A 121,896-nucleotide genomic window follows, 5' to 3' on the forward strand; every position below is an offset into this window, starting at 1 on the left:
TCCCCAGTGGACACACCAACTTTCAGTGGTCAGAAAGCATCATTCTTTTAAATACATACTAGGTTCATCAGCCAAGGCAGGACAACAGATGTCACTGTCACTACCACCAACTGTTACTCACTGGCACTCTATGTTTTAATCCAATACATTCCCCTCTAAATCACTCTTTAAATTTCCTGAGGATGGATGTATCTGTGCTTGTAGTTGCAAGGGATACAATGAGTAAAAATGGGAAGGGCTGAATTGGGCAGATACATTGTAACATCACAATTTGGACTTGACTTCCTATGAAACACATAGACAAAAAGCAGAGCAGAGATTATCATAGTGACCTTTGAGCAGCGTTTACATAGGTTACCATGAGGCCTGATTGGAGCCACTCTTCTGCATTTGCAGCAGATCCACTTCTCTCATCCATTGCTTCTTATCCTAAAACTTGCAAGCCTTCATCATATGAAGTTACATAATGAATATTTGTGGGCCTTGCTCCTGTGTATGTTCTGTCTCTATTGTTCATGGGCTATTTTCTCCTGCACCTGTACGAACATGTGAATTAGGAGCAGAAGTAGGTCATTCGTCCCCTCTAGCCTGCTCCGCCATTCAATAAGATCATGGCTGATCTGTTGTGTCTCGAATTCCACACTCCCATCTGCCCCAGAGTAGAAGTTAGAGGTTGCAACAGTTATGCTAATATATGTCAATATTGCAACTCACAGCTGGTATGATGACATGTTCCTGGTTACAGCTATATTAAATGAGCTGAACACATATAATGATGTGAGTTAAGGAACAATTATAGTGAAGGCCAGCATCCTGCTGCATAAAAAATAACCATTGTAAGCGCCAAAGGTGACAAGGAAGTAATTATTAGTGCCATACATGTTTAGTTCATTGCAGTAATGGACGTGACAGTGAATTCTCTTAATTTGGCTGATTTGGTAGGATCATTCAAGTTTTGCCTGAATTGACTGATGGTTCTCAAAGCTTTTGCGTTGTACAGCTCACCCTGTGGTCTTATGATGGTGCATCCTGAACAAAGCCCTCTCCTGTGTCTCCTGAAGGCTGTCCTTTAAACTACTGCAAGAACATTTGATCCTCCCGCACCCCCTCCCACCCCACCTCTCCACACAGACAATTGGTAAGCTCACAATTACAGTATGTGCAATGCATGTAAGTTGAGGCACTTCAGGACCAGCACTTGTCTGATCTTTAGTTAGTTGACTGTGCTTGTATTCCAGAGTCAGCCACATTAATCTAATGGCTATTAATTAGGCTGGCCCTGGAATATAAGCAAATTTAGCAGACTAAAGTTCAGACAATTGCACTGCACCAGCTTCCACGCAATCAGAAAGTCTAAGCTCATATGATTAAAGGGAAGTGCATTCTGATGAATTATCCTACAATATCTGAAAAATATAAAGGGAGATATTTACACAAATATTGGTGTCTTTCACTGACTCCTTGGTAACATGCTTTATGTATTTCAACTGAATGTCTCAGTGATTCACCTGAATCAAATACCTGATTGAGGGATAAAGGACCAAAAATTGCAGTGCCGCTAGTATCAGTGCTATCGAAGTCCCCAAAAATGGCAGCTGATTGGCTTCTGGCCACTTTTGATGCAGCTCATGTGGTGCATTATACTTATCAGGTCACACATGGGCTGCAGTATGACAAGGAGATGGAGCATATGTACTAGAGGGGCATGGGTGGGGAGGGGGTGATTTTGCACAGCGGGAGATGGAGAAGGAGGGCTCTTAATAGAAGGCCATTCCCACCTGGAATTTTCAGACAGCACTTCCCCTAACTCCAACTCATCCAGGAGCAGTAGCTGAGGTGACTACGATTCATCAAGGGGCTGGTCATTGAACTGTGCCACTTCCAACCAGATCTACAGTCATACAGCAAGGAGAGGACGGTGCTGCCAGTGACTATGAAGATCACCATCACCCTCAATTTCTTCACAAGCCGATCCTTCCAGACTGGAGCCGCCACATTTCTGTATCAGGGGGTAACAGAGGCCTTGTATGTCAGGATAGGGAATTTCATGGTCTTTTCTCTAACCAGTGTAAGAGGTTCCGTTCCCGTACCCCCTTACTCCAGTTCTTGGACTTTGGGAATTACAAGAACAAAATTGCACACGACACAGGGTTAGGCTGAACCACAAATATGTTTATCTAAAAAAACACAAAAACCCTCCTAACACCCTGTTACAAAGACCTCTAAACTAATTTAAAGGACACCACATGACACCTTGATTTGTTAGTCGGATTTAAATCCCTTCACGATTTAACCTCGGTGCTCACCCAAACACACAAGTCCCCATGACTTATAAAATAAACCTTTTTGAAAAAAACAGTCAAAATCCCACATTTCTGCCCCAAATTCGCTCAATTCAAAACCCAAACCCTCCCAGGATTTGGTTGCTACACTTAAAATTCTTTTATAACTCTCGGCCCCAAATACCCGTTGGATTTGGCTGATAACTTACAATCCTCCACGCAGTTGGTCATTCTGGTGAGAATTGTAGGTCCACGAGCCAGGTTGACCGTTCCTGACCTTCCCTCTCAACTGCAGTCCCCACAGTACAAACCCCTTCAAGATTTGACTGAAAAACTTACAATCACCCACAAGGCTGGTCATTACCAATGTTGATTTGGCCTGGGCCTGAGATAACCAGTCCCCGTCTTTCTTCACATAACTGCAGTGCCAAACCCTTCGATCTTGTCCTTTTTATGATGATCCTTATCAAAATATCATGAACACATCTCCTGAAGCCATCCTGCTGGATGGTCAGCACTTAGCACCTTTTAAGCTCTTTCCTCTGTTACCTGCCTGGTCCAGACAGATCCAGTTCATGCTGATGTGATTTCCCTATCCGAGAGCAATGAACTCCACCAAGGTGAGGCAATCCAGGCTCCAAAGCTAATATCCATGAAAGAGGTTTCTCTCCCGTCTTGACAGGGGTGAATGCAGTGCTCTCGGGCCAGTTGGTTGTAACAATGGCCTCCCCAATCACTTAACATGATGGCAGCTATGCTGTGTCACTGTTATGATGATGTCCCAAATTCCAGTCCTTTAACAGTATCAGTTCTGTTGTGATGTTGGGATGTTTGAAAATTGACTCATCGGAATGCAGCCTGCCTCTGTGTGCTTTGTGTTGAGGTTTGGCTCTTATTCACAGTACTAGTGTCCATGGGGATTGGGGTTCCTTCCCCATACTGCACAAAGTCCAGTTTTAAAGTCTAGTTGCGGGGGAAGGAATTCCAATCCCACACCAGACAGCAGCAGGAGGAGTGGGTTTGCCAGGGTGGCAGGATTACCAATGGTGCAGGGAGCTTTCAACTCCACACATGTGTCTGCGGATGCCACTTATTAACACAAAGATGCACCACTCCCTTAACATGCAACTGGTGTGTGACCATGCACAGAGCCTCCTCTTAGTGAATTCCTGCTATTCTGTCAGCAGCCACGACTCTTTCATCATGCGACATCTGTCAAACAAATGCTAGTGTCCTTCTTGAAGCCAGATCCACAAGCATTCAGGCAAAACTCCTGCAAAATCCACTTTGATGGACACTGTGTCGGGATGGCCGAAAACCGTTGCTCCTGCCAGCTCCTGTTTTCTCAACTCTCAAATGGCCAGCGTTCCAATAGATGACAAAGAAAACACTTCAAATACACTCTGAAGCTCTCTTTGAAGCATGGTAGCATTGACATTGATGACTGAGAGGAGCTTGCTACCAATCGTTCAAAATAGCAACAACTTGTCCATCAAGCTGCGTCATACTTTTAAGACCAAATGCCCTAATGATGAGGCAGAGCGGTGACAGAGAAGGAAAGAAAAGAAAGTCGGTCTCACCACATTCACTCACCACACGATGGGCCAAAGGGCCTGCTTCTTTGCTGTATAACTCAATGACTCTATGACTCAAGTCAACAGGCTTGGCGACAAGTGCTACTGATTCTACGCCTGGCCTATGACTCCCCTCTGTCACCCAACCATGTGTGGCCAGCACATGTAAGAAAGCTATGATGCCACCATGAACATGATGGAGCACATCGTCAGTGTGCTAAAATAACAGTTCCGCTGCCAGCACTGCTCAGGGGAGCCCTCCAGTACTCATCACAGCAGAGACAAGGACAGCAGTGCAGAGACAGGGAGAACAGAGGAGCGTCCACATTGGAGAGTGCAAGACGCTGCAAGCTCTGCTCAGCTGGATGAAGATGCTGAACCTTGGGGGTCATCAACAAAAAAGATACTTCAGTGCAGCAGCAGAGAATGTGTGATGCATTGGCAGGCTGTCCAAATGCACTTTGCACACTTCCAGAGAGACTGGAGGAATCTGTCTCAAGCATGAGTGGCATGATGTCACAGGCTTTTGTAATTATGGCCGGAATTTTACGCCGCCCCAGCGGGTCAGATGGTGGCGTGGGGGCGGTGTAAAATTGAGCGGCAGGCTCAATTCCGCTTCTGACCAAGTTAACGGAGGTCCGGCGGGGGGGCGAGGGCAGAGAAGCGGCCCGCCCGCCCAAGGCCAATCGAGACCCTTAAGTGGCCACTTAACGGCCACTTAAGGGCCCTCACCTGCCTCCACGGGTATTTTACCCACGGCAAGCGCGTGTGCCGGGGACGTGAAAGGCCGCCCAGCTATAGCTGCTGGCCTTTCCGCACCCCCGGGGGGGCCTGGCAATCTGGCACAGGGTGCCCGATTGAGGGCCGCCCACGCCTCCCAACCCAACCCCGAAACGACCACGCTAGCCTCACCATTGCACGACTGATTCCCCTGGTGAGGCAACCCAAACTTACCATCATTCCCGGCCCCTTGGTATCCTCCACAGTCGGCTGGGCTGCAGTCCCAGCAGTGGCCACCGCTCCCAGTGGTGCTGCTGAGACTAAGAGCTGCCGGCGCACTGATTGGTCGGCAGCTCACTGAGGCGGGACCTCCTCCCTCAAGTGGGTGGAAGTCCCGCCTCGGGCCAATTAAAGCCTGGGGATCCGTAAAATACGGGACAGATCCCCAGGCTGGGCTGAAGCAGGTTCGGCACTGACGTTTACGTTGGAGTCCGGCTCTTGTCCGCCTACTGTAAAATTCCGGCCTATGTCTTCATGGAGTGGCCATCTAATGCAGAAGTCAAACAAGTCCATGCAGGCCCTCACCAATGCTTGCATATTATGGGTTGGATCTTGTTCTCCTCCCGATGGCGGGTTCTGTGGCAGGGTGAGGGGGGGGGGGGTGGGCTTGCTGGAGAATTGGAGTGGCAGTGGCCATTATGGACCCAGACTCTAGGATTGCATTTCAGATCTTCCCCGGGACAGCAAAGCCCTGTGGTGGCACTTCAGCCGCGCTGCGATGGGACCCTATATTATATATGCTAGTACCTCTTTGCATCCATTTGAATGTAATTCGCCGCGATACTAACAGCAGTTTCCAATTTTGATCACAACGTGCAGCACTGACGTGCCTTCAATTTCCCGTCCATGAGAAACTGGTGTCACCAAGGTGAGGAAGGGGTCAACTCTACATTACCTTATGGATGGGGGCAAGGGGTCAATTCTGCATTACGTTATGGATGGGGGGAACGGGGACAATTCTGCATTACTTTATGGATGGGGGAAGGGGTCAACTCTGCATTATTTTATGGATGGGGGTAAGGGGTCAACTCTGCATTACTTTATGGATGGGGGAAAGGGGTCAATTCTATTATTTTATGGATAAGGGAGTGAAGGGGGCATCTCCATTATTTAATAGATAAAGGGGTCAGCTCTGCATTATTTTATGGGTAAAGGGTGGAAGGGGGCACCTTCATTATTTTATGGATGGGGGAAGGGGGCATCTCCATTATTTTATGGATAAAGGGGGCACGGAGTTAACTCTGCATTATTTTATGGTTAAAGGGGGAAGGGGTCAGCTCTGCATTATTTTATGGATAAAGGGGGCACGGAGTTAACTCTGCATTATTTTATGGGTAAAGGGGGGAAGGGGGCACCTTCATTATTTTATGGATGGGGGAAGGGGGCATCTCCATTATTTTATGGATGGGGGGAAGGGGGAAGCTCCATTATTTTATGGTTAAAGGGGGAAGGGGTCAGCTCTGCATTATTTTATGGATAAAGGGGGCACGGAGTTAACTCTGCATTATTTTATGGGTAAAGGGGGGAAGGGGGCACCTCCATTATTTATGGACAAGGGGGGAAGGGGTCAACTCTATTATTTTATGGATAAGGGGTTGAAGGGGCAACTCTGCATTATTTTATGGATGGGGGGAAGGGGGCAACTACATTATTTTATGGATAAGGGGGAAAGGGGGCAACTCTGCATTATTTTATGGAGAGGGAAAGGGGTGAACTCTGCATTATTTTATGGATAAGGGGGTGAAGGGGACAACTCCATTATTTTACGGATAAGGGGTAAAGGGGCAACTCTGCAATATTTTATGGATAAGGGGGGGGAAGCAGACATCTCCATTACTTTATGGTTAAGGGGGGACGGGATAACACTGCATTATTTTATGGAAGTGGGAGAAGGAGGCATCTCCATTAGTTTATGGATAAAGGGGGCATCCCCATTATTTTATGGTTAAAGGGAGGAAGGGATCAACTCTTAGTTTGTGGATAAGGGGGAGGTGAAGGGGTCAACACTGCATTATTTAATGGATAAGGGGGGGAGAGGGCAAGACCATTATTTTATAGATCAGGGGATGAAGGGAGCAACTCCATTATTTTATGGATAAGTGGTGAAGGAAGCAACAACATTATTTTACGGATAAGGGGGTGAAGGGGGCAACACCATTATTTTATGGATAAGTGGTGAAGGAGGCAACATTATTTTATGGATAAGGGGGTGAAGGGGGCAACACCATTATTTTACGGATAAGGGGGTGAAGGGGGAAACTCCATTATTTTATGGATAAGGGGGTGAAGGGGGGCAACTCCATTATTTTATGGTTAAAGGGGGAAGGGGGCAACTCCATTATTTAATGGATAAGGGGGTGAAGGGGGCAACACCATTATTTTATGGATAAGGGGGTGAAGGGGGGCAACTCTGTTATTTAATGGATAAGGGGGTGAAGGGGGCAACTCCATTATTTAATGGATAAGGGGTGAAGGGGGCAACTCAATTATTTTATGGATAAGGGAGTGAAGGGGAGCAATTCCATTATTTTATGGATAAGTGGTGAAGGGGGCAACACCATTATTTTATGGATAAGGAGGTGAAGGGGGGCAACTCGATTATTTTATGGATAAGGGGGTGAAGTGGGCAACTCCCATTATTTTATGGATAAGGGGGTGAAGGTGGCAACTCCATTATTTTATGGATCAGGGGGTGAAGGGGGCAACTCCATTATTTAATGGATAAGGGGGTGAAGGGGGCAACTCCATTATTTAATGGATAAGGGGGTGAAGGGGGCAACATCATTATTTTATGGATAAGGGACTGAAGGGGGCAACTCCATTATTTTATGGATAAGGGGGCAACACCATTATTTTATGGATAAGGGGGTGAAGGGGGCAACATCATTGTTTTATGGATAAGGGAGTGAAGGGGGCAACTCCATTATTTTATGGATAAGGGGGCAACACCATTATTTTATGGATAAGGGAGTGAAGGGGGCAACTCCATAATTTTATGGATAAGGGGGTGAAGGGGCAACTCCATTATTTAATGGATAAGGGGTGAAGGGGGCAACTCCATTATTTTATGGATAAGGGAGTGAAGGGGGCAACTCCCTTATTTTTTGGATAAGGGGGTGAAGGTGGCAACATCATTATTTTATGGATAAGGGAGTGAAGGGGGCAACTCCATTATTTTATGGATAAGGGGGCAACACCATTATTTTATGGATAAGGGGGTGAAGGGGCAACTCCATTATTTTATGGATAAGGGAGTGAAGGGGGCAACTCCATTATTTTATGGATAAGGGGGCAACACCATTATTTTATTGATAAAAGGGTGAAGTTGGCAACTCCATTATTTTATGGATAAGGGGGCAACACCATTATTTTATGGATAAGGGGGTGAAGGGGGAAACTCCATTATTTAATGGTTAAGGGGATGAAGGGGGCAACTCCATTATTTTATGGATAAGGAGGTAATGGGGCAACTCTGCAATATTTTATGGATAAAGTGGGGAAGCGGACATCTCCATTATTTTATGGATAAGGGGGTGAAGGGGGCATGCATTATTTTATGAATGTGGGGGGGTGGGACAACTCTATTATGTTGATAAGCGGGGGAAGCGGGCATCTCCATTATTTTATGGATAAGGGGGCAAGCGAACATCTCCATTATTTTATGCATGGGGGGGGAGTGGACATCTCCATTATTTAATGGAAAAGGGGATGAAGGGGTCAACTCCATAATTTAATGGATAAGGGGATGAAGACTGCAACTCCATAATTTAATGGATTAGTGGGGAAGGGGGCAACATCATTATTTTATGGATAAGGGAGTGAAGGGGGAAACTCCATTATTTAATGGATAAGGGGGGGAAGGGGGCAACACCATTATTTTACGGATAAGTGGGTGTAGGGGGCAACACCATTATTTTACGGATAAGGGGGTGAAGGGGGCAACTCCATTATTTTATGGATCAGGGGGTGAAGGGGGAAACTCCATTATTTAATGGATAAGGGGATGAAGGGGCAACTCCATTATTTAATGGATAAGGGGTGAAGGGGGCAACTCAATTATTTTATGGATAAGGGAGTGAAGGGGAGCAATTCCATTATTTTATGGATAAGTGGTGAAGGGGGCAACACCATTATTTTATGGATAAGGAGGTGAAGGGGGGCAACTCGATTATTTTATGGATAAGGGGGTGAAGTGGGCAACTCCCATTATTTTATGGATAAGGGGGTGAAGGTGGCAACTCCATTATTTTATGGATCAGGGGGTGAAGGGGGAAACTCCATTATTTAATGGATAAGGGGATGAAGACTGCAACTCCATAATTTAATGGATTAGTGGGGAAGGGGGCAACACCGTTATTTTACGGATAAGGGGGTGAAGGGGAGCAATTCCATTATTTAATGGATAAGGGAGTGAAGTGGGCAACTCCAATATTTTATGGATAAGGGGGTGAAGGGGGCAACATCATTATTTTATGGATAAGGGAGTGAAGGGGACAACTCCATTATTTTACGGATAAGGGGGTGAAGGGGGGCAACTCGATTATTTTATGGATAAGGGGGTGAAGTGGGCAACTCCCATTATTTTATGGATAAGGGGGTGAAGGGGGCAACGTCATTATTTTATCAATTAGGGGGTGAAGGGGGCAACTCCATTATTTTATGGATCAGGGGGTGAAGGGGGAAACTCCATTATTTAATGGATAAGTGGATGAAGGGGCAACTCCGTTATTTTACGGATAAGTGAGTGAAGGGGGCAACACCATTATTTTACGGATAAGGGGGTGAAGGGGGGCAACTCCATTATTTAATGGATAAGTGGATGAAGGGGCAACTCCATTATTTAATGGATAAGGGGTGAAGGGGGCAACTCCATTATTTTATGGATAAGGGGATGAAGGGGCAACTCCATTATTTAATGGATAAGGGGTGAAGGGGGCAACTCCATTATTTTACGGAAAAGGGATTGATGGGAGCAACATCATTATTTTATGGATAAGGGAGTGAAGGGGCAACATCATTATTTTATGGATAAGGGGTGAAGGGGGCAACTCCATTATTTTATGGATAAGGGGTGAAGGGGGCAACTCCATTATTTTACGGAAAAGGGATTGATGGGGGCAACATCATTATTTTATGGATAAGGGAGTGAAGGGGGCAACATCATTATTTTATGGATAAGGGAGTGAAGGGGGAAACTCCATTATTTAATGGATAAGGTGGGAAGGGGGCAACACCATTATTTTACGGATAAGTGGGTGTAGGGGGCAACACCATTATTTTACGGATAAGGGGGTGAAGGGGGGCAACTCCATAATTTTATGGATAAGGAGGTGAAGGGGGGCAACTCGATTATTTTATGGATAAGGGGATGAAGGGGAAACTCCATTATTTAATGGATAAGGGGTGAAGGGGGCAACTCCATTATTTTACGGAAAAGGGATTGATGGGGGCAACATCATTATTTTATGGATAAGGGAGTGAAGGGGGCAACACCATTATTTTACGGATAAGTGGGTGTAGGGGGCAACACCATTATTTTACGGATAAGGGGGTGAAGGGGGGCAACTCCATCATTTTATGGATCAGGGGGTGAAGGGGGCAACTCCATTATTTATGGATAAGGGGGTGAAGGGGGCTATATCCTTATTTTATGGATAAGGGAGTGAAGGGGGCAACTCCATTATTTTATGGATAAGGGGGCAACACCGTTATTCTATGGATAAGGGGGTGAAGGTGGCAACATCATTATTTTATGGATAAGGGAGTGAAGGAGGCAACTCCATTATTTTATGGATAAGGGGGCAACACCATTATTATATGAATATGTGGGTGAAGGGGGGCAACTCCATTATTATATGGATAAAAGGGTGAAGTGGGCAACTCCATTATTTATTGGCTAAGGGGGGAAGGGGCAACTCCCTTATTTTATGGATAAGGGATGACGGGGGCAACTCCATTATTTAATGGATAACAGGGGAAGGGGGCAACTCCATTATTTAATGGATAAGGGGTGAATGGAGGCAACACCATTATTTTATAGATAAGGGGGCAACTCCATTATTTAATGGATAAGGGGGTGAAGGGGGCAACTCCATTATTTTATGGATAAGGGGGGAAGGGGCAATTCCCTTATTTTATGGATAAGGGATGACAGGGGCAACTCCATTATTTAATGGATAACAGGGGAAGGGGGCAACTCCATTATTTAATGGATAAGGGGATGAAGGGGGCAACTCCATTATTTTATGGATAAAGGGATGAAGGGGGCAATTCCCTTATTTTATGGATAAGGGATGACAGGGGCAACTCCATTATTTTATGGATAAGGGGATGAAGGGGGTAACTCCATTATTTAATGGATAAGGGGTGAAGGGAGGCAACACCATTATTTTATAGATAAGGGGGCAACTCCATTATTTAATGGATAAGGGGATGAAGGGGGCAACTCCATTATTTTATGGATAATGGGGTAAGGGGCAACTCTGCAATATTTTATGGATAAGTTGGGGAAGCTGACATCACCATTATTTTATGGATAAGGGGGGGAAGGGGGTAACTCTGCATTATTTTACAGATGTGGGGGGAAGGGGTCATTAGTTTATGGTTAAAGGGGGAAAGCGGTCAACTCTATTGTTTTATAGATAAGGTGGGGGGGAAGGTAACTCTGCATTATTTAATGGATAAGGGAGGGTAGGGGGCATCTCCATTATTTTATGGATAAGGGGGAAAGGGGCAACTCTGCATTATTTTATGGATAATGAGGGGGAAAGGGGTCAACTCCATTATTTCATGGATAAGGGGGAGAAGGGGGAAAGCCTGAATTATTTTATGGATAAGGGGGGGATGCGGACATCTCCATTATTTTATGGATAAGGGGGGGAAGTGGACATCTCCATTATTTTATGCATAAGGGGGGGAAGCGGACATCTCCAGTATTTTATGGATAAGGGGGAGGAAGCGGACGTCTCCGTTATTCTATGCATAAGGGGGAGGAAGCTGACGTCTCCATTATTTTATGCATGGGAGGGGGAAGAGGTAACTGCATTATTTTATGGATAATGGGGGGAAGGGGGCATCTCCATTATTTCATGAATAAGGGGGGGGAAAGGTGCATCTCCATTATTTTATGGATAAGCGGTGGAAGGGGGCATCTCCTTTATTTTATAGTTTTAGGGGGAAGGGGTCAACTCTGCATTATTTTATGGATAAGGAGGGAAGGGCGCAACACCATTATTTTATGGATAAGCGGTGGAAGGGGGCATCTCCTTTATTTTATAGTTTTAAGGGGAAGGGGTCAACTCTGCATTATTTTATGGATAAGGGAGGGAAGCGGACATTTCCATTAATTTTATGGATGGGGTTAAGGGGGTAACTCTGCATTATTTTATGGATAAGGGGGAAAGAGGGCATCTCCATAATGTTATGGTTAAAGGCGGAAGGGGTCAAATCTACATTATTTTATGAATGGGGAGGGGGCAACTCTGCATTATTTTATAGATGAGGGAGGGGGAAACTCTGCATGATTTTATGGACAAGGGAGGGAAGCGGACATTCCCATTATTTAATGGATGGGGAGGCAGGGTGGTAAGTCTGCATTATTTTATGGATAAGGGGGAAAGGGGGCATCTCAATAATGTTATGGTTAAAGGGGGCAAGGGGTCAAATCTACATTATTTTATGGATGGTTGAGGGGGGCAACTCTGCATTTGGATACATTATTTGGAGGGCTGGCAGCCTTTTAAAGATGGCACCAGCACCTGCTCCTACATCAGATGACACTGTTCACAGCATCGGCAATGCCACAATTGCCATGTGATCGGGGGTGGGGGTGGTGGGGCAGCCACCGTCATTATGGCAAGTGGCCACCCGCTGTGTAATTGTGGCATGTGACCGCGTTGCTCACGGGCAGAACAGCTGTCTTGTTCCACGCCCGCCGCCAGGTGCAGTGGCAGGACTACAAAATCCAGCCCTATGAATGCCACCTTAAGTAGGATTAATGAAACCCTAGCTTTGGCCATTCAGCACCCCACTGATCTGCAGTAAAGTGCTCTCCAGCTCACTGCTCACAGGAAAGTACGGATGGGTCATGAGAGGAATGATCTTGAAAGGAGACAAAGAAGTAGGGACTTAGCTCAAAGTCTTAACTTCTCAATATTGCCCTTTCCTCCACCCCACTCAGTACCCCACTATGTGGCCTCGAGTCCTGATGGCTGAGTGCCCTTGCACAGGTCCAATTGCAGCAGTCTTTAGCGGGACTCTCACAGGTTCGAAAAACCAGAGAACAATGGCCAAGAGCATCTCAGCAGTCAGTGCACAGATGTGAGCAGTCTGCCGCTACCTCTGCTGAAGCCACTGGGATTGCAACTTGTAGAAGTGCTAGAAAGAGGAAGAGTAAAGATTTATAGTTGCAAAAATGTATGCACAGTGTTAAACTTAACAAACTATGAGCCACATAAATACTATTTGTTTGCACTATTATCCTGTCTTGCCCATTTTTGCCTGGCAAGAGGCCTTCTCACTTGTGATGAATGGTAAGACAAGATTCAAAACAGGGCAATGGTTGGTTGTGAAAGGGATGCTTGGTTGATTACAGGACTGTTTTATGTTGAGGGAAGATGGGAGAGTCGGGGGTGGGGGTGGGGGGGGGGGTGATAGAGGGGTGGGGAAAGTGTGTGTAGCAACAAAATGAGGTGTCAACCTGGTGAAGCTACAAAGCAGGACTACTTGCGTGCCAAACAGCATAAGCAGCATGCGATAGAGCAAAGTGATCCCACAAGCAAAGGATCAGATCTAAGCTCTGCAGTCCTGCCACATCCAGTCGTGAATGGTGGCAGAGAATTAAACAACTAACAGAAGGAGGAGGCTCCTCAAATATCCCCATTCTCAATGAAGGGGGAGCCCAGCACATCAGTGCAAAAGATAAGGCTGAAGCAAAGAAAAAACAACAGTACAGCACAGGAACAGGCCATTCGGCCCTCCAAGCCTGCGCCGATCTTGATGCCTGCCTGAACTAAAACCTTCTGCACTTCCAGTGTCCATATCCCTCTATTCCCATCCTATTCATGTATTTGTCAAGATGCCTCTTAAACATCACTATCATACCTGCTTCCACCACCTCCCGCGGCAGCAAGTTCCAGGCACTCACCACCCTCTGTGTAAAAAACTTGCCTCGCACATCCCCTCTAAACTTTGCCCCTCGCACCTTAAACCTATGTCCCCTAGTAACTGACTCTTCCACCCTGGGAAAAAGCTTTTGACTATCCACTCTGTCCGTGTCACTCGTAACTTTGTAAACCTCTATCATGTCGCCCCTCCACCTCTGTCGTTCCAGTGAAAACAATCCACGTTTATCCAACCTCCCCTCATAGCTAATACCCTGCAGACTTGGCAACATCCTGGTAAACCTCTTCTGTACCCTCTCCAAAGCCTCCACATCCTTCTGGTAGTGTGGCGACCAGAATTGTACGCAATATTCCAAGTGTGGCCTAACTAGGGTTCTGTACAGCTGCAGCAGGACTTGCCAATTTTTATACTCAATGCCCCGACCGATGAAGGTAAGCATTCTTAACTACCTTATCCACCTGCGTTGCCACTTTCAGTGATCTGTGGAGCTGTACGCCCTGATCTCTCTGCCTGTCAATACTCCATCCTCAATGATGGGGGAGCCCAGCACATCAATGCGAAAGACAAGGCGGAAGCATTTGCAACAATCTACAGCCAGAAGTGCCGAGTTGATGATCCATCTCTGCCTCCTCCTGAAATCCCCAGCATTACAGATGCCAGACTTCAGCCAATTCGATTCACTCCGTGTGATATCAACAAACGACTGAAGGCGCTGGATACTGCAAAGACAATGGGCCTGACAACATTGCGGCAATAGTACTGAAGATGTGTGCTCCAGAACTTGCCACGCCCCTAGACAAGCTGTTCCAGTACAGCTACAAAACTGGCATCTACCCGGCAATGTGGAAAATTGCCCAGGTTTGTCCTGTACACAAAAAGCAGGACAAATCCAACCCAGCAAATTACCCCCCCCACCCCTCCCATCATCAGTCTACTCTTGATCAGTGGTGGAAGGTGTCGTCGACAGTGCTGTCAAGCAGCACTTGCTTAGCAATAACCTGTTCACTGACGCTCAGTTTGGGTTCCACCAGGGCCACTCAGCTCCTGACCTCATTACAGCCTTGGTGCAAACTTGGACAAAAGAGATGAACTCAAGAGGTGAGGTGAGCGTTACTGCCCTTGACATCAAGGCAGCATTTGACCGAGTATGGCATCAAGGAACCCAAGAAAAACTGGAGTCAATGGGAATCGGGGGAAAACACTCCACTGGTTGGAGTCATACCTAGCGCAAAGGAAGATGGTCGTGGTTGTCAGAGGTCAATCATCTCAGCTCCAGGATATCACAGCAGGAGTTCCTCAGGGTATTGTCCTAAGCCCAACCATCTTCAGCTGTTTCATCAATGGCCTTCCCTCCGTCATAAGGTCAGAAGTGGGGATGTTCGTTGATGATTGCACAATGTTCAGTACCATTCGCGACTCCTCAGATACTGAAGCAGTTCTTCTAGAAATGCAGCAAGACGTGGACAATATCTAGGTTTGGGATGATATGTGGCAAGTAACATTCATGCCACACAAGTGCCAGGCAATGACTATCTCCAACAAGAAAGAATCTAACCATCTCCCCTTGACATTCAATGGCATTACCATCGCTGAATCCCCCACTATAAACATTTTGGGGTTACCATTGACCAGAAACAGCAACATAAATACCATGTCTACAAGAGCAGGTCAGAGGCTAGGAATCCTGCGGCAAGTAACTCACCTCCTGACTCCCCAAAGCCTGTCCACCATTTACAAGTCAGGAGTGTGATGGAATACTTTCCACTTGCCTGGATGGGTGCAGCTCCAACAACACTCAAGAAGCTCGACACCATCCAGGACAAAGCTGCCCACTTGATTGGCACCCCATCCACGAATATTCACTCCCTCCACCACCAACGCACAGTGGCAGCAGTGTGTACCATCTATAAGATGCACTGCAGCAAAGCACCAAGGCTCCTTACACAGCACCTTCCTTACCCGCAACCTCTACCAACTAGAAGGACGAGGGCAGCAGTTGCATGGGAACACCACCACCTGCTAATTCCCCTCCAAGCCACACACCATCCTGACTTGGAGCTATATCGCTGTTCCTTCACTGTTATTGGGTCAAAATCCTGGAACTCCCTTCCTAACAGCAATGTGGGTGTTCCAACACCCCAAGGAATGCAGTGAAAGGAAAGCAGCAATGCCAGGAAAGCAGTTCACCACCATCTTCTCAAGGGCAGTTAGGGATGGGCAATAAATGCTGTCCTAGCCAGCGATGCCCGCATCCCATGAATGAATAAAAAAAATTGGCTGCTAAATGAGTGTATTGGTGCAACCAAACTGAACCATGCCATTACAAGGACATCCTGGGCAGCAATATGTGCCACTGCTACTGCACTGGCCGCATCACATTCCTGCTCCTCCACTGAGGCTCTGTGCTTTGTATGTTGTTCCTCCTGAAGATCCAAACCTTGTGTGTAATGTTGTGGAGAATGCAGCACACCATGACCACTCTGGAGACCATGGCTCGTTCATATTGAAGACGGTCTTCAGATCTGTCGAGGCACCCAAAGTGCATCTTCATCGTGCTAATTATTTGTTCAATTACACATCTTTTTGTCACCTGGCTTTCATTGCATTTCTCCTGAGCCTCATTGATGGGTTCCTCATGGGGAAAGCCACATTTTGTGTGAGTACCCCTTGGTTCCAAGCAGCCGGTAAGTCTGCTCCAAGGCGAGAAGAAATGAGGGAGGTTGGGCCAGTGCGGGATGAAAACATCATGGCAGCTGGCTGGGAATCTTGTGCACGCGCGTATAATCATCTTTTCTCTGATTGCACACCAGCTGCACATTGATGGAGTGGAAGCTCTTGTGGTTCACAAACACTCCTGGGTGATCTGGAGGCACAAAAGCAAAGCACTGCGGTTGATGGAAACCTGAAATAAAAATTGAAAATGCTGGAAAAACTAAGCAGGTCAGGCAGCATCTGTGGAGAGCGAAACAGAGTTAACGTTTCAGGTCTTTGACATTTCATCAGAACTGGAGGTGCCCTGATTGTCACATCTTTGCAGTCAATGATACCCTGCACCTGTGGGAGGGCTGCAACCGAAATGCACACTCATTCTGACTGGTATCACCACTGGCAAAGTGTACATAATTGCCTGACCTGGCAAACATGATATCAGTCACCTGTGTGATGCATTGTGGGCTGCTGACTGTGAAGTCCATGCAAATGGCAAAGACAGAGACCTGAAAGGTGCCAGAAGCAAAGAAGTTGAAGGCTGTGGTGACTTTGACAGACACTGGTAAACCATAACCACCAGGCCAACTTGGCAGCAGGTCTTCTTCCAGCAGGCTGCAAATGTCTTCCATGATTAGCAGATTAGTGTACTAAATGCGTGGCTCAAAGGATGGTGTGGGAAGAAGGGGTTTCGATTCTTAGGGCACTGGCATCAGTACTTAGGCAAGAGGGAGCTATTCTGTTGGGATGGGCTTCACTTGAACCGGGCTGGAACCAGTGTCCTGGCCAATCGCATAACTAGGGCTGTGGAGGGTTCGGATAAAGGGAAATTTAGAAAACCAAAGAGAGGGGTCAGGGCACCGGAGCAGGATAGTGATGTGGGTAACTCCCAACAGAATGGGACAGGATGGGACAGAGAATTTAACAAAAAATGTACATTGACAAATAAGGTCATTGCAGGGAATAGAGCTAAATAAATTAAATCAAAGTTTGTTTATCTGAATGCACAAAGCATCTGTAATAAGATAGATAAACTAGAGGCACAAATTGAGGTAAATGATCTAGTTCTAATTGCCATTACTGAGACACGGTTACATGGAGATCAAGGTTGGGAAATAAATATTCCAGGGTACACAATATTACGGACAGACAGGCAGAATGACAAAGGAGGAGGGTTAGCCCTGATAGTAAAGGATGGCATAAGGACATTAGAAGATCATGGCCTCAGAAGATCATGAAGCAGAATCAGTTTGGGTGGAAATTAGATTAGATTAGATTAGATTAGAGATACAGCACTGAAACAGGCCCTTCGGCCCACCGAGTCTGTGCCGAACATCAACCACCCATTTATACTAATCCTACACTAATCCCATATTCCTACCAAACATCCCCACCTATTCCTACCAAACATCCCCACCTATTCCTATATTTCCCTACCACCTACCTATACTAGTGACAATTTATAATGGCCAATTTACCTATCAACCTGCAAGTCTTTTGGCTTGTGGGAGGAAACCGGAGCACCCGGAGAAAACCCACGCAGACACAGGGAGAACTTGCAAACTCCACACAGGCAGTACCCGGAATCGAACCCGGGTCCCTGGAGCTGTGAGGCTGCGGTGCTAACCACTGCGCCACTGTGCCGCCATGGCAGGACTCAGAAAACACTGGTGGGAGTAGTTTACAGGTCCCCTAACAGAAGTTATATTATTGGACAGAACACTAAACGGGAAATTATTGGAGCATGTAAAAAAGGAAATGTATTCATTGTGGGGAACTTTAATCTGAATATAGACTAGGACAATCAAATTGGCAACAGTGGTCTAGAAGATGAATTCATAGAATGCTTTTGTGACAGTTTCTTGGAGCAATACGTTATAGAACCGACTAGGGATAAAGCTATCTTAGATCTCATATTGTGTAATGAAACAGGGTTAATAAGCAATGTCATAGTAAAAGATTCACAGGAAAATAGTGATCATAATACCATTGAATTTCATGTTAAGTTCAAAAATGACACATTTCAATCACAAACAAGAATCTTAAACTTAAAGCCAATTACGAAGGTATGAGGTTAATTGAGTAAATAAACTAGAAGGTATGGTGGTAAATGAAAAGTGTGAAATATTTGAAGAAACAATTCAAAGGGTTCAACAAAAGTACATTCCATTCAAAAACAAAAACTTATCCAGAAAGACCCATCCGTGGCTCACTCAGGAAGTTAAGGAGAGTATTAGACTAAAAGAAGAGGCTTACAATGTTGCAAAAAAAATAGTAACAAGTCTGAGGATTGGGAGTATTTTAGAAACCAGCAAAGGGCCACCAAAAAGTTGCAAAAAAGGGAAAAAATAGAATGAGAGTAAATTAGTCAGCAATATAAAAACAAATTGTAAGAGCTTTTATAAGTACATAAAAAGGGAGTAGTTAAAGTAGATGTTGGTCCCGTAGAGGCAGAGACAGGAGGAATCATCATGGGGAATGAGGAAATGGCAGAGACATTGAACAAATATTTTGTGTCTGACTTCACAGTAGAAGACACAAGTTCCATACCAGAAATAGGCAGTAACCTAGGGGCTAAAAAGAGTGAGGAAATTAGGATATTGATATCAATCGAGAAAAAGTATTGGAGAAATTTGGGGGACTAAAATCTGACAAGTCCCTGGGACCAGATGGCCTACACCCTAGGCTTCTGAAAGAGACAGCTGCAGAGATAATGAATGCTCTGGCTATGATTTTCCAGAATTTCTTATATTCAGGAATAGTCCCGTCAGATTGGAAGTTGACAAATGTTTAACTCCTTTCTTGAAAAGCAGTGTGAGAGAAAACAGTGAACTACAGGCCAGTTAGCCTAACATCAGTCGTTGGGAAGATGCTGGAAACTATTATTAAAGAAGTCTGAGCATTGCACTTGGAAAAGCATAGTATGATTAGAACAAGTCAGCATAGTTTTATTAAAGGGAGATCCTGTTTGACAAATTTATCAGGGTTTTTTTTCAGGATGTAACTAGTAGGTTAGATAAAGGGGAACCAGTAGATGTAGTATAACTGGATTTTCAAAAGGCATTTGATGAGGTGCCACAAAAAAGATTAATAGGCAAGATAAGGGCTCATGGTGTTGGGGTTAATATATTAGTCTGGATAGAGGATTGGTTAACAGACAGGAAGAAGAGAGTGAGCATTGATGGGGCATTTTCAAGTTGGCAGGCAGTGAATGCTGCAAGGATCAGTGCTGGGGCCTCAGCTTTTACACTCTATGTTAATGACTTGGATGAAGAGACAGCGTAATATATCTACGTTTCCGGATTATACAAAGCACGGTGGAAAGATATGCTGCAGAGAGGATGTTGAGAGGCTGCAAAGAGATATTGACAGGTTAAGTGAATGGGCAACAAGATGGCAAATGGAGTATAATGTAGGGAAGTGTGAAGTTCTTCAATTTTTTTTTTAAAGGAGCGAAACTAGTAAGTGTTGACGTTCAGAGAGACTTGGGGGTACTCGTACAAGGAACGCACAAAGGTAACATACAGGTGCAGTAGTCTATTAGGAAGGCAAATGACATGTTGGCCTTTATTGCAAGGGGATTGGAGTACAGGACATACAAGATTCTGAAAGGGCTTGATAGGGTAGAAGCTGAGAGATTGTTCCCACCGGTCAGGGAATCTAGAACACGGGAACACAGTCTCAGGATAAGGATCAATCGTTCAGGACTGAGATGAGGTGAAATTACTTCACTCAAAGGGTTGTGAATCTTTGGAATTCTCTACCTTAGAGGGTTGTGGATGCTCCATCATTGAATACATTTAAGGCTGGGATAGATAGATTTTTGATCTCGCAGGGAATCAAGGGATGTGGGGGGCAGGCAGGAAAGTAGAATTGAATCCCAAGATCAGCCATGATCGTATTGAATGGCGGAGCAGACTCAATGGGCCATATGGTCTACTTCTGCTCCTATTTCTTGTATTCTTGTATGACCTAATGCAAGACTCTGAGCCACCTTCGATTCTAGGAGACATGTCCAAGAAGCTGATCCTGTGCATGTTCATCCTATGTTGTAGATATCACCAACTGGAAACTGCACCTCTCTGCTGATCCCCTATGTTCTGAGGATGGCAGATCTGAGAAAAAGTTTGCTGCAGGTACTTTTGAGGCTGTTGGTCAAATTACTCCTCATCTGAGTTCCAAGCTAAAACACCAATTAAACGTGCTTTGAAGCTGGCAGCCTTCTGACATGGAAGCGCTGCCGCTGAGCCCCCGCGATATTTCATGTGGGGGCTCATTTAAATGGAGGGGGCGGAACGGCCATCCCCGATGAAGTTATCGGCCGCGGCCACGCCAGCCCCGCCAATGGCATCCGGCGCCATTTTTAAAGGGCTTCAAGCCCTGAACAAAAGTTTGAATGTTTAAAGAGAAAGTACTTTGTTAATTTTTTTTGGGACTAAAAATCAAAAGCAGGAGGCCCTTTCCCAACACTCTCAATGGTCGTTTTATATGCCAATCTGACTGACAATGTTATCCCACCTTGATCTCTCCCCCCCAACCTCATCACTTTTGCCCCTCAGCCCCTTCCCATCATCTCCAGAGCCAATAAAACATGTTTCCCCCTTCCTCCCTGATAATTTCAGTCCTCCCCCCTCCCCACCACTGTCTCAGCTCGGAACTCTGTACGGAGCTCCGAAGGCGCACGAGTTGCGACGGGCGGCAGTAATATCAGCATGTGAAGGCTGCTGGGACCAGGTAAGTGGATTTGCATTTGTTTTACATAATTTTAAGATTTAAATGAAGGCCCCGCTGCCAAGTTGCGGGGGGCGGGGGGGGGTGGTCCCGCACCAAGGCCTCACCACCAGTGGTAGCATGTGGATAGGCCTTCTCGGTGTCGAGAGTTGTGGTGGGCTGCCAGGAAGCCCAGGAATATCAAGCACACTCAGTTAAATCCTTAGTGAATTAACATATTTAAATTGCTAAACCCCTCTCCCAAGGGGTTGCTCACATGCAGCCTAACACACTGCAGTTAATTGCAGATGTTGCCAATTGAAACAGTCTTCCCAAAGTGCTGAATATTTCAATGCTTTTAACCCCCACCTGCTCTCAAATCCACTCAACTTGAAAGTTAAAATTTTTCTTCAATGTGTCAATTCCCTCACAGCTACAGAAACTTATTTTCCTACTTCCCTGCCTGAATTACCATGGTGATAGGCATAAGGGTTGACCAGCAACTTCTAGAGCAACCTTCTAGAAAGGCATTGGTGCAAAAGGATTGAATTTAATATATCTAGCATATGGCTTACCAATCATGTTCCAGATGTCACACTTTGTGTGTCAAGTTCTGGGCATCACTGCTGTGTATATGTAACCTTCTGTCATATTTACACCTGATTGGCACAAATTTCATATTTATAAAATGGAAACAAATCATCTTTGAACAGCAGGCAACATACAAAAGTTGCAAGAAGAGACTTTTTTCTCTATAATTAATGAAACTGGAAATCAAAGATTAACAAACATTATCACAAAATTACAAGGAAGTGGTGTTTAGCTTAAATTAACTAATTGAAGAGTAGCCCGATACTGTAGTTTAAGGACTGGATAAGTTTATTGAAGCGTGGTTGATAAATTGCTTAACACTTATTTTTTCACGTGTTTTAATTTTGAGGTCAAGTAGAAATGCATACAGAACAACAGTACAAATGACTAAAATACAAAGATCCTTTCTATAAAACAATGCTTGATAATATTATACTTTATGAGTGTGTTTTAAGGAGTGGAGCAGTGTTAGATGATTCGGTAAACCCAGCCACTGAATACAAATAGTACTTATTAAATGGGGGCGGGGGAGTCTAACCAAATAATGTACAAGTCATTAAGAAAAGTCATGAATCTTTGAAATACATATTGAAAATGCTGGAAATGCACAGTAGTTCAGTTGGTATTTAGAAAGGAGACAAGATAATAGCCTCCTGCCACGAGGCAAAAGGTTGGGTGAGGAGTTACAATCTCGATAATCGAAACCCCACTACCAACTTGTCAAATTCCCAGCTGCCATAATATTAACAGCAATGATTCAGGCCATCGACGGGGCTCCTGCTAACAGCAGGTGGGGATGCACTTAAGCTGCAAAGACTGCAGACCAACATCACTAGCAGCACGGTGGTGCAGTGATTAGCACTGCAACCTCACAGCTCCAGCGACCCGGGTTCGGTTCTGGGTACTGCCTGTGCAGAGTTTGCAAGTTCTTCCTGTGGCTGTGTGGGTTTCCACCTGGTGCTCTGGTTGACTCCCACAGCCAAAGACTTGCAGGTTGATAGGTAAATTGGCCATTGTAAATTGCCCCTAGTATAGGTAGGTGGTAGGAGAATGGTGGGGATGTGGTAGGGAATATGGGGTTAATGTAGGATTAGTATAAATGGGTGGTTGTTGGTCAGCACAGACTTGGGGGCCAAAGGGCCTGTTTCAGTGCCGTCTAACACAACATATTAACATCAAGCCAAGGGAAGCCTCACACTAGAACTATGGCCAGAAGAGGGAAACATACATTTCAAAAATGTATTTCCTTTTGCTTTGAACTCCTTATGGGCCAGGAAACGTGGAAAATAGGAGTAGGCTATTCAAGCCTGCACTGCCATTCAAGGAGGAACAAGAATGCTCTCCCCTGATACCTCAAAGAGTCTTTCAGCCTCCCCACCTTTCTGTGGCCAAATTTCTATTCCTGCCTGCCAGTCAGGTATTAAATCTGACTGGGTATTGTGCAGATTTCCAGGAAGCTTGATTTAACCAACTTCTCCAGGTAAAGTGCCCACTACTCGGTAATTATCACCATCCCATAAAAATTGAGACCAATGTTTCAAATGTAACCCTTTATCTGTTTCAAAAACAGATTTCATCCAGATGTTAACCATCCTGCATACATTTCCAACATCTTCTGTTTTTAGTTTTGGTTTTATTCAGAGGTTATCCAGCATGTTTTTTTCTATTTATAAGACAGGCCCAAAACTTAAATGTTAAGAATGGATTTTAAAAATTATTGCAAAATCAATATGGCCAATTTTAAATCTACTTAATATTACATCACCAGTTTTGAAGCCTGCATCATATAAACAGAACAGCTTGGGTTATATAACGTGGTCCACAGTATAACTACTTTTAGCTTTACTTCCAATTTTAATCTTCAATTATTCCACCCGAAAATTGTAAAATTAGTAGTGCAATACAACTGCATGGTGCTAGAATATGAAGCATGATATGCAAACAATTCTCAAATTTATAATTAAGCAATTAAAACTGTTGTATACTTTGGTGCCGGATACAGGCATTAATCCAAAAATCCAAAAGTTGAATTACCATTCAAAACTACAGTATAAAAATTGTAAAAAGCACTGGAGGATAACAAAAAAACTGCTTCTTTAAACATTACTAAAAAGTTATCAACGACAAATGAATAAATTTACACAGATAGCAACTGGTAAATGATTATACAATGATTTGACCTCACTGAATTTTACTGGATTGTTTCAACGATTTGCAACAAAAAAGTTGCTTTAAATTCACATACAAAATATTTATAATGCAATAAACTATTTTAAATAATTTTAAAACTATGAAAAATTACAGATGAAATATAATACATGTGTTTGTAAATGCATAGATTTGTAAATTTATTTAGAAGTAGTAGTATAGATTTATTTGATGCAGTGTATTACAAATATTTGGCTATGATTTCAGAGCACTTAAGGACTTGGCTCGTTAGGAGGACGAAGTTTACGTGTGTTGAAGTAGTACACCACTTGCTGCGGCAATTCAGCCAGTACACTTTGTGCAAGAGCTTCTTTAGTTGCCTGTAGATACACAAATGTTAATCTAATTTAATTAATAAAGCAAGTCAATTAAACTGAAATCTGCCTTAATAATTCCATTTTGAAATTTGTTTAAATGAAAATGCCATGTGCACCAAAAATATACATCAAATGCATACAACAAAGAACAGTACAGCACAAGAACAGGCCGTTCAGCCCTCCAAGCCTGCGCCAATCTTGATGTCTGTCTAAACTAAAACCTTCTGCACTTCCGGGGACCGTATCCCTCTATTCCCATCCTATTCATGTATTTGTCAAGATGCCTCTTAAACGTCGCTATCATACCTGCTTCCACCACCTCCCCCCGCAGCAAGTTCCAGGCGCTCACCACCCTCTGTGTAAAGAACTTGCCTCGCACATCCCCTCTAAACTTTGCCTCTCGCACCAGAAACCTATGTCCCCGAGTAACTGATTCTTCCACCCTGGGAAAAAGCTTTTGACTATCCACTTTGTCCATGCCACTCATAACTTTGTAAACCTCTATCATGTCGCCCCTCCACCTCCGTCATTCCAGTGAAAACGATCAGAGTTTATCCAACCTCTCCTCATAGCTAATGCCCTCCAGACCAGGCAACATCCTGGTAAACCTCTTCTGTACCCTCTCCAAAGCCTCCACGTCCTTCTGGTAGTGTGGCGACCAGAATTGCACGCAATATTCTAAGTGTGGCCTAACTAAGGTTCTGTACAGCTGCAGCAGGACTTGCCAATTTTTATACTCTATGCCCCGACCAATGAAGGCAAGCATGCCGTATGCCTTCTTGACTACCTTATCCACCTGCGTTGCCACTTTCAGTGACCTGTGGACCTGTGCGCCCAGATCTCTCTGCCTGTCAATATTCCTAAGGGTTCTGCCATATTTTGTATACTTCCCACCTGCATTAGACCTTCCAAAATGCATTACCTCACATTTGCCCGGATTAAACTCCATCTGCCATTTCTCCGCCCAAGTCGCCAACCGATCCATATCCTGCTGTATCCTCTGACAATCCTCATCACTATCCGCAACTCCACCAACCTTTGTGTCGTCTGCAAACTTACTAATCAGACTAGCTACATTTTCCTCCAAATCATTTATATATACTACAAACAGCAAAGGTCCCAACACTGATCCCTGCGGAACACCACTAGTCACAGCCCTCCATTCAGAAAAGCACCCTTCCACTGCTACCCTCTGTCTTCTATGACAGAGCTAGTTCTGTTTCCATCTTGCCAGCTCATCTCTGATCCCATGTAACTTCACCTTTTGTACCAGTCTGCCATGAGCGACCTTGTCAAAGGCTTTACTGAAGTTCATATAGATAACATTCACAGCCTTTCCTTCATCAATCACCTTCGTCACATCCTCAAAAAACTCAATCAAATTAGTGAGACACGACCTCCCCTTCACAAAACCATGCTGCCTCTCGTTAATAAGTTTGTTTGTTTCCAAATGGGAGTAAGTCCTGTCCCGAAAAATCCTCTCTAATAATTTCCCTACCACTGACGGAAGGCTCACCGGTCTATAATTTCCTGGATTATCCTTGCTACCCTTCTTAAACAAAGGAACAACATTGGCTATTCTCCAGTCCTCTGGGACCTCACCTGCAGCCAATGAGGATGCAAAGATTTCTGTCTAGGCCCCAACAATTTCTTCCCTTGCCTCCCTCAGTATTCTGGGGTAGATCCCATCAGGCCCTGGGGACTTATCTACCTTAATGCTTTGCAAGACACCCAACACCTCCTCCTTTTTGATAATGAGATGACTGAGACTATCTGCACTCCCTTCCCTAGGCTCATCATCCACCAAGTCCTTTTCTTTGGTGAATACTGATGCAAAGTACTCATTTAGTACCTCACACATTTCCTCTGGCTCCACACATACATTCCCTTCTCTGTCCTTGAGTGGGCCAACCGTTTCCCTAGTCACCCTCTTGCTCTTTATATACGTATAAAAAGCCTTGGGATTTTCCTTAATCCTGTTTGCCAATGACTTTTCATGACCCCCTTTAGCCCTCCTGACTCCTTGCTTAAGTTCCTTCCTACTGTCTTGATGTTCCTCAAGGGATTCGTCTGTTCCCAGCCTTCCAGCCCTTACGAATGCTTCCTTTTTCTTTTTGACTCGGCTCACAATATCCCACGTTATCCAAGGTTCCCGAAACTTGCCAAACTTATCCTTCTTCCTCACAGGAACATGCTGGTCCTAGATTCTAATCAACTGACGTTTGAAAGACTCCCACATGTCAGATGTTGATTTACCCTCAAACAGCCACCCCCAATCTAAATTCTTCAGTTCCTGCCTAATATTGTTATAATTAGCCTTCCCCCAATTTAGCACCTTCACCCGAGGTCTACTCTTATCCTTCTCCATAAGTACCTTAAAACTTATGGAATTATAGTCACTGTTCCCGAAATGCTCCCCGACTGAAACTTCGACCACCTGGCCGGGCTCATTCCCCAATACCAGGTCCAGTATGGCCCCATCCCAAGTTGCTCTATCTACATATTGTTTCACGAAGCCCTCCTGGATGCTCCTTACAAATTCTGCCCCATCCAAGCCCCTAGCACTAAGTGAGTCCCAGTCAATATAGGGGAAGTTAAAATCACCCACCACTGCAACCCTGTTACCTTGACATCTTTCCAAAATCTGTCGACATATCTGCTCCTCTACCTCCCGCTGGCTGTTGGGAGGCCTGTAGAAAACCCCCAACATCGTGACTGCACCCTTCCTATTCCTGAGCTCCATCCATATTACCTCACTGCATGACCCCTCCGAGGTGTCCTCCCGCTGTACAGCTGTGATATTCTCCTTAACCAGTAATGCAACTCCCCCGCCCCTTTTACATCCCCCTCTATCCCGCCTGAAGCTTCTAAATCCTGGAACATTTAGTTGCCAATCCTGTCCTTCCCTCAACCAAGTCTCTGTAATAGCAACAACATCATAGTTCCAAGTACTAACCCAAGCTCTAAGTTCATCTGCCTTATCTGTTATACTTCTCGCATTGAAACAAATGCACTTCAGACCACCAGCCCCGCTGTGCTCCGCAACATCTCCCTGCCTGCTCTTCCTCTTAGTCTTACTGGCCTTATTTACTAGTTCCCCCTCATTTATTTCACTTGCTGTCCTACTGCTCTGGTTCCCACCCCCCTGCCACACTCGTTTAAATCCTCCTGAGTGACGCTCGCAAACCTCGCAGCCAGGATATTTGTGCCCCTCCAGTTTAGATGCAACCCGTCCTTCTTGTGCAGGTCCCATCTGTCCCTGAAGAGATCCCAATGGTCCAGATATCTGAAACCCTCCCTTCTACACCAGCTGTTCAGCCACGTGTTTCGCTGCACTATCTTCCTATTTCTAGCCTCACTGGCATGTGGCACAGGGAGTAATCCCGAGATTACAACCCGAGAGGTCCTGTCTTTTAACTTTCTACCTAACTCCCTAAACTCCCCCTGCAGGACCTAGTCACTCTTCCTGCCTATGTCGTTGATATCGATGTGTACCACAACCTCTGGCTGTTCACCCTCCCCCTTCAGAATGCTCCCTGTCCGTTCAGGGACATCCTTGACCCTGGCACCAGGGAGGCAACATACCATCCTGGAGTCTCTTTCACGTCCACAGAAGCGCCTATCTGTGCCCCTGACTATAGAGTCCCCTATAACTATTGCTCTTCTGCGCTTTGTCCCTCCCTGCTGAACAACAGTGCCAACCGTGGTGCCACTGCTCTGGCTGCTGCTGTTTTCCCCTGATAGGCCATCCCCCCCAAACAGTATCCAAAATATTATAATAAAAGCAAAATACTGCGGATGCTGGAAATCTGAAATAAAAACAAGAAATGCTGGAACCACTCAGCGGGTCTGGCAGCATCTGTAAAAAGAGAAGCAGAGTTAACGTTTCGGGTCAGTGAATCGGGTCACTGACCCGAAACGTTAACTCCAAAATGGTATACTTGTTAGAGAGGGGGATAGCCACAGGGGATTCCTGCACTGAATGCCTGCCCCTTCTAGCAGTCACCCATCTATCTGCCTGCCCCTTGGGTGTAACCACTTCTCTAAAACTCCTGTCTATGACGCTTTCTGCCACCTGCATGCTCCTAAGTGCATCCAGTTGCCGCTCCAACCGATCCATGAGGTCTGTGAGCAGCTGCAACTGGGTACACTTCCTACAAGGTAGGGATTCAAATAATCTTTATATTTATAATTATTTAGAGTTAAAATTTCCAAGTAATTAGTCATGGAAGTTGCCTATTTTGTTCCTCGAAAAATGCAGTTGCGTATTTCTGTTAATTCCTCAACAGTACTCCCTGCAAATTTGTTGTGATGAAAAATGTGAAACCAGAAAGGAATGCCTTGCTACAAAAGGGTCCAAATGTGACAGGCAAACTGAAGTATATTGTCAGAATAACCTTTGTTGCAGCACTTTAAAAACTGTTTTGTCAGAAGCAGAAGCTTAAACGGACACAATCAACAGGACTGGACCTAGAGTGGAGGAGGCCACCACCTACTGGTCAGGCCATTGCATTGTGATGGTGCAAATGGTGGAGTCTATTCCCATAGCACACAGCTGCAAAGTAAATGTTCCAACTCTGATATGTGCCACTTTACAGCTTGATGGAATGCATCAATATGACAGGATTCCAGTAAGCCATGAAGACAAAGGCATAGAATTAAGAGACTGTTAGTAATTCGTGCTGAGACCCAAGCGTTATTTGGATATTGTGGAGCATTTATTTCAGAAGAGGTGAGCGAGTAATATTTTGGTTCCAAAGGAAATGAAGAAGTGGGCTTACTTAGGTTTTTTGCAAGATAATGTGACTTTTGAAATGGAGGTGGGTGGAAATGGGCAGAACATTCAATAAAGGGGAGCAAGGGCTTTTCCAGATATGGTGTCCAGAGTGCAAACTTTAATCCTAAATTTAAATTACACAATTTTAATTTAACTACCAAGAAATCATGGATGTAAAAGGTGGGCATTTTTTTGAGTATATTAAATTGGTTTTCTCAATGTGGTGAGGCATAAACAATGATGTAGGATAACCAAGCATCCAGAAATTATAGTTTTTTTTGACAAGTCCATATGATGAATGAATAAAAAGACTTCACCAACATGGGGACCACTGTCAATCAATTCACTTCACATTTCACTTTCCTATTTTATTCAACAGTCTCAAATTAGCCAATAATAATGCTTTTCCTCACAAGTTGTTTCCAAACTTGGATACAAAGCTGTTGGTCTTCAACCTAACATCACTGAGTTAGAAGGAATATTTAAACTCAATTGCACTGTGTATCAGGACACATTGACTTTAACCACCTGAAACAGAATCAAGCACAGATTTAGAACAAATGTAATAATAAGTACATAAGAAATAGGAGCAGGAGTCGGCCTTTTGGCTCCTCGAGCCTGCTCCACCATTCAAAAAGATTATGGCTGATCTGATTGTGGCCTTAACTCCACACTCCTGCCTGCCCCTCATAACTCTTTACTCCCTTGATCAAAAATCCAACTCAGCCTTGAATATATTCAATGACCCAGCCTCCACTGCTCTCTGAGGTAGAGAATTCCAAAGATTAACAACCCTCTGAGAGAAGAAATTCCTCCTCATCTCTGTCTTAAATTGGAGACCCCGTATTTTAAAACTTGCCCCCTTGTTCTAGATTCTTCCACGAGGGGCAACATCCTCTCAACATCTACCCTATCAAACCCCGTCATAATCATATATATTTCAATAAGATCTCCTCTCATTCTTCTAAACTCCAATGAGTATAGGGCCGACATCCTCAACCTTTCCTCATAAGGAAACCCCTAGTGAGCCTTCTCTGAACTGCCTCCAATGCAAGTATATCCCTCCATAAATAAGATCAAAACTATACACAATACCCTAGGTGTGGTCTCACCGAAGCCCTGTACAGTTGTAGCAAAACTTTGTTAATGTTATACTACATTCCCCTTGCCAACATTCTATTTGCCTTCCTAATTACTTGCTGTACCTTTAGTTTTTAGTTTTAGTTTTAGAGTTTTAGAAATACAGCACTGAAACAGGCCCTTCGGCCCACCGAGTCTACGCCAACCATCAATCACCCATTTATACTAATCCCACACTAATTCCATATTCCTACCACATCCTCACCTGTTCCTATATTTCCCTACCACCTACCTATACTAGGGGCAATTTTATAATGGCCAATTTACCTATCAACCTGCAAGTCTTTTGGCATGTGGGAGGAAACCGGAGCACCCGGAGAAAACCCACGCAGACACAGGGAGAACTTGCAAACTCCACACAGGCCGTACCCAGAATTGAACCCGGGTCGCTGGAGCTGTGAGGCTGCGGTGCTAACCACTGCGCCACTGTGCCGCCCGTGTGTTAACTTTCTGTGATTCACGTACGAGGACACCAAGACCCCTCTGTACCGCAGCATTCTGCAGTTTCTCGACCTTTAAATTTAAATAATATTCTGCTTTAATCTCAAATAGTCATTGGGACTGGGGATATTGATCACTTATCAAGAAAAGCACAAAAAGGCAGAACAAGCAAGAGTGAGTGAGCACATGGAAATTAAAATAAAGCTACTTACTTCAGGAATAAGAATGAGGTTAATGGTGCTTGTCATCAATTATGTGCAAATGGTATCGAAACTTGCAGTGCGGGGCAGATGCGCGGTTAAACTCAAACATTGTTTTCCAATTTGCGCCACTCCATTGTTAACTTGCAGTCTGCCTCATCATTGAAATGTATTAAATGTCATGAAGATGTTGTATTTGTGTAGTAGATTCAAACTTAATTTGCCACAGCAAGTTAAGTATTGTCCATTCCAATCAAAGTATCCATTTAATGACATGATAAGTGTTAATTATTGCCAATCAATCTCTCTGGCACTAAGAATTAAACACGACAAGCTTGGAGATTCGTTCCTTCAGGTTTTAATTGTTGTTGGAGATTCAAAAAAGGTCGGGGTAAAGTTTCCGCTTTAAGTGCAAACAGCAATCTGGGTGTTAATTTACTCAAAATTTGTTTAGTTTTCCATAGTGATGTTTCAAGTTTCCACTGAAACTTATTTGCATTGTCATATACATCAAAACTTTCATAAACCACACTATCGGGCAGCATTTTGTAACATAATTGCTTTTTCCCCTTGAATTAAAAAAATACTTTATGGTAATCTGCTGCAGTTTAATACATCTGAAAATAGGTTTATCACACAGAAGTAAGCACTTTGAATAGCAGTGTCAAGTCCACCACCGGTGTGTAACCCAATTTTAAATAACTGAAAATGACATTAAAAAGCGTACAGAACCATTTACTAGTTACGTTGGTGTACACTAAAGAATGCCTATTAGCGTCCTTGGGCTCAAAAAGAACACTTAATTTTAAGAATCTTCTTGAAGTTCTGCAAACGGGTGCAATTAGCAGAAACTCCCAGTGCTGATTAATTCAATCTGGGCATTTGTGGGTTGAGCTGGCTTTCAGCATGATATTTTTAAAATCTGTGCGAAAGATCATGGAAACTCGATTTGTATTGGACGTGAGATGTGCTAGAAATTTCTTGGTCTTTTGCACTGGTTTAGACGATTTCAGGTGAACTGCCCTGACAAAATGCTGTCAAATTTGCAACTATTAATTTTTTTCATACTATTCCTTCCTGTCTTTTTTCTCACTTTTGTAATCCAGTCTTTCATACCTTTTTATTTTACTTTCTGTGTCTGATTTGATATTGAATTCATCCACTCTAATTTACATTTAATCTCAGTTGTTCACCAAGTATTGACAGCACAGAAATAGGCCATTTGACCGAACAGGTCCATGCTGGTGTTCATCCTCCACACAAGCCTCCTCCCACCCTTCTTCATCTAACCTCATCAAAATATTCTTCTATTCCATTCTCCCTCAAGTGCTTTTCTAGCTCCCTCTTAAATGCATCAATGCTATTGCCCTTAACTGCTCTTTGTGGCGGCGAGTTCCACATTCTAGCCACCCTCTGGGTAAAGCAGTTTCTCCCAAATTGCCTATTGGATTTATTGGTGATTAAATTAAATTTATGGTCCCTAGTTCTGGTCCAGCCCACAAGTGGAAACATCATCTCGACATCTACCCTATCAAACTCCATCATAATCTGGTCAGGTTACCCCCCCCCCCCACCCCCCAGTCTTCTCTTTTCCCTGCTACTGCAATATTTGGCCAATTGCCTTCAGTCCCTGCTGCAAACCCTATTCACTAGCCACTGGCTGAGGCTGAGCCAGACCATTTACAACCTTGGTGCCCTATCTGACCCTGAACTGAGTTTCTGACTCCACATCCTTCCCATAAACAAAACCGTCTTCTTCCACCCCTTAGAATCACCTTTCCCCACCCCTGCCTCATCTCATCTGCTGCTGAAACCATCATCCAAGTTGGAGACTTGACTAAGCCAATACTCTCCTGATTATCCTCTCATCATTGTTACAACCAGGTGAGAAAGGTATCTAGGGGTCCCTCTCATCCTTTCAGCCTTCACCTGGTCTTACCATAACAGGGTTTAATTTTAAACACACCGGTGTTTTTAGCTCCCCCTTGGTGAATCCTTGTTCACCGCTTTCCAATTATAAGGCAAAGAAACCAGCACAAACAGGCTTTCTTAGGTTTAAAGAAGAAAAGTTGAAATTTATTAAACTTACCTCTAATTCGGTTAACGCCTACGGATACACGATACGCCCCATGCTAGCATGCATATGCAATACATACATGCAAATAGAGACAGAAAAGAGAAGAAAAATAAAGTGGAAAGGTTTGAGGCAATATTTGAAGAGTTGTTACAGTTCTTCGAGCTCACTGTAGAGTCCTCAATTGTAGGTAGATCTTGCTTTTCGTTGGGGCCCAGTATTCTTCTTAACCTATTCTTCTCAAACCAGTTCCGAAGAATGGTCACTGACCCGAAACGTTAACTCTGCTTCTCTTTCCACAGATGCTGCCAGACCTGCTGAGTGGTTCCAGCATTTCTTGTTTTTACTTCTTAAACCTTGCTTGCTGTAGGAGACTTTTCTCTCTTGGGGCTCAGGTGTCTTCAGTGGATTCTGAGGTTTGTGAGAAAGAGATGGGAGCAGACAGGAGAGATCTTCTCAGTCCAGGAGCAAACAGACACTCTCTCTTCAAACTCACTGTGGCCAGTTCAAAAGAAAACCCTGGAATAGCCAGGTAGTCATGTGACCAGCTGGTCTAACCAGTCCTGGCCCTTGTGGATTGTATCCTCCTTAGCAGAACCTGGAATGCGCATCCTCGCTTTCGATGTCCGTTAGTATGTAAAAAAAATTTCCCAGCCACAGCTGATGTGTTTCACAAATCATTTCCTCACTCTAACAGCAGGTAAAAATCAATGTTCATGACAAAATTGATGTGCCTCATTCTTGACAGGTGGGGGCCGGGCATGACACCATACAGCCGCTGTAAACTTGAGCTCATCCAAAACTTTGCTGCCCATATCCTAACTTGCACCACGTCCCGTTAGCCCATCACTCATGCTCGCTGACCTATAATGGCTCCCTTTCTAGCAATGCCTCAACTTGAAACTTTTCATCCTGGTTTTCAACTCCTTACATGGTCTCGCCATTTCCTGCTTCTGTAACCTCCTCCACGTTCTCTGTGCTTTTCCAATTCAGCCCTAGATAGAGTAGACAGAAAGGGCCTGTTTCCCCTAATGGAGAGGTCACAGATTTAAGGTGATTGGTAGAAAGATTAGAGGGGACATGAGGAAAAGCCCTTTCACCCGAGGGTGGTGGGTGTCTGAAATTCACTGCCTGGATCAGTGGTGGAGGCAGAAATCCTCAACTCATTTAAAACTACCTGGATCTGCACCTCAAGTGCTATAATCTGCAAGGCTACAGACCAGGTGCTGGAAGGTGGGATTAGATGGGCGGCTAGTTTTTTCAGTAGGCACAGACACAATGGGCTGAATGACCTCTTTCTGTGCCATAATTTTTCTGTGGTTCACTGGTTCTAGCCCTTTGTACATCCCCAATTTTCACTGCTTCATCATTTGTAGCGGTCCCTTCAGATGCCTAGGCCCTAAGCTGGGGAATACCTTCCCTAAACCTCTTTGTCCTCCTTTATGATGCTCCTTAAAACTTAACGCTTCTGTACTAACATCTCCTTAAGTGGCTCAGTGTCAAATTTTGTTCCATAACCCTCCTTTGAAGCGCTTTGGGATGTTTTACAACATTAAAGGCGCTACAGAAATACAAGTTATTGCTGTTGGTGTGTTGGTGCGCTTGAATAAAACTAGAGGATGTCTCAGAACTGTTTAAGTGCTTCCAGTATAACTCCATTCTAACTAATTCTACAGTTGTTTTAAGATGTTTAACTAAATATGCTCAGTTCTAAGAATCTGGATATGGGGTTTGACCTGCAACTTAGTCAAAAAGAACAGCAAGTTGTGCATTGGATTCAGCTTGAGGAAACAGCCGAGACTAAAGTGCAGAGATTTTTGCAAAAACCAAACAAAAATGTCTTCAATTTTGGTATTATGCAATTGGCCAAAATTCCAGCTCATTCATATCTTGATGTCAGACAAGAATTTAGACAGCTCAGTGGTGGTCATGAAGTGTGTTGAAGGAGAGGTAAAGCCAGGTATTAAGCTGTATGCAAATAGAAACTGACCCCATGCTTACCAAAGATGTCAGTGAGGGCAGCATATAGACAAACAATAATTGCAATAAATATACTGGTTACTTTGGGACAGGGTAGGAATGGATGTATGCCAAAACTTCAAACAATGTATTCTCCTGAAAATACTGTGCATAAAACTGTACATGAAATCAGGTTTTAGAATAATTTTCAAGACACACCATAAAATATAATTGAGAATTGTTGAAAATAGAGACATGTTGTTGAAGCTTTTCGTCTTGCACTCATCAGGACAACACCCAAGAATAACTAATGTAAGAGAAAACAACAACTTATACTGCATGTTGTTGTTTTCCCTTACATTGGTTATTCTTGCATATTGTCCTGATGAGTACAAGACGAAAAGCTTCGACAACATGTCTCTATTTTCAGCAATTGTCAAGTTCTGTACGACCAAACGACTATCAAAAAAAAATCTTGAAACACTGATGCTATCATATAACACTGTAACCATGTAAAACTTACGTTATGAAACTTTCTAAAAGGCACAAACTGCACAATATCTCGGATAGCAATTTCCCCAGTGGGTGATTTAAGAACACATTCATCACCATCCAGAAATTCCATGGCACTGAAATCTGCTGCACCAACACCAACAATGATGATTGACATCGGCAACTTAGCAGCATTAACAATGGCCTGTCTTGTATCATCTAAATCTGTTATCACTCCATCCGTGATGATCAGGAGGATGAAATATTGCTGTTGAAGGAAAAAGAAAGTCACTTTACCACATGCAATTCAATGTGCTGCAGATGCATTTTATATCAGGCACAGTATATACATATGTAATGGAACATATTTTCAGCTGCACATTAAAGTTGTATTTACAGTATAGACATAGTAACACTGCAAGATGGTGTTGCTTCACACTGCTGCTAACTCCCACCAGGAGTAAAAGCTGTGGCTGAAATTTTAAAATTGAGGACAAAGGAATGATGGAAATATTAAATGGGTGCAGCAGGAGAGTGGGGAATTAGCAGAAATTATACCGCATAGTGTCCAGTTTTGGGAAGGACGCCAAGACCATGGGGAAGATATGCAAGATTTACTAAAATTACGTCAAAAATGACAGCCTTTAATTACAGGGAGAGAGTAGGAAAATTGGAATGCAAGAGTGACAAATATTTGATGAAAAAAATTTTAAAAAGCTGTGGGGGACAAAGCTGAAAAATGAAACTAATTAAATAGCTTTTTCAGAGAGCCAACACAAGCATGATGGGCTGAATGGCCTCATTTTGTGCCATAAATTCTATGAATTTATGATGATTAAATTAATAAAATTCTTAATTTCTAATACATATTTTAAACAGTTTCAAAACAATAAAGATCAAAGGATGCGGGATTCTCTTTAACCCAACCAAAATCAGGTGACATCGCTACTGTGACTTCTGGAAAATTCAGGTGAAGAGGCCAACAATTAATTGTGCTGACTGGAATTATCTTCTCCTACTCCCAATGGCACTGCTACTGCTTCCCTGGCTATAGTATGCAAATGAGACAAGCCCTCACCAGATTTCCATCCCAGTAACTGCTGCTTCTTGGGGCTGACATGTGGAAGGTAGCAGTAGGCCATGAGAAGCAACAATAAATATGCTCTTTTAGCAGCCTCCTCCTTTCAGTTGCCCTGTTGTAGGCTTCAGTCTTGGCCATAGCCTTCAAAGGATGCCTTTATTCTGACCTTTATAGAGCTTATGCTTCTTTAAGGTTTTTCACTGCCAGAAGTTCTTTGCGTGCACTAATGAGCTCCCTATTGATGGCTCGGAACCTGTCATGTATATGCAATCACTCCCAAGGGAGGCGGTGGCGTACTGGTATTGTCACTGGACCCAGGTATTGCTCTGGGGACATGGGTTTGAATCCCACCACAGCAGAAGGTGGAATTTGAATTCAATTAATAAATCTGGAATTTAAAGCTAGTCTAATGATGGCCATGAAACCATTGTCAATTGTTGTAAAAACCCATCTGGTTCACTAATGTCCTTTAAGGAAGGAAATCTGCTGTCCTTACCTGGTCTGGCCTACATGTGACTCCAGATCCACAACAATGTGGTTGACTCTTACATGCCCTCGAAATGGCCTAGCAAGCCACTCAGTTCAAGGGCAATTAGGGATGGGCAATAAATGCAGACCTGGCCTGCGATGCCCACATCCCTTGAAAGAATTTTTTTTAAATCCAGGAAAATGGATTGATATTGGGAACACATAATTCTGCCCTGATGGAACTCTGCCTCAAAGAGGAGAATCCACCACCAGATATCTTACTACTTTAACAGTTCTCCGCTAATTTTAAATACTCCTTCCATCAGCCTCCAGCGCCAGCAGTGGTTAGCCTGCAAGGACTCCATGCCATGTCATTATCTCTCTCTCTCTCCCCCTTTAATGCAAGCTGGCACAGCAGCAAGATAGAAATATTGTTCACAACTTTTCAAGACTGCAACACTTTTTACTGCAATCAAAAAGCAGTTTGAACCATTATCTGGGATGCCTTGTCTCAACAAAGGTTTATTTACATAAGTACATAAGAAATAGGAGCAGGAGTAGGCCACACAGCCCATCGAGCATACCCTACCATTCAATATGATCATGGCCGATCCTGCGCATCAATATACTGCCCCGCCTGCTCCCCATATCCCTCGATTCCCTGAGAGATCAAAAATCTATCTATCCCAGCCTTAAATGTATTTAACGATGGAGCATCCACAACCCTCTGGGGTGGAGAATTCCAAAGATTCACAACCCTTTGAGTGAAGTAATTTCTCCTGTTCTCACCTGTAAAAGATCGCCCACACCCCGCCCCCGCCCCGCCTTATCCTGAGACTGTGTTTTAGATTCCCCAGCCAGCAGAAACAACCTCTCAACCTGTCAAGCCCTTTCAGAATCTTGTAAGTTTCAATGTGCAGGTGAAAATCTCCAACCCGGGTAAATAAGAGGCTACTTTGTTTCTTCAAGTGAAAATGACTAAGATTCTGGCTTAATCTTCTGTGCTCTAGTGAATACTAGTTTTTTTTTTAAGTTTCTCATTTATAACAATATGGGGCAGAATTTTCACTGCAGACTTCAGGTTACCGCCATCAGGCTCAAATGGGGGTCAGAATCCTGCACTGTGTGGGGAACAGACACCCAGCTGTGATTTTCCCCGAATTGGCCATTTAATGAGCAGATGGTGGGCTTGATGGTACAATTAAGAACAACAGGCGGGCTCTCAATGCTAGAGGACCAATAGGAGGTCCTCCAGCACTTAAGAAGTAGCTGGCTACCTTTTCAGGTAAGTGACAGAAAGGGCACCTCAAGATGAAGATGCCTTTTCTCCAACTTTTTAAAGTTTAAATAAAAAGAAAAGGTCTTCAGCAGCCGTACCACCATTGGGAAGGGGTTGGCCCTCCACAGGGTGGCCTGCGGCTGCAGCTGAAGCCAATAAGCCTGCCTGGAGTGCTGGCTCCCTGGTCTGTCACCAGGAAGCTGTTTCCAGGCAGCTATACTGTTCCCCAATGCCTTGCAGGGACCTCTGACAACAGGCCTTAATAGTCCTTTAATGAGCTCAATTGGTTATCTGCCATTTGTGGGCAGGTAGCCCTGTCACAACAGCAAACCCCCACCCCATACCCAGCCCCCACCATCCCACCTCCGGAAAAATGGCTTGGGGTGGAATGAAGCCGGAAAATCGGCACACTGGCCACTGGTGCAAATTTACTCGCCTGCCCGCCTCCATCAGGACCTAAAAATTCAGCCCATAATGTCATCCAGGGTATCATGCCATTCAATCTGCAATGCATCTTTTCCGTGGCTAAAATATTCAAAACTGCACACAATAATATTTTGCTTCTTCAAGCATTTACTGATTCCTTCTGAAAATGTATATATGCTGAACCACATAGTGCTAGTTTGTACTATTTTATACAGTATGCACCAACATATTAACACAAATTATATAGAGTTTTAAAAATAAAATATTTCATTGTTGAAGCAGAATAGATTCCTGAGATAAACCAAATCAGGAACACAGGAAAAACATAATGATGCCTTTTAGTTTTTGATTTTTTTCTGCATTAAATCGATAGAGAAGGGCCCCACATGCACATGTAGAAATACTCACTGAAGCTATCGGCTGTTGTGCTGCTGCAGCTGCAAATCGTGCCACATGGTTTATTATGGGGGAGAAGTTTGTGGGCCCATGTAGCTTAACTTGAGGCAGACAGTTTCGGTACGCATCAACTATCCCCTGCACTCCTAACAAACACAATCAAAATGAAACATCAAAGGTCATGCAAGAAAGAGAACTTAACGTCATTCTCACCACAATTTGTGGTCCTGCAAGTTACATGTTTTGCAGAATTCCTGAAGGAAACCAATATACTCAAAGTGCAATCCCATTTTTATGTTTCATAAAACATCTTTTAGGGCGGCACAGTGGCGCAGTGGTTAGCACCGCAGTCGCTCCAGCGACCCGGGTTCATCAATTCTGGGTACTGCCTGTGCGGAGTTTGCAAGTTCTCCCTGTGTCTGCGTGGGTTTCCTCCGGGTGCTCCGGTTTCCTCCCACATGCCAAAGACTTGCAGGTTGATAGGTAAATTGGCACTTAGCAATTGCCCCTAGTATAGGTAGGTGGTAGGGAAATATAGGGACAAGTGGGGATGTGGTAGGAATATGGAATTAATGTAGGATTAGTATAAAATGGGTGGTTGATGGTCAGCACAGACTCGGTGGGCCGAAGTTCCTGTTTCAGTGCTGTATCTCTAAATCAAATAAATCAAAATCAAATCTTGTCCAGATGTATCATTTGGATAACAATGGAAGAAAGCATTTCTATAGCACCTTTCATGAACTCAAGATGTCCCAAAGCACTTTACAGCCAATGACATGTTTATGAAGTGTAGTTTCTGTTGTAATGTAGGAAATGGGGTAGCCAATATGTGCACAGCACGCTACCATGAACAACAATGTAATTGCCAGATTTTTTTTTTAGTGATGTTGGTTGAGATAATTATTGGTCAGAACACTGGGTGGAACTCCCTTGCCCTTCTTCAAAAAGTGCCATGAGATCTTTTAGATCCAGCTCAGAGGGCAGACAGGGCCTCCGTTTAACAGCACTCCTTCAGTACTGCACTGAAGCGTTAGCCTAGATTTTGTCCTCGAGTTTCTGGAATGGCACTTGAATCAACTCACTCACCCACTGGCAGCAACCAGTTTAATTTCTATGATGAGAACTGATTTACAAGTCATTCATTATTTCTGGTAAGTTTGCATCAGAGCTCAAGTGATAACAGATGAGACAGGTATGTTGTGGGGGGTTTTCCTCCTCAAAAACCATGCTCAAAGCAGATGCCCTTTATATTGCCAACAAGAAAACAAAAACTGAGGACGATCTCTGCCCAAACACATTACCTGGAAAGCGTGCGTGTCTCAGATCACCAGGTGCTGGGAGATTAACCTTTGGATTGACTGGACATTAGCCTCATTTACTGCAACTACAAGAGCTGTTTGGAGCATGGAATGCTTTGCCACAGGAAATGAATGAGGCAGAGACCATTGCATCTTTTATGGGAAAATTAGATACATTTTTGAAACAGATAAAGATGCAAGCATATGAACAAAATGGGGCAGCAAAGAGCAATAGTTCAAATGGCATGCTCTGTGTTGTATAGTGAATGGCTCCAGTAACAACAACTTTCATTTCTATAGCACTTTTAATCATTGGTTCACAGAAATGCAATTGGGCAAAAATGGATGCTAAGTCAAAGAATGAGATGCTGAGTGGAGTGGCTAAAAGCTTTGGCAAAGAGGTGGATTTTAAGGAGGGCCTTAAAGGAGGAAGAATTTTTAAGATTGGAATTACCTCATATCTTAAATTTGAATTTTTACAAACTAATTTTAGAAAACTGAAAGCACACTATACAAATTGAACAGTATCCTATTTAAATAAATGGAACCAGAAAAAGGAGAAAATAGGCCTAGTTACTTGAAATTCTATCACAATGGTTAATTGTTGGTGGCTGGTATCGTACAGACCATAATCACACTTGGCTTAAAACTGAAAAGTTGGAAGGTTTCAAGCCTTCAATTACACTGTTCCACTGAGATTATTAATTTCACATTAACAGCACAAAAATATACACCTATAAGCTAGATTCAAAATACTTTTAAACTTACTAATATGAAATACTACTCCCAAAAACAAAGCCAGTATCTGACCTAATTTCAGGTATTCTCTTGGTATCAGTGCTTGCAGGACACAAGCAGCAAATGTTAGCACTAGAGCAGAATCAATATCATTCTACTAATGTTATATTAATTGGCGTACCACTGAGCATTTAAAATTAAAATTTGTCCAAGCATATTTATAACTATATCCTAACTTTTCACAGTGCAGTTGAGTGCAAGTTATTTTATCTCACTCTCTATCTTTTGTACTCACAAAGCATACAAACACACTAATAGTTCAAAGAATTCTTATTCCATTAAAAGTAACTTATGTTATATGGAACTCAAATATATGCAGTTGATTTTCTGAGGGTTTTGCACTGTTTGTGTTTCTTAATTAATTATATTTGACCATCCCCATGCAGAGTAGTTGAGCATGAAACCTCAGTGCTGCAAAGTATCGCCACCTTACACAATAGCGTTAAACATTAATTCACTGCAAAAGTAGTTTAGAATTTCCACTAATTTTAGAACAGGTTAAAAAAAACTAAAAAGGGAATGCCGTACCTGCACAGAATGGATTGGCAGGGTTGAAATTAAGTGGAAACTCATGCGATACCTGCAGGGGGAAAAAGCCATCAAAAATAAAAATTGTACACAAAATGTAAAATCAAATTAGCTACATTTTTCATTAATTGCTCCATATTTACCTGCCAATTCGGGGGTATCTGTGCACCAAATCCAAATGCCGGGAACAGTTTGTCTCTAAAATAAAATAATCACAATCAGAAGCTTGCCAGTAAACTGAAAGCAACAAAAACATATTACCAGCAATGAGCTACAATAAATATTCTGCAAAAGCAAGTCTAACAGTATATCTCCATCAATGTCCCCAAATTCAAAAGGTGCTTTCATTGCAGACCAAATGGTTCCAGCCATACCTCAACTTGTTGAGAATGCCTAGCTCAGATTGAAATTTACTCACCAAGAAATAGCTTTGCACGTGTGCCGACAGGCAAGCACAGTGCTCAGGCGATCCAACGGAAATCAGAAATAATATTCCTGACTTCAAAAGAGTTCTAGGCCGGAATTTTAAGCGTGCCGGATGGGAGCCATCCACCAACCGCCAAGTCGGTGGTGATCCCGCCTCCGCCGGGTCGGGTTCCAGACTGGATTTTACTGTCCCCAAGCCCTTAATTGGTCTTAGGTGGCACTTCTATCGCATTGAGGCAGCAAATCCCACCTAACGAAGCTACCAGCCAACCAGCGGGCTGGCAGCACTTAGTCCCAGCAACGCCACTGAAAGCAGTGGCCATTGCTGGGACTACAGCCAGTTTCAAGATAAAGAGGAAGGATGGTCCCGGAAAAGATGCAAGTTTTTGGAGCCTCGCTGGGGGTGATCGGTCGGGACCTGGCAAAGCACGGGGGGGGGGGGGGGGGGGGGGGGGGGGGGGGGGGGGCAGTGTTCTGTCGGACACAGGATGCCCTACCAGGAGGGCCCCACCACCCCTACCCCCTGCCATTGCCATCCACAGGCCGTCAGAAGTGTGCCTACGTCTCTATCAGGCGGCTTTTCTTAGACCTGAGCCACCCACCTGCCAACAGTAAAATCCCTGTGGCGCCGGGCGGAGGCCCTTAAGTGGCTGTTAATTGGCCACTTAAGGGCATGAATTTGGCTGGGGCGGGCGAGCCGTTTCTCGGCGCCACCCCGCGTAAAATGGCAGCAGAGATGGGAGCAAGTTGGAAAGGCCACCCCCCACCCCCCACGCCTCCCACTCCATTTTATGATCCCCCCCCCCACCCCGCCCCACCCCTGCCACTAGCCCGCTCTTTGAGGCGGGGGGGGGGGGGGGGGGGTGGCGGGTGCTGGCATAAAATTCTGGCCTTCCAAGTTCTCAGACTAATGGGACCTCGGAAGCCAGTCCTCATCTCCTTCCAACAGAAACAGGCTGTAGAGTAGGCTTTGATTACACAACGGAAAAAAATGACCATCAAGTAAAATTAAATTAAATACTATTCAAACAACAGAAATAGAAATAATGGAGGAAGAGAATGAATTAGAGGTGTATGGGTGATAAAGTACAAAAAATGAAGACTATGCTGAAGTTTATCTCGCTCCCATTCTCATTTATCCTTCAAAAGGGCAATTAGGGATGGACAATAAATGCTGGCCTTGCCAACGACACTCTAAAAATGCTCAAGTTTATTGCAGTGAAGTGACAAAAGATGAGCTAAAAGATAAGGTATCTATCATTTCTTTATGTCTAACCCTGTAGACGAATTTGGCAAAAATTCTATTTTCTTTTGAATATTGCTCAAGCCAATAGCTTTTCTTGATCTACATTAATGACTTGGACAATTTCAAGATTGGCAGATGATACAAAACTTGGAAGTATTGTGAACAGTGAAGAGGATGGTAATAGATTTCATGAGGACATAGACAGTTGGTAGAATGGGCAGGCATGCGGAAGATGAAATTTAATGCTGAAAAGTGTGAAGTGAATCATTTTGGTAGGAAAAATGAGGAGAGGCAATATAAATTAAAGGGTACAATTCTGAAGTGGGTGGAGGAGCAGAGAGACCTGGGGGTATATGGGCACAAATTGTTGAAGGTGGCAGGGCAGGTTGAGAAAGAGTTAAAAAGGCATACAGGATTCTGGGCTTTGTAAATAGAGGCCAGGGTACAAAAGCAAGGAAATTATGATGAACCTTCATAAAACACTGGTTTGGCCACAACTGGAGTATTATGTCCAATTCTGGGCGCCACAGTGAAGGCTTTAGAGAGGGTGCAAAGAAGATTTACTAGAAAGGTTCCAAGGATAAGGGACTTCAGTTACATGGATAGATTGGAGAAGCTATGATTGTTCCCCTTAGAGCAGGGAAGGTTGAGAGAAGAAGGGTCACTGACCCGAAACGTTAACTCTGCTTCTCTTTTCACAGATGCTGCCATACCTGCTCAGTGATTCCAGCATTTCTTGTTTTTATTTCAGATTTCCAGCATGCACAGTATTTTGCTTTTATTTTAAGGTTGAGAGGAGATTGAGTGGTGTTCAAAATCATGATGGTCAGAACAGAGTAGACAGAGAGAAACTGTTCCCATTGGTGGAAGGGTCAGGAACCAGAGGTGATTGGGAAAAGAACCAAAGGAGAGATGAGGAAGATCTTTTTTATGCAGTGAGTGATTAGGATCTGGAATGCACTGCCTGAAAGGGTGGTGGAGGCAGACTCAATCCTAGCTTTCAAAAAGGAATTAGATAAGTACTTGAAGGGAAAAACAACTTACAGGGCTACGGGGAAAGGGTAGGGGAGTGGAACTAGCTGGATTGCTCTTGTAGGGAGCTAGCACAGACTTGACAAGCTGAATGGCCTTCTTCTGTGCAGTAACCATTCTAAATAAGAGAGTGGCCAATGCTTCACATAGCCTTACATGGTATGTTCAGCAGTCTGTTCAAATAATATGGTCACAGTTTCAGTGATAGCTGATTTCACTTCATGTGGAAGGTACTAAACTGCCCATATGGAAAAAAGACGTACATTTACATGGCACAGTAAGCTAAAATTCTAAAATCATCTATGCAGCAAAACCTCTGAGACACACATCAATAATCTGAAGGAAGCAATGAACTAATTTTAGGTAATCTCTACTGAAGTGGTCTAGAAATAACTTGATCTAAGGTACTAATTAAAGGTACAACTATTTGAAGAGCTTATAACTGACTGGTTTATTAAGTAAGAAACTACATGACTGCCTTAAAGAGAAGTTATGCAGTATTCTCCCCAGGCTAGGTTGAGTGACAAATGCTGATAGATTTCCATTTTCATTCCTGCCATCCCACCCCCCCCCCCCCCCCCCCAAACCTCCTGAGGAACTTCACTTTTAGTCTCTATATGACTGGAAGTATCTGATCAACAACCAGAGAAGCTGGCAACCAACCAGGCAACAGGGAGACATACAAGCCAATAAAACTACTCTTGGCCTCAGAAATTGTTTCTCTAGATCAAAAGCTCATCAGATATACAACAAGAGGGCAGCCTCTCAAACCCATGGCTGGGGTGACTGCTCTAACTTCATATAACAGGGCACTGAAATTCAATACTTTCTCTGTATCGCAAGATTGAAAATTTCAAATATTGACGGATCTGCCTGGCAGCTGAACTGCAAGTTCTTATTCACTATGGTCAAGCAGCAAAAATAGGCCTGTTGATAGGGATAGTTGAGGAAGGAAAGAAACCAATTCCTCAGATTACGTTTTATGAGCCCACATTATTTACAAATGCACTTTAGTCCTCCAAAACAAGATAATATAACAACTGCATCATGGGGTCTGCATGAATCTATAGCTCAATAGCTCAACAGGAATCAAAATAAAAACTTGTTAAAATTTACATATTTTGTGTTTCATTCACCCCTCACAAAACACACAAAAATTACATCACTTCCACTTGGAATGCAATGAATAATTAATATGGATGTTTTATTTTTATAAAATACAGAAGCTAAAGGCATTTAAAAATGCTCATGCCCATGATCAAGATAGTCTACAAAACATATATTAACTCTGACTGATTTATGATAACTGGTGTGAGAGCTGTCAGAGCTTCATCAAATTTACAGCATGAAAATGACAGATTTTCTCTGAAACCAAATTGGTGACTAAAGAGCAGCTTGCAATTGATTTTTTTTTAAAATGGCTTCTTAAAACTCACGCAAGCTACAGGTGATTAACAAGACTGGTAGAGGGGATATTGCTCTGCTGTTATCTCAGCCACTGGTGAAAGAAAAACATTTCTAAAAACTGATGGAAGAAATAAATAAAAAATAGCAAGTGTTGCAATTGTACAGTAGGTTGATCACTGTTTAAGAAAAAACACAGATTAATATTTCAGACGCAATAGTTCACAAGAACTATAAGCTTTAATGATCAGTTCCTATCAGTTCTCTGACCAAACTAGTTTATTTCCAGCATTTTCTGATTAAATGAGAAGCTGTCTTGTATTTCTGTTAGCTGTCACAAGTACAGATGGTAATATGGTAGGGTCTGAGCAATTGGTGGGATACTAAATTACTGATAACTACAGTTGAAGATAAAATTCGACAGTAATTCCTGCTCAAAAATGAATTATCTGAACCATTCTTACACAAAATAATTGTCATTTTATGGAGCATTTGTAAAAAATCTTTCCTCTTGTAACGTGACAACTGAGGGGCAATCTGAAAGATATTTAAGGTATTGAAAGAGTTTGACAGGGTAGACACAAAGAAGATGCTTCCACTTGTGCAGGAGATCAGAACCTGGGGACATAAATATTAAATATAAGATAGTCATTAATAAATCCAATAGGGAATTCAGGAGAACTTTTTTTACCCAGAGAATGGAACTCATTACCATAAGGAGTAGTTAAGGAAAAAAAGCACAGATGCATTGAAGAGGATGTTAGATAAGTACGAGGGGGGAAAAAAAAGGATATGTTAATGGGGTTAGATGAAGAATGGTGGCAGGAGGCTTGTCTGGAGCATAGACACCATGGATCTATTGGGCCAGATGGCCTGTTCCTGTGCTGTAAATACATTGTAATCTAAATCTGCCTTTCAAAAAAATATATAAATAAAACAAAACCTAGAAATAAAGTCGACAAAGTTTCTCTTGCAGATTTTAAGGCTAAAATTCAAATGTATAACAATAAACAGAATCACTAAAAATGCCAACAAAATTTTCACAATTCAATATCTGAGTCAGTAAATAATCAAGATCAAAGCGATGCCATAGGTTTTACACACTCAAATGCAGCTGCAAATCACTGGCAAGCAGAAATGAGATTCCTACACAGAGGAAGAGAAGGCAAATTGCCTCAGTCTGATCTTGTACTTTCTAGTCATTGTATTTTGTTTTAAAGAGAAAATATTTGGCAAAGTCTTGGAATCAGGTCCACCCTCTGGGCAAGGATATTGGCGTAACCCAAGGAAGACAAGAAAGGGGCACATAATAAAAGGCAAGAAGCCAGACTGATAAAATAAACAGGAATGCATTACGTATCATAGTCCTGAATGATCATTCCAACAGACCAGATTGCCATCAGGTATTCATTAAATCCATTAGGACTTATATAATGTAGAGAGTCGGGTTTACGAGGGTCTCCATTTGAGCCTGTGAAATCAATCCCAACCTGCAATTAAAAAGAAAACATTTGCTAGGAATGATTATAAAACACAACACAGATCCTTAATGTAGCTCCATCAATGCTGAATAAAGGTCATGTTAGTTGTTGTATTAAGAGTGGAACTCCTCAGCTTTGTTCCTTAAGCATTACATTTTATTTGATTGAATACTGAAGCTCATTCTTGTTTAAATTCCTCCTCCAACTGACATGCAGATCCATTAACAGAACAAGTGAAACAGTTATACAATATAAAAGCAAAATACTGCAGATGCTGGAAATCTGAAATGAAAACAAGAAATGCTGGAAATATTCAGCAGGTGTGGCAGCATCTGTGGGGAAAGGAGAGGTTCGTTAACTCTGCTTCTCTCTCTCTCCACAGATGCTGCCAGACCTGCTGAGTATTTCCAGCATTCCTTGTTTTTATAATTGAAACAGTTATTTGCTTTTATATCCAATAATAGTGTAATTATCAAGCACAAATTTTTTTGGCACTACCATGATTTGTAATGAGGTGTTTCCATGATACAGAGCACCTAATAAGTGCATCTCTAGACATTCCCGGTATTAAGCAAGCGATTTTTCCAAAGAAAACACTGGCCTGCATTTTGCGTTCAGACTATGCTCACTGCTGACCTCAAAGAAAGCTGCCTACAAAGGTTGACTGGGATCTAGAGTGTCAATACCCTCATTTCCAATGTGACTATAGTGTCGCCATCTATAAACCAATCTGGTGTATTCAGCAAGAGGGAAGTTATCAGAAAGGTTGAACAGCCTCCAGACTGAAGAATTCTTACTGACAGCAAATTAGGGTCTAAAAAGCATGGATTGTAATTCACTTTTTGAACATTTTATGGAAAGCGAAATAAAGATTGGGCCATACACATGGGTTTAAGATAGAAGCTGAAATATCAAACAAGCTTTGAAAAATAAAATTATTTTAAAATCATAAAATGTTAGCATGGAATAGAGGGAATGGTACTTTACACTTATAAAATTAGTTCTTCATGGCCAGAGAGGTCATTTAGAACACCGTTAAAAGTTTAGTTACAACTCATTCAAGGCTTCACATTTTCAATGTTTCTTTAATAAGTTTCTAGTGCATAAAAAGTTATATTTCATGTCAATTTAATAATTCTTTGATGACTGTATCTGAGAAGCCTGCAACAGTGTACCCTGTGGAGGAGCAGGGTATTACTGACAGCAACTTTTGGATTTCCAAGCTTAACTAAGTTACTGTCAGATTTACACTGTAATGACGGCCAGTGCTGAGAGTTTCACAGACATCACAACTACAACTTCCGGCCATTTTAATCTACGGTAATAATAAAGGTGCAGACGTGCAGTTTCCATTGTACAGTCACTGAAAGGGTTGGATCACCTTTTTGGTTCAGCCTGGAAATCCCACAAGACACAGTGCCGTCCTTTTAAAAATTGAATAAATTACGTATTTATTGATTGTTCCATTTAACAACAAGCACGTAAGAGATGGTGGAAAATTATTTCTCACTAGTAAATTTGTAATCTAATTTAAAATGAAAAGTTTGTGGAAATCTGATCAAATGTGCATTGTTCCATACTTTCATACCTCCATACCTTATTGTGGAAAGTAAAAGCTCATGGTCTAGGGGGTAACATATTGGCATGGATAGATGATTAGTGAGCTAACAGGGAACAGAGAGTAGGCATAAATGGGCCATTTTCTGGCTGGCAAGATGTAATGAGTGGTGTGCCACAGGGATCTGTGCTGGGGCCTCAACATTTTACAATTTATATAAATGCATTGGATGAAGGGACTGAAGGTATGGTTGCTAAATTTGCTGATGACACAAAGATAGGCTGGAAAGTAAGTTGCGAAGTGGACATAAGGAGGCTACAAAGGGATACAGATAGGTTAAGTAAGTTGGCCAAGATCTGGCAAATGGGGTATAATGTGGGAAAATGTGAAATTGTCCATTTTAGCAGGAAGAATAAAAAAGAAGCATATTTTCTAAATGGTGAGAGATTGCAGAGCTCTGAGATGCAGAGTGATCTGGGTGTTTAGTAGGCAGGTACAGCAAGTAATTAGGAAAGGTAATAGAATGTTGTTTATTGTGAGGGGAATTGAATACAAAAGTAGGGAGATTATGCTATAGGGCATTGGCGAGACCACATCTGGAGTACTGTGTACAGTATTGGTCTCCTTATTTGAGGAAGGATGTAAATTCGTTGGAAGCAGTTCAGCAAAGGTTTACTGGAATACCACCTGGAATAGGCTGCTTGACTTATGAAGAAAGGTTGGACAAGCTAGGCTTGTATCCGCTGGAGTTTAGAAAGTAAGAGGTGACTTAACTGAGATCCTGAGGGGTCTTGACAGGGTAGATGTCGAAGAGATGTTTCAGCTTGTGGGAGAACCTAGAACTAGGGGGGCCGGGATTTTACCCTAGGCAGACGGGAGCTATTCCACCGACTGAAAAATTGGCGGCAAATCTGCTTACCCCTGGCCTGGGGATCTGACCCGTATTTTGCGGGTTCCCGGGCTTTAATTGGTCCGAGGTGGGACTTCCACCTGCTTGAGTTAGGAAGTCCTGCCTAATAGAGCTGTCAGCCAATCAGCAGGCTGGCAGCTTTCAGTCCCAGCTGCACCACCGGGAGCGGTGTCAGGGAACCCCGGAACGCAGATCAGTTTTGGTTGCCTCACTGGGGATGGTCGGTCGGGCCCTGGCAAGGCAAGGGTGGTCGATTGGGGGGACGGGCAAAGGGCCCCCCCAGGATGTCAGAGAGCAGCCTGCTTTTAACAGGCAGCTTTTCTCGGGCCTGGCTGCCCAACCAGCCATGGGTAACATCCCCGTGGAGATGGGCAGAAGCCCTTAAGTGGCCACTTAAGGGCCTTGATTGGCCTGGGGCGGGCAGGCTGTTTTTAGCCGCTGCCGCCCTGCGTAAAGTGGCGGTGGAGGTGGGAGCAGTTCTGGACGGGGCCCCCCGAGCCTGCCGCTCCATTTTACGCCCCCCACCGCCACCTTCCCGCTCTTTGGGGGGGGTGGGGGGGGGATGTAAAATTCCAGACGGGGCCACTGTTTAAAAATAAAGGGTCGCTGTCAGGCAAGACCCCCACCTGCCAAGACTGAGGCACACATTATTTCACCACACGAACATTAAAACTTTAAGTTACAAGCCACTGACCGGAAATACATTTGCACAGTAACAGACAGTGTTGGAACAATGGGGACCCAGTCATTGATTCCCCAATACACAGAAGAAGTGGTCAAACCAGTTTTAGTCACATGACTGACTGTTGCAGAGGTTTGAACTGAGAGTTTTAAATTGGAGAAAACAGAAAGCTCCTGGTTTGAGAACATCTCTCTCCTGTCTACTCTCAACTCACTCACATCGGCTTCGGAAACCATTGAAGACACGAGAACCTCAAAGAGAGAAAAGTCTCCTATGTTGAACAAGGTTTAGGAAGAATACTGGGCCCCGATGAAAAGTAAGAGTTGCCTACAATCAAAGACTCTACAGCGAGCTGGAACCAAGAAACAGTAACCGGAAACCCCCTTCAGACACTGCCTCAAACCTTTCACTTTATATTTTCCTCTCCTCTTTTCTGTCCCTATCTACATGTATGTATCACGTGTGCATGCTAGCATGGGCGCGTCGTATATCCGTAGGCTTTAACCGTATTAGAGTTGAAGTTTAAGGTTTAATAAATTTCACTTTCCTTCTTTAAACTGAAGAAAGCCTGTTTATGCTCATTTCTTTGCCTTACAGTTGGAAAGCTGTGAAGAAGGATTCACAAAGAGGAGCTCAAAACACGGTGTGTTTAAAATTGAATCCTGTTACAATAAGACCATTTAAGACAGACAGGGGGAGACATTTTTTCTCTCAGAGGGTCGTGAGTCTTTGGAATTCTCTTCCTCAAAAGGCGGTGGAAGCAGAGTCTTTGAATATTTTTAAGGTATAGATAGATTCTTGATAAGCAAGGGGGTGAAAGGTTATCGGAGGTAGGTAGAAATGTGGAGTAATCAGTTCAGCCATGAACTTACTGAATGGCGGAGCAGGCTCAAAAGGCCGAGTGGCCTAATCCTGCTCTTAATTTGTATGTTCATATGTTCGTATTCCAGGCATCCACTGGGGACAGGTGTGGTGCCTCCCAAGCAGAAGCCCACTGCTGCATCAAGGAGGTGACCAATGCCTTGTTCAAGAGGGCTTGCGCTATGTGCACTACTGGACCGACCTTGACAGTCAGGCAAAGAGGGCCATCGCTGGATTTCCCCAGGTGCACGGTGGGGGGCAGGCCTTGCGTGACGAGGAGGATATGGAGGATGGAGATGAACAAGCTGCCTAAGGGTTTTCTGCAATGGTGCAGGGCTGCCTCAGGCATTGCGGCTGTTGGAGCTGGGCTCACTGACAAAGGGGCTGTGGAGCCAGTGCCCACACTCAGAGCATCCCTGAGGGGAGCCCCCAGCTGTGGAGATCAGCCTCTCCTCCTCCCTTTCGAGGCCTAATTGAACTTCCATACTCATCAGAGAAGGACAAGGAGTCGGAGAAGGCTCCAGGCACCCTGTCCTTCAGTCGCTTTGCCACTGCTTCGTTGAGCTCATGGCCAAGGCTATGGCATGTAGGTCTGCATGCACGTGTGGAATCTGGCTCACCATGAGGGTCGCCAACCTCTCACTGTAGGAAGCCTGCGCTCACATGCCTGAGACATGGCAGCACTCATGGTATGAATGGACTCCTCCATCATCTGCTCATGGCTGTGCATTGCCTCTAGCATCTCCGCCATATGTTACCTTACCTCTCTCAAACATCAGCATGCCCTGTTCTGTCGACACCAGAGACTTGTCATGAGCCTGGGGCTCATCATAAGCCAGGCCACCCACAGTCCTCTGACTAACAGAGGTCTCGGCAGTCTCAGCCACAGCTAGGTGCTCGGTCACGTGTGCGGTACTCACACACAGCCTGTGACCCTGATTCTACAGCTGAGTGGAAACCACCGAGGTGAAAGTATTTTCACTGGTGGAAGATGCAGGAGAGTCATGGGACAGTGCATTCTCTGAGCCTTCCTCCTCCTCAGAAGTGGACGGCTATCCCTCTTCTGCTGGAGTCTCCTACGGTCGCCGTCCAGCATGAGGGAACGCAAGCATGTGTGGATTAGGCTGTGCAGATCTCTTCATGCCAACCATGATGTGGATCTACAGAAGTGAACTGTATGTTGATGGAAGCCAATCCTCACTCTCTTGCCTCGAGAATCCAGTCTCTCCATCTGATATGGAGCAGTCGTGCTGCATCCCCGTCAAGTCTGATGCCTCTTTCTCTGCTGTGGAGAAAGGCCAAAGATCTGGGATGCCTCTGAGATAGTCACACTTCGCAGAGAGATCAATATGTCCGACCACTCTCAGGGGAGTTAATAGGGGTGAGTTGTGAAAGAAGGTGGCCTGTGGCCTAGATGCAGCCATGCATCTGTCAGGATGAGGTGATGCCTAACACCCCCCACTGCCATCACCGTCGTGGTGCCTCCATCCCCAAGTCCCTCTTCCTCCTGCATAGCCACTTGTAATCGCTAAAAAGGTGAGAAGTGTGGAGCAGTCAGCTTGGTAGAATGCAGGAGGTTATTGACCTTTTTGCACCACTGTACCCATGTCCGAGGTGATCCCACAGCTGCTGACCTAAGTGATCTCCATCCAGACTTGCCTGGTCAGGCAGGAGGACCTCTTCTTGACATTGTTGGGGAAGAGGACCTCACGCCTTTCTCTTGCAGCCTGGAGAAGTATCTGGAGAGAGCCATCGGTAAACCATGGGCCACCCTGTGTTTTGCTTCTGCCATCCTGCAGGGTCCGCCTCAGGGCGGGGTGGCTGGGGGACCAAAATCAGTGTAGCAAGGCTCTCAGTTTTGACCAGCTAGTAGTGAATACGTGCAAGGAAGCAATGCATGCAGGGCTGGCAGGCATTTAAATATGGCACCAGCACCTGCTCCAGAGTCATCTGATTCTGTATTCAGCGTCTCGCATCCAGCCCATGCCACATGATTTGATGGGCCCTTTGCCTCCATTATCCAAAGTGGTTGGCCGTTCACGTGACTAGCGTGAATGGCACCCACCTCCAGAACCCATCATCTGAACCTGCGGCAGGCTCACTAAATTCAGCCCCAAGGTTGTAAATAGTCTGGTACACCCCGAGATAGCTCTATGCTGTGACGCAGAGGTTTCATTTCTCCATGCCACTGATCCCCTGGTCTCAGTCATGCTTTTGTGGCGAGATGCTGCATTGAAAAAGAATTGCTTCCAGGCTGCTTTCATGCATATGCTAGTGGCCATTTCACAGTTAGCTCAGTCAGTCATATTTATCATGCAGTTTAACAAAAAAATGTTGGTGTATTTCCTTCAGGAAAAAATTCCATATGGAACAGATTATTTTTCATCACTTAGTTTAATGAGGGTGATATAAAGTGAGCATATAGCCATCGAGACTAAAAGCTACATGTATTACACAAGTATGCATGGTGACAGAATAGGTGAGTGCAACAATACAAACCAGTACAGCAACAGGACACAGATGAATGCTGCAGTTAGCAGATTTTTGGCCAGGTATCAACTAGAGGTTAAGCATTACCACTCCACAAGAAATAATTGAGACCAAAACAACAATCCATTACTCAGTAGAAAATTCAAGACTTCAACAAAAATCAGTTTTCTTGCCTTGGTCCGTGTTACGGGATGAAATAAAGCACAGGACGAAATAACAAATGTAAATAAAGTGGTTTGTATTAATATAGCCAAGTCGTTTGCTGGTTAATATTAATTCCTTCTTTCTAGAGCACACTTTAGCCCCTATTCCAAAATTAGACCACTGCTTCCAAGAAAGTGCAATGGAAAGAAAACAAAATGAGAAGAGAATAACAATGAGAGAACTGAAGAAAATTAAGGATGAAAGTAAACTCCAAGGATTGAACTAATGAGGCCAAATCATTAATAAGAAGAAAATGAATTTATTAATTTCAACTCATTATAAAAATTAGGTTACATGCTAAAAAAAAAATCACCTATGTCTAATTTTCATTCCCCAAAACAGACTGCAAACTTCAGCTAACGTTCTTGATCAATTTACATACTTGAACAATTTACTCACAATGAAGTTCATCTGACAGCCACCCATGATGTAGTCCAAGAAAGAGTACTCTTTCACAATCTGCAATTCAAACATTTAGAATTTTAAAATCCGCATACCAGATTTTTTCTGTTACACATTAATGATCTATTACTCAATACATCAATTAATATTCTTACCTGAATATTAATATCTGTTCACGTAAAAGCATTCAATAGTTTCAACCAGTGAGCAGCATTGTGAATTTTTTTTAAAGTTTTAATTAACAAAGAAAACCATTAATTCCCTCAATTGACAAAGTGTCCACTGTAGCAGCAACATTGAAAAATAAAGAACTTGCATTTATACAGCACCTTTCATGTCCTCAGGACATCTCAAAACATAAATGACTTGCTCCCCATTCTCTGCCACTATAGAACAGGTCACTCACTAGGAGGTGCAACAAACTATATTGGTTAAAGAGAAGCAGAGTTAACGTTTCGGGTCAGTGACCCTTCTTCGCCTCAGGGCGGGGTGGCTGGGGGACCAAAATCAGTGTAGCAAGGCTCTCAGTTTTGACCAGCTAGTAGTGAATACGTGCAAGGAAGCAATGCATGCAGGGCTGGCAGGCATTTAAATATGGCACCAGCACCTGCTCCAGAGTCATCTGATGCTGTATTCAGCATCACCCTTCTTCGGAAGGGTCACTGACCTGAAACGTTAACTCTGCTTCTCTTTCCACAGATGCTGCCAGACCTGCTGAGTGATTCCAGCATTTAGTTTAGTTTAGAGATACAGCACTGAAACAGGCCCTTCGGCCCACCGAGTCTGTGCCGACCATCAACCACCCATTTATACTAATCCTGCACTAATTCCATGTTCCTACCACATCCCCACCCATCCCTATATCTCCCTACCACCTACCTATACTAGGGGCAATTTATAATGGCCAATTTACCTGTCAACCTGCAAGTCTTTGGCGTGTTGGAGGAAACCGGAGCACCCGGAGGAAACCCACGCAGACACAGGGAGAACTTGCAAACTCCACACAGGCGGTACCTGGAATTGAACCCAGGTGGCTGGAGCTGTGAGGCTGCGGTGCTAACCACTGCGCCACTGTGCCGCCCTTTGTTTCAGATTTCCAGCATCCGCAGTATTTTGCTTTTATTATATTGGTTAAAGGCTCTGTTGTCCATGATAGATATGTACCTGCCCATGTACTTCGCACAGCAACACAGCTAAGACAGGGAATTTGTTAATGTGGTGGTCATGGACACAAACCCAAAATTCATAGTGACATGTAATGGCATAGTAATATACCATGCCAGTGTTGTCTCGCTGAAAAAATAGCTGGCACAAGAGAAAAGAATGTGAAATGCACGTAATTTAGGGGTTCCACTGGAGCTGAAGAAAATGTTTTGAGCAAAAGCTACAGTAAAACAGAAGTAATTTTCCTTTTAATATATCCATAGGAAATTAAGTCATAAAGCAGCACACTAGACTTACTTTGATAGAACAAGTTGTGACCAGGCTGGCGTGGATTTGGCTCTATTTTTCTTCCAAACATAAAACTACATTCATGGGATTTTGCAATGGCACTTTCAACAATGTCTTCTTGTTTTGAAAAGCACGTCTCATGTGGGCAAAGCCCAATGCGTTCCTTGCTTTTAAAAAATTGGAACTGTGATTTTTTTTTCAGATGAGGCTGGGGACGTGGGTTTAACTGATGTATTAATCTGTGCTCAGCTAAATACAGGTGAGAAAACCAAAGCCAAAATAATACAATATAATCAGTTACTCGCTGCAGTTTACAACTCACTGTAATTTAGATAAACTGGGGAAAATAAAAAAGTTGGAACTGAAATTATCAAAGTCAATCCTGACCCTTATGTGTTTGATTCATATCTGCAGGAAATACTGTAATAGTGCTGTAAATAATAAAGAAAACATTCACACTCTGCCAAATATATTTAGTGTCAGTGAGGGAAAGTAAGACACAGACCCATGCACAATTGTGTAAATAGAAGGGATGGGGTGGGAAGAGTCACTCAAGACACTGGATAGGTGCAAGAATCATATTAGAGGAGCAACTATATAACTGTTGAACAGATTTACAAAAACAAGTCTATTCTGAGAAATAAAAACTACAATACTTACCTGGCACAATTTAAAACTCACAATTCCTGAGTTTTTGTAACTTCTCTTTTTCTGTTTCTTCTTTGGATTGATACACTCAAACTCTGCCTGCAAGAGAAACATCATGAGAAGTATTATAGCGGGTCATGAGAAATGGATAAGCTGATTCATGGTATTCTGTATGAAAACAGAAACCTTACTATACACAGAATGAAAGGAATGTTATTAGCATTGACTAATCCAAGTGTTTTTTTCAAGCAAATTATTTTCATATCAGGTTTGCCAAGAATGCTGCAAAGCTTCTTTATAACAATAGTCTCAGTTCACAGGCAGGTTGCTGTGGGTGAAATGCAATCAGACACAAATTCCTTCCCAAAGTTTGAAGGTCCAGTCAGACTGGTGGGGAGTTTTGTAACAGGCCACTGGTGTGACTGAGTGGTATCAACAGGGGCTTGTTTCCAGATTGACTACCTGCCCTCTCAACCATGAATTGTACCTATTTCAGAGGAAATGAAAAAAAAATGGAGCATATCAGAGGAGGAGAAAAGTTGATTCAGTATTGGGAAAATTTAGGTTTTGATTAAGTATATTGTACATGAGTTGACCATGCTAATCAAGGTCAGGATTTGATCCTGAAAACCTCTGGTCCAAGTCCAAAACTATAGGGTAGCACATTCCTCCGAATGTAACAATTTCATAGTTTTGTAAACCTCCGGTCATTTACTCTAAAATGACTTGTGGCAAGCCATGCTAACCTGGAAAGATTTCAAGCCAATTTATACATATTTTTAAAAACAGATTTCTATTGGAATACAATTCCGGGGTTGTGGGAGGGGTGGGGGAGGGTGTGGCGGTTGGTGAGAGTGGAGGGGGTTACCACGGGGGAAGCGATTGCCACCTGGGCCTCAGAGCTCCTGATTAGGAGGCCCCTGCCCGCGCAAGGAGGCTGCTGGGGTTCACCAGGCAGTCTCCTCACACAGCGGAGGGCCCACCCACTGCTGGTAAAATGCCAGCGGCAGCAGGAAGAAGCCCTTAATTATTGGCCACTTAAGTGGCTCGACTGGCCTCCGGATGGGAAGACTGTTCTCCACCTTCCCCACCTCTTGTAAAATGCCAAGTCAGCAGCAAAGCAACAAGCACTCCACCCTCTGCCTTTCCACGCCATTTTTACAGGCACCCACCCCCCAACGCCACCTCCCAGCCCGTCCCTAGAGGGCTAGTTTAATTCATACATGTCTGTATTATTGCCTAGTGAACTGGTTCATAAAATCACCTAACTTGATCCCCATCAAGTTCCCCATCAAATGCCAGAAATCTCAGTCATGCAGAAATCAGGTGACTTCAGATTGTGCTGCACCTAAATGTTTCAGCATAGATCTATGGCAGCTCATTATTTGTATAAATTCAGGAAACTCCCATGAGTAGCTATTTTGCCTAGGGCGGGGTGAAGCTATGTGAATGAGCAGCATAGGATTTCAACAACTGTATCTTGGAAGCTGCACCAATGATTGAGGTGATTCACACACACCGATGTTTCAGAATAAATCAGTTAGACAAAAATTCCCTTGGAAAATAAACAGAATACCACCTCCTGTGCCAAAAATTTCCAAGAAACTCCAGGCCTAGATATTTGTAAACTGAAATCCAGTGATAATCACATCGTACCCTAAAAAATATTTTGCAGTAGGCAGTCATGGTCGTCAGCTTCATTGGAGTGATTGAGACACTAAGATTTTTAACACTAATGCAGGACCTTTCCTCTCCTCTATGTACATAATAACCTACTATCTAAAATAAATTAAACATTTTGCACCTTTTGTGAACTTCCTGTATCAAAATTGTATGTCATGCTAATATTTTGCATTCATTTACTTTTCTCTGAGGCCTCCAAACTTGAACTCCAGATGAGGTGACACCTTAGGAACCAATAACTTATTTTTCAGACCTTTCAGTAAAGCTTTTGTTTCCAAAATGTAATAGTATGAAATTCAGACTTTTTAATTTTCCTTTACTGAGGTCCCATTCATGTTCCCACTGCCGGTTCGGCAACAATCACTCTCACTGCTAATGTCATCCACTCCTTTATCTTCTCTCATTCTCTTAACTCTGCCTCTGTTGTTCCTCACGCCCTCAGCCTTCTCCCTGAAACCTTCAGCTTTAGACCTTGACTGCTGTTTCCTAGCCCTGGCATACTGTCTACTGTCTTGGGGTTCAGGTTTGGCCACTGTGCTTCCCACCTCCTCACTTACTCCTTTCTCTTCACTGGTTTCCCAACGCCAAATTGGGATTCCAGCAATTTTTTGGAAAGCATTTAATTGCACTACAAGTCAATCTCCCGTGGCATTGTACATAGCAAATCAAGACCATGTGAAATTTTCAGGTGAAGTGAATAATTGGACCACGGCCTGTAAATATAAATCAATCCCTAATTTTAAAAATGCATACATTCTGTCCTTCTTTTTATATGAAGTTGTGATGGCAATTTACATTGAGAGCGGGGGTCAAGCAGTGTGGGATTGGTGGCAGTCCCCTGTGGGTGAGATTTACCTATTAAAATTCTCAGCAATAATCTAGGAAACATATGTTATTCAAAATACTTAGCTGCATCCTAAATAATAGATTTCCCATATTCACTACTCAGGAAACCCTTTCTCCCTCCCGCTGCCAGGACCAGACTGCTCCCATTCCTCCCACTACTGCTCTACACCCTCAGAAAACTCGTAACTGCCTTCCCGATACTCCCATACCCAGCAACCCCCACCCATTGCTCCCCCATTTTATCATCTCAGCATTTCTACACCCCATTCAGTTTCCAGCATTATCATAATCACCACCCCTCTGCCATTCCTTCGCATCTCATGATTCCCTCCTGTGCTGTCACACGGACATTCCAGCCCATCTCCTCCCAGCCCCTGGATATTCCATTCTCAATGCTCAGAAACAGCTGGGGGCGAAATTCAACTTCGGAGTTTGTGCAGAATGAGCAATTAACAAATCAGTAGCTTGTTTTACACTCTGTCCAATTTCCTTTTTCATTGAAGTCCATGGAAAAGAAAATTGGGCAGCTTTTAAAACAGGCTGCCAATCACGATTGCCAATTTTGCATTACTTTCAAAAAGTCAATTTCACCCCCCTTGACCATCTTTTCTTTTTGAGGGATATGAGAGCACATCACCAAACAAGTACTTCAGCTCTCTACTACTGCTAGACACAATTACTGCAATCTACTACCTACCTACCTGAAACCTGGAATATCTTCCCTACCATCTTCCTTGAGAGCCTGGGCTTTAAAAAAAAGCTGAGGTTAAATTTGAACACAAAAATCTCACTAAAATTGCTACCATATTCTGTAATGAAAATACTGGTTGGCTTATTAAATCACCATAAATGAGTGGCCCTGATAATATATGTTACATTACACAGCATGAAAGTATATATACTTTGTTTTACCACAAACATCAAAAGAGATCTGCTTGTGATTTTTTTTTTTTTAAATCTTGCAAATTACACATATTTCCTTTAAGTTACATATTTACTTCCTGTAATACCATTCCAATACACAAGTTATACAGCATGACAGAAATTAACAGGTATTATTATGACCAGGTGAGAAAGGGGTCTAGGGTTCCTTCTCAGTTTTCACCTGGTCTTACCGTAACAGAGTTTAATTTTAAACACACCGTTTTTTTAGTTTCCCCTTAGTGAATCCTTGTTCATTCACTTCCAATTATAATGCAAAGAATCTAGCCAAACAAGTTTTCTTAGATTTAAAGAAAAAAAGGTTGAACTTTATTCAACTTAAATTCTAATTTGGGTAATGCCTACAGATACGCAACGCTAGCATGCACACACGATACACACATGCAGATAGAGACAGAAAAGAGCAAAGGAAATAAAGTGGAAAAGTTTGAGGCAATATCTGAAGATGGTTTTGGTTACTGTTCTTCGAGCTCACTGTTGAGTCCTTGATTGTAGGTAGGTCTTGCTTTTCATTGGGGCCCAGTATGCTTCTTGAACCTTGGTCGATGTAGGAGACTTTTCTCTCTTGCGGTTCCTATGTCCTCAGTGGGTCCAGACGACATGTAAGAAAGAGATGGGAGTAGACAGGAGAGGTCTTCTCACCCCAGGAGCAAACAGTCTTTTTTCAAAAAATCTGTGGCTAGTTCAAAAAATCCTGGATCAGCCAGTTAGTCATGTGACCAGCTGGTTTAACCAGTCTTGGCTTTTGTAGATTTTATCACCCTAGCAGTCTCTGGAATGGTCTTCCTTACACCTTCAATGTCTGGTGATCAAAATCCATTGTGGGTTGAATGTGTCAGGGAATGGTCCTTTTGTCTCCACAAGCACTGTTAGTATGCAAACGTTTTTTCAGCTAAGTGTCTGGCAGCCCTTGTAACAGGCCTTCTCTTCTTCCCAGCAAGTTAAAAATCAATATTCATATGACAATATTAATATGCCTCATTCTTGGTAGGTGGGGGTCTGCATGACATTATACTTAATTTGCCAAGGAGTCCTCCTATTTCTACCTCCCAGGCAGGTGGTGATAGGGTCCTGTTCTCTACAGTGTAGCCAGATCTACCAATATGAACTTGTCACACATTGATTTCACTCCTCTCCCATTGTCCAAGACAAACTCAGAGCTGGCCTTCCCCTCCCCATGTCCCACTTTGCTTCACATCCGTTGTCATTGCACTGGGCCAGCTATTGCTTTTTCACACCCTGCTCCCTTCCTGCAGCCCATCAAGTCAAACTTGCCCCAAGATTCCTTGCTGCCCTAGCTCTGAACTCACATCTTACTCTAATTTCTTTCCTCATGCCCTCTCCAAGCTCATCTTAAACAGGAAAATCACTTCCTGCCCCCTCGACCCTATTCTCACCAAACTGTTGATCACTCAACTCATGTCATGGCCCACACATTAGCGGATATTGTTACTGGCTCCCTCTCCTCAGGTACAGTCACCTCCACTTCAAATCTGCCATATTACCCCACTTCTCAAAAAAAACACCCCTTGCAAGCAACCACTCCAGCTCCAATCTCTCTTTCCTCCCTCAAGTCCATGAACTTGTTGTCACTTCCCAAATTCATGCCCATCATTCCACCAACACCATGTTTGAGCCCCTCCAATCACCACCTAGTTTCCACCCCTACAAGGGAGATGGTAGTGTAGTGGTAACGTCACTGAAATAGTAACCCAGAGGCCCAGGCTAATGCCCTGGGGACATGGGTTCAAATCCTGCCAAGGCAGCTGGTGGAATTTAAATTCAATTAATTAATAAAAATGTGGAATTGAAAGCTAGTCTCAGTAATTGTGCCATGAAACTATCGATTGGTGTATTGGTAAATGCAGAAAGGATGTTCCCGAAGGTGGGGGAGTTAGAACCAGGGGTCATAGTCTAAGGATACAGGGTAAATCTTTCAGGACTGAGATGAGGAGAAATTTCTTCACTCAGAGAATTGTGAGCCTGTGGAATTCGCTACCACAGAAAGCAGTTGAGGCCAAAACATTGTACGTTTTCAAGAAGGTATTAGATATAGCTCTTGGGTCTAAAGGGATCAAAGGGTATGGGGCGAAAGCGGGAACAGGCTACTGAGTTGGATGATAAGCCTTGATCATAATGAATGGCAGAGCAGGCTTGAAGGGCTGAATGGCCTACTCCTGCTCCTATTTTCTATGTTTCTACATGTAAAAACCCATCTGGTTCACTAAAATCCTTTAGGGAAGGAAATCTACTGTGGTTGACTCTTAACTGCCATTTGAAATGGCCTAGCAAGTCACTCAGTTGTCAAGGGCAATTAGGGATGGGCAACAAATGCTGGCCTTGCCAGCGACACTCACATATCATGGAAGAATTTTAAAAAGCACTGATACAGCCATTTATCAAAGTCACAACTAACATCCTATTTGACTGCAACCATGAGTATCTATCCCTGCTCATCCTTCTTGACCTGTCTGAGACTTCGATATGTTCGGCCACACCTTTCCCCTCAAACATTGCTCCTCCATTGTCCAGTTGACTGGGCCTGCCCTCGTCTGGTTCCTTTTTTTTTCTCTTCTATCTAGTCAAAGCTAGAGAATCATCTACAATGGCTTCTCTTCTCACTCCCAAACGGTGACCGCTGGAGCCCCCAAAGATCTATCCTTGATCCCTCCTATTTCTCATCTACTTGCTGCCCCTTGGCAAAACCATCTGCAAACACAATGTCAGTGTCCACCTGTACGCTGATGACAACCAGCTCTACCTCATCACCTCTCCTAATGACCTCACCACTCCCTCTGATATGTCACTCTTCTTGTCTGACATCAGCACTGGATGAGTAGAAATTTCACCAACTAAATATTGCAAAGTCTGAGGCTATTATCTCTGGTAACCACCACAAATGCTATTCCCTATTCACCAACTCCATGGGCTGAAATTTACGTTGCCGCCGCCGATTATGGTAGTGGCCGTAAAAGATGGCAGCCCGCACATGCGGGAGTCGCCGCAATATTATACATGGCAGCTCATTTACATGGCTGGGGCAGACCACCCCGCCAATGACGTGGAGGGAGTGGGCAAGCCGTCCCCGGCAATGGTGTCCGGCACCATTGCGCAGGCGCCATTTTTAAAGGGCTTCCAGCCCTTACATTTATTTTATTTATTTAGAGATACAGCACTGAAACAGGCCCTTCGGCCCACCGAGTCTGTGCCAACCAATAACCACCCATTTATACTAATCCTACATTAATCCCATATTCCCTACCACATCCCCACCATTCTCCTACCACCTACCGACACTAGGGGCAGTTTACAATGGCCAATTTACCTATCAACCTGCAAGTCTTTGGCTGAGGGAGGAAACCGGAGCACCCGGCGGAAACCCACGCAGTCACAGGGAGAACTTGCAAACTCTGCACAGGCAGTACCCAGAACTGAACCCGGGTCGCTGGAGCTGTGAGGCTGCGGTGCTAACCACTGCACCACCCACTTTAAATGTTTAAAAGGAAAGTTTAATAAAACTGATTTTAAAAAATTACATACATGTTTCCAGCCCTTCTCCCACCCCCCATTAGCAATACACTCATTCCTTGCCCTCTCCCCCACCAAAAAAAATACTTAGCTTGTGTACCAGATCTTCCCTCACTAAGATCGCAAACTTTTAACTTTACCCTTTCCCGCCATTCCCTCCACCAATCAGAATAATTTGACCCCACTCCGCCCCACCACCACACTGAGAAACTTATCTCCTCCCCCCTCTCCCCCTCCCCACAGGCGTTGTACCTCATTTCCCTGGACGGGGATCCGAAGGCATGGCAGTATTGGCCGCCGGGATCTTCATCTTTAGAAGGCAACGGGAACTCAGGTAAGTGAATGAATTTGAATATTTAAATTACGGTCCTGTCGCCAAGCGGCGGGGGGTGGGGTGCCACCACAAGGTCTCGCCACCGCCAGCAATATCGCGACGGGCCCTGCCGGCATCGAGGTCCATGGCGGGCCTCATCCGGGGCAATCTTCATCACCACCACCACCACCCCTCCGGCTGCTTTCAAGGCCTCTATAAAATCCAGCCCCATCTCTCTGCCTTGTCACTCTTTGAGGCTGAACCAGACTATTCAAAACCTTGATTTCCTATTTGACTCCAAGATAAGCTTCTGACTAGATAGCTGCTGCATCACCAAGATCGTTTACTTCCACTTCCGTTGTGTTGCCCGTCTCCACCCTGCCTTAGCTCATCTGCTGCGAAAGCCCTCATTCATGCCTTTGTTACCCACAGACTGGACTATTCCAATGTTCTCTTGGCCAGTCCCCGGAGACTTGAACACATCCAAAATTCTGCTGCGCAGGTCCTAACCTGCACCAAGTCCCGTTCATCCACCACCCCTACACTCACATTGGCTCCTGTTCCAGCAATGCCTCAATTTTAAAACTCAATCTGGTTTTCCAATCCTTCCATGGCCTTGTCCCACCCTATCACTGCAACCTCCTCGAGCCCTACAACCCTCTGAGAATTCTGTGTTCCTCCAATTCTGGCCTCTTGTGCATCCCTAATTTTAGAATTGCTCCACCATTGGCAGCCGTGCCTTCAGCTGCCTTGGGTCTTAGGTTCTGGAATTTCTCCCACTAAACAAGAACAAAGAAAATTACAGCACAGGAACAGGCCCTTTGGCCATCCAAGCCTGCCACGATCCAGATCCTCTATCTAAACCTGTCGCCTATTTTCTAAGGGTCTGTATCTCTTTGCTTCCTACCCATTCATGTATCTGTCTAGATACATTTTAAAAGACGTTATCGTGCCCGCGTCTACCACCTCCACTGGCAACGCGTTCCAGGCACCCACCACCCTCTGCGTAAAGAACTTTCCACGCATATCTCCCCTAAACTTTTCCCCTCTCACTTTGAACTCATGACTCCTAGTAATTGAATCCCCCAATCTGGGAAAAAGCTTCTTGCTATCCACCCTGTCTATACCTCTCATGATTTTGTACACCTCAATCAGGTCCCCCCTCAACCTCCGTCTTTCTAATGAAAATAATCCTAATCTACTCAACCTCTCTTCATAGCTAGCGTCCTCCATACCAGGCAACATCCTGGTGAACCTCCTCTGCACCCTCTCCAAAGCATCTACATCCTTTTGGTAATGTGACGACCAGAACTGCACGCAGTATTCCAAATGTGGCCGAACCAAAGTCTTATACAACCTCTCTGCCTTTCTCTTCCTTCAAGATGCTCCAGTTTGACTCAGTTTTTAGTCACCTGTCCTAATACCTCCTTATGTGACTCTGTCAGATTTTGTGTGATAATGCTCCTGGGAAGCAACTTGGGATGTTTTGCATTAATGGTGCTATATAAATGGCAGTTTCTCTTGCTGTGCTGCAAAATATGTGTTCCTGCGCATGACTGTTGCCTTGACTTATACTTCAGTAAAAGCATGGAGAGCAGCTAAGCAACTTAAAGCCAGTTCCCAGTGATTGACTTTTGCATGGCAGGGTTTGGATTCCCAAAACTATTGTCATGCAGGCCCCCACCTGCCAAGATGCAGGCACATTAAACTTCAAATTGTTGCTGGGAAGAAAAAAGGGCCTATCACAAGGAATTGCCAGGCCCCTAGCCGGAAAGACATTTTTGCATACTAGCAGACAGTGTTGGAACAAAGGAACCAGTCCCTGCTCCCAAGACACAGATGATGTGGTCAGACCAGTTTAGTCACATGACTAACTGGCTGTTGCAGAGTTTTGAACTGAGTTTTAAATTGGCCACAGAAAATTTGAACTCAGAAAGCTCCTGGCTCCTGGATTAAAGAACATCTGCTCTCATCTCGTTCTCCCCAGCTTTGGAATCCACTGAAGACACAGGAACCCCAAGAGAGAAAAGTCTCCTACAGTGAACAAGGTTTAAGAATAATACTGGGCCCCAACGAAAAGCAACAAAAACCCTCTTCAGAGATTGCCCCAAACCTCTCCACTTTATTTTTCTTCTGCTCTTTTCTGTCCCTATCTGCATGTGTGTATCACGTATGCATGCTAGCCTGAGTTCGTCATGTATCCATAGGAATTAACCGAATTAGAGTTTAAGTTTTAATAAATTTCACTTTTCTTCCTTAAACCTATGAAAGCCTGTTTCTGCTCATTTCTTTACCTTATAATTGGAAAGCGGTGAACAAGGATTCACCAAGGGGAAGCTGAAAACACAGTATTTAAAAATAAAACCCTGTTACAGTAAGACCAGGTCGTAACACTATAAATGCTGTTTAAGCTTGAAAGAACAAAGACTGCCTCAGTAAAATTGTGAAGAAGCCCTTTCCTTTTTTAAGCCTTCAGAGGAAGGAAGGGGAATTGAAGGCTTAAAAGTCATCACTGTCCTTATACCTACACCTGCTCCAAGGACCTGTGCTTTCTTCCCATTCCCACTCACACCTACCTGCTCCTACCTCCCCATAGTGTTCATATCTTCTTACCTTGCCACTCCAATACAATTTCTTGAGAAATGGCTTCCTACCACTTCCTCCCCACCAAACTCTAAAACTGATCACTAACCTAGTATGTGAGCCACGTAGGTGCACAATTGAGGGGGGGGTGGCGGGACAGTGGCGTAGTGGTAATGTCACCAGACTAGTAATCCAGAGGCCCAGGCTAATGTCCTACAGACATGGGTTCAAATTCCACCATGACAGTTGTTGGAATTGAAATGTAATTAATTAACAGAATTCAATTTCTTAAAAGAAATCTGGAATTGAAAGCTAGTCTCAGTAATGGTGCCATGAAATTATCATGGATTGTCGTAAAAACCCATCTGGTTCACTAATGGAAATTTGACGTCCAAATCTGGTCTGGGCTACATGTGACTCCAGACCCACAGCAATGTGGTTGACTCTTAACTGCCCTCTGAAATGGCCTAGGAAGCCATTCAGTCAAGGGCGATTACGGATGGGTAATAAATGCTGGCCTTGCTGGTGATTCCCACATCCCATAAAAGAATTTTTAAAAACTGCTTGAGAAACTGCCTCATATCATTCAATTCAAACCAACCTTGTAATGGCATTTTATTAGCATACAGAGGGAGAGTTCCACGATGCACTGCAAAGGTGCCCTTAGGAAATTTCATGATCTTCATTCAACCAGATGTCCCATCCTGCATTCTCGGACTTTAGCTTGCTAATTATTCCCCACATCATCTGTTACTAAGCAAATATGCTCCACCCTCTGGAATTCTTTTCCAAAAGCTCTTGGCCTTACTTCCACTCTCCTGGCACTACTGTTTTTCTAATTCATTATGTAACAAGATGCAAAATACCAACCAGAATATTCCTTATAGAAAGGAGGCAATGAAGTGAAACGTGAAATAAATGCAAATACAAATGGCAAGTCATCCTGGATTACTCTTTCCCACCCTCTCACAGCTAGCTGAAGGATGGCATTAGCTGAGGCCTAGATATAAAGCACCTCACCATCCTGTCAGTTGGTGCACAGTGGGGACTAAATAGGAGAAACAATGAGAAAAATTGTGCTCCAATCTAAAGACAACTTACTATAATTGTATTTTGTGATCTTTTACATGAAACAGAACAAAGTATCTGAATGCTTCTGTAGCAATAAACAGGAGTATTGTAAAAGACAACATGACTTACTGGTGAACTCTGCGATGCCATTTGCAGTACCTCCATATTAGTTTCAAATGTGCCTATTAAATCATGAGATCCATCGTTGTCATAATCATAGCAGGTTACCTGAAAAAAAAACTTTTATTGAGTAGGCTGAAGTGCAGAGAAACCACTTTATTAACGAATTTGCATCTGCATTGTACCTTGCTACTTCCCAAAGCACTTCATAACTGCTAAAATACTTTTGAAGCGCAGCAAATGTTATACAGGCAAATTTTCTATTAAAAATCTAAAATGTATCCAAAAGGCTTATTTGGACTCAACCAATGCATATCCTACAGAGGCAAACTAAAATACGTCAGAAACAGAAAGTTATCAAAAACCAATTACCAAGAAATTACTTATAAAATTACTTGGAACATCAATTTGATCGGACAATGCCAACAGCGTCTTATGAAAAGGAAATCATATTTGACAAATTTATTAGAGTTTTTTGAGGATATATCTAATAGGGTAGATAAGGAGGAACCAGTAGCTGTAATATGCTTGGATTTCCAAAAGGCATTCAATAAGGTGCCACACAAAAGGCTAATACACAAGATAAGGGTAGATGAGGTTGGGGCAATATCTTAGCAGGGACAGAAGATTGGTTAATGGACAGGAAGCAGGGAGTAGGGATAAACAGGGCATTTTTAAGTTGGCAGACTGTAACTAGTGGAGTGCCGCATGGATCAGTGCGGAGCCTCAGCTACAGACAGTCTATATTAATGACATAGATGAAGAGACCTAAAGTAATGTAGTTAAGTTTGTTAACGATACAAAGCTAGGTGGGAATGGAGGGTGTGAGGAGGACACAAAGAGGCTGCAAAGAGATATAGACAGGTTAAGTGAGTGGGCAACAAGCTGGCAGATGGAGTATAATGTGGGGTTATTCACTTTGGGAGGAAGAACAGAAAAGCAAAAATTTTTTTAATACGTGTGAAACTTTTAAATTTGTACTCGTGCAAGGAACACAAAGTTAGCATGCAAGCGATAAGGAAGGCAGAAGGCATGTTGGCCTTTATTGCAAGGGGGATTGGAGAACAAGAATAAGGAAGTTTTGCTACGATTGTACAGGGTTTTGGTGAGACAACACATGGAGTATTGCGCACAGTTTTCGTCTTCATATTTAAGCAAGGTTATACCTGTATTCGAGGCGCTGCAGCGAACATTCACTAGATTTGTTCCTGGGATGACAGGCTTATCTTATGATGACAGGCTGAGTAAATTGGGCCCATACTCTCTGAAGTTTAGAAGAATGAGGAATGATCTCATTGAAACATACAAGATTCTGAAGGGGCTTGACAGGGTAGACACAGAGGTTGTTTCCCTTAGCTGGGGAATCTAGAACATGAGGCACAGCCCCAGGATATAGGGTTGACCATTTAGGACTGAGATGAGGAAAACTCAGAGGGCTGTGAATCTTTGGAATTCTCTATCCCAGAGGGTTGTGGATGCTCCATTGTTGAGTGTATTGACGGCTGAGATAAACAGATTTTTAATCTCTCTGGCAATCAAGGGATTATGGGGAGCGGGCAGAAAAGTGGAGTTGTGGTAGAAGATCAGCCATGATCACAGTGAATGGCACAGCTAGCTTGAGAGGCCGTATGGTCTACTCTTGCTCCTATTTCTTATGTTCTTTTGTCAAACATCTTTTTTCACACACTCTTGGTGCTTAAACAAGTCGGTCATTTAAACACAATTTTTGGGCTTTTTCAGTCAATCTTTCTTTGGGAAGTAAAGGCAGCACCATCACCATTCATCGCCAGGAATGGTGGCGGATGAAAAAAATTGCAACTTGCACATGCTAATGACCCAATCGGACCACCCAACCTCGCCCCCCCCCCCAAATCACGTCGAGGGCGCAGGCTCTCCAACGCTGGCATTGGCGCCATTTTTAAAGTCTTGCCAGTTAATTTAAATTTGCAAAGTTATAGTCCCCAACTGTACTGATTAAAAATCTGTTGCCCCTTTCCCACCCCCCCCCCAATAACAATAAAATTAATTATTTGGCCTCTCCTCCACCAAAACACTTACCTTCCACACTGGACTTTCTCCATCACCCCCCCTGCCCCAAAACTGAACAAAATGCACAGGTCACCGCTTCCCACGATCCCCTACACTAATGATGTAACTTTGGCCCCCTTTCACTCCCCCCAAATATTAAAAGTCCTGTTCCCCACTTCCCCAACACTGCGGCACCTGCTTTCCCCAGGTGGGAAAGTGAAGGCACGAGTGCCAGCCGCCACTCAGAAGATCACGGCCTGACGGTAAGATTGGAGTCAATTTTATTTAAATGTATGCTTTCTAATAATTTGAATATTTTAATCCAGGTCCCGTCGCCCAGCAGCGGAGGGGGGGGGGCCACCATGGAGCCTCACTGCCACCAGGAAGGCTGCGTACAGCCCCCCGATGTCGGGTTCCGTTGCGGGCTGCTGGCAGGACAATCTTCCAGCCCCCCGCCCTTCCCAACAACGGAACCCGACATAAAGGACCTCTGTAAAATCCCGGCCCTAGATTGTAGAAACTTGTTCAGTCTAGTCAATCCTTGATCACATAGAACATAAGAACGTAAGAACTAGGAGCAGGAGTAGGCCGTCCAGCCCCTCGAGCCTGCTCCGCCATTCAATAAGATCATTGCTGATCTTTTCGTGGACTCAGATCCACTTACCCGCGCTCTCACCGTATCCCTTAATTCCTTTATTGTTCAAAAAGATATCTACCTCAGCTTTAAAAACGTTTACTGAAGTAGCGTCAACTACTTCACTGGGCAAGGAATTCCATAGATTTACAACCCTCTGGGTGAAGAAGTTCCTTCTCAATTCAGTCCTAAATCTGCTCCCTCTAATCTTGAGGCTATGCCCTCTTGTCCTAGTTTCACCTGCCAGTGGAAACATCTTCTCTACTTGTATCTTATCTATTCCCTTCATAATTTTATATGTTTCTATAAGATTCCCCCTCATTCTTCTGAATTCCAATGAATATAATCCCAATCTACTCAGTCTCTCCTCATAAGCCAACCCCCTCAACTCCGAAATCAACCTAGTGAATCTCCTCTGCACCCTCTCCAGTGCCAGTATATCCATTCTCAAGTAAAGAGACCAAAACTGCATACAGTACTCCAGGTGCGGCCTCACCAGTACCTTATACAGCTGCAACATAACCTCTCTGCTTTTAAACTCAATCCCTTTAGCAATGAAGGACAAAATTCCATTTGCCTTCCTAATTACTTGCTGTACCTGCAGACCAACCTTCTGCGATTCATGCACAAGGACACCCAGGTCCCTCTGCATAGCAGCATGCTGCAACTTTTTACCATTCAAGTAATAATCCTTTTTACCGTTACTCCTACCGAAATGAATGACTTCACATTTATTAACATTGTATACCATCTGCCAGACCTTTGCCCACTCACTCAATGTATCTATGTTCCTCTGCAAAGTTTCACAGTCATCTGCACACTTTGCTCTGCCACTCATCTTAGTGTCATCTGCAAACTTTGACACCCTACACGTGGTCCCCAACTCCAAATCATCTATATAAATTGTAAATAATTGCGGTCCCAACACCGATCCCTGAGGCACACCATTAGTGACTGATTGCCAGCCAGAATAGCACTCATTTATCCCCACTTTCTGCTTCCTGTTAGTCAACCAATCCTCTATCCATGCTAATACTTTACCCCTAACGCCATGCATCCTTGTCTTATGCAGCAGCCTCTTGTGCGGCACCTTGTCGAAGGCCTTTTGGAAATCTAGGTACACCACATCCACTGGGTCCCCATTGTCCACCTTGCTCGTAATGTCATCATAGAATTCCAAAAGATTTGTCAAGCATGACCTGCCCTTCATGAACCCATGCTGCGTCTGCCCAACGGGACAATTTCTATCAAGATGCCCAGTTATTTCTTCCTTGATAATAGACTCAAGCATCTTCCCCACTACCGGTCTATAATTCCCCATCTTTTGTCTACCTCCCTTTTTAAACAGTGGCGTCACATCTGCTGTTTTCCAATCTGCTGGGACTATCCCAGAGTCCAGCGAATTTTGGGAAATTTCCGCCAGTGCACCTGCTATTTCTCCCGCCATCTCTTTTAGTACCCTGGGATGCATTCTATCAGGGCCAGGAGACTTATCAATCCTTAGCTCCATTAGCTTGCCCAACACTACCTCTTCCGTAATAATGATTGTTTCCAGGTCCTCACCTACGTTCGTCTCTTTGTCAATTACTGGCATGTTATTAATGTCCTCCACTGAGAAGACAGATACAAAATACCTGTTCAATGCCTCGGCCATTTCATCATATCCCATAACTAAATTCCCCTTCTCATCCTCTAAAGGACCAACGTTTACTTTAGCCACTCTTTTTCGTTTTATATATTTATAGAAACTTTTGCTATCTGTCTTTATATTCTGCGCTAGTTTTTTCTCATGTTCTATCTTACTTTTCTTTATAGCTCTTTTTGTGGCTGTTGACCTTTAAAGTTTTCCCAATCTTCTAGTTTCATGCTGTTTTTGGCCACTTTGTATGCCTTCACTTTCAATTTGATAGCCTCCCTTATTTCCTTAGACACCCATGGCAGATTACCCCTTTTCTTCCAGTCCTTCCTTTTCACTGGAATATACTTTTGCTGAGCTCTTTGAAAAATTGCTTTGAAAGTCCTCCATTGCTCGTCAACTGTCCCACCATAAAATCTTTGTTTCCAGTCTACTTTAACCAAGTCCTCCCTCATTCTATTGTAGTTCCCCTTGTTCAAGCACAGGACCCTTTTATTGGATTTTATCTTCACACTCTCCATCTGTATTCTAAATTCAACCATACTGTGATCACTCCTTCCAAGAGGATCCCTAACTATGAGGTCATTAATTATTCCTGTCTCATTACACAGTACTAGATCTAGGATAGCTTGCTCCCTCGTCGGTTCCATTACATACTGTTCAAGAAAACTATCACGGATACACTCAACAAACTCCTCCTCAAGGCTACCTGACTGAGCTGGTTCGACCAATCTACATGTAGATTAAAATCCCCCATGATAATTGCCGTACCATTTTTACAGGCATTAGTTATTTGTTTATTGCCCGCCCCAATGTGATGTTATTATTTGGTGGCCTATAGATTACGCCTATCAATGACTTTTTCTTCTTAGAGTTTCTAATTTCCACCCAAATGGATTCAACCTCATTCTCCATAGAACCTATATCATCTCTCAGCACTGCCCTGATGTCGTTCTTGAATATCAGAGCTACACCACCTCCCTTACCTTCCTGTCTGTCCTTCCGAATAGTCTGGTACCCCTGGATATTTAACTCCCAGTCGTGACCAACCTGTAACCATGTCTCCGTAATGGCTACCAAATCATATTCATTCCGAATGATTTGTGCCATTAACTCATCAACCTTGTTACGAATGCTACGAGCATTCAGGTAAAGTGCCTTTATGCTAGCTTTCTTACCCTCATGATTTCCAACATCTCTAATAATAACTCCTGAGTTATCCTTCCTTTCTGCTTCTTTCATAGTCTGCCTTGAACTTAAACCCTCCTGCACACATGTTAACCTGCTGCTTACCTTTTTATTTATCATACTCCCTGTCGTTTTCCCTTTCCCTTCCCCCCGACTCACTAGTTTAAAGTCCTAGAGACCACCCCTATTTATCCTTTTCGCTAGAACACTGGTTCCAGATCGGTTCAGGTGGAGACTGTCCCATCGGTACAGATGCCCCCGGTTCCAAAACTGATGCCAACGCCCCATGAAATGGAACCCCTCTTTCCCACACCACTCCCTTCGCCACGTGTTTATTTCCCTAATTTTCTTATCCCTAAGCCAATTTGCACGTGGCTCGGGCAGTAATCCGGAGATTATGACCCTCGAGGACCTGTTCCTTAATTTCGTTCCTAGTGCTTTCAGTTTGCAAGTTTTCAGTACGTGGCATTATTTAATAATCTTTTCAGTAAGTAAGCTGCTTAAGCAAATATTCCTTCCCTAATCAGTAACGTGAATGGAAGTTCAGAAAAATGGGTCAAAAAGCATATTTTCTCCGGTAGGTAAAAATGAAAATTACCTTGATTGGCTTCTGCAAGTCACTATTGCACAGGGACTGCAAAGGAATTTTATATGGTTTCCAAGTGGGGTTTAAATTCCTTTTTATGACCTGAAAATGACAAAAGAAAAGTCAATGCAATAGCTGAAGTACCACAAAAAGTATTTAGTATTTTGTATCTTTTGTGATCATGATAACTATTAAAGTTTAGTTCAGTTACTTAATTGAAGGTACATGACATGTAGTATAGGAACCGGAAATGTCACACATTTGTTTAAGGATGTGTTTCAAGCTTACATATATAGCAGCATTTGGTTGGTGGATGGAGGGGAAGGAACGATTCCTATTACATTGGACTTATGGAATCAATGCCCTGGAACTACTTAATTCCATTATTGGGCTTAAGGACACTCAGTAGACAGTAATTTGCTCATGGCTAGTTCAGGTACACAATTTTCCAGTTCCTAAGTCTAATGTTGCAGCTGTCAAGCTGAATACTTTCTGCATAGGCAAGAGAGTGCCATTGCATTCTCCCGACCAACCTCCCAACATCCATACTCCATAAACTACAGCTCATCTGAAATTCTGCTGCCCACTTTCTATCCTACACTGCTACAATCATCACCCTAGTGTTCAGAGAACTACTTTGCTTCCTGGTCCCCCCACTACCTCAAATTTAAAATTCTCATCCACCTTTCTAAACCCCTTCATGACTTTGCCCCATCCTTTCTATGTAACCAATTTTAGCCTTACAACCCTTTGGGAGTTCCGAGTTCCTCTGGCCCTGTCCTTGTTCTTCCTCCTCTCCCTTTATGCTATCATTAGCGGCCGTCTCTTCAGCCGTCTAGGCCCTACATGCTAGAAATCCCTCTCTAAATCACTGCGTCTCCCCACCTCCCTCTCCTTCTTCAAGACCCTTGTTAAAATCCATCTCTGACCAGCTTTTAGTCAATCCTCCTAATACCGTTCTCTTTGGCTCGGCATTCCCTTTTATCCGATGATACTTCTATGAAACACCAGGCAATGCGTCTCCACATTAAAGCAGCTATATAAATTCACATTATTGTTATTGTGGATTCCACTACGGCAGAAGGATTTGAGTTCATTTATGCTGAGGGAATGCTACATTATAGATGTTTAGAATCAAAATTTTTAAAAAATTACTTTCTTGGAAACATGTGCAGTGTAATGTAATTAATTGAGGTCTTTCTCTCACTGGAGAGGCACAAATGGTAAAAGGAAGAAGGCACGGAAATTAGGCCATACAAAATGTTTGAACAACACAGGAACAGTACAGTCACATACAAGAGAAGAAATCTTAAGGCCAATTGTCTCTTGTTTTATGTCTGGAGAATGTTTTTCTCCCAAGAAATGAGCAGCGAAGACTAAAATAAAAGTTTTTTTCCTCTCCCAAATGCAGCACAAGACTCAGGACGTTTGTGGCTGAACGCATTCTGGCTGTTGTTTTGGGCAGCAGGTATTATCACTATTGTAGACCTCTGAGTCAGCAGTTGATTCCTTCCCTGCTTCTGAGCACAGGCCCTTGCCGGGGGAAAACCAGGTACGTGCAGATAATCTGAACCCAGAAATATATGTGGATCAGGTAGGGCAGAGTACTCCGTCCTAGTAAGGGAGGGATGGGGTGGGAAAGTATAAGGAAGGTAAATCTTCTTATATCAGTGTTCTATGAGAAACTGGGTATCACGTATCTACATACCCTTTCAGATTAAGAGACCAGAATTTTTTGAAATCAATTGAAAATACGAGTAATACATTTTAACTGACAAAAATAAAATTAAGCTTTGACACCCACAAAATCCTGTGCCTAGGTTCCAATATAATGTTTAATAGTAATAACTTCATTTCTTTCATCTGATACAATAAACATGTACTTTGATTAAAAGTCTTGGCCTGCAACGCCTCACAACCTTATAATAAACTGATCAGATATGATTGTGGGAAAAAATTGACTGTTACCCTATTATTTATTAATATAGAATCAGAACATTGTATGAAGCAGAGGGAGTATTAAGATTAATATGGAATTTCCACAATCATTACGTCCTTCAGAAAACAACTCTCACCTCTGTCCTATGTACCATTTGCCATTTTCCATCATGCGTCTGTTTGCAGAATTCCAAATAAGGATCTGATTTCCCCCAAAAATCCTAGTTATTATAAGTAATAGAAGTAAAACACTGTAGGTTATTTCTAGAGATAAAACAATGTAACACTGTAACCTAATAACTGCAAAAAAACAAACTTAGTACATCAGTAATTATTTCTTTTTTTTTTTTAAAAAGCCTTACCTTTTTATCTAACTTGCGTGCTTGAACTTCAAAGTTTACCACTCTATTATCATTTACTTCTTCTGCAAAAATCTAGAGTAGATAAAACCATTACAGATTTTTTTTTTTACCAAAAAGGTACATTATTTACCAATCTACCTACTTCTCGTCTCCATTAATCATCTTTTTGGCTCACAGTGCATGGAGTACAACTGCAGAGCAGTGACAGACCTGGTTAAAGGAAGGTCGTTGAAAACTTCTGTTCACTGAATAGACTTAGGTTGACGTAAATGCCTTGGAGAAGTAGGTACTCCTGGCAGAACTCTCATGATCTCTAAAAATCTGTCAGAAGTAAAGTTTTGTTCATAGAGCTCTTTCCTGGCAATAAATAAAAACAACATACGGCCTGGTTGCACAAATTATGTACCCAATATTTTTGTGTCTGTAGCTGAAGCATAAATAAATTCTCAGAGTAGACTTAAAACATATATCAATCTGATATCTAGTTCTGATGAGCTTCATAATCAATGATGCTGAACATTATACTGATCACCTCCCTTTGTGATTTTTCTTCATCATTGCTAACTTGTTTCCTTAAAAGACTGTCACCACAAAACACTGTATGAAGCTACTGTGTCCTTCTCAGTTGCCTTTGAAGACTTTGGTGATTTGCCTGGGTCACCTGTAAGGCTCAATAAATAAATAATGTCTCTTAAATCAACCAAGTTACACATTTCACACAAAGCTACTCCTTCACCAACTGGGATGGGCAACTTCAGCAGCCCTGGAACAGGATGGGAGCCTTCTCAAAATTTGGTAATTAGCTTGACCCTGATATTTCCCAAGTAGTCAGCATTGGGCCTGTCAGTGTGCAGAACTTCCAATTGGTGCAAGAGACCTCAGGAGTTTGGGGGTTCATTTGACCACCATCAAGCTCTAGCATCAAAATGAGATGTCTGAGTCTGTACCGTGATCGTTCCTTTTCCTGCTGCTTTCCCATTGTGCAGCACAAGAGGTCTGGTCAATTTCTTGCTGGAGACAATCTGCCAAAACAATTCAAACTTAGATTATTAGTTGATCATAAAAATAATTAGCATAGAAACAAAAGCTCGGAACAAGTCTGTGCCAAATCAGCTACTGTTAAAGAAGATCTAATTTTTCTCAAAACAGCAAACTTAAAATAAAGGCACTATACATTGTGAACTTCAAAAAAGTTCCGATGTTTGCCTTGAATTAGAAAATAGCAGATTAGCATGGACAGGAGGACACAGGTTATAGTTATCACAGGTGATAGTAGAGCCTCATTCCCAAAACCTCCCATTTTCTGTACTAGACTGAACCTGGCACCTGCCTACCCATCCTACTAGGCTGTCTTATGTTCCCTTGCAAATCTCCTCAGTTTGTAGTGCCTCTAATTTGATAGCATTAGCAAGCTTTTATATCAGCCAAAGAAAAGCCTCATCAGCTTCAGCAATGTATAAAAGATAGATGAATATTAATACTTTTCAAAATTCTTCATAGATAAAGATGTCATGATAATGATGCATTGCTTTCCGTGGGCAGAGAGGGAATCTGCAATGAAATCCAGCACATTGATATCATATCTTGGAAACTTTTTCACCATGAAAGAATTATTCCTGAACATTACTGCTGTACATAATAATGTACAAGTGAAAAAAAAGGACTTTTTCCTGACTATAAAGAAAAAGCTAAACAGCTTTGTAGAATCACCTGGAGTATTCAGTGGCTTAAGAAACAAAAGAATAAAATACTTATATTTACCTGCCCCAGAGTACATTCAAATTCTCCCAGGAAATCATCATCACCAAGGTCAAAAGTTTCATTATCAATATCGTAAACTCCAAATTTCAGTTTCTGCACTTGCTCAAAGTAATAATCTATCAGAAATTTCTTCGAAAATTTTGGGTCGAGGCAGTTTTTAACCATTTCTGTACGGCCAATCTAGGAAAGATAAAGGATAATGAACCTTCAATAATCACATCAGTTTGTATATTCTAAACCAAATCAAAATAGAGTCATAACTGCACAGAAGAAGGGTATTCGGCTCATTGAGTCCATGCTGGAAAAGTCTTGGAGTCAAGTAGGAGTTGAACCTACAATCTTCTGATCTGTAGTCAGAATCACAGAATCGTTACAGTGCAGGAGGCCATTCGGTCCATCGTGTCTGCACTGGCTCTCTGAAAGAGCAATTCCCTCAGTTCCATTCCTCTGCCTTCTCCCTATAACCCTGCACATTCTTCCTTTTCATATAACTGTCTAATTCCCTTTAGAATGCTTCAATTGAACCTGCCTTCACCACTTTCTCAGGCAATGCATTCCAGACCTTAACCACGCTGCGTGAACAAGTTTTTCCTCCTGTCACTTTTGCTTCTCTTCCCAAATACTTTAAATCTGTGCCCTCTCTTTTTTGATCCTTTCATGAGTGGGAACAGTTTCTCTCTATCCACTCTGTCCAGACTCCTCATGATTTTGAATACCTCTATCAAATCACCTCTCAGTCTTCTCTAATCTATCTTCATAACTGAAATTCCTCATCCATGGAACCATTCTCGTGAATCTTTTCCATACTCTCTCCAATTCCCTCACGTCTTTCCTCAAGTGCAGCGCCCAGAATTGGACGCAATACTCTAGCTGAGGCTGAACTAGTGTCTTATACAAAATCAATATAACTTCCTTGCTGTTGTACTCTATGCCCCTTTTAATAAAGCCCAGGATACTGTATGATTTATTAACCACTCTCTCAACCTGTTCTGCCACCTTCAATGACTTATGCACATATACACCTAGGCCCCTCTGCTCCTGCACCCCCTTTAGAATTGTACCCTTTATTCTATATTGTCTCTCCATGTTCTTCCTACCAAAATGAATCACTTCACATTTCTCTTCATTGAACTTCATCTGCCACCGGACTGCCCATTCCACCAATTTGGCTATGTCCTTGTGAAGTTCTACACTATCCTCCACACAGTTCACAATGCTTCCAAGTTTCGTATCATCTGCAAACTTCGAAATTCTGCCCTGTAACCCAAGGTCTAGGTCATTAATTTATATCAGGAAAAGCAAGGGTCCCAACATTAATTCCTGGGGAACTCCACTACAAACCTTCCTCCAGCCCGAAAAACATCCATTAACCACTACTCTTTGCTTCCTGTCACTCAGCCAATTTTGTATCCATCTTGCTACTGTCCCTTTTATTTCATGAGCTACAAGTTTGCTTACAAGTCTGTTGTGTGACACTGTATCAAACGCCTTTTGCAAGTCCATGTACACCACATCAACTGCATTACCCTCATCAACCCTCCCTTACCTCCTCAAAAAACTCCAGCAAGTTAGGCAAACATGATTTTCCCTTAAGAAATTCATGCTAGCTTTCCTTAATTAACTCACATTTATCAATGTGACTATTGATTTCATCCCGAATTATTTTTTCTAGAAGTTTTCCCACCACCGAAGTTAAACTGACTGGCCTGTAGTTGCTGGGCTTATCTTTACAGCCTTTTTTGAACAAGGGTGTAACATTTGCAATTCTCCAGTCCTCTGGCACCACCCCAGAGTCTAAGGAAGACTGAAAAATTATGGCCAGTGCCTCTGCGGTTTCCACCCTCGCTTCCCTCAGTATCCTTGGATGCATCCCATCCAGCTCTGGTGCCTTATCCACTTTGAGCTCAGACAGCCTATCTCATACATCCTCCACATCAATTTTAAACCCCTCTAGTGTCTGACTTACCTCCTCTTTCAACATTACCAAAGAGGATGCAACCCAGGCAAAGACAGATTCAAAGTATTCATTTAATACCTCAGCTACGCCCTCTGCTTCCATGTCTAAATCCCCTTTCTGGTCTCTAATCAGCCCCACTCCTCCTTTTACCAACCTTTTACTATTTATATGCCTATAGAAAACTTTGGGATTTCCTTCAATGCCAGCTGACAGTCTCTTTGGTTCTCTTATTTGCTTTTTCACTTCCCCTCTGGACCTTCTATATTCAGTCTGGTTCTCAATAGTATTTTCTATCTGCCATCTGTCGTAAGCACACTTTTTCTTCTTTATCTTAATCGCTACCTCTTTTGTCATCCAGGGAGCTCTGGATTTGTTTGCCTTACTTTTCCCCTTTGAGGGAACATACCTTGACTGTGCCTGAACTATCTCTTCTTTGAAGGTAGCCCATTGTTCATCTACGAGTTTTCCTGCCAGCTTTTGACTCCAATTTATTCGGCCCAGCTCCATTCTTACCCAGTTGAAGTTAGCCTTCCCCCAGTTAATTATTCTTACCCTGGATTGCTCTTTGTCCTTTTCCATAGTCAGCCTAAACCTTATGATACAATGATCACTATCCCCTAAATGCTCTCCTACTGATACTTGATCCACTTGGCCCACCTCATTCCCAAGAATCAGGTCTAGCAGTGCCTCCATTCTTGTTGGACTAAACAGGTAATCCATTGCACCACTGGCCCAAGCACAAAGGAACCAAAATATAATAGATGGAGATAATACAATGTAATGATAAAGACATTCTAAGCTGTCTGTAATTTGTCAATCATGTTTCTTTCATCTGTAACAAAATATTTAGCAAAGTAGCAGTCGCTAAGTTTAGCCAATCACAGACTAGTTCTTAGCAGGTGTCAGTACACAGCATTAACTACCCATCATTTGGCACTGTCAGTCAAAGCCCAAGAGTATGGCTACTGTAAAAAGTATTAATGCATATTGGTACAAGTAGGAAGTCACTCTTCTAAAGCTTAAGTTGTGTCAGTTTTTTTTTCGGTTGAATGATGGAAAAATGATTATGTATGAAAAAGAAATTTTTAAAAATCAATCTGAACATGTAGATACAAGCACATAATCATGATATCTTTCAACATGTTGCATAGTATTGGTTGCTGAATTGACTACAGCTTAAAAGCAAGAGAAGTATCACTTCTGTCCAGTTAGCAGTCCACCTCCATGTCAAGAAACTGGTACCATGACAAATACTAATGCTTTTCACTTGTACATTTGCTGCCTGCGTAAGATGTTTAAAGGTATTCCTTACCTCAACCCACTGATTTCCACCAGTATTTAGAAGGAGTGCACAGAGTGGATCAGATTTAGAGAAAACATCTTTATCCAGTAGATTTTCACAGGAAATACTTAGTTCCACCTTACTCACACAATCTGCCATCTGCTAACCTGAAAAGCACATTGAAATACATACAATACTATAAAATCAATGTTTAAGCTTTTACATTTATATTAAAAAAAATAAAAAAATAAGCTGAATATAGAACGTGGTAATGCCTTTTAAACCTAACTAGAACTCAGCTTGCCATTAACAAAACTTACTGTACTTCCCTGTTTTTATTAGTCACAAGATTAAAAGATGGAACACATTTTGTAACAGATAATATAAAATTCTGCTGGAAATGATCAAGCTGATCACATGTTCAATTTCTGGTCTGTGTTGGGTTTGTTGCTCTTACCCAAGTGGCAGTAGAGGTACTACAACGGTCTTCACAATCCCTGGGTTTAGACAGGAAAATTAGTCAGAATTAACCATTCATGGTTTTGAATGTCAATTGAGGAAAGGACTGCACTTGGGCCTGCATTGAGCAGTGATATAAATGTCTTCAAGTGAGGAGAAAAAGTGATAGGAAAATTTGGCAACGCAAGTGCAATAAAAAAATCGTGTCTTGTGAATCTAAAAACTGGCAGGATTTTAAAAGCCAAAACTTCTCTTCACCTCCACCTTGCTTTTCCTCTGTCAGCAAATTCTGGCCAATAACCAACAATGATATTATGACTGCATATAGTCTGTTTGCTGTACAATCATGTTTTTGGGGGAGAAAAAGACTATTACAGCACTGTTTGTTTTCAGTAATTTGTAGATCAAACAGCAAGAGTGAAATTTCTGTCAGCAGATGCAGGTCATCAACAAACAAGCCCATGAATTTGTAGAATAAAATCCCCTTTTCAGGTCATTGCAAGTTCTTTATCTATAAATTCTCCACAATTCTTGCTGTACTTCAATTTTTTTTTTAATCTGTCCTTGGATGGGGTAATGCAGGTAGGTCCACATTTATTACCCATTCTCGCTTCCCTGTAAAGTTGCTGGTAGGCTTCTGCTGAATCCTTGCAGTCCTGTGATGATGGTGCTCCCACAATGGTATTACATATGCAATGCCTGGAGTCTTACCCAGTGTCATGCAGGTCCCCAACTTCCAAGAATGAGGCACATTAATTTCGCCATATGGACATTAAATTTCAAATTGTTGCTGGGAAGAAGAGAAGGCCTGATATAATGGATTGCCAAGCCCCCTGGCTGGAAAGACATTTTTGTATATTAACAGACATTATTTGTAGACAAAGGACCATTCCTCTGTCCCCAACACACAGAACAGACGCGGTCAGACCAGTTTAGTCATATGACTAACTGGCTGTTGCAGAGTTTGAACTGAGAGTTCTAAATTGGAGAAACAGTGTTGGAAGGCAGAAAGCTCTGTGCTCCTGGATTGAAAAAACCTCCTCCACTCATGTCTGCTTCAATCTCGTTCTCAAGGAATTCCAAAACCCACTGAAGACACATGAACCCCAAGAGAGAAAAGTCTCCTACATTGAACAGGGTTTAAGAAGAATACTGGGCCTTAACAAAAAGCAAGACTACCTACAATCAAGGACTCTACAGCAAGCTCAAAGCACAGTAACAAACCCCCTTCAGAGATTGCCTCACACCTTTTCACTATTTTTCTTCTGTTCTTTTCTGTCCCTATTTGCATGTGCATCACGTGTGCATCCTAGTGTGGGTGTGTCGTGTATTTGCAGGCGTCAACCAAATTCGAGTTTAAGTTTAAATTTTAATAAAATTTCACCTTTCTTCTTTAAACCTACGAAAGCCTGTTTGTGCTCATTTCCTTGCCTTATAATTGGAAAGCGGTGAACAAGAATTCACCAAGGGGGAGCTCAAAACACGATGTGTTTAAGATCGAACCCTGTTACAGTAAGACCAGGTGAAGGCTGAGAGAGACCCCTAGACACCTTTTTCACCTGGTTGTAACATCAGTAATAGTGAATAGTAACAATGATGTATGTCAGAGTCAGAATATTGTGCGACTTAGCGAGGAAGTTGCAGGTGACGGTGTTTCCACGCCATTTCTGCTGTTGTTTTTCTTGGGTGAAAGGAGGTTGCAAAAGAGAGAAATGCTGTCAAAGTAATCTTGATGAGTTGCTGCAGTACATCCTATTGATCACTCATACTGCAGCCACAATGATCTGGGAGACAATAAATCCAAAGGTACGCATACTAATCAAGCAAATTACTATGTCTTCAATGGTGTTGAACTTCTGGAGTATTGTTATTGCTGAACCCATCCAGGCAAGAGGTAAGCATTCCATCACACTCCTGACCTATGTCTTGTAAAAGTTAGAGAGGCTTTGAACTATCAGAGGTGAGCCACTGGTTAGAGCACACAGGCCCCTTCTTGCTCTTAAAGGCAAGTTGTCAATATAGTTAACTCCAGTTCAGACTTTAGTCAATGGTAACACCCAAGATGTTGATGGTGGGTACTCAGGAATTGTAGTGCAATTGAAGGTCCAGTGGGTTGGATAGACTTTGTGTTCTTCCAGATGGTAATTGCCCTCCACACAAATGCCAGGCATATTATCTGCCACTTATCAGCTGTGCCTGAATGCTATCCAAACCTATTGTGAGCTAACAAGGACTGCTCCGAATTATAAGTAGCAAAGAACACTGTAGAATCAGTTAACAGCCCAACTCCAGACCTTATGACTGAGTGAATACTTGATAAAAAGATAATCTGTGATATTGCCCCAATAAAATTAACAAAAGAAATAGCAACTACAAGCAAATGGTGACAAAAAATTCAGAAGGAAATTTAAACTACATAAAAGCAGATAATTTTCAAATGAGTTGTCCAAAGATAGATCGAAACTAAAATTTTATTTCCCCACACCAATACGTCACTCCCAAGCTATAAGCTCAGTCCAATTTGAGATCAATTATACACATTTACAGAAACATTAGAGAGGAACATTATAAAAGTTTGTAAGAAAATGCAAATACAAGTTATGTAAATGTTTTGTATTTAATCCACATGCAGTATAAATTTACTTCACAACAGGCAAGTGAAATACTTAAATAAAAGCAAAATACTGCGGATGCTGGAAATCTGAAACAAAAATAGAAAGTGCTGGAAAATCTCAGCAGGTCTGGCAGCATCTGTGGAGAGAGCAACAGAGTTAACGTTTCAGGTCTGTGACCCTTCTATTATAAGTGAAATACTTAGAGGAGTTAGATTTTTGAGTTTTTATTTGGTTTCACTGGTTACTGCCTATATATTTTTGCTCTTTTTATAATACATTTATGCACCATGTCCTTGGTGTTGTAAGGCCTTTCTTCTGCAATCACATAATTTTAATACAAAAGCAAAATACTACAGATGCTGGAAATCTGAAATAAAAACAATGACATGATTGGACAAAGTCAACATGGATTTATAAAAGGGAAATCATGCTTGACAAATCTACTGGAATTTTAGAGGATGTAAACAGTATAATAGGTAAGGGAGAAACAGTGGATGTGATGTATTTGGACTTTCAGAAGGCTTTCGATAAGGTCCCACATAAGAGATTAGCGCGCAAAGTTAAAGCACATGGGATTGGGGGTAAGGTACTGACATGGATAGAGAACTGGTTGGCAGACAGGAAACAAAGAGTAGGAATAAACGGGTCTTTTTCCGAGTGGCAGGCAGTGACTAGTGGGGTACCGCAGGGATCACTGCTAGGACCCCAGCTATTCACAATATATAATGATATAGATGAGGAACTAAATGTAACTTATCCAAGTTTGCAGGTGGCACAAATCTGGGTGGGTGTGTGAGCTGTGAGGAGGATGCAGAGAAGCTCCAGTGTAATTTGGACAGGTTGAGTGAGTGGGCAAATACATGGCAGATCAGTATAATGTGGATAAATGTGAGGTTATCCACTTTGGTGGCAAAAACAGAAAGGCAGATTATCTGAATGGCGATAGGTTGGGAAAGGGGGAGGTGCAGCAAGACCTGGATGTCCTTGTGCACCAGTCACTGAAAGTAAGCATGCAGGTGCAGCAGGCAGTTAAGGCGGCAAATGGTATGCTGGCCTTCATAGCAAGAGGATTCGAGTACAGGAGCAAGGATGTCTTCCTGCAATTATACAAGGCCTTGGTAAGACCACATCTGGAGTATTGTGTGCAGCTTTGTTCTCCTTATCTGAGGAAGGATGTTCTTTCTATGGAGGGAGTGTAGCGAAGCTTCACCAGACTGATTCCTGGGATGGCAGGACCGATGTATGAAGAGAGATTGGGTCAATTAGGCTTGTATTCGCGAGAGTTTAGAAGAATGAGAAGGGATTTCATAGAAACCTACAAAATTCTAACAGGACTGGACAGACTAGATGCAGGATGTTCCTGATGGTGTGGCAGTCCAGGACCAGGGGTCACAGTCTAAGGATATGGGGTAAGCCATTTAGGATTGAGATGAGGAGGGATTTCTTCACCCAGAGAGTGGTGAGCCTGTGGAATTCTCTACCACAGAAAGCAGTTGAGGCCAAATCATTAAATATATTCAAGAAAGAGATAGATATAGTTCTTAGGGCTAAAGGAATCAAGGGGTACAGGGAGAAAGCAGGAACAGGGTACTGAGTTTGGAGGATCAGCCATGATCGAGCGGTGCAGGCTCGAAGGGCCGAATGGCTTACTCCTGCTCCTATTTTCTATGTTTCTAATATGCAAGAAATGCTTAACATCTGTGGAGAGAGAAACAGAATTAACATTTCAGGTCGATTACCTTTCTGATGAAAGATCATTGACCTGAAACATTGGGCTGGATTTTTACCAGCCCCTTGGCGTCGTTGATCGTGGCAGGGAGGCCCGTAAAATACATGCGGGAGAGGCCTGCCTCGACCCACGACGCTGAGAAGGCCTCGCTGCATATTACCATGAAAGCACCTGATGTACCCGTCAACAACAATGCCTGCCCTGTTAGGAACCTTCAATTAAGTGAAGGAAACAACTTTATTTATCACATGGAAACGGGCATGTCTTATTCTAGATCGTGTGATCCGCCTCTCCTGAGGATCTGTCCATGCCGGAGGCAAAATCAACAGGCAGGTGCAGTGCACTTAGAGGCTTCCGGTCGTGAGCAGCAGACCCCAAGGGGAGCTCGCCATTACGGTTGTTGTGCATCTACAGGCCGCACATGACAGGCCAGCGGATGTCAGAGCACCAGTGTCAGAGGCGATTGTGCATGTAGAGAGGGTGGTGACATGTCTCTGTGCCCTGCTCAAGGATGACCTACAGCCCCATGGTCTTCAGTGGACATCCCTGGACTTTATTCCTCATACTGGCAGTGGTTCTCATGCTTGATGCCTATGCAGCATTTCAGGGACCCACGTGAGACTTTGTGGGGTCACACAGTCAGCAGTGCACCGCTGCATCAGGGAGGTCATTGATCTCCTGTTCCGGATGGCCAGTGAGTAGGTCTGCTTCAGGACAGACTTGAACAGCCAGGCCCAGAGGGCCATCAGTTTAGGTACCATTGACAGATAACCAAAGGCTTTAGAGTTCATAGACTGCACCCATGTGGCCATCAGGCTTCTTGCAAGGCTACCACCTGCAGACGTTACCATTAAAGGAATCCTCTCAATCTAGGTGCAGCTGGTATGTGATCACCAGAGAGGCTTCATGCAAATCTGGGCCTGCTTCTCAGGCAGCTGCCATGATACCTGGGTGCTGCGCCAGTCTCAGCTGCCACTGCTGTTCACTGAACTGGCTCAGATAGAGGGATGGCTTCTTTGAGACAAAGGCTATCCCTTGCAGACATGGCTCCTGACAACAGTGAGAGACCCCACCACTGCTGCAGAGGAGAGATACAATGCCAGCCACTGAGCAGGCAAATGACATGCTGAAAACATGCTTCCGATGCCTGGATAGATAGTGTCGTGACGTGTACTACAGGCCGAAAAGGCCAGCTCCTTTCTTTGCTGTTCACTGTGCTCTGCACTACTACGCACCCAGTAGGGGGCACGTCTGGCATGATGAGGAGAGAGGTCATAGAGTCATAGAGAAATACAGCACTGAAACAGGCCCTTTGGCCCACCGAGTCTGTGCCAACCAACAACCACCCATTTATACTAATCCTATGTTAATCCCATATTCCCTACTGCATCCCCACCATTCTCCTACCACCTACCCACACTAGGGGCAATTTACAATGGACCATTTACCTATCAACATGCAAGTCTTTGGCTGTGGGAGGAAACCAGAGCACCCGGCAGAAACCCACACGGTCACAGGGAGAACTTGCAAACTCCACACATGCAGTACCCAGAGCTGAACCCGGGTCGCTGGAGCTGTGAGGCTGCGGTGCTAACCACTGCACCACCCAGGATTCCTCCTCGGACTATGAGGACGCTGAGGACCTACAACAGGAAAGGCGCATGGGAGAGCAGATGGCACCCAGGCTTCACATGCAGGGCTAGTGTTCAGCTAGGGATGTATGGCAGTAGCTTCTCAGTCAAAGGCTCTCTGCTCCATAAGAACCGACATGAGCTCTGCAAGTCACATATCACCCTCGCTCACCTGCTGTGCACCAGTCCACATCTGCAGCATCCCTGTGTAAACCATTACAGGCAGCAGCTGACTGAGCCAACGCCCATGTCACTGCATCCGCGGAGAAGCTCATGAGTAATGGTGGCAGGGCAATGATGTTATTGCATACATTGGCTTTCCTGAAGGGCCAACAATGCAATGGGATGTGACATTGGCGCTACATGCTGGCACACATCATTCACACAAAGAAAAGTACACGTATGTTGAAGAAGAACATTTAGTGAAAGAAGTATTTACATTGCTGTGACATCCGTGCAATCCCATTTGTGTCAATGTGTTCTCTTTAAACACTTGAGAGTGCCCCTTATCGGTGCAACCTCTGCACTAGCAGCCTGACTGGAAGAAGGCTGCTGATCTGATTGCCCTTTGGCTGTGGTTGACTTTGGCGGTTGTCTTCTGCGCAGACGAGGCCTGGAAGGCCCCGGCTGGCTACGGGAATGATCGTTCATCCTCTTCCGGCATTAGACCCTTTGACAGCGATGGCCTCACGGCCTCACCACCTCCATATTACCCCAATTTCCATATTAAGAGGCCTATTGCATGGAATTCTTCCAGCTAGAAGAACAAGGATAGCAGACGCACCACCTCCAAGCCACATGCCATCCTGACTTGGAACTATATCGCTGTTCCTTCGCTGGATCAAAATCCTGGAACTCCCTCCCTAACAGCACTGTGGCTGTACCCGCACCAGATAGCAAGAAGGCAGCTCACCATGATCTTCTCAAGGGCAATTAGGGATGGGCAACAAATGCTGGCCTAGCCAGCAACACTCATATCCCATGAAAGAACAACAAAAAAAGATGTGCACTTTGGACACCTGCTGGCAGGCCCCTTTCAAAATGGAGTTAACCACATTGCCCTGCCATTAACAGGCCAGTAGGGCTTCTGACCCCATTTGAGGCCACTACCCCCAGGTGAAGGAAGTGAAAATGGACCCTGATTTGTGTGTAGTCTCTGTGGTGCATTTCCACCTATGGGAGATCAGGAGTTCTCCACTGTCAGAAGTGGTGTCTTCAGCTGAGACATTAAACCAACATCCTGTCAGTCTGTTTAAGTGATGTAAAAGATTGTTGGGTTCTTCCGGTATCCTGGCCAATAGACATCTCTCACCAACAACAGACTAGCTAGTTATTCAAGGAATTTGCTGTTCATGGAATCTTGGTGTGTGCCGTCTGGCTGACACATTTGCCTACATTACAACGATTAGACTTCAAAGCTAATTTGTTGGCTCTGTAGCACTATGGGACATCGTGGGAATGTGAAATACAATATATAAAGTTCTTCCTTCCATATTGAGGACATCTAATTATTTACTGTACAACCTTCGCAGTAAAAGCATACTTCATCAGCCCTTTGACAAGTTGTATTATACTCATTACGCATTTTAAGTTTATAGGTACCTTAATAAAGCTGCCTTTCAAGGTGAACACGGAGTTGTGTTCGTTAGTTTTTTTTTAAAACAGTATATCTTTCCATGGTTCAATGTCAATAGCCTTGTATTCCCTACAAACCAGAGTGTTATTATGTACTATATTTACCTAGACATTGGGTAAGAACAAGGGGTCAAATGAAGAATTCACCACTGTACTCAATTTACTAATCAGGAGGTGGAAGAATATACACTCATTCAAAACACGGAACAAATTTTTGAATATTAAACCAGAAAATAAATAGTATTCCATAGAAACCATATCATTTACAGTAATTGGAAATCTTACAATTCTCTTTGAAATGTCAAAACCAACACTTATACTACTCCTGCAACTCCCTGTTTGAATCTCTGCAATCAGGCTTCTGCCCCTGCTCTGGCACCAAACAGGCCTATTTAAAGTCACAAATGGGATCCACTGTGATTGTAACTGTGGTGCATTATTCCTCCCCAAACTCTCATCAGCCTTGGACAAGGTCAAATACAACATCAAAATAAAAGCAAAATACTGTGGATGCTGGAAATCTGAAATAAAAACAGAAAGTGCTGGAAGTACTCAGCAGGTCTGGCAGCATCAGTGGAAAGAGAAAAATTGAGTTAATATTTCAGGTTTGTGACCTTTCATCAGAACTGGCAAAGGTTAGAAACGTAATAGGCTTTGAGCAAGTGAAAAGGAAGGGGGGGAAGGGGGGAGAAGATAACAAAAGGGAAGGTGTGTGATAGGGCAGAGGACAGGAAAGATAAAATGACAAAGATGTCATGGAACAAAGACAAAGGGAGAGCTAATAGTTGTATGAAAAGACAAAAAAAAGTCCAGAGAGTGTGTTAATGGCAGAATAATGAACAGCTCTATCCAAAAGCAAAAACTGAAAAACAAGTTTAAGATAGGCCCATGGTTTAAAAAAATGGAATGAAATAAAAGTAAAACAAAATAAAACAAAAGGATGACTGCCTTTTTTTATTTTATTTATAAATACCAATAACAAAGGGATATGGGGATAGTGTGGGAAAAAGACATTGAAGTGTTGGAAGTTGGTGGAATGGGCAGACAGGGGGCAGATGAAGTTCAATGCAGAGAAATATGAGGTGATTCATTTTGATAGGAAGAACATGGAGAGACAATATAGAATAAAGGGCACAATTCTAAAGGGGGTGCAGGAGCAGAGGGACCTATGTGTATATGTGCATAAGTCATTAAAGGTGGCAGGACAGGTTGAGAAAGCAGTTAATAAAGCATACAGTATCCTGGGCTTCATTAATAGAGGCACAGAGTACACGAGCAAGGAAGTTATGTTGAACTTTTATAAGACACTAGTTCAGCCTCAGCTAGAGTATTGCGTCCAATTCTGGGCACTGCACTGGAGGAAAGACGTGAGGACATTGGAGAGAGTACAGAAGAGATTCATGAGAATTGTTCCAGGGATAAGGAATTTCAGTTACGAAGATAGACTGGAGAAGTTAGGACTGTTTTCCTTGGAGAAGAGAAGGCTGAGAGGTGATTTGATAGAGATGTTCAAAATCATGAGGGGTCTGGACGGAGTAGATAGAAACTGTTACCACTCGTGAAAGGATCAAGAACAAGAGGGCACAGATTTAAAGTATTTGGTCAGAGAAGCAAAAGTGACAGGAGGAAAAACTTTCCACACAGCAAGTGGTTAAGGTCCAGAATGTGCTGCCTGAGAACGGAGTGGAGGCAGGTTCAATTGAAGTAGTCAAAAGGGAATCAGACAGTTATATGAAAAGGAAGAATATGGGAGAAGGCAGGGGAATGGGACTGAGGGAATTTCTCTTCCAGAGAGCCAGTGAGGACACAATGGGCTGAATGACCTCCTTCTGCGCTGTAATAATTCTGTGATTTGAAGTGGATGATCAGCCATGATCGTATTGACTAGTGCAGCAGGCTCAATGGATTGAATCAATGGCCTATTCCAGCTCCTATGTTCCTATGTAAGCTGTGAGGAGAACACATAGAGGCTGCAAAGAGATATAGACAGATTACGTAAGTGGGCAACAGAAGGAGTATAATGTGGAGAAGTGTGAAGTTATTCACTTTGGTAGTCAGAATAGAAAAGCAGAATATTTTTTTTTAAAGTTATGGAACTTAAATGTTGATGCTCATATACTTGGATGTATTCATAGAAAGTTAGCATGCAGGTACAGCAAGCAATTAGGAAGGCAAAGGCATGTTGGCCTTTATTGCAAAGGGTTTGAAAGAAAAATAAAAAAAGTCTTGCAACAATTGTATAGGGATTTGTTGAGACTGCACCTGCAGTACAGTGCCCAGTTTTGATCTCCATATCTAAGGAAAGATATGCTTTCCTTAAGGCGTTACAGTGAAGGCTCACTAGATTGGTTTCTGGGATGAGAAGTTTATCCTATAAATGAGAGGCTGAGTAAATTGGGTTTATACTCACTGGAGTTTAAGAAAGAGAGGCGATCTGATTGAAACATACAAGATGCTGAAGGGGCTTGACAGGGCAGACACTGAGAGGATATTTGCAAGAAAATGGAGTTGAGGCATAAGATCAACCATGATCATACTAAAGGAGCAGGCTCAACAGGCCATATGGTCTACTCCTGCCCATCACTAGCTCCATACTCTTGCTGCAAATTCCATTCCCCTTCCTTACTACTGTCTCAAACTGAACCAGACCGTTCATAACTTCAGTGTCCTATTCTACCCTAAACTGAGTTTCCAACTTCACTCTCCACCATTCTCTCCTCCCATAGGAACCTCCTTAAAACTTACATTTTTGACTAAACTTTTGGTCACCCCTTCAAATATCTCTTTTCCAGCTTGCTATTTGTTTTTATTCTACACCATCGTCCCTTGATGCAGACCTCGATACACGCACAGGGAAAGCAGCTACCACCTTTGGCCAACTTGCGAAGTGTGCATGGGATAACACCAAGCTGACCCTTAGGGCCAAGCTGATGGTTTATAAGGTCTGTGCTCTCAGCAGCTTGCTGTATGGCTGTGAAACATGGGTGACTTACAGCTTCCAGAAAAAGCAGCTCAATAATTTCCATCTTCGCTGTCTGCGGCACATTATGGGTATATCTGGCAGGACAAAAATTACAAATGCAACAGTCCTCTCAAAGACAGAGCTCCAGTGTGTTGATATTAATCAAACAGAGGCAGGTGGGTCAGACACATCCGTAGGATGGAAGACGGTCACATACCTAAAAGACCTTCTGTGTGGTGAGGTAGCCGAGGCCAGACGACCAGTGGGCGCCCAAAGCTCTGCTTCAAGGATGCCTGCAAGCGTGATATGAAGGAGCTAAATGTTGACCATCGCACTTGGGAGTCACTAGCTGGTGAAAGAGGGAAATGGAGATACATCCTGTGTACTGGTGTGCACTACCACAATGACCAGTTGCTACAGCAGCTTCGCAACAGGCGCCAACGTCAAAAACAACAACTCACAGTGTCACTTAGCAGATTCACATGCAGCATTTGTGGCAGAACCTACGTCTCAAGGATTGGCCTTCACAGCCATCAGCAATATTGCACCAAGAGAAGACACCCCACCTAAATGGATTGTTTGCTGCATGTCCATCATCTTTTGTACATGGAAGGATGCCAAACACACGTCTGTGAAGCAGCTTTGCATGTGTTTTTCCACGTTCAAAACACTACATAAATGCAAGTTGCTTTCATTATTGTTAGCTATGCACAAGATTCAAAAATACATTTTCCCATTAATACAGCTGCAAAGCATACTGGAAACAGCCTATACAATGCTTAGATTTGGATTGCATGGTTTGACCTGGTAATACTGATCCATGGTTATCAAGGTACATCTCCCAGTTGTTCTGAAATGTGTATGACAGACAATTTGAGAATATGTATCCTATGAATCTATAGCCAACAGTAACCAAATTTAATCCTATGTGCTGTATGGCAGCTTAGTGGTTGTAGTAGTGGGCTAGAGCGGTCATGAGTTCAAATTCTACTTTAGCAAATCGTGAAATTGAATTCAACAAATCTGGAAATTTGTGGTCTAGCCATGAAAACTGCTGGACTGTCATAAAAACTCAACTAGTTCACGAATATCCTCCAGGGAGCTGCCATCCCTACCTGGTCTCATGCTACTTGTAACGCCCATCTCACATGATTGATTCTCAATACCTTCAGAACACAAGCATTTGGGCAATAAACACTACATTTTTAATGTTGCCCACATCCGAAGAATGTATTTAAAAATTCAACATATATTGCATCAATAAAACGGTTTCATTTCTGTAATAAGTAGCATTAGGCTCAAATCGTAACTTGTACCTTTCAAAGAGTGAGATGTACATAGATATTTTTCCAGTGACCCTTAGTTACCTTCACCCTCCATACAAGTGCTACACTGAACCAGTTCCAACTAGTTAAAATCACCTATTGTGTATATCAGTGCACTTTTTTTTTAAAACAGTAAACTGGATCCATCAGATTTTAGCATACTTCATATCAGTCACTGGAACTTGTTGAAGGCTGTGAGGGCCAGTATTGTTCACTGTAAGGACAATAGTACCTAATTTGTGTAGTCTAATATGACTGAGTAAGCAGCATTTCTTTCCTTCACCTACCACAAAAAGTTAAAATAAGCTTTCACTCAATTGATAAATTACAAAACATTGCTATTCCATTTTGCTTAACTAACCACTGGTTACATCAGCCGCACGCTAACACTGCAGCTGTATTTTTTGTACTCAATGTTTTTTCTTTCCATATACAAATGGAACTTCTGTTTTGTTTACAACACAATCCATGTTACAATCGGATAACATAAATTTACACAACAGGTGCTCAGATAACATTACTATATCTCAATCATCACATTTCAGTGTGACAAAATGTATCACATGGTGTGATAACATCAACATCTGAACTAGTTTTCCATCTCTGATTACTACAAACTTTCTATAATATGGTACAACAACATGAACAGAATTGAAACAGGAAGGGCACTGTTTCTTTCTATACAGTGATTCAGGAAAACTATTCCAATTTTTCAGTTTCTTTCTGAAGTCAGAGCTAATAGATCACACCAGCTCAATGAATTACTCTTAAATCACTACCAAATGTTTGTATATTTCTTTCCTCACCAAGGATATTTTACCCTGATAGTATTCGGTTTTCTAGGGAAAGAAAACAGGACACAAAATATCATCCTATGTCTTAGTGCTTATAATTAAACGGAATTAAAACTAAAAATAGTTATTTCAGTTGAATAAGCAAAATATTAAAGATGGGGGAAGGGGGAGGGAAGAAATGAACACATAGAGCACACCATTAGGTTTAATCTGAGCAAGCAATCAGGGAGCAGATTAGAATCAGGAATAACAAAGCAATCCTTGGAAACCAAGTAAGATGGCTTGGTCCTGCTCATGATAAACTGGCTGTCTGGCTCATCCACCGCTGGATATCGGACAAGTAATTGACAGTACAGTGAGAGTCGTGCAGTTCGTGGTGGTAGAGAAGTAAATCATAAAGCTTTGAAGCTCATTGTTGCCAATGTAAAGAAAATAAAAACCTGCAGTTATATTGCACCATATTATACTCCAGGGTATTTAAAGCCTTTTACAATCAATGATAACTTTTGACATACAGTCATTGTTATTGGGCTATTAGAAACTGAAAAATCAAAAGTCTTACATTTTTACTGAGCTGAGCTTTCTATCCCATAACATTTCCATCACCAAAACCACCTACTTTCACCTCTGTAATATTGGCAATCTCCACTCTTGCCTCAGCCCAACTGTCACTGAATCCCTCATCTATGTTTTTGGTATTCCAGATTCAATTATTTCAATGCTTTCCTATCCAGTCTCCCAGCTTCCACCATTAGTAAATTTCAGCTCATCCACAACACTAACTGGCATTAAATATAGTTCACCCAACAGCCCCATATTCACCAACTGAGATTGGCTCCCTCTCCAGTAACACCACAAATTTAAAGTTCTCATTCTTGTCTTCAAGTCCCTCAAAGGCTTCTTCCTTCCATATCTCTGTAACCTCCTATAGGCCTCCGCGAACTGTGCATTCCTCCAACTCTGGCCTCCTTTAGCCCTACCATTGGCACTGTGCCTTCAGCTATCTAGGCCCCAAACCCTGGAATTCGGTCTTTAAACCTCTCCACCTCTATTATTCTCTCTTCTTTTAGGATGATCCTTAAGTCTACCTCTGACAAAGCTTTTGCTCGTCTGCCCCAATATATGGCCCAGTATCAACTTTTCTCTGATAACGCTCCTATGAAGCACCTTGGGATGATTAAGTACATTAAAGGTGCTTTATAAATGAAAATTGTTGTTGCAGGTAGACAAACAAGGCAACAAATCCACACACAGAAAATGAATGAATGATTGGATTATCTGTTTATGACCCTATGTGTTGAGGGAAGGACACCAAGAGAACTGCCCTTTTCTGAATATTGCCTTGGGATCTTTCACTTCCACCTGAGCAGGCACTTTTGATCCATACTGAAATATCAACCTAGAATATATGCTCAAATCCATTGTGTGACATGTGTGCATATGGAAATCACTAACACCAAGGGGTAACATATCAACCAGGAATAGAAAAGGGCCAATGATGGAACCTTCAAAGATGCCAGAGGTGACTGGAGAAGCCTCTGCAGATATGACGACCATGTAGGAACAGGTAAAAGTGGAACCATGAGAAGGCAGGACCACACCTAGATGTTCATGATACAGAAGAGATGGTAGAGAAGAACACAGTCGCCATTAACAAAGGAACAGACAGGTTAAGAATAACGAAGGATAACATACTGAGGTTGCAATTACAAATGTGGCTTTGTCTAGAAAAATCCTTGTGCATGGTGCAATTCAAAAAGGGATTGTAAGAAAAGGGAACAGTAGGAAATCCATGTACAGAGCTAGGTGGTAATGACAAGGAAAGGACCAAGAGAAAAGCAAGATGGGAGGGAACTTGGAGAACAGAGGGCTACAGAGTTAGACTATTTAAAGTACGGGACAATGATAATAATTTTGAATGATTGCAAATTCAAAAGAAAGAGTTTACAATAACAGGAAGCACTGAGTCCAGGAGCAGTAATGCAGTGGTCAGGCATTGATAGAAAAGTGATGCGGGGTTGGGGCAGAAGAGATAATGGGAGGCTATGGGTACTCAAATTGGCAGTGTGTGATTAGTGCTGCTCCCCAGGGATCTGTACTGAGGCCTCAACCTTTTATTATATTTATGTCTTTAATGAAGGAATAGAGAGCCATATACTTAAGTTTGCTGATGACACCAAGTTAGGCAGCACTGTTAAATAGTCATAGATGGGGGCAGAAAGTTGTAAAGGGACATTGATAGATAAAGGTGAGTGGGAAAAACTATGGCAGATGAAGTTCAATGTGGGGAAGTGTGAGGGCATCTACTTTAGACCTGAGAAAGATAGGTCAAATTATTTTCTCAATGGCAAGCAGCTAGGAACTGTGGAGTAAAGAGATTAAGGGGTCCAAGTACAGAAATTACTAAAAACCAGTGGCCAGGTACAAAAAAAAATTAAAAGGACTATGGAATGTTATGGTCTTTATTCCAAAGGTGCTGGAATAGAAAGGGTTAGAAGTTACATTAGTTTTATAAAGCTCTGGTTAGACACCATTTAGAATATTACTTTCAGTTCTGGGCACTGCCCCTCAGGAAGGATATATCGACCTTTGAGGAGTGCAACACAGACTCACCAGAATGATACTGCGATTAAAGGTGTTGCATAATCTAGGTTTATATTCCCTTGAGTATAGAAAATAAGGGGGAATTGAGGTGTTTAAGATGATTAAAGGAGTTGATAGTTTCTCTCCATCTACCCTACTTCCTCTGGTGGGAGATTACATCACAGTTGTGGGGGGCATAACCTTAAAATAAGAGTTAGGCCATTAAGGGGTAATGTCAGGAAATATTACTTCACAAAAAGGGTAGTGGAAATTTGAAACTACCTCCTCCCAAAGGTTGTTGAGGATAGATCAATTAAAAATGCCAAAACTGAGACTGATAGATTGTTGTTAGGTATTAAGGGTGACAGAACCTAGTGGGTCAATGGAGTTAAGATACAGTTCAGCCATAATTTAACTGGATGGGGTAACAGGCACAAGGGGATTGAATGGCCTACTCATGTTCCTATGTTGCTTGGCGACTACAAACTGGCTACGGCAAAGCATGGAGGATAACCTCAATTTAGAGCCATTTTTTTTTATTAATTCATTCATGGGATGCGGGCATCATGGGCAAACCAGCATTTTTCACCTCTCCCTTATTGGCCTTGAGAAAGTAGAGGTGAACCACTAGACTGACGGACAATACCTGAAGTCTAGGTCCACGTTGATTGGGGTATTTAATTTTCAATATTATTTAATGTTATTTCATACATATTAATGGTAGGCAGACATATTAATTTTTATTAATTCATGGAATATGAGTGTCGCTGTCAAGGCATTTGTTGCCCATCCCTAATTACCGTTGAGAAGGTGGTGATGAGCCATTTTCTTGAACTGCTGCTGGCCATGTAGTGCAGGTACTGCCTCAGTGCTGTTAGGTGGGGAATTCCAGGATTTTGACTCAGCGACCATGCAGGAATGGCAATATATTTCCAAGTCAGGATGGTGTGTGCCTTGGTCGGGACAGCGGAAGTGATGTTCCCTTGTGCCTGCTGCCTTCATGGGGCAGTACTGATTCAAGCATTATGGGACAGCAGTAGATGGTAATCAGCTGGAGGTTTCCTTGCCAATGTTTGACCTGATGCCATGAGACTGCACGGGGTTTGGAATCAATGTTGAAATCTCTCAAAGCCACTCCCTCCTGATTATATACTTCTCTGCCACCTCTGGTGGGACTGTCCTGCTGGTGGGACAGGTCATACCCAGGAATAGTAATGGATGAGCTTGGGACTTTGGCTGAAAGGTATGATTCTGCGAGTACAACTATGTCAGGCTGTTTAACTATAATCCAATAGTTTCGTGATCACCATTACTGTTACTAGCTGCTTATTCCATATTTATTAACTAAATTAAAAAATTCCCCAGCTGCCATGGTGAGATTTCAACTTGTATCTCGATCATTAGTAAAGGCCTAGTAGCTACTAGTTACTAATACAGTAACATTATGACTGGTGTACCCTGAAAGACATTTCACTTGTGAATAAGAATCAATAATGCTGGGTGTTCCTCTCACATGTTTACTGGAACATAAAGACATTAGGCCCAAAAGACTATCCCTACCGAGCCACCAGATTCACAAAATCTTCTTTTTTCAAAAATGAATCCAACAGTAATTTTTATTTGCTATGATTGTTCAGATATTTATAAAAGGTCTAAAAAAAAAGAGGACAGAAACAATGAATCACACTCTATACCATCAATTTATCAAATACAATTTAGAGGATATAGTTAATACATTCTAAACAGTGGCACAGAAGTATTAGAATCAAGAAAACACCCTAGTCAAAAGTCCCATGTAGATTTTTTTCTTTAAAACAAATTTCCTTAAGCTAGGCTTATCCCTCTTAGAAGTACCGCACCACATAATGGAACTGAACATCTTCCCTGAAGTATTAAGAACCCCAATTAATTAATAGGAAGGTTGAAGATAGAATGCAATTTGTTTCCTACAGGCCAATCTCATTAAATTGCAGAATAATTCAAACTAAAATTCTTGCAAGATTTGGTCCAAAAGGAAAGCCATTGGATTTACTTATAGGAAGCACTAAAAGGCATATATCTTACAGTATTGAAACAAATAGGCATGAAGAAGGATCTCCAACCCAAAATATTGACTGACTTATTTCTGTTTCCAGCTGTTCTGTTCTTCAGATTTTCAGCATCTGTAGTATTTTGTTTACTACTGATATTACCCATGTGTCAGATAGCAAATAGAAACAAGCATTTGTGCACTCATTAGATATAGCCAAGCAAGGGTCCACAAAGGCCAGTGCTCGGACCAGTGCTTTTTTGATATACATTGGAATACAGAGCAAAAGTTGAAAATCTGCCAATGATACCAAAATTGGAGGTGTGGCAAACAGTGACGATGATGCCAATCAACTGCAGCAGGACACAGATAGGCTAGCAGAATGGACAGACAATTGGCAGATGGAATTTAACACAGAAGTGTGAGATGATACATTTTGGCAGCAGGAATAGGGACAGAGGGACCTGGAGGATCCTGTGCATAGACTTTTGAAGGTGGCAGGATACATTGAGAGAGTAGTTAGCAAAGCATATGGGATCTTGGGGCTTCACAAATAGAAGTAGGAGTACAAAGGCAGGGAGGTTATGCGGAACATTTAAAAAGCTCTGGTTAGGCCACAACTAGAGTATTGCGTTGAGTTCTGGTCACTATACTTTAGGAAGGATATGAAGGTCCTTGAGAGGGTGCAGAGGAGATTTACCAGAATGGTTCCAAGGACGAGGGAATTTAGCTACACAGTTAGGTAGCAGAAGCTGTGGTTGTTCTCCTTAGAGCAGAGGAGGTTGAGGAAGATTATGACAGGTTTAGATAGGTAGACAAAGAAAATTTGTTCTCATTAGCAGATGACCAGGGGACAGTTTTGGGCAAGAGATACAGGGGTGATGTGATAAAGAACTTTTTTTACCCAGGAAATGGTAACGACCTGGAGTTCGCTGCCTGCGAAGGTGGTGGAAGCAGAGATGATCAATGATTTCAAAAGGAAATTGGATAGGCACATGAGAAAAATATATTTGCATGGATGTGGGGACTGACTGGATTGCTCTGCAAAGAGCTGGCATGGACTCGATGGGCGGGAAGTATTTCTTAACTTCACTCCTTAATGGCCTGGCCCTACATTGCAAACTACTTTTCAAGTCCTAAACTCCACAACCAGCAGAAATAGTTTTCCTATCTGTTCCCCTTAATACCTTGGAAACTTTGATCAAATCACCCCGTAACCTTTGTAATGACTCTACGACTCATTATATTCCTTACAAGTCTTGCATCAATAATAATTAGGTAATATCATCACATGGCAGATCATAAAGTACTAGCACATTCCTATGTGATTACTCATGATAAGGTTTCATAAGAGAAAATGCTATGTAAGCTGTATTATCCAAAAATAAAAATATCTAGCCAGCTTTGAGAATAGCCCTGGGAGCATCTGAAAGAGGGTTCAAGTTCTAAAAATATTTAGAGAGAGGATCTAAGGGTCTGGGAGCCACATCCCAGGGTTCTAGGAACAAGAATAGGTCATTTAGTCGCTCATACCCGTTCAGCCATTCAACGTGATCATGACTGATTTGCAACTTAACTCCATATACCCATCTTTGTCCCATATCCCTTAATACCTATAGTGAACAAAAATCTATCAAATGGATTTAAAATTAACAATTGTAACATACAGGAGAGAGTTCCAAACATTTATGACCCTTTGCATGCAGAAGTATTCTTAACTTCACTCCTGAATGGCCCGGCTCTACATTTCAAACTACTTTTCAAATCCTAAACTCCCCAACCAGTGGAAATAGTTTTCCTATCTGTTCCCCTTAATACCTTAAAAACTTTAGTCAAACCACCCCTTAACCTTCTAAATTCCAGGGAATTCAACCCTAGTTTGCGTAATCTCTCCTTGTAACCTAATCCTTGGAGTCCAGGCATTATTCCAGTAAATCGACACTGCACTCCTTCAAGGGCCAATAGGCACAGTGGCGCAGTGGTTAGCACCGCAGCCTCACAGCTCCAGGGACCCGGGTTCAATTCCGGGTACTGCCTGTGTGGAGTTTGCAAGTTCTCCCTGTGTCTGCGTGGGTTTTCTCCGGGTGCTCCGGTTTCCTCCCACAAGCCAAAAGACTTGCAGGTTGATAGGTAAATTGGCCATTATAAATTGTCACTAGTATAGGTAGGTGGTAGGGAAATATAGGGACAGGTGGGGATGTTTGGTAGGAATATGGGATTAGTGTACGATTAGTATAAATGGGTGGTTGATGTTCGGCACAGACTCGGTGGGCCGAAGGGCCTGTTTCAGTGCTGTATCTCTAATCTAATCTTAATCATATCCTTGATAAGGTGTGATGCCATGTACACTGTACACCAGGTATGTTGAAACAGGCTTTATATAACTGTAGCATAACTTCTACCCCCTTGTATACTCATCATCTAGATATAAAGACCAGCATCCATTAGCCTTTTTGATTATCTTCTCTAGCTGTCGACAACATTTTAATGATCTACATACATGGACCCCCAAGTATCGTTGGCTCTCCATTTTTCACCATTTTAGAAAGCACTCTGATCTATCCGTTTTAGGTCCAAAGTAGATGGCCTCACACTTGCCTACATTGAAATCTATTTGCTATAGTTTTGCCCACTCACTAATCTATTAAATATATTTGTAACTTTATGCTTCCATCTACACTGCTTATAATGCTATCTTGGTGTCATCAGCAAACTAATGCCTCCTAATCTCATCATCTAAGTTGTTAATTAACATGGTGAATAGTTGAAGCCCCAACACAGATCCTTGCGGGACACCACTAGTCACATCCTTCCAATTATACCCATTAACCCTACTCTGTCTCCTGCCACTCAGCCAATTTCCTAACCAAGTCTATAATTTGCCCTCAATTTCATGGGGTGGCACAATGGCGCAGTGGTTAGCACCACAGCCTCACAGCTCCAGCGACCCGGGTTCGATTCTGGGTACTGCCTGTGTGGAGTTTGCAAGTTCTCCCTGTGACCGCGTGGGTTTCCGCCGGGTGCTCCGGTTTCCTCCCACTGCCAAAGACTTGCAGGTTGATAGGTAAATTGGCCATTGTAAATTGTCCCTAGTGTAGGTAGGTGGTAGGGAATATGGGATTAATGTAGGAGGGGATGTGGTAGGGAATATGGGATTAATGTAGGACTAGTATAAATGGGTGGTTGATGGTCAGCACAGACTCGGTGGACTGAAGGGCCTGTTTCAGTGCTGTATGGCTTCAACTTTAACTAACAGCCTCTTCTGAGAGATTTCATCAAATGCCAGAACTTTGAAGCTGGAGTCTTTAGGAACATGGTATCAGATCCTGGAATCTGAGAATCACTGGGAGGGTAATTCTGGGACCTAGTGGCATTGTAGAGGAAGGTCTCAAGGTCTGGGAGCACTAGCCATTTGTGAACACTGGGAGAAAGTTTCTAAATGTGGAAGTGGGGAACAGGAATGCTCTAAGAAGGGAGTCCTGAGGCCCAACAGGAATGATGGGCAGGGGCTTTTGGAGCATTGGCCAGAGTCTGGTAATATTGCAGGTTACGAGGATGTTGAGGAAAGCAGAATCTAACCACCTAGGAGAATCTGCCATTCTTATCTTCATGCTCCTGACTTAAAGTATTTTAATATAATTTTCTTACTAAAATTAATGGATAGGGATGCATAAATTTCTGATATGTTCTCCCTGCAAGTGGCAATGGTGCAGGGTTGTGAGGAAAGGCAGTGTAATTTATTGCATGATTAGTGAGTTTCCTGAATTGCAGTCTTCAATAAGCATACAACCCCATAAGCAAACAGAAGTTTAAAAAAAACTCTAAATGCTGGAAATACTCAGCAGGACTGGCAGCATCTATGGAGAGCGAAGCAGAGTTAACGTTTCAGGTCAGTGACATAAATGTTAACTCTGCTTCTCTCTCCACAAATGCTGCCAGACCTGAGTATTTCCAGCATTTCTTGTTTTTATTTCCAATTTCTAGCATGTGCAGTATTTTGCTTTTATTTTAGAAGTTACTTCAAATTGCATTTTCAGGGTTTTTAATATATCCATTCCTTAAAATATATAAATGGCTCAGAATAGATTTACTAGCTGAATTTTCTACTGCAATTAGTAATATTCTATAAACAACGTGATTTATTTTCAAACCAGAAAGTATCAAAGAAACCACTATTACAGCTAATACTTTTCATTAGGTACCACTATTCACAGGTATTAAAAAGTGTAAATCATTGGCAGAATTGCCTAAAATAAAGGGGTTGAGAATTCAATCGCCACTTTCTTTCCAAATCTTTTCGAATAAGTAGGCTTTACATTGCTGTAACTGATATTTTGTAAAAGCTTTAAGATATCCAGTGGGTTCATCAATAGTGGCAGATAACTTTGTACAGCAAAATTACATTATAAATATTTCCATTGGGATTAATATTAAATGTTAACATAAAAGTATGACAAAAGTTATGACAACAGGAAGTGAAGTTTGTGAACTGGAAGAACTTGTGCTCTGTGGGTTGAGTTGAAATTGACATTCTGTAAATGTGGCTTGAAATGATGTTATGCAGAAAGCCACAAATAGCAGATGCAGAAACCACCCTAGTTGGCCTTGATTTTTTTTTTATAAATTAAAAAGCCATTAGTGTTGATTTCACTGGAAATACTTCATGAAACACATCATTAAAATCTGGCTGATTGTCAGCTAGTCACTGAGATTAGCGACAAACACTCAGGCTGGGAAACACATTGATATCTTTGAACCTTGAGTAACTGTTGTATTTGTTTATGTAAAAGCTTTCTGTTTTCTTTGTTTCAGCCTGATCTTCAAAGTAAAAAAGGGTGTTGAGAACCTTAGTTTGTGTTCTCTCCTCTCATAAACCTAACCCCTTTTGAAGTCCACTGTTCTATAGCCAGGAAGCAGCAATTCTGAAGGATAAATGGAAAAATCTTGTTTGACTTATGGAGCATAGTTGTTTTTATTCATTCGGGGGATGTGGGCATCACTGGCTAGGCCAGCATTTGTAGCTCATCCCTAATTGCCCTTGTACTCATTAAGAACCCTGCCCACATCTTCTGCATCCAAGTTACCTTGTACATCTTTGATAGGCCCTACCCTTTCCTTAGTTATCCTCTTTCTCTTAATGTACTGATAAAACATCTTTAGATTTTCCTCGATTTTACCTGTCAATATTTTTTCATGCCCTCTCTTTGCTTTCCTAATTTCCTTTTTACTTCACTCCTGAACTTTCTATACTCCTCCAGGCTTTCTAAAGTATTAAGATTTTTGTGACTGTCATAAGCTTTCTTTTTCTGTTTTATCTTACCCTATGCTTCTAGATAACCAGGAGGCACAGATTTGGTGTACCACCCTTTTTCTTTGTGGGGTCATGTCTACAATGTGCCCACAGAATCTCACCTTTGAATGCCTCCCACTGGTTTACCACTGCTTTTTCTTCAAGTAGCTGCATCCGGTCCACTTTCGCCAGATCAGCTTCGTAAAATTTGCCTTCCCCCAATTTAGAACTTTTACTCCTGTTCTATCTTTGTCCTTTTCCATAATACTGCTAAATCGAACTGTATTATGGTCGCTATCTCCAAAATGGTCACCCACTGCTACTTCATCCACTTGCCCAGCTTCATTTTCTAAAACTAAATCTAGAACTGCACCCCCTCGCATTGGGCTTGTTACATGCTGGCTAAAGAAAAAGTTCTCTTGAATGCAGTTCAAGAATTTTGTGTCTTCTGTGCCCTTCACACTGTTTGTATCCCGGTTGATATTGGGGTAGTTGAAATCCCCAACTATTATTGCCGTATTGTTTTTGCACTCAAATTTGCCTACTTGTCTGTTCTTCTATCTCCCTCCCACTACTTGCAGCTGCCCCTTTAGGTTCATTTCTGAGCTCAACCCATATGGCCTCATTTGATGATTCATTTAGCATAGCATCCCTCCTCACAGCTGTTATTGATTCTTTAACCAATAATGCTACACCTCCTCCTTTTTTATCCCCCTCTCTATCCTGCCTGAAAACTCTATAGCCAGGGATGTTGAGCTGCCGTTTCTGCCCCTCTTTAAACCAAGTTTCCATCATAGCAATGATATCACGCTGCCATGTGTCTATCTGTGCCCTCAGCTCATCGGCTTTATTCGCTATACTCCTTGTATTTAAATAAATACCTTTAAACACTGTCAAATTCCTGCTCTGTACACTTTTTAACCTTTGCTTCTTCTGTCTTTCAGAGTCACTCACTAATTTTCTGCCTCCCATTCCTTGCTGTGAATTTGTCCTATCTGAAACTGCCCTCAGGTTTCCATCCCCTGCCAATCTAGTTTAAACCATCCCCAACAGAACTAGCAAACCTTCCTGCAAGGGGGATCTCATTGTTTCCCAGTGAACATTCACTCATTTTCTCTCTCTTCCGGGCTCTATATGTCCCGCTTTGATCTCACTGTTTACCAGTAAACTCTCCTTTGGTAGACCTAAGGAGGCCTGCCTCCTTGTCTTGAACTAAGCTTGAGGAGTAGTGCCCCTCAAGCTATATGAACAGACGAATTAGGAGAAGTAGGCCATTCGGCCCCTCTAGCCTGCATCGCAATTCAATAAGATCATGGCTTATCGGTCTGTGTCTCTAATTCTACACTCCCATCGACCCTTGATAACCTTTGATTCCCTTCCCTAACAAGAATTTATCTACCCCCGCCTTAAATTATTCCTTCTGAGGCAGAGAAAATTTCTCCTCATCTCTGTCCTAAAAGGGCGACCCCTGAGCGGCACAGTGGTTAGCACCGCAGCCTCACAGCTCCAGGGACCCGGGTTCGATTCTGGGTACTGCCTGTGCGGAGTTTGCAAGTTCTCCCTGTGACTGCGTGGGTTTTCGCCGGGTGCTCCAGTTTCCTCCCACAGCCAAAGACTTGCAGGTAAATTGGCCGTTGTAAATTGCCCCTAGTGTAGGTAGGTGGTAGGGAATATGGGATTACTGTAGGGTTAGTATAAATGGGTGGTTGTTGGTTGGCACAGACTCGGTGGGCTGAAGGGCCTGTTTCAGTGCTGTATCTCTAAAATTAAAAAAAATAAAAGTGCCCCCTAGTTCTGGACTCCCCCATAAGGGAAAACATCCTTTCCACATCCACCTTGTCAAGACCTTTCAGGACCTTATATACTTCAATCACGTCTCTCCTCACTCTTCTAAATTCCAGTGAAAACAAGCCCCCTTTCCTCATAAGACAACCTGCTCAGGCCACTGACCTGAAATGTTAACTCTGCTTCTCTCTCCAAGATGCTGCCAGACCTGTTGAGTATTTCCAGCATTTCTTGTTTTTATTTCAGATTTCCAGCATCTGCAGTATATTGTTTATATCAAACTAGTAATCCTCCTCTGAACTGCCTCCAAAACAATTCCTCTCATAACAAAGGATAGCATTCCATTAGCCTTCTTTAACTTTTTGTGACTCAGGCACTAGAACACTTAGTGGGCAATTATGAGGGCATGAAAGCAGAGCTAGCTAAAGTGAACTGGCAAATCAAGTTAAGGGATAGGTTAATAGAGATGCAGTGGCAGACATTTAAGGGAATATTTCAGATTACACAGAATAGATACATTTCAACGAGAAAGAAAAATTCCAAGGGTGGGACCCGCCATCCGTGGTTAACTAAAACAGTTAAAGATAGTATCAAACTTAACAAAAAAGCACATAATTGCGCAAAGATGAGAGGTAAGTCAGAAGATTGGACAGAATGTAAAAAACAGCAAAGAATGATTGATAAGGCAAAATTAGAGTACAAGAGAAAGCTAACTGGAATTATAAGGACAGATAGTAAGAGTTTCTATAGATATTTAAAAAAGAAAAGAGTTAAAGTGAGCATTGGTCCTATAGAAAGTGAGTCTGGGGAATTAATAAGGGAAAATAAGGAGATGGCAGATGAATTGAACAAGTATTTTGCATAGGCCTTCACTATTGAGGATACAAGTAACATCCCAGTATTAGCTGTAAGTCAGGAAGTGGAAGGGAGGGAGGAACTCTAGAAAATTACAATCACCAGGGATGTGGTACTGAGCAAATTGTTGGAGCTGCGGCTGACAAGCCCCCGGGTCCTGATGGACTTCATCCTAGGATGTTAAAAGAAGTGGCTAGTGAGATAGTTGATGCGTTATTTTTAACTTTCCAAAATTCCCTAGATTCGGGAAGGTTCCATTAGATTGAAAATAGCGAATGTAACTCCTTTATTCAAAAAGGGAGGGAGACAGAAAGCAGGAAACTACAAGCCAGTTAGCTTAACATCTATCTTAGGGAAAATGTGAGAAGCTATTATTAAAGATGTTATAGCAGGGCATTTAGAAAAATTCAAGGTAATCAGGCAGAGTCAACATGATTTTGTGAAAGGGAAATCATGTTTAACCAATTTATTGGAGTTCTTTGAGGGAGTTACATGTGCTGTAAGGGGAACTGGTGGATATATTGTACTTAGATTTCCAAAAGGCATTTGATAAGGTGCCACATCAAAGGTTATTTCAGAAAATAAAACCTCATGGTGTAGACGGTAACATATTGGCATGGATAGAAGATTGGCTAGCTAACAGGAAACAGACAGTAGGCATAAATGGGTAATTTTCTGGTTGGCAAGATGTAATGAGTGGTGTGCCACAGGGATGTGTGCTGGGGCCTCAACTTTTTACAATTTATATAAATGACTTAGATGAAGGGACCGAAGGTATGGTTGCTAAATTTGCCGATGACACAAAGATAGGTAGGAAAGTAGCTTGTGAAGAGGACATAAGGGGGCTACAAAGGGATATAGATCGGTTAAGTGAGTGGGCAAAAACCTGGCAAATGGAGTATAATGTGGGAAAATGCGAAATTGTCCACTGTGGCAGCAAGAATTTAAAAAAAACATATTATCTAAATGGTGAGAGATTGCAGAGCTCTGAGATGCAGAGGGATCTGGGTGCCCTAGTGCATGAATCGCAAAAGGTCAGTATGCAGGTACAGCATGTAATTAGAAAAGCTAATAGAATGTTGTCGTTTATCGCAATGGGAATTGAATACAAAAGTAGGGAGGTTATGCTTCAGCAATACAGGGCATTGGTGAGACCACATCTGGAGTAGTGTGTACAGTACTGGGCTCCTTATTTAAGGAAGGATGTAAATGCATTGGAGGCAGTACAGAGAAGGTTTACTAGCCTAATACCTGGAATAGGCGGGCTGTCTTACGGGGAAAGATTGGACAGGCTAGGCTTGTATCCGTTGGAATTTATAAGAGTAAGAGGTGACTTGATTGAAACATATAAGATCCTGAGGGGTCTTGACAAGGTAGATGTGGAAAGTATGTTTCCCCTTGTGGGAGAATCTAGAACTAGGGGTCACTGTTTAAAAAAAGGGGTCGCCCATTTAAGACAGAGATGAGGAGAAATTTTTTCTCTCAGAGGGTCGTGAACCTTTGGAATTCTCTTCCTCAAAAGGCGGTGGAAGCTGAGTCTTTGAATATTTTTAAGGCAGAGGTAGATAGATTCTTGATAAGCAAGGGGGTGGAAGGTTATCGGGGGTAGGTGGAAATGTGGAGTAATCAGTTCAGCCATGAACTTACTAAATGGCAGAAGAGGCTCGAAGGACCCAGTGGCCTACTCTTGCTCCTAATTCATATGTTCATATTCCTCTGCACCTCGGAGTTCTGCAGTCATTCTACGTTTAAGCAATACTCTGCATTTTTATTCTTCCTGCCCAAGAGAACAACTTCACATTTTCCCACATTATATTCCATCTGCCAGATTTTTGCCCAGTCACTCAACCTATCTATATCGGTCTGCAACCTCCTTATGTCCTCTTCACAACATACTTTCCTACCTATCTTTTGTCATCTGCAAATTTAGCTACCATGCAGTCGCTCCCCTCATCTAAGTCATTGATATAAATTGTAAAATGTTGAGGCCCCAGCACAGACCCCTGTGGGACTCCACTGGTCACATGCTGCCAATCAGAAAAGGACCCATTTATGCATACTCTGTTTTCTGCCAGCCAGCTAATCTTTATCCATGGTAATATGTTATCCTCTACACCATGAGTTCCTACTTGGCACAATAACCTTTTATGTGGCGCCTTGTCAAATGCCTTTTGGAAATCCAAGTATGACAAGGGGCTCCCCTTTACCCATGGCACATGTTACTCCTTCAAAAAACACCAAACAAGTGGTTAAACATGATTTCCCTTTCACAAAGTCATGATGACTATTCCCGATTACCTTGTGTTTTTCTAAGTGCCCAGTTATAACCTGCTTAATGATCGATTCTAACACCTTCCCCACAACAGATGTCAAGCTAACTGGCCTACAGTCACCTGTTTTCTGCTTCCCCACCACCACACCCCACCCCACTCTCTTCTTGAATAGAGGGGTTATATTTTCCATTTTGATGGGACCTTTCTAGAATCTAGCGAATTTTTAAAAATTAACACCAAAGCATCTACTACCTCATTACCCACCTCTTTTAAGACCCTAGGATGAAGACCATCAGGATCCAAGGACTTGTCAGCCTGCAGCACCAACAGTTTGGTCAGTACCACTTCCCTGGTGATTGTAATTTCACTAAATTCCTCACATCCTTCAACCACCTGATTTACAGCTATTACTGGAATGGTTTTTGTATCCTCTATCGTGAAGGCAGAAGCAATATATTTGTTCATTGCTTCTGCCATTTCCTTTTTCTCTATTAACTCCCCATTCTCACTCTCTCGAGAACCAACACTCACTTTACTTACTCTTTTCCTTTTGAAATACCAACTATCTGACAAAGATGACTATGGCTAGAATAACCTGTTCAACAAAGCTTTTGGTCACCTTACTCATAGCAGCTCAGTGTCTGTCCCTTGATTTCTTTGTGAAGCATCTTGAGATGTTTTCCTACCTTAAAGATGCAATGTAAATACAGGTTGATAAAAATTGGCTTTCAACAGCACTGTGAATGAGGCAAGAATGGAGGAATTCTGCAAGAGGCAAATGCACATTAGTAGTCAAAAAAGTCCAGCAATGAGTTAACAGACACAGATAAAATTAGGATTGGAATAAGGAAAAGATGTAGATCTCAGGATTCCAAACAGGAACTATTGTTCACTCGGAAATCCACAATGAAATTCTTAGGGCTGCAAGGGCTTCAGATTTTTCTCAATCTCCACTCTTCTGCATTTAATAATTTCCTAGTATGTTTGAGAAATCCTTGAAAGTAGGTTAAAATTTGCTGGATCTCCCAGGGAGCAATGTCAAAGCAGGTGTTATCCCACATAGAGATACCATGACACTACTGGGCAACTGGGTGCATTCTATAGGCCACCAACTAGTGGGAAAGGGACATATTTTCAGGGAAATTACAGAAAGGTGCAAAATGTATTCAGTAGTAATAATGGAGGACTTTAATTATCCTATTATAGGCTGGGATAGTAAAAGTGTAGGGAGGGGCAAGAGTTTCTAAAGTGTGTTCAGGAGAATTTTCATAATCAGTACTTTTCCATCCCAATGAAGGAGGAGGCATTGCTGAATGTGGTTCTGAGGAATGAGGTGGGTCAAATGAATGAAGTGTCAGTAGGAGAACAGTGATCATAGTATTATGAGGTTTAGGTTAGCCACAGAAAAAGATAAGGAGCAATCTAGAGTAAAAATAATCAATTGGAGAAGGGCCAATTTCAGTGGGGTGAGAACAGATCTGTCCCAGGTAAATTGGAATTAAAGATCAGCAGGCAAAACTGTAACGGAACAATGGGCTGCATTTAAGGAGCAGTTGGTTCACATACAAGGTACATTCCCATTAGGGGAAAAGGTAGGGCAACCAAAGCCAGAACTCCCTGGATAATAAAAGAGATGGAGAGTAAGATGAAGCAGAAAAAGGGGCATATGACAGATATCAGGGTGATTATTCAGCCTGGTTCTCACTTGTATTTGGAAAATTCAGAGGGAAATTGGCAATGGAAATATGAGAAGAAAAGAGAAAGTATAAGAAGAGACGGGCAACTAACATAAAAGGGAATCCAAAAGTCTTCTGTAGGCATGTAAATAGCAAAAAGGGAGGGGTAAGGGTGGAAATTGTGGAGGTACTAGCCATAATTTTCCAGTCCTCCTTATATATGGGATTGGTGCTGGAGGACTGGAGAATTGCAAAGATTGCACCCTTGTTCAATAAAGGGTGTAAGGATAAACCCAGCAACTACAGGCCAGGTGGGTTTAAGCTCAGTGGTGGGAAAAGTTTTAGAAATGATAATCCAGGACAAAATTAACAGTCACTTGGACAAGTGTGGATTAATTGAGGAAAGCCAGCACAGATTTGTTAAAGGCAAATTGTGTTTAACCAACTTGATTGAGCTTTTTGATGAGGTAATAGAGGGTTGATGAGGGTAATGCGACTGAAGGGTTGTATATCGACTTCCAAAAGATGTTTGATAAAGTGCCACATCATCGACTTGAAGCCCATGGAATAAAAGAGACAGCATAGATATGAAGTTGGCTGAGTGACAGGAAACAGAGTAGTTGAGAATTGCTGAAAATAGAGACATGTTGTCGAAGCTTTTCATCTTGCACTCATCAGGACAATATGCAAGAATAACCAATGTAAGGGAAAACAACAACTTATACTGCATGAGAAGAAAGTGTGCGTACATGTTCTTTCCAATCGCAGAATCACATCAATGTTGGACACTATGTTTTGCAAGCACGGGCTGATTGGGTACAGTCTGTACCTTGCCCGCTGTGAACAGCGGAAGGGACATGTTGTTTGATACAATCCGCCAGTCTTTGGGACGTACGGCCTATACACCTAGCATCACACTTGCATTGAAATTCATATATCACATTACTCATTTGTGTGATAGGCAGGATGTCTTTTTGGCTAGACGGCAGCATCCGGTTAGTGGTGAACAACAGAGTGTTGCGACTGCTTAGTAGCAGCGTAAAACAGCTAGCTTTACCTGTTGCTCATATTTTTGGAATACAGTACCCTTTCCAGGGTAATTTGAGGTAGTCTGGGCACTTTTCAGGGCCGAAAATGACTCGCAGTGTGCCGCATTTTGTGCATACTGGAAGCTACATATATTAGCAGACAGAAAGAACATGTACACACACTGTGCCTGTTTCAGCTGAACAAAATAAGTGACAGCCATTCACTGGTTCATTCTTCAGGGCAATGCCTTGACCAGAGTCAAGCTGCCTGGTTTAAATTTCAAACACAGCTTGGCAGTTAACTGTCAGTCACCGTAAACCAGTGCATTCTCCATGGCAACACCTGTACCAAAGTTCACTTACCAACCAATTAGCACTCTCTCCTCATGCAGTATAAGTTGTTTTCCCTTACATTCTTCGACAACATGTCTCTATTTTCAGCAATTCTCAAATTCTGTACGACCAAACAGAGGAGTGTTTTTTTTATTCTCTCTTGGGGTGTGGGCGTCGCTGGCTCAGCCAGCATTTATTGTCAGCAACAACTCACATCCAATGAAGGAATTTTTAATAAGTGACAGTTGTTTTCCAGACTACAGAAAGGTATCCAGTCGGGCTCCCCATGGTCAGTACTAGGGCCACTGTTTTTCTTGATATATATTGATAACATAGACTTGGGTATACAGGGAATAATTTCAAAACTTGCAGATGTCACAAAGTTTGGAAGTACTATGAACTGTGAGGAGAGTGATAGACTTCATAGGTACAATAGAAATAAGAGCAGGAAGTAGGCTGTTCGGCTCCTCAAGCCTGCTCCATCATTCAACTAGATCATGGTTGATCTTCAACCTCAACACCATTTTTCCACACTATTCCCATATCCCTTGATATCTTTAATATCTAGAAATCTATCGATCTCTGTCTTGAACATACTCAATGACAGAGCCGCAACAGCCCTCTGGGGTAGTGAAGAAAATCCTCCTCATCTCAGTCCTAAATGGCCTACCTCTTATTCTGAGACTGTGTCCCCTTGTTCTATATCCCCCCAACCAGGGGAAACATCCTTTCTGCATCGACCTTGTCGAGCCCTGTAAAAAAAATTTATGTTTTAATGAGATCGCCTCACCTTCTTTTGAGTTTTTTGGTGTTCGTCAGCAGGTCATTCAAGAGTGAAATCAGACAGAACTTTTAACACAAAAGGTATTAGAAATCTAGAATTCTGTCCCCCAAATGCCATGGATGCTGGATCAACAAAGATTTCCAATAAGGTGTTTGACAGATTTTTATTCAGCAAGGGTACCAAGTGAAATGCAGCAGAAGGCAAGTAAAGGGAGTTGAGTAGATCAGTGGTGATCGAATTACATAACGGAACAGACATGAGGGGCTAAATTTCCAACTCCAGTTTCTATGTAGTGGATTCAGCATTGTTGTCAACCTGATTAGTGGAAGAGCAGAGGAATTCCTGATACTTGAACATTAAAGTCAACAAGAATGGTGTTTCAGCAGAGGGGAAGTAACATTTAATTGACGGACTCTACTCAAGAACAAAGAACAGTACAGCACAGGAACAGGCCATTCGGCCCTCCAAGCCTGCGCCGATCTTAATGTCTGTCTAAACTAAAACCTTCTGCACTTCCGATGACCGTATCCCTCTATTCCCATCCTATTCATGTATTTGTCAAGATGCCTCTTAACCGTTGCTATCGTACCTGCTTCCACCACCTCCCCGGGCAGCAAGTTCCAGGCACTCACCACCCTCTGTGTAAAGAACTTGCCTCGCACATCCCCTCTAAACTTTTCCCCTCACACCTTAAACCTATGTCCCCTAGTAACTGATTCTTCCACCCTGGGAAAAAGCTTCTGACTATCCACTCTGTCCATGCCACTCATAACTTTGTAAACCTCTATCATGTCGCCCCTCCACCTCTTTCTGGTAGTGTGGCGACCAGAATTGCACGCAATATTCTAAGTATGGCCTAACTAAGGTTCTGCACAGCTGCAGCATGACTTTCCAATTTTTATACTCTATGCCCCGACCGATGAAGGCAAGCATGCCATATGCCTTCTTGACTACCTTATCCACCTGCGTTGCCACTTTCAGTGACCTGTGGACCTGTACGCCCAGATCTCTCTGCCTGTCAATACTCCTCAGGGTTCTGCCATTTACTGTATACCTCCCACCTGCATTAGACCTTCCAAAATGCATTACCTCACATTTGTCCCGAATAAACTCCATCTGCCATTTCTCCGCCCAAGTCTCCAACCGATCTATATCCTGCTGTATCCTCTGACAATCCTCATCACTATCTGCAACTCCACCAACCTTTGTGTCGTCCACAAACTTACTAATCAGACCAGCTACATTTTCCTCCAAATCATTTATATATAATACAAACAGCAAAGGTCCCAGCACTGATCCCTGCAGAAGACCACTAGTCACAGCCCTCCATTCAGAAAAGCACCCTTCCACTGCTACCCTCTGTCTTCCATGACCGAGCCAGTTCTGCATCCATCTTGCCAGCTCATCTCTGACCTCGTGTGACTTCACCTTTTGTACCAGTCTGCCATGAGGGACCTTGTCAAAGGCTTTACTGAAGTCCATATAGACAACATCCACTGCCCTTACTTCATCAATCAGCTTCGTCACTTCCTCAAAAAACATAAATCAAATTAGTGAGACACGACCTCCCCTTCACAAAACCATGCTGCCTCTTGCTAATAAGTTCATTTGTTTCCAAACGGGAATAAATCCTGTCCCGAAGAATCCTCTCTAATAATTTCCCTACCACTGACGTAAGGCTCACCGGCCTATAATTTCCTGGATTATCCTTGCTACCCTTCTTAAATAAAGGAACAACATTGACTATTCTCCAGTCCTCTGGGACCTCATCTGTAGCCAATGAGGACTAAAAGATTTCTGTCAAGGCCCCAGAAATTTCTTCCCTTGCCTCCCTCAGTATTCTGGGGTAGATCCCATTAGGCCCTGGGCACTTATCTACCTTAATGCTTTGCAAGACACCCAACACCTCCTCCTTTTTGATAACGACATGACCCAGACTATCTACACTCTCTTCCCTAGACTCATCATCCAAGTCCTTCTCTTTGGTGAATACTGATGCAAAGTATTCATTTAGCACCTCGCCCATTTCCTCTGGCTCCACACATAGATTTCCTCCTCTGACCTTGAGTGGGCCAACCCTTTCCCGAGTTACCCTCTTGCTCTTTATATACGTATAAAAAGTCTTGGGATTCTCCTTAATCCTGTTTGCCATTGACTTTTCATGACCCCTTTTAGCCCTCCTGACTCCTTGCTTAAGTTCCTTCCGACTTTCTTTATATTCCTCAAGGGCTTCGGCTGTTGCCAGCCTTCTAGCCCTTACGAATGCTTCCTTTTTCTTTTCGACTAGGCTCACAATATCCCTCGTTATCCAAGGTTCCCGAAACTTGCCAAACTTATCCTTCTTCCTCACAGGAATATGCTGGTCCTGGATTCTAATCAACTGACGTTTGAAAAACTCCCACATGTCAGATGTTGATTTACCCTTAAACAGCCGCCCCCAATCTAAATTCTTCAGTTCCTGCCTAATATTGTTATAATTAGCCTTCCCCCAATTTAGCACCTTCACCCGAGGACTACTCTTATCCTTATCCACAAGTACCTTAAAACTTACGGAATTATGGTCACTATTCCCGAAATGCTCCCCTACTGAAACTTCGACCACCTGGCCGGGCTCATTCCCCAATACCAGGTCCAGTACGGCCCCTTCCCTAGTTCGACTATCTACATATTGTTGCAAGAAGCTCTCCTGATTGCTCCTTACAAATTCTGCCCCATCCAAGCCCCTAGCACTAAGTGAGTCCCAGTCAATATAGGGGAAGTTAAAATCACCCACCACTACAACCCTGTTACCTTGACATCTTTCCAAAATCTGTCGACATATCTGCTCCTCTACCTCCCGCTGGCTGTTACTCGACAATAAATTTAAAAAGTTATAGAGTTATGAAGATTCAAATAAATTCATTATAACCAATAAATGAGCAAAACAGTTAAAGTACAAATGTGCCGCCAAGTGAATATGAGTAGTAAGATCACATGCCCAAGGACAGTATCTATTACTTTAGTAATTACTAATCAATCATACAATTAGACATCTCCACAAACAGCACTGTCCTCACAGACCCATTGTGTCAGCCTGCTCCTGTCCCACTGAACTTATTTCTTCCTATCTTGACTCTATCTTTTCTCCGCTGGTCCAGTCTCTTCCCACACATCCGTGACTCTTCTGACGCCCTCTGTCATTTTAAAAATTTCCAGTTTCCTGGCACCAACCGCCTCCTCTTCACTATGGACGTCCAATCTCTCTACACCTCCATCCCCCACCAGGATGGTTTGAGGGCTCTCCGCTTCTTCCTTGAAGAGAGGCCCAACCAGTCCCCATCAACCACCACCCTCCTCCACCTGACCGAACTTGTTCTCACATTGAACAACTTCTCCTTCAACTCCACTCACTTCCTTCAAGTAAAAGGTGTTGCTATGGGTACCCGCATGGGTCCTAGTTATGCCTGTCTTTTTGTGGGATATATCCTTGGCATCAGGTGGCAGGACCGTATCTCCAACGCACAAGTCCTCGAGGTGGCCAACATCCCCAGCGTATACACCCTACTGAGCCAGCAGCGCTTGAGATGGCTTGGCCATGTAAGCCGCATGGAAGATGGCAGGATCCCCAAGGACACATTGTACAGCGAGCTCGTCACTGGTATCACACCCACTGGCCGTCCATATCTCCACTTTAAAGACGTCTGCAAATGCGACATGAAGTCCTGTGACATTGATCGCAAGTCATGGGAGTCAGTTGCCAGTGATCGCCAGCGCTGGCGGGCAGCCATAAAGGCGGGGCTAAAGTGTGGCGAGTCGAAGAGACTTAGCAGTTGGCAGGAAAAAAGACAGAAGCGCAAGGGGAGAGCCAACTGTGTAACAGCCCCAACAACCAATTTTATCTGCAGCACCTGTGGAAGAGTCTGTCACTCTAGAATTGGCCTTTATAGCCACTCTAGGCACTGCTTCACAAACCACTGACCACCTCCAGGCACCCATTGTCTCTCGAAACAAGGAGGCCAAAGAAGAAGAAGAACTCATCTCCTAACCCCCCAATGCCTGTGCATCATCTACAAGGCGCAAGTCAGGAGTCTGATTGAATACACTTCACTTGCCTTCCAAGAACACTCAAGAAGCTCAACATCATTCAGGACAAAGCAACGAACTTGATCGGCACCCCATCCACTACCTTAAACATTTACTCCCTCCAGCACCAGCACACCATGGCTGCCCTATGTATCATCTACAAAATGCATTGCAGCAGCTTGACAAGTTTTCTCCAACAGCAACTTCCAAATCCACAACCTTGGCAACTTCCAAATCTACAAGGCCAAGGGCAGCAGGCATATAAAATATCACCACAGCGTTTCCCCTCCAAGTCACACACCATCCTGACTTGGAAATACATTGTTGTTCCTCACAGTCACTGGGTCAAAATCCCGGAAAGCCCTGCCTAACAGCATTGGCGATGTGCTACACCACATAGACTGCAGCAGTTCAAGGCAGCTCATCACCACATTCTCAAGGGCAATTAGGATGGGCAATAAATGCTAGCCTTGCCATTGACATCCACATCCCATGAATGAATAAAAACTATCTTACATCTGTCTACACATAATATATATGAAATAATACTTGGGAAATACCTTAAATCATATTGAAAATTAAATACTCAAATTACTCAATCACAAGGTTCTGGATTCAAATCCCACTTCAGGTCTTGAGCAACAAAAACCAAGGTTGATACTTCAGTGTAGTACTGTACTGTCAGAGGTGCCATCCTTCAGATGAGACCTTAAACCAAGGCCCCTTCTGCCTGCTCGGGGGGTGGGATGTACAAGATCTCATGGCACCATTTTGAAGAACAGCAGGGGAGTTATCCCTGATGTTCTGGCCAATATTTATCCCTCAATTAACATCATAAAAACAGATTATCTGATCATTATCACATTGCTGTTTGTGCGAATTTGCTGTGCGCAAATTAGTTGACGCCTTTCCTACATTACAACAGTGACTGCACTTCAAAAGTATTGCATTGGCTGTCAAGCACTATGAGATATCCAATGGTCATGAAAAGCGCTATGCAAATGTAAGCCTTTCTTTTTTTAAAGTGGGCCTAAACTTCAGGTACTGTCTATTCAGTCTAGCTTGATAAACAAACAACCTGCCGCTTAATTTCACTGCACTGGGATCTGTACAATGCATCTTCATAGCATAGCATGATGCGTCCATAACTCCATTGCAGTACATCATAGAGCATATCATGTATGCCCCAAACATAATAAGTTCATATCAATACAATACTGACTCTAAACAGATGCTGGAGCTGCTGTGCAGAGGACCTGAGACATAGAGAGCCAAAAAAATTAATGCAAACTAAAAATTAAACTAAATAGAAGAGAATGAAACAAAATAAAATCAGGACAACAAAAACTATCACAAAATCTATATTTATATAGACCCTTAAAGGTAGTAAAACATCCCAAGACACTTCACAGGAATGTTATCAAACAAACCTGACACTGAGCCATCTCAGGAAATATTTGGGCAGATGACTAAAAGTTTGATTAAAGTGATGAAGCAGTGTCTTAAAGAAGGAAAGAGAGGCAGAGAGGTTTAGGGAGGGAATTCCAGAGATAGATGAAGGCAAGCCACCAATGGTGCAGTGATTAAAATCGAGGATGCTCAACAGGCCAGAATTGGAGGAGCAGAGATATCTCAGAAATTGTAGGGCTGGAGGAGATGAGAGAGAGAAAGCGAGGGGACAAGACCATGAAGGAATTTGAACACAAGGATCAGAATTTTAAAATTGAGGTTTTGCTTAACCAAGAGCCAATGTAGGTCAGTGAACACAGGGGTGATGGGTGAACGCAACATGATACGACTTAGGACACAAGCAGCAGAGTTTTGGAAGCCGCAAGTTTACATGGGAGACCAGCTAGGAGTGCACTGGAATAGGGTATAGAGGTGATCAAGGCATGGATGGGGGCTTCAGCAGATGAAGTAACAAATTAGGCAATTCTCAAAACAAAAGACAGAATTAAGTTTCAATAAATATGAAAATGGTATGCCAAAATAAAATGGGGGGGGGGGGGAAATGACAAAAATGACACAAACTCAAAGTGTTCAAAATATATAGTGCAAAAGAAACACTGGAATGTAACCGCAAATTAACATGATTTCACTGTCACTTCCGTATACTACTGTAATTTAATCCAACCTCGAAATAGACCATGTGTACAAACAGCAGCTAGTTACAAAAATACTAATGGCATGAATATAAATACTAAAATCATTGAATACTGCACATTAACTGTCCACAAATGCAATATTTTTGCATAACCACAAATGGAAAAAAACAAAGATACCCCTTGTGAGCTCTCAAAGACTTAAACAGAAGTAGTTTAAAACTGGATTCTTAAGGGTTACTTTCCTGTGTTCAGACAGAAAGACACGTCCTCATCTCCCTGACTCCCACAATTTATGCAGACGGCAGTTTTGAGCACTTCCAGCATTTCAATGCGTGAGATTTGCCACCCATTGGCGATAGATTAGACACATCTCCCGCCCTCATTTCTCTTTCGAAAGTGTGGCAAGAAGAAACATGTTTTCAGACGTTCATTTACTATAAAATTTCCTTTCCTTCCCTGGTATCCTTCACTTGTCTACTTTCCCGTGTCCACATCAAACATCAGAATCGTCAGATGTTCTTTGTTGCGTACGCTATTTAAGAGAACTGCAGTAATACAGCACAGTAACAAGCCACTCAGCTAATCAAATCTACACTAACATTTATCTCCTACTTTTTAGGTCTTTTTTTAAATATATAAACGGGATCCTAAGCAGCAGCGTGCTCTGTGAAATCTGCTACCAGACAACTCGAAGCCAGCAGCAGCCTGACTTCCAGACACTCTACGCGAAGCTGAATACGCCCTGGAAAGTTTCAACGCTGGCAACTAAACGTACATTTTAATATCAGATTGCTTTTTAGACTAAAAACTAACCATTTTATCTGAGTATATATTACCTGAAAAGTGACCAAAGCTCCCACAATAATCCCTTTCGGTCAGGACAGAGATGATTAACACAGTCAGAGGGGAAAAAAGTCGCCAGTGAAAAGAAATGCGCGTTGAAACGAATTAGAGTTGCAAGCCAAATCTTTGCAGTATGAATATTTGTTCCTCGTCCAAACAGGTAGCTAGACAAAAAATATATATTTTAAAAAGCAATCAGCACGGCGCTAACTTCAGACTGAAGAGTTCTTGTTTGCTCAGCTCGAGTTTCACAGACAACTCACTTCCCAAAGCCTCGGCACTGCGCATGCACCTATCAAAAGACTACGTACATTTGACGTTTCCACCATACAAGTTGCGGAAGAAAGTCTGACCTTCCATTATTATATCTTGACGTTTATTAGTAAATTAGCTGATTTGTGTGAATTAATTTCTGAAGAATTCCCGACTAACAGTCCTACAGTTTGAATGTGTCCCCTTGTACCACTCACTTTTCGTCTAAAATACTATTTTGCCCTTAAAAATCTGAGATATCTCTGTAAGATGCTTCTTTTCAAGGCTGAACAGCCTCGTCTGTCCAGTCTTTGTCATTGGGGATCAGCCTTGTGGCTCTTTGCTCTGTCTCCAGTGCGTGAATATCTTGTTTCTTGTCCATGAGGACTGGATACAGGATTCAAGATGCGGTCTTAGCCATGCACTATGAAGTTTGATTACTAAATAACCTGACTTGTATCCTATTTGTTTTATTGATGGCTGCTCTGCATTAGTTTGAACATATTTAGCATTCAGTCTAAAATTCCCAAGGTCTCTTTCAGCCTAGTTTCAAACCATTCATGGGTATGCGTATTGATTGTCTATATTTTCTTCCTGTGCGGAGTCAAGCTACCGGTGAGTGAATAACCAATACATGGTTACAAGGTGAATACAGATGAACAGATCGTTCAGCTTCTTAACCCGTCCAGCCACATCCTATAATCCCATCCATCTTTTTGCCTCAATTCATCTAACTGGAAATGTATTCCGTGCTTTGAACATTGAACTTCCTGGCATCAGTCCTGAATTTTCTTTCACTAGTTTCAAACACAAAAGTCCGAGTGTATCAGGCCTGTGTCCTCAGTACCTTGCTCTACGGCAGCGAGGCCTGGACAACGTATGCCAGCCAAGAGCGACGTCTCAATTCATTCCATCTTCGCTGCCTTCGGAGAATACTTGGCATCAGGTGGCAGGACTATATCTCCAACACAGAAGTCCTTGAAGCGGCCAACACCCCCAGCTTATACACACTACTGAGTCAGCGGCGCTTGAGATGGCTTGGCCATGTGAGCCGCATGGAAGATGGCAGGATCCCCAAAGACACATTGTACAGCGAGCTCGCCACTGGTATCAGACCCACCGGCCGTCCATGTCTCCGTTATAAAGACGTCTGCAAACGCGACATGAAATCGTGTGACATTGATCACAAGTCGTGGGAGTCAGTTGCCAGCATTCGCCAGAGCTGGCGGGCAGCCATAAAGACAGGGCTAAATTGTGGCGAGTCGAAGAGACTTAGTAGTTGGCAGGAAAAAAGACAGAGGCGCAAGGGGAGAGCCAACTGTGCAACAGCCCCAACAAACAAATTTCTCTGCAGCACCTGTGGAAGAGCCTGTCACTCCAGAATTGGCCTTTATAGCCACTCCAGGCGCTGCTTCACAAACCACTGACCACCTCCAGGCGCGTATCCATTGTCTCTCGAGATAAGGAGGCCCAAAAGAAAGAAAAAGAAAGTTTCAATCTTTGTTCCCCTGAACCAACTCTCACAGTATTGTTTGAATTAGTTTTCCAAATCTACCTTTTTCCAAACCATTTAGTTTTTATTTGATGAGATAGATGTCTGACATGCAGAAAACTTAATCTCTAATCTTAAAAATCTCCATAACAAGTTATAGTGAAATTTACATCCATCTGTAAATGAAATGAAAAATTGCAATGCTTCCATTCTCCTAGTAATTTCATGGGCACACACTGTATCCCAATGAACAGTAGTTCTTCCAGTTGGAGATGCAGAACTTCAGCATTAGCTGCTTGCCTCCTTACAGCACAATCATGGCAGCTGCCAAGTCCTGAATATGAGATAAAAGCAAAATACTGCAGATGCTGGAAATCTGAAATAAAAACAGTAAGTGCTGGAAACACTCAACAGGTCAGGCAGTATCTGTGAAGAAAGAAGCAGAGTTAACGTT

General features: G+C 42.9%; 1 protein-coding gene across 1 annotated transcript; it reads right to left on the reverse strand.

Annotated features, from left to right (window-relative positions):
• Positions 1-22,037: 22,037 nt before the first annotated feature.
• On the reverse strand, positions 22,038-119,970 carry LOC137369914 (copine-3-like). The gene is made up of 17 exons (XM_068031641.1): positions 119,692-119,970; positions 112,575-112,656; positions 80,933-81,069; positions 77,664-77,843; positions 76,850-76,924; positions 75,903-75,974; positions 75,678-75,761; positions 73,615-73,704; positions 67,540-67,638; positions 56,457-56,543; positions 54,342-54,401; positions 47,113-47,246; positions 41,792-41,846; positions 41,649-41,700; positions 39,037-39,170; positions 35,406-35,642; positions 22,038-24,294 (listed from the first exon to the last, which is right to left on the reverse strand). The coding sequence occupies exons 3-17, from the start codon at positions 81,059-81,061 to the stop codon at positions 24,187-24,189; spliced, it is 1,596 nt and encodes a 531-aa protein (XP_067887742.1). The 5' UTR covers positions 81,062-81,069; positions 112,575-112,656; positions 119,692-119,970; the 3' UTR covers positions 22,038-24,186.
• Positions 119,971-121,896: the final 1,926 nt, after the last annotated feature.

Source organism: Heterodontus francisci, chromosome 5 (assembly GCF_036365525.1).
Source record: "Heterodontus francisci isolate sHetFra1 chromosome 5, sHetFra1.hap1, whole genome shotgun sequence".
Classification (NCBI taxonomy): domain Eukaryota; kingdom Metazoa; phylum Chordata; class Chondrichthyes; order Heterodontiformes; family Heterodontidae; genus Heterodontus; species Heterodontus francisci.

Bases quoted from the DNA above. Each gene is read 5' to 3' on its own strand.
- LOC137369914 (XM_068031641.1), bottom strand. From the start codon at position 81,061: ATGGCAGATTGTGTGAGTAAGGTGGAACTAAGTATTTCCTGTGAAAAT. The intron at 76,925-77,663 runs GTAAATATAAGT...TTGTTTTGGCAG, and splicing joins TTGAATGTACTCTGGGGCAG to ATTGTCTCCAGCAAGAAATT. The intron at 73,705-75,677 runs GTGAGAGTTGTT...TGTCATTTTCAG, and splicing joins AAATGGTACATAGGACAGAG to GTCATAAAAAGGAATTTAAA.